The sequence below is a fragment of the Oncorhynchus masou genome, chromosome 2 (assembly GCF_036934945.1).
Source record: "Oncorhynchus masou masou isolate Uvic2021 chromosome 2, UVic_Omas_1.1, whole genome shotgun sequence".
NCBI classification, from domain to species: Eukaryota; Metazoa; Chordata; class Actinopteri; order Salmoniformes; family Salmonidae; genus Oncorhynchus; species Oncorhynchus masou.
Window position 1 is genome coordinate 12,318,689 of NC_088213.1, and position 115,000 is coordinate 12,433,688.

Below are 115,000 nucleotides of genomic sequence, written 5' to 3' on the forward strand. Positions count from 1 at the left end.
CTTCAGTTCTCCCTCACTAGGTAGAATTAGAGTACCACTAGTTCCACCCTGTCATTCTCCCTGACCATGATGGGTAGCTGTAGAAGTAGGTACAGGATACCTCTCAGCGCTTCTACAGCCAGTTTACTGTGATAACCACTCACAACCGCAGTATTAGAATATACTAGAAGTCAATACAGGATATGTCTGTAGGGCTTGTGGTGAATGTGTATCTGTCTGACTAGTTTATATATGCTTAGTGGGCATTACAGTAGTCGGCATCCATGGTTCTATAGACAGAGCTACCGGGTGGTGCAGGACTTTGTTTCATCCATGGTTCTATAGACAGAGCTACCGGGTGGTGCAGGACTTTGTTTCATCCATGGTTCTATAGACAGAGCTACCGGGTGGTGCAGGACTTTGTTTCATCCATGGTTCTATAGACAGAGCTACCGGGTGGTGCAGGACTTTGTTTCATCCATGGTTCTATAGACAGAGCTACCGGGTGGTGCAGGACTTTGTTTCATCCATGGTTCTATAGACAGAGCTACCGGGTGGTGCAGGACTTTGTTTCATCCATGGTTCTATAGACAGAGCTACCGGGTGGTGCAGGACTTTGTTTCATCCATGGTTCTATAGACAGAGCTACCGGGTGGTGCAGGACTTTGTTTCATCCATGGTTCTATAGACAGAGCTACCGGGTGGTGCAGGACTTTGTTTCATCCATGGTTCTATAGACAGAGCTACCGGGTGGTGCAGGACTTTGTTTCATCCATGGTTCTATAGACAGAGCTACCGGGTGGTGCAGGACTTTGTTTCATCCATGGTTCTATAGACAGAGCTACCGGTGGTGCAGGACTTTGTTTCATCCATGGTTCTATAGACAGAGCTACCGGGTGGTGCAGGACTTTGTTTCATCCATGGTTCTATAGACAGAGCTACCGGGTGGTGCAGGACTTTGTTTCATCCATGGTTCTATAGACAGAGCTACCGGGTGGTGCAGGACTTTGTTTCATCCATGGTTCTATAGACAGAGCTACCGGGTGGTGCAGGACTTTGTTTCATCCATGGTTCTATAGACAGAGCTCCCGGGTGGTGCAGGACTTTGTTTCATCCATGGTTCTATAGACAGAGCTCCCAGGTGGTGCAGGACTTTGTTTCATCCATGGTTCTATAGACAGAGCTACCGGGTGGTGTAGGACTTTGTTTCATCCATGGTTCTATAGACAGAGCTACCATGTGGTGCAGGACTTTGTTTCATCCATGGTTCTATAGACAGAGCTACCAGGTGGTGCAGGACTTTGTTTCATCCATGGTTCTATAGACAGAGCTCCCGGGTGGTGCAGGACTTTGTTTCATCCATGGTTCTATAGACAGAGCTACCAGGTGGTGCAGGACTTTGTTTCATCCATGGTTCTATAGACAGAGCTACCGGGTGGTGCAGGACTTTGTTTCATCCATGGTTCTATAGACAGAGCTACCGGGTGGTGCAGGACTTTGTTTCATCCATGGTTCTATAGACAGAGCTACCAGGTGGTGCAGGACTTTGTTTCATCCATGGTTCTATAGACAGAGCTACCGGGTGGTGCAGGACTTTGTTTCATCCATGGTTCTATAGACAGAGCTACCGGGTGGTGCAGGACTTTGTTTCATCCATGGTTCTATAGACAGAGCTACCGGGTGGTGCAGGACTTTGTTTCATCCATGGTTCTATAGACAGAGCTACTGGGTGGTGCAGGACTTTGTTTCATCCATGGTTCTATAGACAGAGCTACCGGGTGGTGCAGGACTTTGTTTCATCCATGGTTCTATAGACAGAGCTACCGGGTGGTGTAGGACTTTGTTTCATCCATGGTTCTATAGACAGAGCTACCAGGTGGTGCAGGACTTTGTTTCATCCCAACACTACCACTCCGGGTTTGATTTATTTGAAGGTTATTCTAGCAGGTTCAGGACACCCATAACCCCTAATACAATATGGATTTACAATTGAAAATGTCAGAAAAGGACCACTGTAGTCCAGACCGAGATATTGAACCTAGGCCGGGATTCACTCCGATCCACGTCAGATCTGCGTTACAGCGCGCTAAACGATTAAAGGTAATTTCCGATTGAGCCGACTGTACAGAGCGCTGCGCCGTGAGCAGAGCGCTGCGCTGTGAGCCATGAGCTGGTCATGGGTGCACCTCAGCCACGCTCAAGGTCCTAAACGACATCATAACCACCATCGATAAGAGACAGCCGTATTCATCAACCTGGCAAAGGATTTCGACTCTGTCAATCACCACATTCTTAGACTCGACAGCCTTGGTTTCTCAAATGATTGCCTCGCATGGTTCACCAACTACTTCTCTGATAGAGTTCAGTGTGTCAAATCGGAGGGCCTGTTGTCCGGATCTCTGGCAGTCTCTATGGGGGTGCCACAGGGTTCAATTCTCGGGCCGACTCTCTTCTCTGTATACATCAATGATGTTGTTCTTGCTCCTGGTGATTCTCTGATCCACCTCTACGCATACGACACCATTCTGTATACTTCTGGCCCCTCTTTGGACACTGTGTTAACTAACCTCCAGACGAGCTTCAATGCCATACAACTCTCCTTCCGTGGCCTCCAATTGCTCTTAAATGCAAGTAAAACTAAATGCATGCTATTCAATCGATCACTGCCCGCACCTGCCCGCACGTCCAGCATCACTACTCTGGACGCCTCTGACTTAGAATACGTGGACAACGACAAATACCTGGGTGTCTGGTTAGACTGTAAACTCTCCTTCCAGACTCACATTAAACATCTTCAATCCAAAATGAAATCTAGAATCGGCTTCCTATATCGCAACAAAGCATCCTTCACTCATGCTGCCAATCATACCCTCGTAAAATTGACCATCCTACCAATCCTCGACTTCGGCAATGTCATCTATAAAATAGCCTCCAACACTCTACTCAACAAATTGGATGCAGTCTATCACAGTGCCATTCATTTTGACACCAAAGCCCCATACACTACCCACCACTGCGACCTGTACACTCTCGTTGGTTGGCCCTCGCTTCATACTCGTCGCCAAACCCACTGGCTACAGGTCATCTACAAGTCTCTGCTGGGTAAAGCCCCGCCTTATCTCAGCTCACTGGTCACCATAGCAGCACCCACTCGTAGCACGTGCTCCAGCAGGTATATCTCACTGGCCACCCCCAAAGCCAATTCCTCCTTTGGTCGCCTTTCCTTCCAGTTCTCTGCTACCAATGACTGGAACGAACTGCAAAAATCACTGAAGCTGGAGACTCATATCTCCCTCACTAGCTTTAAGCACTACAGTGCCTTGCGAAAGTATTCGGCCCCCTTGAACTTTGCGACCTTTTGCCACATTTCAGGCTTCAAACATAAAGATATAAAACTGTATTTTTTTGTGAAGAATCAACAACAAGTGGGACACAATCATGAAGTGGAATGACATTTATTGGATATTTGAAACTTTTTTAACAAATCAAAAACTGAAATATTGGGCGTGCAAAATTATTCAGCCCCTTTACTTTCAGTGCAGCAAACTCTCTCCAGAAGTTCAGTGAGGATCTCTGAACGATCCAATGTTGACCTAAATGACTAATGATGATAAATACAATCCACCTGTGTGTAATCAAGTCTCCGTATAAATGCACCTGCACTGTGATAGTCTCAGAGGTCCGTTAAAAGCGCAGAGAGCATTATGAAGAACAAGGAACACACCAGGCAGGTCCGAGATACTGTTGTGAAGAAGTGTAAAGCCGGATTTGGATACGAAAAGATTTCCCAAGCTTTAAACATCCCAAGGAGCACTGTGCAAGCGATAATATTGAAATGGAAGGAGTATCAGACCAGTGCAAATCTACCAAGAGCTGGCCGTCCCTCTAAACTTTCAGCTCATACAAGGAGAAGACTGATCAGAGATGCAGCCAAGAGGCCCATGATCACTCTGGATGAACTGCAGAGATCTACAGCTGAGGTGGGAGACTGTCCATAGGACAACAATCAGTCGTATATTGCACAAATCTGGCCTTTATGGAAGAGTGGCAAGAAGAAAGCCATTTCTTAAAGATATCCATAAAAAGTGTTGTTTAAAGTTTGCCACAAGCCACCTGGGAGACACACCAAACATGTGGAAGAAGGTGCTCTGGTCAGATGAAACCAAAATTGAACTTTTTGGCAACAATGCAAAACGTTATGTTTGGCGTAAAAGCAACACAGCTCATCAACCACAACACACCATCCCCACTGTCAAACATGGTGGTGGCAGCATCATGGTTTGGGCCTGCTTTTCTTCAGCAGGGACAGGGAAGATGGTTAAAATTGATGGGAAGATGGATGGAGCCAAATACAGGACCATTCTGGAAGAAAAGCTGATGGAGTCTGCAAAAGACCTGAGCCTGGGACGGAGACTTGTCTTCCAACAAGACAATGATCCAAAACATAAAGCAAAATCTACAATGGAATGGTTCAAAAATAAACATATCCAGGTGTTAGAATGGCCAAGTCAAAGTCCAGACCTGAATCCAATCGAGAATCTGTGGAAAGAACTGAAAACTGCTGTTCACAAATGCTCTCCATCCAACCTCACTGAGCTCGAGCTGTTTTGCAAGGAGGAATGGGAAAAAATGTCAGTCTCTCGATGTGCAAAACTGATAGAGACATACCCCAAGCGACTTACAGCTGTAATCGCAGCAAAAGTTGGCGCTACAAAGTATTAACTTAAGGGGGCTGAATAATTTTGGACGCCCAATTTTTCAGTTTTTGATTTGTTAAAAAAGTTTGAAATATCCAATAAATGTCATTCCACTTCATGATTGTGTCCCACTTGTTGTTGATTCTTCACAAAAAAATTTTTTTTTATATCTTTATGTTTGAAGCCTGAAATGTGGCAAAAGGTCGCAAAGTTCAAGGGGGCCGAATACTTTCGCAAGGCACTGTAGCTGTCAGAGCAGCTCAGATCACTGCACCTGTACATAGCCCATCTGTATTTAGCCCATCTATCTACCTCATCCCCAAACTGTATTTATTTATCTTGCTCCTTTGAACCACAGTATCTCTACTTGCACATCTACCATTCCAGTGTTTAATTGCTACATTGTAGTTACTTCACCACCATGGACTATTTATTGCCTTAACTACCCTATCTTACCGCATTTCCACTCACTGTATATAGACTTTTTTTTCTTTCTTTTTTTACTGTATTATTGACTATGTTTTGTTTATTCCATGTGTAACTCTGTGTTGTTGTATGTGTCGAACTGCTGTGCTTTATCTTGGCCAGGTCGCAGTTGCAAATGAGAACTTGTTCTCAAATAGCCTACCTGGTTAAATAAACGAAATTATTTATTTATTTATTATTAATTTAATCCAGGCCCTGTTTTCAGGGCAACTATCACTCTCTTATTTATTTATTATTAATTTAATCCAGGCCCTATTTTCAGGGCAACTATCACTCTCTGCTGCCATCTTGTGGTTGACGAACTACATTATTGCCTCGATTTGTCTCATGGCGCATTTGCTCCGATTTCCTTCTCTGCTGTGCATTTTCTATCTACAATAGACTGCGTATTTTCCATTTGCAATAAACGCTAGAGAGAAATGACGCATGGTAGAGAGTGATGCTGCATGACCAAGTATAACACATGGATACAGAGACGTAAGTATCCTATGGCGAGCCTGATAAATCCAGGCTATGAGTGACAGACCTTCCATACTTCTTACTGGGCGTTGTCGGGCACACATGTATCCAAACAGTGATTTTAGGCGTTGTCAGGCACACATGTAACTACTCAGTGATCCCGTGGCTGGCTTTGATGGAGAGTACCCCACTGAGATTATTTCAGAGCCCTAAGGACATGATGACATGGGGGTGCCACACACACGCGTGGCCCTGGGCAGGAAGGGGGAGATAAATGAGACGAAGTGGCTTAGCCAAACAGAACAGCCTCGGGGGTAGATCTTCAACCCGGGCTAACATTAGCATGTTGATAGAGGTTGAATGTGTTTGTTTACATTTCACTGCCCCTGGAATCACCTTTTGATGAAACCTATTAAGAACAAAGGACCTTGGAAGAAGTCAATGCTCTGTGATGAAGTCGAACATATGAATGCTAACGTTATGCTCACATCGTTGTGTACCAAACAACCCTGGTTTTACAACCCATAGATGATCTGAAGACATTGTTATAGTCATTTCATGTTGTTGTTGGGGACACCTCAGTGTCAGAAAGCCTGTGTTTCTAACATGTGTTTGACAACGACCGACACAACAAGGACCAAACACCGGTTTACCAAAATGATTTTCTTAATGACATCTCCATTTGCTCAACTCTGGCAATATAATACGGTCTCATATCTAAGAACAAAATTCTATGTTGCAGAAAAACAAAATATTCCATTATATGACAATATGTGTGTAGGCTTGTCGAATTTACTGAGAATACAAACAATAACAATGTTCTCAGTCATTTTTCACAACCGCTGAAATACAAGGTGTCATCTATGGATGTAATATCTCAAAGGGACCAAAGGCTTTAGGTCATAGAAATGCAGATGAGGGATTATTATTAAACATGATATGAAGTTCAATTATGTTTATGGTGCAGAGAGGGACTTTTACAGAAGGTGAGGAGCCTGGAACTGCTACTCAAACTGTCTTGTTTTTGTGTTGGCTGAATGTACCTTGGTCTAGTTAGAGTCTAAAGACCATTAATGTAGAACCAAAAAGTGCTAATGGTTCAAAATGGTAAATATATGTTTACTGCAGCGTTTCTCAATCCAGATCTGGGGACCCCGAGAGGTGCAGCATTTTGTTTTTGCCTTAGCACTTAGTTCTGATACAGCGGTAATGTCTGTTTTTAGACAAATACATACATTTTAACAATTGCAGCAATTAATGAATGACTCGTGCTGGGGACTTTAAGGAAGCTAAACAATAGTTTTAAACCTGTAAACTATCTTATCTATAACCTACTGAGACTACATGACAAAGGAAAATATATTTTTAAACAGCAACCTTTCAAGAACGCATGTTGAGAGCTGCAGTATCCAACTTTAGCCACTGGGAGGCGCTAGATGACCTCTTTGTTGACACCACTGCAACTCCAGAGGACACAAACACAAAGCAAACTGAACGAGAAAAGGCATGTGTTGTTAAAAAATAAAATGTCTCTCCCACTTAAATGTTTGATTATTGATGATATCAGCTATCATCAATAATCACAAAATGGAGGAATTGGAAAATACAGTTTTGATCAATACAGATTGGAGCAATTCATTTCTAACATATTATAATCATATATTTACACCAGATTATAACCTAGGCCTATTCATTATGAAACGATGTCTCTTCCTCATGAGTTCTGACAGAGAAAACTATGTTTATTCAAAAAAATGATGAGGAATATCTAATGGTGTTTTTCCACAGTATAAATTGCTTATTTAAACTAGGAGATTGAAAAATCATTGGACTATACAAAAATAAGTACAACTAAACAGTGATACATTCAACTCTGGCTTCCTGGTTTAATTTGAGTGACAGTAAAATGCAACATGAAAACCATAAACAGCAGCCATATAGGATAAGTCTCTGTGTTGAAGGCGTGCCCCATTAAAATACCGAACACATGACTGCTCCAGTTGTTGCGCAACAGAACAACACATTTTTTTTTTCCGTCAATCATTTATCTAGGCAGGTCAGTTAAGAACAAATTGTTATTTACAATGACAGCCTACCAGGGAACAGTGGGTTAACTGCCTTGTTCAGGGGCAAAACAACACATTTTTATCTTGTCAACTCGGGGATTTGACCCAGGTACCCAATGCTCTAAACACAAGGCTACCTACCACCCCAAATAGATAAAGGGTGACAACATCTCTTTCCTGACCACTGTCAGTAACAGTGCTCTGTCCTACTCTATCCTGAACAACAGGAAATGATCCCGCCACTCTGTCCTACTCTATCCTAAACAACAGGAAATGACCCCGCCACTCTGTCCTACTCTATCCTGAACAACAGGAAATGATCCCGCCACTCTGTCCTACTCTATCCTGAACAACAGGAAATGACCCCGCCACTCTGTCCTACTCTATCCTAAACAACAGGAAATGATCCCGCCACTCTGTCCTACTCTATCCTAAACAACAGGAAATGATCTGTCCTACTCTATCGCCACTCTGTCCTACTCTATCCTAAACAACAGGAAATGATCCCGCCACTCTGTCCTACTCTATCCTAAACAACAGGAAATGATCCCGCCACTCTGTCCTACTCTATCCTAAACAACAGGAAATGACCCCGCCACTCTGTCCTACTCTATCCTAAACAACAGGAAATGACCCCGCCACTCTGTCCTACTCTATCCTAAACAACAGGAAATGATCCCGCCACTCTGTCCTACTCTATCCTGAACAACAGGAAATGACCCCGCCACTCTGTCCTACTCTATCCTAAACAACAGGAAATGATCCCTACTCTATCCTGCCACTCTGTCCTACTCTATCCTAAACAACAGGAAATGACCCCGCCACTCTGTCCTACTCTATCCTAAACAACAGGAAATGACCCCGCCACTCTGTCCTACTCTATCCTAAACAACAGGAAATGATCCCGCCACTCTGTCCTACTCTATCCTAAACAACAGGAAATGATCCCGCCACTCTGTCCTACTCTATCCTAAACAACAGGAAATGATCCGGCCACTCGTATTGACCGAAAGTCATGTTGGACATGAGTCATGTTATAGTTGGCATGGTCAGCAGGACCATACATGGGGCTCTGTAGGACTCTGTAGGGATATGTAGGACTCTGTAGATCTCGGTAGATCTCTGTAAGGCTCTGTAGGGCTCTGTAGGACTCTGTAGATCTCTGTAAGGCTCTGTTGGGCTCTGTAGGGCTCTGCGGGGCTCTGTATGGCTCTGTAGGACTGTAGGGCTCTGTAGATCTCTGTAAGGCTCTGTAGGGCTCTGTATGGCTCTGTGGGACTCATAGGGCTCTGTAGGACTCTGTGGGACTCTGTATGGCTCTGTAGGACTACAGGGCTCTGTAGGACTCTGTAAGGCTCTGTGGGGCTCTGTAGGACTCTGTAGATCTCTGTAGATCTCTGTAAGGCTCTGTGGGGCTCTGTAAGGCTCTGCAGGGCTCTGTATGGCTCTGTAGGACTGTAGGGCTCTGTAGATCTCTGTAAGGCTCTGTGTGGCTCTGTAGGACTCTGTAGGTCTCTGTAGATCTCTGTAAGGCTCTGTAGGGCTCTGTATGGCTCTGCACGTGCGTGCGTGCGTGCGTGCATGCTTAACTTGTCTGTCTGACTCAGGTGAACTTCACCACCCACAACACATCCAGTACTCCAGAACAGTCCTGTCAGCAGACTGAGATGAGCTCTGAGGGGACAGACTGAGACATCCTGGTCTAAAACAACACTGTGTTGCTGTGTGTGTATTACAGTACATAGTATGTGGATGTTGTGTCCAGTCTCACAACTAAAAGGTTAGGACCCTGTTTACCTGGCAAGATGATGATTGAACTAGGTAACTGATGATTGATTATTTGACCTACGTAATAACCTAAATGTTCCCATTCTTACTGCATACTTTCTTATATTATTAGGTCAATATCACATGATATAGGACCAACCATCAAACCAATAGAAGCATAACATTTTCTGGAAGTTTCGTAATACTTTCCGTTCTGCAAACTGCTCAAGGCTTTACGACAGCCCATTAGAGTAAGTTTACCCCCAACCATTGTTATGGTTATTCATAGCCCTACACACAAAATTGCATAACACTGTAAGTTTACAAAGATTTGTTAGTCAAGAAGTATAAATGAAGTATCACTTCCTGTACTGGAATGGATCAACTGGTGTAAACGATGAGTCAGTCACACCATCGTCATTATGCAGAGGTAAAGTGGCTCCGTACTGAAATAAACAGAGAGAGGAGGGAGTGAACGACCTTGAGGCCCAGGAGAAAGACGTGGGTGTACATCATGTGCTGCCACAGACGTGGAGCTGTCAGACGCTGTCGAGAGATTGATGGCTTTTAAGAGGGAGAAAACATCATGTCATAGTATTGCCAATGACATTTGTGAAGACACTGCTTGACAGCTCTCAACAGTTCACAGTTCACAGTTCGCCCTGAGCCCCATCATGTCAGAAACGGACTGGAAGAACAAGCTGTGGTGTCTCATACAGGTAGCTCATAAGCATACAAACACGCACACACACCAACACAGACACACACATACAAACACAGACACACAAACACACACAGCACATAACAGAAAACACACCCACAATAACACTAGCATCAGCATCAACAACCTGAGATGGGGGTCAATGATCAAATGTTGGCATGGTAATATCACTGATGTTAGCTGCGTTAGATACTAAACTGTTCACTATGAAACTTCCGGGACACTGAGATAACATCTCCAAAATCTATTTCACCCTACATTAAAACTGTTCACTATGACACTTCCTGGACACTGAGATAACGTCTCTAAAATAAATTTCACCCTACATTAAAACTGTTCACTATGACACTTCCTGGACACTGAGATAACATCTCTAAAATAAATTTCACCCTACATTAAAACTGTTCACTATGACACTTCCTGGACACTGAGATAACATCTCTAAAATAAATTTCACCCTACATTAAAACTGTTCACTATGACACTTCCTGGACACTGAGATAACATGCTCTAAAATCTATTTCACGCTACATTGTTTAGTTACATGACGACAAAAGCTCTCTGGTTGTTGGAAACCGGTTTTGGGCCTTGAGGGCCTTTGATTCTGCTGAAGGCTTCACTGTTTTATATGACAAGTAATGAAAGTTTTACTATATTTTGTCATTTGAAATGGAATAATGATGAAGTGAAGTACTATACTTTTAGTTTAGTTGTTTGCAGCACAAACTTGATGTGATGTGTAAGCAAGCGATGTACACCCGAACAAAGTGGGTTTATCAGGTTCGCTCCAGTGTTTTCATCCTATCAGAGCAGCAGCACAGACCCAGCTTCCTTTTATTCTGCCGTCTCATCCTGCTCTGGAACACCAGCTGACATGACACACACACACACACACCCGCCCCATCCTCATCCCCAAGTGTCCCCAGAGTCCAGTCCACCACAATGCCATTATCGTCCATCGGATTGTACATGGTCATTACCCATTCAGCTCTGCCGACGTGCCTTTTGTGCTGGGTAATTCTTCACAGCATCCCCCTACCCTGCTCCCACCCCATCCCGCTCCCGTCTACTGCAGCCCATCTGTTTAGCCCATCCCCCACATCCATCCCCATCCACCCCCCACATCCATCCCCATCCACCCCACACTCCAAACCCAAGCAGCTGTCTTGGCCGTCCCAGTCCCGGAGGGCATGAACAGGTGCCAGGCCTAGTGTGAGACGGCTACATGAGACACACGGTAGAGCTCTCCCTCTCTCTGTCTCTCTCTGTCTCTGTCTCTCTCTGTCTGTCTCTCTGTCTGTCTCTCTCTCTCTGTCTCTCTCTCTCTCTCTCTCTCTCTCTCTCTCTCTCTCTCTCTGTGTCTGTCTGTCTCTCTCTCTCTCTCTCTCTCTCTCTCTCTCTCTTCAGCCTGTCAATATAACACATCACACAGTGAGTGCTGGGAGAAAGTAGGTGCTCTTATTATTGTATATGCTGTCTCTAGCTGCAGGCAGCTTGGTTGTAACCACAGACTCGGAGGTGTTGCTGCTTCACTGCAAACAGAGAAAACAAAGAGGGCCTGCAACTGACTCCTGTGGGATACCCTTAAACACTTAGTACAGATAAAAACATGTTTCTGGATGGTATGAGTTGTCGCTTATTTATTTCAGACATGATCCATGTAATCAGGATAACTGATAACACAAAGATAATATAAAACAGATGTTATACTTAAAGGTGCAATCTGCAGTTCAAACAATAACAAAGTGTGACCCCATCACTGATTTGGTAAACAGCTGAGGGATGAGTCTGGAGAAATGGAATCACTCTCAAATTCATAGACAAAGTTATGGACTGACCTTCCATGAGATCCTAATGACAGTTTCCACCATGTTTTAAGACTGGAGAGTGTTTGTTTACAATTACATTATTTACCAACAAAGGAGTAAAAAAATAAGCGTATATTCTGATGGGCTAGACAATTCATCTAGGCTCAAAAGGCATTTATAAATTCTAATCTTCAAGAACCAATGGACATATATCATGAATTTAAAAGTCCAAAAAAGGATGTAGTAATCGCAGATTTCCCCTTAAAGAAGAAGAAGTCCAACAGTCTTACTGTGGAACTGGCTGTTATGTTGATAGAATTGTATTTATTGAAGGTTGGGAGGATCTTTTGACTGCAGGTTTGAAGGAAGAGGACACGCCTGAAGCTGAAGTCAAAATCTACATTACCGTCTCATGGAAATAGATCCAAGGGAAAGAGGCTGTCGTGCTGAGCTTTAAGGGAGCTGTGTTTTTACAACAGGCTCTGCAGTGTGTTAAGGGGGGAAGACAAGTTGGACACTGGTCAATGCGCCAGTACACACACACTAAAATAGCAACAGCGGGTCAATGTTACTATTCTCGGAAGACTGTGAACTGTCAATTGTTGGATTGATCAACGGTTGGAGCTTGGAGGAGATTAATCTGCACACGGACAGTTCTTTCTTTTTCTGATTCTAAGGCAAAAGTACAGACGACTGGTACAGTGATGAAGCTAATAGATATGACTACAGAAAATGACAGTGGGCGGAATATAGCAAACGATTTGAAACACTTCCACCTTGAGAAATCACCCTACTAATCCTCTCAGCAGTGCTGCTACTTACAGACAGAACCAGTCAAAAGTTTGGACCCACTTACTCATTCAAGGGTTTTTCTTTATTTTTACTATTTTCTACATTGTAGAATAATGACACATATGGAATCATGTGGTAACCAAAAAAAGTGTTTAACACATCAAAATATATTTTATATTTAAGATTCTTCAAAGTAGCCACCCTTTGCCTTAATAACAGCTTTGCACACTCTTGGCATTCTCTCAACCAGCTTCATGAGGTAGTCACTTGGAATGCATTTCAATTAACAGGTGTGCCTTGTTAAGTTAATTTGTGGAATTTCTTTCCTTCTTAATGCATTTGAGCCAATCAGTTGTGTTGTGACAAGGTAGGGGTGGTGTACAGAAGGTAGCCCTATTTGGTAAAAGACCAAGAATATATTCTGGCAAGAACAGCTAAAATAAGCAAAGAGAAGTGACAGACCATCATTACTTTCAGACATGAAGGTCTGTCAATACGGAACATTTCAAGAACATTGAAAGTTTCTTCAAGTGCAGTTGCAAAAACCATCAAGCGCTAAGATGAAACTGGCTCTCAAGAGGACCGCCACAGGAAAGGAAGAACCTGAGTTACATCTCAAATCAAATCAAATTGTATTTCTCACATGCGCCGAATACAACCTTACAGTGAAATGCTTACTTACAAGCCCTTAACCAACAATGCCGTTTTAAGAAAATCCCTAAAACAGTAAGAGATAAGAATAACAAATAATTAAAGAGAAGCAGTAAATAACAATAGCGGGGCAATAGACAGGGGGTACCGGTACATAGTCTGTGTCAATGTGCGGGGGCACCGGTGTCGAGGTAATTTGGGTAATTGTGTACATGTAGGTAGAGTTATTAAAGTGACTATGCGTAGATAATAAGAGAGATTAGCAGCAGGGGGGGGCAATGCCAATAGTCCGGGTAGCCATTTGATTAGCTGTTCAGGAGTCTTATGGCTTGGGGGTGGAAGCTGTTTAGAAGCCTCTTGGACCTAGACTTGGTGCTCTGGTACCGCTTGTCGTGTGGTAGCAGAGAGAATAGTCTATGACTTGGGTGGCTGGAGTCTGTCAATTTTTAGGGCCTTCCTCTGACACCGCCTGGTATAGAGGTCCTGGATGGCAGGAAGCTTGGCCCAGGTGATGTACTGGGCCGTACGCACTTCCGTCTGTAGTGCCTTGTGGTCGGAGGCCGAGCAGTTGCCATACCAGGCAGTGATGCAACCCGTCAGGATGCTCTCGATGGTGCAGCTGTAAAACCTTTTGAGGATCTGAGGACCCATGCCAAATCTCCTGAGGGGAATAGGTTTTGTTGTGCCCTATTCACGACTGTCTTGGTGTGTTTGGACCATGTTAGTTTGTTGGTGATGTGGACACCAAGGAATTTGAAGCTCTCAACCTGCCCCACTACAGCCCCGTCGATGAGAATGGGGGCGTGCTCGGACCTCATTTTCCTGTAGTCCATAATCATCTCCTTTGTCTTGATCACAAAGTTAATACTTTGTAGCGCCACCTTTTGCTGCGATTACAGCTGTAAGTCGCTTGGGGTATGTCTCTATCAGTTTTGCACATCGAGAGACTGACATTTTTTCCCATTCCTCCTTGCAAAACAGCTCGAGCTCAGTGAGGTTGGATGGAGAGCATTTGTGAACAGCAGTTTTCAGTTCTTTCCACAGATTCTCGATTGGATTCAGGTCTGGACTTTGACTTGGCCATTCTAACAGCTGGATATGTTTATTTTTGAACCATTCCATTGTAGATTTTGCTTTATGTTTTGGATCATTGTCTTGTTGGAAGACAAATCTCCGTCCCAGTTTCAGGTCTTTTGCAGACTCCATCAGGTTTTCTTCCAGAATGGTCCTGTATTTGGATCCATCCATCTTCCCATCAATTTTAACCATCTTCCCTGTCCCTGCTGAAGAAAAGCAGGCCCAAACCATGATGCTGCCACCACCATGTTTGACAGTGGGGATGGTGTGGTCAGGGTGATGAGCTGTGTTGCTTTTACGCCAAACATAACGTTTTGCATTGTTGCCAAAAAGTTCAATTCTGGTTTCATCTGACCAGAGCACCTTCTTCCACATGTTTGGTGTGTCTCCCAGGTGGCTTGTGGCAAACTTTAAACAACACTTTTTATGGATATCTTTAAGAAATGGCTTTCTTCTTGCCACTCTTCCATAAAGGCCAGATTTGTGCAATATACAACTGATTGTTGTCCTATGGACAGAGTCTCCCACCTCAGCTGTAGATCTCTGCAGTTCATCCAGAGTGATCACGGGCCTCTTGGCTGCATCTCTGATCAGTCTTCTCCTTGTATGAGCTGAAAGTTTAGAGGGACGGCCAGGTCTTGGTAGATTTGCACTGGTCTGATACTCCTTCCATTTCAATATTATCGCTTGCACAGTGCTCCTTTGGATGTTTAAAGCTTGGGAAATCTCTTTGTATCCAAATCCGGCTTTAAACTTCTTCAGAACAGTATCTCGGACCTGTCTGGTGTGTTCCTTGTTCTTCATGATGCTCTCTGCGCTTTTAACGGACCTCTGAGACTATCACAGTGCAGGTGCATATATACGGAGACTTGATTACACACAGGTGGATTGTATTTATCATCATTAGTCATTTAGGTCAACATTGGATCATTCAGAGATCCTCACTGAACGTCTGGAGAGAGTTTGCTGCACTGAAAGTAAAGGGGCTGAATAATTTTGCACGCCCTATTTTTCAGTTTTTGATTTGTTAAAAAAGTTTGTAATATCCAATAAATGTCGTTCCACTTCATGATTGTGTCCCACTTGTTGTTGATTCTTCACAAAAAAATACAGTTTTATGTCTTTATGTTTAAAGCCTGAAATGTGGCAAAAGGTCGCAAAGTTCAAGGGGGCCGAATACTTTCGCAAGGCACTGTAAATGCTTCACAGAGTTCAAGTAACAGACCCATCTCAAAATCAACTATTCAGATGAGGCTGTGTGAATCAGACCTTCAAGGACAAATTGCTGCAAAGAAACCACTGCTAAAGGACACAAATAAGAAGAAGAGACTTGCTTGGACCAAGAAACACGAGCAATGGACATTAGACCGGTGGAAATCTGTTGTTTGGTCTGAAGAGCCCAAATTTGCGAGTTTTGGTTCCAACCGCCATGTCTTTATGAGACGCAGAGGAGGGGATTTCCACATGTGTGGTTCTACCGTGAAGCATGGTGGAGGAGGTGTGATGTTGTGGGGGTGCTTTGCTGGTGACAGTGTCAGTGATTTATTTAGAATTCAAGTCACAGTTAACCAGCATGGCTACCACAGACATCCCATCTGGTTTGTGCTTAGTGGGACTATAATTTGTTTTTCAACAGGACAATGACCCAACACACCTCCATGCTGTGTAAGGGCTATTATATCAAGAAGGAGAGTGATGGAGTGCTGCATCAGATGATCAGTTCTCCACAATCACTCGACCTCAACCCAATTGAGATGGTTTGGGATGAGTTGGAGCGCAGAGTGAAGGAAAAGCAGCCAACAAGTGCTCAGCATATGTGGGAACTCCTTCAAGACTGTTGGAAAAGCATTCCTCATGAAGCTTGTTGAGAGATTGCCAAGAGTGTGCAAAGCTGTCATCAAGGCAAAGGGTGGCCACTTTGAAGAATCTAAAATATGAAATATAATTTGATTTGTTTTGTTTAACACTTTTTTGCTTACTTTATGATTCCATATGTGTTATTTCATTTATTCTACAATTTAGAAAATAGTAGAAATAAAAATAAATGAGTAGGTGTGTCCAACGTTTTGGCTGGCACGGTGTATATCTGTATACAGTTGAAGTCGGAAGTTTACATACACTGAGGTTGGAGACATTAAAACTCGTTTTTCAACCACTCCCCAAATTTCTTGTTAACAAACAGTTGTTTTGGCAAGTCGGTTAGGACATCTACTGTGTGCATGACACAAGTAATTTTTCCAACAATTGTTTACAGGCAGATTATTTGACTTATAATTCCCTGTATCATAATTCCAGTGGGTCAGAAGTTTACATACACTAAGTTGACTGTGCCTTTAAACAGCTTGGAATATTACATAAAATGATGTCATGGCTTTAGAAGCTTCTGATAGGCTAATTGACATCATTTGAGTCAATTGGAGTGGTACCTGTGGATGTATTTCAAGGCCTACCTTCAAACGCAGTGCCTCTTTGCTTGACATCATGGGAAAACCAAATGAAATCAGCCAAGACCTCAGAAAAAAACATTGTAGACCTCCACAATTCTGGTTCATCCTTGGGAGCAATTTCCAAATGCCTGAAGGTACCACATTCATCTGTACAAACAATAGTACGCAAGTATAAACACATGGGACCACACAGCCATCATACCGCTCAGGAAGGAGACGCGTTCTGTCTCCTAGAGATGAACGTACTTTGGTGCGAAAAGTGCAAATCAATCCCAGAACAACAGCAAAGGACCTTGTGAAGATGCTGGAGGACACAGGTACAAAGGTATCTATATCCACAATAAAACAAGTCCTATATCGACATAACCTGAAAGGCCGCTCAGCAAGGAAGAAGCCACTGCTCCAAAACCTCCATAAAAAGCCAGACTACGGTTTGCAACTGCTTATGGGGACAAAGATCATACTCTTTGGAGAAATGTCCTCTGGTCTGATGAAACAAAAATAGAACTGTTTGGCCATAATGACCATCATTATCTTTGGAGGAAAAAGGGGGAGGCTTGCAAGCCGAAGAACACCATCCCAACAGTGAAGCACGGGGGTGGCAGCATCATGTTGTGGGGGTGCTTTGTTGCAGGAGGGACTGGTGCACTTCACAAAATACCTGGCATCATGAGGCAGGAAAATGGTGTGGATATATTGAAGCAACATCTTAAGACATCAGTCAGGAAGTTAAAGCTTGGCCGCAAATGGGTCTTCCAAATGGACAATGACCCCAAGCATAGTTCCAAAGTTGTGGCAAAATGACTTAAGGACAACAAAGTCAAGGTATTGGAGTGGCCTGACCTCATTCCTATAGAACATTTGTGGGCAGAATTTAAAAAGAGTGTGCGAGCAAGGAGGCCTACAAGCCTGACTCAGTTACACCAGCTCTGTCAGGAGGAATGGGCCAAAATTCACACAACTTATTTTAGGAAGCTTGTGGAAGGCTACCTGCTCCATGGGTATGTGACAAATAAAATTTGATTTGATTTGAAACGTTTGATCCAAGTTAAACAATTTAAGGGCAATGCTACCAAATACTAATTGAGTGTATGCAAACTTCTGACCCACTGGGAATGTGATGAAAGAAATAAAAGCTGAAATAAATCATTCTCTCTACTATTATTCTGACATTTCACATTCTTAAAATAAACTGACCTAAAACAGGGAATTTTTACTAGGATTAAATATCAGGAATTGTAAAAAACTGAGTTTAAATGTATTTGGCTAAGGTGTATGTAAACTTCTGACTTCAACTGTGTATCTGAACGTCGCGACCCCGCTCTCTGATTATTATACACCCTTCACATGTGCGGGTGTTTGTGCTTGTACGTGCATGTGTGCGTGTGTGTGCATATGTGTGTGCGTGTTTGTGTGTGTGTGCGTGTGTGAGTACTGCCCATTAAATGTTAAATGTATCTTGCTTGAGCTAGGGTTATGTTAGCCTGGCCTGGACAAGCTGGGGCAGGTTGTGTGCATGCCTGCCTTCACCATACTAAAATGAGAGAAACAACTGCAGGAGGCTGGGAGAAAGGAGAGATACTACTACTGGAGGCTGGTAGAAAGGAGAGAAACTACTGCTGGAGGCTGGGAGAAAGGAGAGAAACTACTGCTGGAGGCTGGGAGAAAGGAGAGATACTACTACTGGAGGCTGGTAGAAAGGAGAGAAACTACTGCTGGAGGCTGGGAGAAAGGAGAGAAACTACTGCTGGAGGCTGGTAGAAAGGAGAGATAATACTGCTGGAGGCTGGGAGAAAGGAGAGATACTACTACTGGAGGCTGGTAGAAAGGAGAGATACTACTGCTGGAGGCTGGGAGAAGAAGAGGATAGAAGAGAACTACTGCTGGATGCTGGGAGAAAGGATAGAAACTATTGCTGGAGGTTGGGAGAAAGACAAGAAACTACTGCTGGAGGCTGGGAGAAAGGAGAGATACTACTGCTGGAGGCTGGGAGAAAGGAGAGAAACTACTGCTGGAGGCTGGGAGAAAGGAGAGAAACTACTGCTGGAGGCTGGTAGAAAGGAGAGATACTACAACTGCTGGAGGCTGGGAGAAGGGAGAGATACTACTGCTGGAGGCTGGGAGAAGGAGAGAAACTACTACTGGAGGCTGGGAGACAGAAGAGATACTACTGCTGGATGCTGGGAGAAAGGATAGAAACTATTGCTGGAGGTTGGGAGAAAGACAAGAAACTACTGCTGGAGGCTGGGAGACAGGAGAGATACTACTGCTGGAGGCTGGGAGACAGGAGAGATACTACTGCTGGAGGCTGGGAGGAAGGAGAGATACTACTGCTGGAGGCTGGGAGAAAGGAGAGATACTACTACTGCTGGAGGCTGGGAGAAAGGGGAGATACTACTACTGCTGGAGGCTGGGAGAAAGGGGAGATACTACTACTGCTGGAGGCTGGGAGAAAGGAGAGATACTACTGCTGGAGGCTGGGAGAAAGGAGAGATACTACTGCTGGAGGCTGGGAGAAAGGAGAGAAACTACTGCTGGAGGCTGGGAGAAAGGAGAGATACTACTGCTGGAGGCTGGGAGAAAGGAGAGAAACTACTGCTGGAGGCTGGGAGAAAGGAGAGATACTACTGCTGGAGGCTGGGAGAAAGGAGAGATACTACTGCTGGAGGCTGGGAGAAAGGAGAGAAACTACTGCTGGAGGCTGGGAGAAAGGAGAGATACTACTGCTGGAGGCTGGGAGAAAGGAGAGATACTACTGCTGGAGGCTGGGAGAAAGGAGAGAAACTACTGCTGGAGGCTGGGAGAAAGGAGAGAAACTACTACTGCTGGAGGCTGGGAGAAAGGAGAGATACTACTGCTGGAGGCTGGGAGAAAGGAGAGATACTACTGCTGGAGGCTGGGAGAAAGGAGAGATACTACTGCTGGAGGCTGGGAGAAAGGAGAGATACTACTGCTGGAGGCTGGGAGAAAGGAGAGATACTACTGTAAAGTCCATACCAGTGTGATGCACTACATGTTCAGTCTACACTGGTAAATCCCCGTCTCTACCCCTCCCCCCATTATCCTTAACACAATAACAACACTATACTACAGACCTACTCTCCTCTCTCTACACCCCCCCACAATAAAAACACTCTACTATAGACCTACTCTCCTCTCTCTACACCCCCCCACAATAACAACACTATACTACAGATCTACCCTCCTCTCTCTCGCTACCCCCCAACAATAAAAACACTCTACTACAGACCTACTCTCCTCTCTCTACACCCCCCCACAATAACAACACTATACTACAGACCTACCCTCCTCTCTCTCGCTACCCCCCAACAATATCAACTCTATACGACAGACCTACTCTCCTCTCTTTACACCCCCCCACACACAATATAAACACTATACTACAGACCTACTCTCCTCTCTCTCAACACCCCCCCCCACAATATCAACACTATACTACAGACCTACTCTCCCCTCTCTCTTTACACCCCCCTCCACAATATCAACACGATACTATAGACCTACTCTCTTCTCTATACACCCCCCACCCCCACCCACAGTAACAAAGGTACACTACAGAACTATTCTCATATCTCTCTATACCCCCCCCCCCCACAGTAACAACAGTACACTACAGAACTATTCTCCTATCTCTCTATACCCCCCCACAGTAACAACAGTACACTACAGAACTATTCTCCTATCTCTCTATACCCCCCCCCCCCACAGTAACAACAGTACACTACAGAACTATTCTCCTATCTCTCTATACCCCCCCCACAATAACAACAGTACACTACAGAACTATTCTCCTATCTCTCTATACCCCCCACAGTAACAACATCTCTCTATACCCCCCCCACAATAACAACAGTACAACAGTACACTACAGAACTATTCTCCTATCTCTCTATACCCCCCCCACAATAACAACAGTACACTACAGAACTATTCTCCTATCTCTCTATACCCCCCAATAACAACAGTACACTACAGAACTATTCTCCTATCTCTCTATACCCCCCCCACAGTAACAACAGTACACTACAGAACTATTCTCCTATCTCTCTATACCCCCCCCAATCCAACCAAAAGGCTCCTGAACAGCTTCTAGCCCCAGTCCATAAGACTGCTGAACAGTTAATCATATACAGTATCTGCCCTGACTATTTACATTGACCCTCTTTTTCTTTGCACTGACTCAATGCAACACACACTGGGCTATACCCACACACACGCTGGGCAATACCCACACACACACTGGGTTATACCCACACACACGCTGGGCTATACCCACACACACGCTGGGCAATACCCACACACACACTGGGTTATACCCACACACACGCTGGGCTATACCCACACACACACCGGGCTATACCCACACACACGCTGGGCTATACCCACACACACACTGGGCAATACCCACACACACACTGGGCTATACCCACACACACGCTGGGCTATACCCACACACACACTGGGCTATACCCACACACACACTGGGCTATACCCACACACACACGCTGGGCTATACCCACACACACGCTGGGCTATACCCACACACACGCTGGGCTATACCCACACACACACTGGGCTATACCCACACACACACTGGGCTATACCCCCACACACACGCTGGGCTTTACCCACACACACGCTGGGCTATACCCACACACACACTGGGCTATACCCACACACACGCTGGGCTATACCCACACACACGCTGGGCTATACCCACACACACGCTGGGCTATACCCACACACACGCTGGGCTATACCCACACACACGCTGGGCTATACCCACACACACGCTGGGCTATACCCACACACACGCTGGGCTATACCCACACACACGCTGGGCTATACCCACACACACACTGGGCTATACCCACACACACACACTGGGCTATACCCACACACACGCTGGGCTATACCCACACACACGCTGGGCTATACCCACACACACACTGGGCTATACCCACACACACACTGGGCTATACCCCCACACACACGCTGGGCTATACCCACACACACGCTGGGCTATACCCACACACACGCTGGGCTATACCCACACACACGCTGGGCTATACCCACACACACGCTGGGCTATACCCACACACACGCTGGGCTATACCCACACACACGCTGGGCTATACCCACACACACGCTGGGCTATACCCACACACACGCTGGGCTATACCCACACACACACGCTGGGCTATACCCACACACACGCTGGGCTAAACCCACACACACGCTGGGCTATACCCACACACACGCTGGGCTATACCCACACACACACTGGGCTATACCCACACACTCACACATATTACACTGACAATACAACACTCACTGGGCTATACACACACACACACTGGGCTATACCCACACACACGCTGGGCTATACCCACACACACACTGGGCTATACCCACACACACACTGGGCTATACCCCCACACACACTGGGCTATACCCACACACACGCTGGGCTATACCCACACACACGTTGGGCTATACCCACACACACGCTGGGCTATACCCACACACACGCTGGGCTATACCCACACACACGCTGGGCTATACCCACACACACGCTGGGCTATACCCACACACACTGGGCTATACCCACACACACACTGGACTATACCCACACACTCACACATACTACACTGACAATACAACACTCACTGGGCTATACCCACACACTCACTGGGCTATACCCACACACACGCTGGGCTATACCCACACACACACTGGGCTATACCCACACACACACTGGACTATACCCACATACTACACTGACAATACACACTCACTGGGCTATACCCACGCACTCACACATACTACACTCACAATGCAACACTCACTGGGCTATACCCACACACTCACTGGGCTATACCCACACATTCACTGGGCTATACCCACACACACGCTGGGCTATACCCACACACTCACTGGGCTATACCCACACACACACTGGGCTATACCCACACACACACTGGGCTATACCCACACACACGCTGGGCTATACCCACACACACGCTGGGCTATACCCACACACACACTGGGCTATACCCACACACACGCTGGGCTATACCCACACACACGCTGGGCTATACCCACACACACGCTGGGCTATACCCACACACACGCTGGGCTATACCCACACACACGCTGGGCTATACCCACACACACACGCTGGGCTATACCCACACACACACTGGGCTATACCCACACACACACTGGGCTTTATACCCACACACTCACTGGGCTATACCCACACACACACTGGGCTATACCCACACACACGCTGGGCTATACCCACACACACGCTGGGCTATACCCACACACACGCTGGGCTATACCCACACACACACACTGGGCTATACCCACACACACGCTGGGCTATACCCACACACTCACACATATTACACTGACAATACAACACTCACTGGGCTATACACACACACACACTGGGCTATACCCACACACACGCTGGGCTATACCCACACACACACTGGGCTATACCCACACACACACTGGGCTATACCCCCACACACACCGGGCTATACCCACACACACGCTGGGCTATACCCACACACACGTTGGGCTATACCCACACACACGCTGGGCTATACCCACACACACGCTGGGCTATACCCACACACACGCTGGGCTATACCCACACACACGCTGGGCTATACCCACACACACTGGGCTATACCCACACACACACTGGACTATACCCACACACTCACACATACTACACTGACAATACAACACTCACTGGGCTATACCCACACACTCACTGGGCTATACCCACACACACGCTGGGCTATACCCACACACACACTGGGCTATACCCACACACACACTGGACTATACCCACACACTCACACATACTACACTGACAATACACACTCACTGGGCTATACCCACGCACTCACACATACTACACTCACAATGCAACACTCACTGGGCTATACCCACACACTCACTGGGCTATACCCACACACTCACTGGGCTATACCCACACACTCGCTGGGCTATACCCACACACTCGCTGGGCTATACCCACACACACGCTGGGCTATACCCACACACACGCTGGGCTATACCCACACACACGCTGGGCTATACCCACACACACACTGGGCTATACCCACACACACGCTGGGCTATACCCACACACACGCTGGGCTATACCCACACACACACTGGGCTATACCCACACACACACTGGGCTATACCCACACACACTGGGCTATACCCACACACACACTGGGCTATACCCACACACACACACTGGGCTATACCCACACACACACTGGGCTATACCCACACACTCACTGGACTATACCCACACATACTAGACTGACAATACAACACTCACTGGGCTATACCCACACACTCACACATACTACACTGACAATACACACTCACTGGGCTATACCCACACACTCACTGGGCTATACCCACACACTCACACATACTAGACTGACAATGCAACACACACCGCTGTTTATACTGATTGCCAAGTCACTTTTACCCCACCTACATGTACTCTACATATTACCTCAATCCCCTCCACTACCCCTCCACATTGACTCAGTACTGGTACCCCTCCACATTGACTCAGTACAGGTACTCCTTGTATATAGCCTCGTTATTACCTCAACTACCTCATACCCCTCCACATTGACTCAGTACAGGTACTCCTTGTAATATAGCCTCGTTATTACCTCAACTACCTCGTACCCCTCCACATTGACTCAGTGCTGGCACTCCTTGTGTATAGTCTCGTTATTACCTCAACTACCTCGTACCCCTCCACATTGACTCAGTACTGGTACTCCTTGTATATAGCCTCGTTATTACCTCAACTACCTCGTACCCCTCCACATTGACTCAGTACAGGTACTCCTTGTAATATAGCCTCGTTATTACCTCAACTACCTCGTACCCCTCCACATTGACTCAGTGCTGGCACTCCTTGTGTATAGTCTCGTTATTACCTCAACTACCTCGTACCCCTCCACATTGACTCAGTGCTGGTACTCCTTGTATATAGCCTCGTTATTACCTCAACTACCTCGTACCTCTGCACATTGACTGGGTACGGGTTCTCCTTGTATATAGTCTCGTTATTACCTCAGCTACCTCGTACCTCTGCACATTGACTGGGTACGGGTTCTCCTTGTATATAGTCTCGTTATTACCTCAGCTACCTCGTACCTCTGCACATTGACTGGGTACGGGTTCTCCTTGTATATAGTCTCATTATTACCTCAGCTACCTCGTACCTCTGCACATTGACTGGGTACGGGTTCTCCTTGTATATAGTCTCATTATTACCTCAACTACCTCGTACCTCTGCACATTGACTGGGTACGGGTTCTCCTTGTATATAGTGTCATTACTGTTATTTTATTGTCTTACTATTTCCTTTTTTGCAAATATTTCTTAGTGTTCAACTTTGCATTATTTGGAAAGGGCTTGTAAGTTGGGCATCTCACAGTAACAGTTTACACCTTTTGTTCATCGGCATGTGTGACAAATACAATTTGATTTGACTGCAACAGTCTTGTAGCAATCCCAGTTTTAGGATTGTGTTCTAAGAAGAGGAAAGTATGACAGGTACTTCAGTGGTGTGTTGTGTGGATTCTGTCCAGTAATCTGGAACACATTGGCAGTGGACCCCTTCAAAAGGTTTCCAAATGGTTAGACAAGAGCAAAGCCTCTCCTGAGTTCTGGACTCAAATATTGTTTATGTTATTTTTTTCTAATAATGAGCAGGGATTACACACTTTATGCAGTATGCACAAGGTTGCTGTGTACAATGTCAGTTCACATTGATGAAAGGAACCTTGTGATCTTCTATAGGTCTCTATGTTTTATTAAGTGATGGTGCTGCATGCATTGTGGAATGTTACATAATGTGTCAGACGTGAGCGTTATGTGGAGTTTTTATCACAACTCTTGGCAATTGGTATGGGTTGGGACCAGGGACTGGGACCAAGCCGGTGGGGCAGGGCCGGCGAAAGGCAGGGCCCATGCAATGCAGATGCAGCACATTTTGGTCAGCTGCAGCCTACGGGCTTTCACAGATCTACTTTGCAGTCTGAATGGGGAGTCTACGGAGGGTAGTCGTCCTGCGTTTACATTTGAAGCAGATTTTTTAGGTAGACTTCAGACGGAGCCTACGACGGCGGATGACTATGAACTTGGCCAAACTTCGTTGATAATCACACGTATACCAACGCATAGGAGAGGAGGCCATATTACATATATTTTTTTAAATTCAAAATCCTTAGTCCAAAATGACAAATGTTCTTTGGTTTTCACCTACGGCTTTAATTTAGGCGAGGATGAAGAATGCATTTCGAATCGACTAGAGCGAACTACGTTTCGCAGCGGAGTGTTACTGATTTGAATCGTGTGCAACAGTGTAGTGGTGGAGTGGTGCGGTAATCGCTGAGCCAGTCTGTGCGCTAAAATTGGTAGCTACAATTGAACTTTGTTTGTGCAGCATATGTGTACATTTAACAAAGTCGTTGTTCAAGTGCCCACTTCATTTTGTCCTTTGGATAGTTTTACAAAATATTTACATCTGTATCTTGCGAAACCAAGGACCACAGTACTGGAAGGACTTTACTGACCTCAAGATGTCAATTCTGCCTTTTACTCCCCCCATTGTGAAAAGGCTTTTGGGTTGGAAAAAAGGCGAACAGAACGGACAAGAGGAGAAATGGTGTGAAAAAGCTGTGAAAAGCCTGGTGAAGAAGTTGAAGAAAACAGGGCAACTGGATGAATTGGAAAAAGCCATCACGACACAGAATATCAATACGAAATGTATTACTATACCAAGGTAGGCGACTAGAAACATACATTGCAATGTTTGCGCAAGAAATGGAATCGATTGAATGTGACAGTTTTCAAACACAAATCTGGCTAGGTAGTTAGGTTGGACTTTCCAGTTGTAGCTTTCTCTTCCTCGCAAACACTTTGATATTGTAGCCATTGAATATTTCTCATTCAAGAATAGTTTGGCTTTTGGGCATCCTGCACAAACCATGGGTAGGTAACTAGCCAGCTTGCTAACTGAGCAAGTTATACAGTGAGCTGCTTCTTGTCTGCATCAGCAATCACAGTACAGTAAACATAGCTAGGTAGCAAATGTAGCTAGCTAGCGAGTGTTGAATGTTTTGAGGGTTGCCCATGTTTCTTTTCAACAATAATCATTGCATGCCACTTTTGTTGCACAACGAATTCTAGTTCACTGTCCTAGCTGGCAAACTACACACTACCCTCGGTAGATATATTTATGATGCAGGAAACGAGGCGAATCTGCATAGCGGAATAGACAGCTGTTCAATTCTAAACACAAATGGGTGACGAAGTTATATAATTTGGCCTTAATCTGGGGCGCTTTCTACTAGGATGGTGCGTAGGCGAGACTGAATCATCGTTTTCGCCATGCAGTGCAATACATCCACTGCTGTCTTGACAGATTTCAACCCTTACACTGTAATACCCAAACCTACTCTCCTTAAAAAAACATCAATTAGGCCTAGCCTATTTCTTCAGCTGCATCCTTGTAAGCTTGTCATGTCACTGTAATGCTGAAAAGCTATCTTCTATTTACACCTCCTTGTCAGCTCAGTCAATGTGTTGTTTGTGAACTCATCCGTGTTTATTGTACAGAGAGCTTTCATATCCTTCAGTGTACGGTATCGATGTTTGGTTTATTTGCAGCCACCGTAATGTATGTCATGCTTAAGTTTGGGTAACTTCTGTGACCCTGCTGCTGTCACTGTTGGTATTTCAGAACCTCACAACAAAGCAGACCTGTGATTGGCTGAAACTTTCATGTTGTCCCATAAATTCCAGCAGTTAATCAATGAATCGGCCTTCAAAATCTCATCTCCACTTTTGTCTGACATGGACTGTTGGTTAGCAAGCTGCTGGGGCGGTGGTGTGGGCTGAAGTTGGATATATTTAGCTAATCAGACACTCCCACATTCTTGTTTGACCATCACAAGTGTTGTGCATTCTTCAGTCAATTGAATATCCTCTTAGCCAGGCTTGTAGCACTGAAGATATCCGGCCCGGAAGTATAATATGCTAATATCTCCCTAATACCCTGGCTGTAGTGCAAAAGCCCTTGTCACAGACCAGTGTCATATAGTCAATGCTGGGACTGGAATGGGGAAATCTGATCCAAGAGCAGTGCTTAGGGGGACTTCCTGCCCCTGAATAACGGCCCACATTGCCCGGGAGGTCTGTTCCTATTTATTCCCCTGTGGTGGGGCTGACAGCAGCTGCTTGCTCAGGCCTGTCGAGGTGGTCATGGGGGAGCTCTCCTGGCGAACACATGAATTCCCCAGCGCCTCATCATTACTATCCTCACAGCTGATGAGCTCGCTCTGGATTTCACTGAGTCACAGCTGGCTTGATAGAGTTGATGGTGGTGGACTTGTATGGAACGGTAACATGTGTAGCCTATAGGACAGGTGTTTGTGGGGAGACCCTATTTGACAAATGATCATTAAAACATGTCTGTAAAATGTTGTCATATTGTTACATTCAATTGAGAATTGAACTCCCAGTAAATAGGCATACTTTGAATAATTTACTATGAACAATGGTTATTACCCATTTAGGCTTTCTGTTTTTAGAGTAGGGCAGTTCATGCCAGATTGGCCAAAAATAAATCTATTTATGATGTTTTGGATCCTTCTGTGATGAAATCCATGGAAAGGTCCATTGAGGGAAGTCTATACATGGGATTCCCCAGTAACACATCAGATCAAGGTACTCACTGATCTCCACCCCAAATCCTAAACCTGAGGAAGTTGAGCAACCGACCTACCAGATCGAGACCCCAAATCCTAAACCTGAGGAAGTTGAGCAACCGACCTACCAGATCGAGACCCCAAATCCTAAACCTGAGGAAGTTGAGCAACCGACCTACCAGATCGAGACCCCAAATCCTAAACCTGAGGAAGTTGAGCAACCGACCTACCAGATCGAGACCCCAAATCCTAAACCTGAGGAAGTTGCGCAACTGACCTGATCTAAATGAAGCACAATTATTTCATATTGAAACAGGAGCTGTGTTAAACACTAAAGCCTCGGTGTCCGGTGTGGAGGCCCTGAGTTGTTAGATAACATTTCAAATGGGTTTAACAGCAGCAATCTCCTCTAAGAAGCTGTGTAATCAGAGAGAATTCTAGCCTACAGCTTGCCTGGTGGGTCATGGTGGGTCTAGCCTATAGCTTGCCTAGTGGGTTATGGCGGGTCTAGCCTATAGCTTGCCTGGTGGGTCATGGCGGGTCTAGCCTATAGCTTGCCTGGTGGGTCATGGCGGGTCTAGCCTATAGCTTGCCTAGTGGGTCATGGCGGGTCTAGCCTATAGCTTGCCTGGTGGGTCATGGCGGGTCTAGCCTATAGCTTGCCTGGTGGGTCATGGCGGGTCTAGCCTATAGCTTGCCTGGTGGGTCATGGCGGGTCTAGCCTATAGCTTGCCTGGCGGGTCATGGCGGGTCTAGCCTATAGCTTGCCTGGCGGGTCATGGAGGGTCTAGCCTATAGCTTGCCTGGCGGGTCATGGCGGGTCTAGCCTATAGCTTGCCTGGCGGGTCATGGCGGGTCTAGCCTATAGCTTGCCTGGCGGGTCATGGCGGGTCTAGCCTATAGCTTGCCTGGCGGGTCATGGCGGGTCTAGCCTATAGCTTGCCTGGCGGGTCATGGCGGGTCTAGCCTATAGCTTGCCTGGCGGGTCTAGCCTATAGCTTGGGCGGGTCTAGCCTATAGCTTGCCTGGCGGGTCTAGCCTATAGCTTGCCTGGCGGGTCTAGCCTATAGCTTGCCTGGCGGGTCTAGCCTATAGCTTGCCTGGCGGGTCTAGCCTATAGCTTGCCTGGCGGGTCTAGCCTATAGCTTGCCTGGCGGGTCTAGCCTATAGCTTGCCTGGCGGGTCTAGCCTATAGCTTGCCTGGCGGGTCTAGCCTATAGCTTGCCTGGCGGGTCTAGCCTATAGCTTGCCTGGCGGGTCATGGCGGGTCTAGCCTATAGCTTGCCTGGCGGGTCATGGCGGGTCTAGCCTATAGCTTGCCTGGCGGGTCATGGCGGGTCTAGCCTATAGCTTGCCTGGCGGGTCATGGCGGGTCTAGCCTATAGCTTGCCTGGCGGGTCATGGCGGGTCTAGCCTATAGCTTGCCTGGCGGGTCATGGCGGGTCTAGCCTATAGCTTGCCTGGCGGGTCATGGCGGGTCTAGCCTATAGCTTGCCTGGCGGGTCATGGCGGGTCTAGCCTATAGCTTGCCTGGCGGGTCATGGCGGGTCTAGCCTATAGCTTGCCTGGCGGGTCATGGCGGGTCTAGCCTATAGCTTGCCTGGCGGGTCATGGCGGGTCTAGCCTATAGCTTGCCTGGCGGGTCATGGCGGGTCTAGCCTATAGCTTGCCTGGCGGGTCATGGCGGGTCTAGCCTATAGCTTGCCTGGCGGGTCATGGCGGGTCTAGCCTATAGCTTGCCTGGGGGTCATGGCGGGTCTAGCCTATAGCTTGCCTGGCGGGTCTGGCGGGTCATGCTTGCCTGGCGGGTCTAGCCTATAGCTTGCCTGGTGGGTCATGGCGGGTCTAGCCTATAGCTTGCCTGGTGGGTCATGGCGGGTCTATAGCCTATAGCTTGCCTGGTGGGTCATGGCGGGTCTAGCCTATAGCTTGCCTGGTGGGTCATGGCGGGTCTAGCCTATAGCTTGCCTGCCTGGTGGGTCATGGCGGGTCTAGCCTATAGCTTGCCTGGCGGGTCATGGCGGGTCTAGCCTATAGCTTGCCTGGCGGGTCATGGCGGGTCTAGCCTATAGCTTGCCTGGCGGGTCATGGCGGGTCTAGCCTATAGCTTGCCTGGCGGGTCATGGCGGGTCTAGCCTATAGCTTGCCTGGCGGGTCATGGCGGGTCTAGCCTATAGCTTGCCTGGCGGGTCATGGCGGGTCTAGCCTATAGCTTGCCTGGCGGGTCATGGCGGGTCTAGCCTATAGCTTGCCTGGCGGGTCATGGCGGGTCTAGCCTTGCCTGGCGGGTCTAGCCTATAGCTTGCCTGGCGGGTCTAGCCTATAGCTTGCCTGGCGGGTCTAGCCTATAGCTTGCCTGGCGGGTCTAGCCTATAGCTTGCCTGGCGGGTCATGGCGGGTCTAGCCTATAGCTTGCCTGGCGGGTCATGGCGGGTCAAAGTGCAGTTTTAGGCCTCATGATTATTTTTTCCCTCCTGATTGTCTGAATACAAAACATCAAAATAATGATTTGTTTGTTTGGAAACCAGTAGTCTTATTTCCTGTTACATTTTTCTTTTCTAAAATGTTGCGCAACAAATGGCAGTTTTCTACCCAGAGTTTGTCTTATTATTGCTCGGCATGCTTCTTGGCGCCTCTACACTTTTGTGGTTTTGGACAGTCATTTTTTTGCTTTTTAAATAATGGGTAGTTCTGAGAAACTAAGGCTCTGGGCCAAATTCATGTCTTAGTCATTCTGCAGTGTGTACTTATAGCTTTGATGCCTCACACTCTCTCGCCTGAGCAATGCGGATGGCACTGGCAGGAACTTCGGTATGAGAGGCCTGCTTAGAGGCCCATTTCCGCCTAAAACAAACATTCTCACATCTGTCAAGTCATTTTAGAGTGACTTTCTCAGAGCCAGTGGAGGTGGCTGTTAAGTGACGGAGCCTGCTCTGTGTGAGTGGGGAGAGGACTAGTGTTCTCTCCCTGTTAAGTGACGGAGCCTGCTCTGTGTGAGTGGGGAGAGGACTAGTGTTCTCTCCCTGTTAAGTGACGGAGCCTGCTCTGTGTGAGTGGGGAGAGGACTAGTGTTCTCTCCCTGTTAAGTGACGGAGCCTGCTCTGTGTGAGTGGGGAGAGGACTAGTGTTCTCTCCCTGTTAAGTGACAGAGCCTGCTCTGTGTGAGTGGGGAGAGAGGACTAGTGTTCTCTCCCTGTTAAGTGACGGAGCCTGCTCTGTGTGAGTGGGGAGAGGACTAGTGTTCTCTCCCTGTTAAGTGATGGAGCCTGCTCTGTGTGAGTGGGGAGAGGACTAGTGTTCTCTCCCTGTTAAGTGACGGAGCCTGCTCTGTGTGAGTGGGGAGAGGACTAGTGTTCTCTCCCTGTCCTTTTGAAATGTGCTTTAGTGAACTGTAGGCGAGGTGTGGCCTTCCTAAAGCACAATGGGACAACACTGTCGTTTTCATGGGTCTCCCCTTTACATAGTGGGGTCGTATCTGTTTGTTTATTGTTTACTCCATGTGTAACTCTGTGTTGTCTGTTCACACTGCAATGCTTTATCTTGGCCAGGTTGCAGTTGTAAATGAGAACTTGTTCTCAACTAGCCTACCTGGTTAAATAAAGGTTGAAATAAATCTCAGATGCTACAGACAGAGGTTGGCACATCGGCGGTACCGACCTCAGACGAGTCCGTAGCTTGTGGGGGTCTTGAACCAAACGGAGAACACCATGGTGTTGGTGAGAGGCTCACCGTAGTGGTCATGTCAGTTATTAGGTCAAACTTTACGCTCGCTACAAACGTTTTTCGTGAGAAGTCCCAATTTTTAGGGATATCCCCTGGTCTGACAAACGGCACTGAAGCTTTGCCACTTTCCACCACAGATGCGGAAGGCCGACATGGAGGATGCAGCCCATTGTATTGAGATGCAGCCCATTGTATTGAGATGCAGCCCATTGTATTGAGATGCAGCCCATTGTATTGAGATGCAGCCCATTGTATTGAGATGCAGCCCATTGTATTGAGATGCAGCCCATTGTATTGAGATGCAGCCCATTGAAAACAAACAGCCATCCTTAGTTTAAACTGCTTGATTTGGATGTTTTTATTATGTTAGATGTTTGCATCAACAATTCCGAGGCGGCAGGTAGCCTAGTGGTTAGAGTGTTGGGCGGCAGGTAGCCTAGTGGTTAGAGCGTTGGGCCAGTGGCCTTGGTTAGAGTGTTGGGCCAGTAACCAGCGGGTAGCCTAGTGGTTAGAGCGTTGGGCCAGTAACCAGCGGGTAGCCTAGTGGTTAGAGCCAGTAACCAGCGGGTAGCCTAGTGGTTAGAGCGTTGGGCCAGTAACCAGCGGGTAGCCTAGCCTAGTGGTTAGAGCGTTGGGCCAGTAACCAGTGGGTAGCCTAGTGGTTAGAGCGTTGGGCCAGTAACCTAGTGGTTAGAGCGGGTAGCCTAGTGGTTAGAGCGTTGGGCCAGTAACCAGCGGGTAGCCTAGTGGTTAGAGCGTTGGGCCAGTAACCAGCGGGTAGCCTAGTGGTTAGAGCGTTGGGCCTGTAACCGAAAGGTTGCTCGATAGAATCCCCGAGCTGACGAGGTAAAAATCTGTCGTTCTGCCCCTGAACAAGGCAATTAACCCACTGTTCCCTGCTAGGTCGTCATTGTAAATAAGAATTTGTTCTTAACTGACTTGCCTAGTTAAATAAATAAAATCAACAGTTTAAAAGATTAGGAGGAAGACACTTGCAGAGTCAATTCCATCTCAATACATTTCCATTCAATACATTAAAATAGAATGGAATTGACAATCCTACTTGAAAATTAGGAACAATTGTCAATTAGTTGTGAGTATTGACTGTATTTTAACTGGTCTTCCCTCTTGACCCGTCCCAAACTGTAGGCCTTTACTGTGGAGCAGAGCTGAGAGAGCAGAACTGTAACAGACGGCACAGAATTGTCTCTCTCACTCTTGGTTCGGGGCCAGGACCCGGGAGCACCAGTCTGTCTTGTCCACACACGTCCCTTTGGCTGCAGGGCTGCAGGCTGCTGCCACCGACTCACACGGCAGCATGTTTGAGCAGGAGAAAGACAGTCCCTCAGTTTGTGTCTGGATTAAGGGCCATTCTGTGACTTTGGCTGATAGGCCTTATTTATTTACTGTGGTATTGTTTTGGTAAAGAGTGTTGAGTATTGTTTCTTAACCTGGTATGGAAGTCAATTCTGGTATTGTGACAACACTAAGGGAGAGGAGGCGGGGAGAGAGAGACGGGAGAGGAAGCAGGAAGAACAGAGGGGGGAGAGAGACGGGAGAGGAAGCAGGAAGAACAGAGCGAGGAACTTGAGCTGATAACAAAATAATTAACAGATTGGTGTCCCCCACCACAAGTGGTCTACAGTGCTGTTGTACAGCAATAGAAGCGTGGGTGATGGTGTCTATTAGATAAAGCATGTCATGATGAATAAACTGGCCTAGTTGCGATTTTAGAAAATATTTGAGAATGCACTATACCACCGAAGTGACCTACAGTGAAATCAACTATGTACACACGCACTAGAGGTAAATAATGAAACATGTTCAATTTGGTTTAAATAATGCAAAAACAAAGTTTTGGAGAAGAAAGTAAAAGTGCAATATTTTCCATGTAAAATATGTGCCATGTAAGAAAGCTAACGTTTCAGTTCCTTGCTCAGAACATGAGAACATATGAAAGCTGGTGGTTCCTTTTAACATGAGTCTTCAATATTCCCAGGCAAGAAGTTTTAGGTTGTAGTTATTATAGGAATTATAGGACTATTTCTCTCTATACCATTTGTATTTCATATACCTTTGACTATTGGATGTTCTTATAGGCACTTTAGTATTGCCAGTGTAACAGTATAGCTTCCGTCCCTCTCCTCGCTCCTACCTGGGCTCAAACCAGTAAAACAACGACAATTAGCGGGGCGGCAGGGTAGCCTAGTGGTTAGAGCGTTGGACTAGTAACCGAAAGGTTGCAAGTTCGAATCCCCAAGCTGACGAGGTACAAATCTGTCGTTCTGCCCCTGAACAGGCAGTTAACCCACCGTTCCTAGGCCATCATTGAAAATAAGAATGTGGTCTTAACTGACTTGCCTAGTTAAATAAATGTGTAAAAAAATATAAATAAAAAAATTGTCATATCGGAGCTTTCCGACTGATTCCGATTAATCGGTTGACCTCTAACACCAAGGTTGTTATAGTAAATATTTAGTTAACTGAAATCAAATAATTATCCCTGTTTGGAAAAACTCAAACTATACTTAAGCTATTAACATTGACTCCAAAAACGAACAAAGCTAAAATATAAACCATCATGAATTATGTTAATCTAAAAAAAAAAACTATTCTCAAAATCTGTGGTTTTCAAGCTGCTGAATCTGGTGGGTTAATGCAGCCAGGAGATGGAGACGTTTCAAAAAGGCCTCACTTGTGTATCACTGCCCCGGGGCGCCACTGCTCCTGGACGCCACTGCTCCGGGACGCCACTGCTCCGGGGCGCCACTGCTCCGGGGCGCCACTGCTCCGGGGCGCCACTGCTCCGGGGCGCCACTGCTCCGGGGCGCCACTGCCCCGTGGGCGCCACTGCCCCGTGGGCGCCCCGTGGGCGCCACTGCCCCGTGGGCGCCACTGCCCCGGGGCGCCACTGCCCCGGGGCGCCACTGCTCCGGGGCGCCACTGCTCCAGATCCCATAGTCAGAGTATTCTTCATAACAGAAATGAATAAAAAATGTACTATTTGTGGGGTGCTTATATTTGTCCTGTTACACACAAGTGTGTTTTGGAGATGTGTTTCTTGCATATCCCAACTCCCCTTGAGAAACACCCACAGGGAATGGGGTCGCGGCCTGGGTCAACGTTGTACAGCACCCTTGGAGCAATTAGGATTAATTACCTGGCTCAAGTGCACAGCGGCAGATTTTTCACCTTGTTGTTTCCGGTATTCTAACCAGTGACCTTTCGGTTACTGGCCCAATGCTACCTGCCGCCCCTGCCAAATATAACTGCATAGTATGAAGTTACTGTAAGACAAGAAACACCACCTCATTTCTTATATTTCAGGATGTGGCCAAAACTCAAGTGTGTCACGAGGCAAAATATGTGCTTTGATTGAAACTAAAAACAGGTAGGCTTGGCTGCAGTTTAACACAATCTGCTCCAAAATGTGCTCACTGTACCTCATTCAAAAAGACACTGTATAGCTCAAGTTGATCTGAATGAATATTCCCATGAAAGTGATTTGAGATCACATGGTTAATATGCAGATGCTGCGTGGACATTTCACCGGTAAAACTTGAAGAATTATCATTCACGGTTTGACAGTGAGAAATGTGAAGGGAGAGTGACCACAGCGATGTGGGCATAAAGTAGATGTAAATAAACCCAGGGGTCTTCTGCTCTGGGGGAACGGAATCCGCAGCCTCTGAGACAAGTTAAAAAGCATTGGATTGTCGTCAGCATGGGCTTCAGTTTCACTCCACTCTATAAGTCACATTGAGCTTGGCGTTATCATTTGAACTGCCCGTCCCCATTGCAAGAAGTGACATCCTCCAAAATCACTATACAACACGTCTTCTTGCCTCCCAGCATGCTTTCTGTCCCTGTCACTAAATAATAGAAAATGTTTTAAAACCAAACTAAAGCAAATCAGGTCTAAAAACTAACAGTTTTATGAATTAAAATCTAAAAATGAACAGTAACCTTGGCGCACACATGTAAAGTACTGAAATATATATATATATAAACGCAACATGGAAGGTACTGATAAAAATATATATAAACGCAACATGGAAAGTACTGAAAAATAAATATATATATATATATAAATGCAACATGGAAAGTGTTGGTTTCATGAGCTGAAATAAAATATCCCAGAAATTCACCAGACGCTCAAAAAGCTTATTTCTCTCAGATTTTGTACACATTTGTTTTACATCCGTGTTAGTGAGCATTTCTCCTTTGCCAAGATCAACCATCCACCTGACAGGTGTGGCCTATCAGGATCAATCATCCACCTGACAGGTGTGGCCTATCAGGATCAACCATCCACCTGACAGGTGTGGCCTATCAGGATCAACCATCCACCTGACAGGTGTGGCCTATCAGGATCAATCATCCACCTGACAGGTGTGGCCTATCAGGATCAATCATCCACCTGACAGGTGTGGCCTATCAGGATCAATCATCCACCTGACAGGTGTGGCCTATCAGGATCAATCATCCACCTGACAGGTGTGGCCTATCAGGATCAATCATCCACCTGACAGGTGTGGCCTATCAGGATCAATCATCCACCCGACAGGTGTGGCCTATCAGGATCAATCATCCACCCGACAGGTGTGGCCTATCAGGATCAATCATCCACCCGACAGGTGTGGCCTATCAGGATCAATCATCCACCCGACAGGTGTGGCCTATCAGGATCAATCATCCACCCGACAGGTGTGGCCTATCAGGATCAATCATCCACCCGACAGGTGTGGCCTATCAGGATCAACCATCCACCCGACAGGTGTGGCCTATCAGGATCAATCATCCACCTGACAGGTGTGGCCTATCAGGATCAATCATCCACCTGACAGGTGTGGCCTATCAGGATCAATCATCCACCTGACAGGTGTGGCCATCCACCTGACAGGTGTGGCCTATCAGGATCAATCATCCACCTGACAGGTGTGGCCTATCAGGATCAACCATCCACCTGACAGGTGTGGCCTATCAGGATCAATCATCCACCTGACAGGTGTGGCCTATCAGGATCAATCATCCACCTGACAGCTGATGAAACTGAGGAGTGTTTCTGTATGTAATAAAAAAAAACCTCCTTCTGATTATCTGGGCCCGCCTCCCCGGTGGTTGGCCTATGGCTGTGCCCCTGCCCAGTCATGTGGGCGGTAGGTAGCCTAGTGGTTAGAGTATTGGGCCAGTAACCAAAAGGTTGCAAGATCGAATCCCCGAGCTGACAAGGTAAAAATCTGTCGTTCTGCCCCTGAACAAGGCAGTTAACCCAATGTTCCCTGGTAGGCCGTCATTGTTAATAAGAATTTGTTCTTAACTGACATTAAATAAAGGTAATATATATATATTTTTAAATCTGACATACAGATCAATGTACAGTATTTAAAGTGACTGATTTCCTTATATGAACGCTAACTCAGTAAAATGGTTGAAATTATTGAGTTTAATATTTTTGTTCAGTATGGTGGTGGTGGTAGTCATGGTTGTAGTCGTGGCCAATAGGACACAAAGCAGGCTTGTTGTCTGTGTGAAGAGTTAGTGTTCCTCTCCCCCACAGACAGATAGTGGTCAGGCCAAGGCAAAGCAGAGTAGAGCTTTCTCTCACTAATATAACCTAACTCCTGCTGCCTCCACACAGAGCAGCAGTTGCTAACCAAACAGCAGCCCACACCCTCCCCAAGGCCCCAGCAACCAGCCGCAGCACATTCCTCTGGGCTGACTAACCACGCCTCACACACACTCACACACACACACACACTATAAGCCCCGCACACACTCAGCGCATGGAGGGAGCGTGGAGACCACGATTGGGGCATTCACACTTAATACCATGACCAGACCTGGCACAGCGCACACACACACGCATGCACACAATACCCATGATGCCCTCTGCTTGGACACACAGAAGCAGTCAACAAGCCAAAAATGCAGATGACCCGGTGCCCACATACACTGGGGAATCGTCACACAAAACCCTACTGCTTCTGGATGAGGTATGGTGATGGTACACGCTGGAGCTACCAGGCAGAGCAGACAGGCAACACTGTGTCCATCTGTACACATCTGCAAGGACTACACACACACACACACACACACAAAGGAACAGAAAGAGAGATGTCTCAGACAGCAGTATCCACTTTCTGTCAGACAAATCAAACAATGAGTTGAGCAGCCAATGGTAATTACAACACAGACAGACAAACTCTCAGTGAACCAGTGTGTATCACATCGCTAGAGAACAATACTGTCTGGACTGTGACTCAGGTACCTGCTTTAAAATGTGTGGGTGTGTGTGAGGAGACATTGTGATGGCGCTGAGGGGTCTGTCTCAGACAGACTGAGATTAAACGCCTGTGTTGAGCGAGTCAACCAGAAAGTGGGTGTCTGTCTGTTTTAGTTAGTTTTAGCTGCAGTGCTCAGGCTTGTCTCTCTCTTGTTTGTTTTAGCTGCAGTGCTCAGGCTTGTCTCTCTCTTGTTTGTTTTAGCTGCAGTGCTCAGGCTTGTCTCTCTCTTGTTTGTTTTAGCTGCAGTGCTCAGGCTTGTCTCTCTCTTGTTTGTTTTAGCTGCAGTGCTCAGGCTTGTCTCTCTCTTGTTTGTTTTAGTTGCAGTGCTCAGGCTTGTCTCTCTGTTTGTTTTAGTTGCAGTGCTCAGGCTTGTCTCTCTCTGTTTGTTTCAGTTGCAGTGCTCAGGCTTGTCTCTCTCTTGTCTGTTTTAGTTGCAGTGCTCAGGCTTGTTTCTCTCTTGTTTGTTTTAGTTGCAGTGCTCAGGCTTGTCTCTCTCTGTTTGTTTTAGTTGCAGTGCTCAGGCTTGTCTCTCTCTTGTTTGTTTTAGTTGCAGTGCTCAGGCTTGTCTCTCTCTTGTTTGTTTTAGTTGCAGTGCTCAGGCTTGTCTCTCTCTGTTTGTTTTAGTTGCAGTGCTCAGGCTTGTCTCTCTCTGTTTGTTTTAGTTGCAGTGCTCAGGCTTGTCTCTCTCTCTCTGTTTGTTTTAGTTGCAGTGCTCAGGCTTGTCTCTCTCTCTCTGTTTGTTTTAGTTGCGGTGCTCAGGCTTGTCTCTCTCTGTTTGTTTTTAGTTGCGGTGCTCAGGCTTGTGTCTCCTTGTCTGTTTGTTTTTAGTTGCGGTGCTCAGGCTAGTGTCTCTCTGTTTGTTTTTAGTTGCGGTGCTCAGGCTAGTGTCTCTCTGTTTGTTTTTAGTTGCGGTGCTCAGGCTAGTGTCTCCTTGTCTGTTTGTTTTTAGTTGCGGTGCTCAGGCTAGTGTCTCCTTGTCTGTTTGTTTTTAGTTGCGGTGCTCAGGCTTGTCTGTTTGTTTTAGTTGCAGTGCTCAGGCTAGTGTCTCCTTGTCTGTTTGTTTTAGTTGCGGTGCTCAGGCTTGTGTCTCCTTGTCTGTTTGTTTTTAGTTGCGGTGCTCAGACTAGTCTCCTTGTCTGTTTGTTTTAGTTGTGGTGCTCAGGCTAGTGTCTCCTTGTCTGTTTGTTTTAGTTGTGGTGCTCAGGCTAGTGTCTCCTTGTCTGTTTGTTTTTAGTTGCGGTGCTCAGGCTAGTGTCTCTGTCTGTTTGTTTTAGTTGCGGTGCTCAGGCTAGTGTCTCCTTGTCTGTTTGTTTTTAGTTGCGGTGCTCAGACTAGTCTCCTTGTCTGTTTGTTTTAGTTGCGGTGCTCAGGCTAGTCTCCTTGTCTGTTTGTTTTTAGTTGCGGTGCTCAGGCTAGTCTCCTTGTCTGTTTGTTTTTAGTTGCGGTGCTCAGGCTAGTGTCTCCTTGTCTGTTTGTTTTAGTTGCGGTGCTCAGGCTAGTGTCTCCTTGTCTGTTTGTTTTAGTTGCGGTGCTCAGGCTAGTGTCTCCTTGTCTGTTTGTTTTAGTTGCGGTGCTCAGGCTAGTGTCTCCTTGTCTGTTTGTTTTAGTTGCGGTGCTCAGGCTAGTGTCTCCTTGTCTGTTTGTTTTAGTTGCGGTGCTCAGGCTAGTGTCTCCTTGTCTGTTTGTTTTAGTTGCGGTGCTCAGGCTAGTGTCTCTCTCTGTTTGTTTTTAGTTGCTGTCTGTCTCTCTGTTTGTTTTTAGTTGCGGTGCTCAGACTAGTCTCCTTGTCTGTTTGTTTTTAGTTGCGGTGCTCAGGCTAGTGTCTCCTTGTCTGTTTGTTTTTAGTTGCGGTGCTCAGGCTAGTGTCTCCTTGTCTGTTTGTTTTAGTTGCGGTGCTCAGGCTAGTGTCTCCTTGTCTGTTTGTTTTAGTTGCGGTGCTCAGGCTAGTGTCTCCTTGTCTGTTTGTTTTTAGTTGCGGTGCTCAGGCTAGTGTCTCCTTGTCTGTTTGTTTTAGTTGCGGTGCTCAGGCTAGTGTCTCCTTGTCTGTTTGTTTTAGTTGCGGTGCTCAGGCTAGTGTCTCCTTGTCTGTTTGTTTTAGTTGCGGTGCTCAGGCTAGTGTCTCCTTGTCTGTTTGTTTTAGTTGCGGTGCTCAGGCTAGTGTCTCCTTGTCTGTTTGTTTTAGTTGCGGTGCTCAGACTAGTGTCTCCTTGTCTGTTTGTTTTTAGTTGCGGTGCTCAGGCTTGTGTCTCCTTGTCTGTTTGTTTTTAGTTGCGGTGCTCAGGCTAGTGTCTCCTTGTCTGTTTGTTTTTAGTTGCGGTGCTCAGGCTAGTGTCTCCTTGTCTGTTTGTTTTAGTTGCGGTGCTCAGGCTAGTGTCTCCTTGTCTGTTTGTTTTAGTTGCAGTGCTCAGGCTAGTGTCTCTGTCTGTTTGTTTTTTTTAGTTGCAGTGCTCAGGCTGTCTCCTTGTCTGTTTGTTTTTTTTAGTTGCGGTGCTCAGGCTAGTGTCTCTGTCTGTTTGTTTTTAGTTGCGGTGCTCAGGCTAGTGTCTCTGTCTGTTTGTTTTTAGTTGCAGTGCTCAGGCTAGTGTCTCCTTGTCTGTTTGTTTTTAGTTGCGGTGCTCAGGCTAGTGTCTCCTTGTCTGTTTGTTTTTAGTTGCGGTGCTCAGGCTAGTGTCTCTCTCTGTTTGTTTTTAGTTGCGGTGCTCAGGCTAGTGTCTCCTTGTCTGTTTGTTTTTAGTTGCGGTGCTCAGGCTAGTGTCTCTGTCTGTTTGTTTTTAGTTGCGTGCTCAGGCTAGTGTCCTTGTCTGTTTGTTTTAGTTGCGGTGCTCAGGCTAGTGTCTCTGTCTGTTTGTTTTTAGTTGCGGTGCTCAGGCTAGTGTCTCTGTCTGTTTGTTTTTAGTTGCGGTGCTCAGGCTAGTGTCTCTCTTTGTTTGTTTGTTTTTAGTTGCAGTGCTCAGGCTAGTGTCTCTCTCTGTTTGTTTGTTTTTAGTTGCAGTGCTCAGGCTAGTGTCTCTCTGTTTGTTTGTTTTTAGTTGCGGTGCTCAGACTAGTGTCTCTGTTTGTTTGTTTTTAGTTGCAGTGCTCAGGCTAGTCTCCTTGTCTGTTTGTTTTTAGTTGCGGTGCTCAGGCTAGTGTCTCCTTGTCTGTTTGTTTTTAGTTGCGGTGCTCAGGCTAGTGTCTCCTTGTCTGTTTGTTTTTAGTTGCGGTGCTCAGGCTAGTGTCTCTGTCTGTTTGTTTTTAGTTGCGGTGCTCAGGCTAGTGTCTCTGTCTGTTTGTTTTTAGTTGCGGTGCTCAGGCTAGTGTCTCTGTCTGTTTGTTTTTAGTTGCGGTGCTCAGGCTAGTGTCTCCTTGTCTGTTTGTTTTTAGTTGCGGTGCTCAGGCTAGTGTCTCTGTCTGTTTGTTTTTAGTTGCGGTGCTCAGGCTAGTGTCTCCTTGTCTGTTTGTTTTTAGTTGCAGTGCTCAGGCTAGTGTCTCTGTTTGTTTGTTTTTAGTTGCAGTGCTCAGGCTAGTGTCTCTTGTCTGTTTGTTTTTAGTTGCGGTGCTCAGGCTAGTGTCTCTTGTCTGTTTGTTTTAGTTGCGGTGCTCAGGCTAGTGTCTCCTTGTCTGTTTGTTTTTAGTTGCGGTGCTCAGGCTAGTGTCTCTGTTTGTTTGTTTTAGTTGCAGTGCTCAGGCTAGTCTCCTTGTCTGTTTGTTTTTTTTAGTTGCGGTGCTCAGGCTAGTGTCTCCTTGTCTGTTTGTTTTAGTTGCGGTGCTCAGGCTAGTGTCTCTGTCTGTTTGTTTTTAGTTGCAGTGCTCAGGCTCTCTGTTTGTTTGTTTTAGTTGCGGTGCTCAGGCTAGTGTCTCTCTGTTTGTTTTTAGTTTTAGTTGTCGGTGCTGCAGGCTAGTGTCTCTGTCTGTTTGTTTTAGTTGCTGTTTGTTTTCTTGTTTGTTTTAGTTGCAGTGCTCAGGCTCTCTGTCTGTTTGTTTTAGTGTGCTCAGGCTTGTCTGTTTGTTTTAGTTGCAGTGCTCAGGCTAGTGTCTCCTTGTCTGTTTGTTTTTAGTTGCGGTGCTCAGGCTAGTGTCTCTCTATTGTTGTGCTCAGGCTAGTGTCTCTCTGTTTGTTTTAGTTGCAGTGCTCAGGCTAGTGTCTCTGTCTGTTTGTTTTTAGTTGCGGTGCTCAGGCTAGTGTCTTCTGTCTGTTTGTTTTTTGTTTTTAGTTGCGGTGCTCAGGCTAGTGTCTCTGTCTGTTTGTTTTTAGTTGCGGTGCTCAGGCTAGTGTCTCTGTTTGTTTGTTTTTAGTTGCAGTGCTCAGGCTAGTGTCTCTTTTGTTTGTTTTTAGTTGCGGTGCTCAGGCTAGTGTCTCTGTTTGTTTGTTTTTAGTTGCTGTCTGTCTGTTTTTGTTTGTTTTTAGTTGCGGTGCTCAGGCTAGTGTCTCTGTTTGTTTGTTTTTAGTTGCGGTGCTCAGGCTAGTGTCTCTTGTTTGTTTTTAGTTGCGGTGCTCAGGCTAGTGTCTCTCTTGTTTGTTTGTTTTTAGTTGCAGTGCTCAGGCTAGTGTCTCTCTCTGTTGTTTGTTTTTAGTTGCAGTGCTCAGGCTAGTGTCTCTCTGTTTGTTTGTTTTTAGTTGCGGTGCTCAGACTAGTGTCTCTGTTTGTTTGTTTTTAGTTGCAGTGCTCAGGCTAGTCTCCTTGTCTGTTTGTTTTTTTTAGTTGCGGTGCTCAGGCTAGTGTCTCCTTGTCTGTTTGTTTTTAGTTGCGGTGCTCAGGCTAGTGTCTCCTTGTCTGTTTGTTTTTAGTTGCAGTGCTCAGGCTAGTGTCTCTTGTCTGTTTGTTTTTAGTTGCGGTGCTCAGGCTAGTGTCTCTGTTTGTTTGTTTTTAGTTGCGGTGCTCAGGCTGTGTTCTGTTTGTTTGTTTTTAGTTGCGTTGCTCAGGCTAGTGTCTCTGTTTGTTTGTTTTTAGTTGCGGTGCTCAGGCTAGTGTCTCTGTCTGTTTGTTTTTAGTTGCGGTGCTCAGGCTAGTGTCTCTGTTTGTTTGTTTTTAGTTGCAGTGCTCAGGCTAGTGTCTCTGTTTGTTTGTTTTTAGTTGCAGTGCTCAGGCTAGTGTCTCTGTTTGTTTGTTTTTAGTTGCGGTGCTCAGGCTAGTGTCTCTGTTTGTTTGTTTTTAGTTGCGGTGCTCAGGCTAGTGTCTCTCTGTTTGTTTGTTTTTAGTTGCGTTGCTCAGGCTAGTGTCTCTGTTTGTTTGTTTTAGTTGCAGTGCTCAGGCTAGTCTCCTTGTCTGTTTGTTTTTTTTAGTTGCGGTGCTCAGGCTAGTGTCTCCTTGTTTGTTTGTTTTTAGTTGCGGTGCTCAGGCTAGTGTCTCTGTCTGTTTGTTTTTAGTTGCAGTGCTCAGGCTAGTGTCTCTCTTTGTTTGTTTTAGTTGCGGTGCTCAGGCTAGTGTCTCTCTGTTTGTTTTTAGTTGCGGTGCTCAGGCTAGTGTCTCTGTCTGTTTGTTTTGGTTGCAGTGCTCAGGCTAGTGTCTCTGTCTGTTTGTTTTAGTTGCAGTGCTCAGGCTTGTGTCTCTCTCTGTTTGTTTTAGTTGCAGTGCTCAGGCTAGTGTCTCTCTCTCTGTTTGTTTTAGTCTGTTTGTTTTTTTAGTTGCAGTGCTCAGGCTAGTGTCTCCTTGTCTGTTTGTTTTTAGTTGCGGTGCTCAGGCTAGTGTCTCCTTTTAGTCTGCTCAGGCTTGTCTCTCTGTTTGTTTTAGTTGCAGTGCTGGCTAGTGTCTCTGTTTGTTTGTTTTTAGTTGCAGTGCTCAGGCTAGTCTCCTTGTCTGTTTGTTTTTTTTAGTTGCGGTGCTCAGGCTAGTGTCTCTGTTTGTTTGTTTTTAGTTGCGGTGCTCAGGCTAGTGTCTCTGTTTGTTTGTTTTTAGTTGCGGTGCTCAGGCTAGTGTCTCTGTTGTTTGTTTTTAGTTGCAGTGCTCAGGCTAGTGTCTCTGTTTGTTTGTTTTTAGTTGCGGTGCTCAGGCTAGTGTCTCTGTCTGTTTGTTTTTAGTTGCGGTGCTCAGGCTAGTGTCTCCTTGTCTGTTTGTTTTTTTAGTTGCAGTGCTCAGGCTAGTGTCTCCTTGTCTGTTTGTTTTTTTAGTTGCAGTGCTCAGGCTAGTGTCTCCTTGTCTGTTTGTTTTTTTAGTTGCAGTGCTCAGGCTAGTGTCTCCTTGTCTGTTTGTTTGTTTTTAGTTGCGGTGCTCAGGCTAGTCTCCTTGTCTGTTTGTTTTTTTAGTTGCAGTGCTCAGGCTAGTGTCTCCTTGTCTGTTTGTTTTTTAGTTGCAGTGCTCAGGCTAGTGTCTCTGTTTGTTTGTTTTTAGTTTGCTCAGGCTAGTGTCTCTGTCTGTTTGTTTGTTTTAGTTGCGGTGCTCAGGCTAGTGTCTCTGTCTGTTTGTTTGTTTTTAGTTGCGGTGCTCAGGCTAGTGTCTCTGTTGTTTGTTTTTAGTTGCGGTGCTCAGGCTAGTGTCTCCTTGTTTGTTTGTTTTTAGTTGCAGTGCTCAGGCTAGTGTCTCTCTGTTTGTTTGTTTTTAGTTGCAGTGCTCAGGCTAGTGTCTCTGTGTGTTTGTTTTAGTTGCGGTGCTCAGGCTAGTGTCTCTGTTTGTTTGTTTTTAGTTGCGGTGCTCAGGCTAGTGTCTCTGTTTGTTTGTTTTTAGTTGCGTTGCTCAGGCTAGTGTCTCTGTTTGTTTGTTTTTAGTTGCGGTGCTCAGGCTAGTGTCTCTGTTTGTTTGTTTTTAGTTGTGGTGCTCAGGCTAGTGTCTCTGTCTGTTTGTTTTAGTTGCGGTGCTCAGGCTAGTGTCTCCTTGTCTGTTTGTTTTTAGTTGCAGTGCTCAGGCTAGTGTCTCTCTGTTTGTTTTTAGTTGCGGTGCAGGCTAGTGTCTCTCTCTGTTTGTTTTAGTTGCGGTGCTCAGGCTAGTGTCTCCTTGTCTGTTTGTTTTTAGTTGCAGTGCTCAGGCTAGTGTCTCTCTGTTTGTTTTTAGTTGCGGTGCTCAGGCTAGTGTCTCTCTCTGTTTGTTTTAGTTGCGGTGCTCAGGCTAGTGTCTCCTTGTCTGTTTGTTTTTAGTTGCAGTGCTCAGGCTAGTGTCTCTCTGTTTGTTTTTAGTTGCAGTGCTCAGGCTAGTGTCTCTGTTTGTTTGTTTTTAGTTGCGGTGCTCAGGCTAGTGTCTCTGTTTGTTTGTTTTTAGTTGCGTTGCTCAGGCTAGTGTCTCTGTTTGTTTGTTTTTAGTTGCGGTGCTCAGGCTAGTGTCTCTGTCTGTTTGTTTTTAGTTGCGGTGCTCAGGCTAGTGTCTCTGTTTGTTTGTTTTTAGTTGCAGTGCTCAGGCTAGTCTCCTTGTCTGTTTGTTTGTTTTAGTTGTGGTGCTCAGGCTAGTGTCTCCTTGTCTGTTTGTTTTTAGTTGCAGTGCTCAGGCTAGTGTCTCTCTGTTTGTTTTTAGTTGCGGTGCTCAGGCTAGTGTCTCTGTCTGTTTGTTTTGGTTGCAGTGCTCAGGCTAGTGTCTCTGTCTGTTTGTTTTGGTTGCAGTGCTCAGGCTAGTGTCTCTGTTTGTTTGTTTTTAGTTGCGGTGCTCAGGCTGGAGTGTCTCTCTGTTTGTTTTTAGCTGCAGTGCTCAGGCTTGTCTCTCTCTGTTTGTTTTAGTTGCAGTGCTCAGGCTTGTCTCTGTTTGTTTTAGTTGCAGTGCTCAGGCTAGTCTCCTTGTCTGTTTGTTTTAGTTGCAGTGCTCAGGCTTGTCTTTGTTTGTTTTAGTTGCAGTGCTCAGGCTAGTCTCCTTGTCTGTTTGTTTTTAGTTGCGGTGCTCAGGCTAGTGTCTCTCTGTTTGTTTTAGTTGCAGTGCTCAGGCTTGTCTCTCTCTGTTTGTTTTAGTTGCAGTGCTCAGGCTTGTCTCTCTCTTGTTTGTTTTAGTTGCAGTGCTCAGGCTTGTCTCTCTCTGTTTGTTTTAGTTGCAGTGCTCAGGCTTGTGTCTCTCTCTGTTTGTTTTAGTTGCAGTGCTCAGGCTAGTGTCTCTCTCTCTGTTTGTTTTAGTTGCAGTGCTCAGACTAGTGTCTCTCTGTTTTAGTTGCAGTGCTCAGGCTAGTGTCTCTGTTTGTTTTAGTTGCAGTGCTCAGGCTAGTCTCCTTGTCTGTTTGTTTTAGGTGCAGTGCTCAGGCTAGTGTCTCTCTGTTTGTTTTAGTTGCAGTGCTCAGGCTTGTCTCTCTCTGTTTGTTTTTAGCTGCAGTGCTCAGGCTTGTCTCTCTGTTTGTTTTAGCTGCAGTGCTCAGGCTTGTCTCTCTCTTGTTTGTTTTAGTTGCAGTGCTCAGGCTTGTCTCTCTCTTGTTTGTTTTAGTTGCAGTGCTCAGGCTTGTCTCTCTCTTGTTTGTTTTAGTTGCAGTGCTCAGGCTTGTCTCTCTCTTGTTTGTTTTAGTTGCAGTGCTCAGGCTTGTCTCTCTTTGTTTGTTTTAGTTGCAGTGCTCAGGCTTGTCTCTCTCTTGTTTGTTTTAGTTGCAGTGCTCAGGCTTGTCTCTCTTTGTTTGTTTTAGTTGCAGTGCTCAGGCTTGTCTCTCTTGTTTGTTTTAGTTGCAGTGCTCAGGCTAGTGTCTCCTTGTCTGTTTGTTTTTAGTTGCGGTGCTCAGGCTAGTGTCTCTTTGTTTGTTTTTAGTTGCGGTGTTCAGGCTCGTGTCTGTTTGTTTTAGTTGCAGTGCTCAGGCTAGTCTCCTTGTCTGTTTGTTTTTAGTTGCGGTGCTCAGGCTAGTGTCTCTCTATTTGTTTTAGTTGCAGTGCTCAGGCTAGTGTCTCTCTGTTTGTTTTAGTTGCAGTGCTCAGGCTAGTGTCTCTGTCTGTTTGTTTGTTTTTAGTTGCAGTGCTCAGGCTAGTCTCCTTGTCTGTTTGTTTGTTTTTAGTTGCGGTGCTCAGGCTAGTGTCTCTGTTTGTTTGTTTTTAGTTGCGGTGCTCAGGCTAGTGTCTCTGTCTGTTTGTTTTTAGTTGCAGTGCTCAGGCTAGTGTCTCTGTTTGTTTGTTTTTAGTTGCGGTGCTCAGGCTAGTGTCTCTGTTTGTTTGTTTTTAGTTGCCTCAGGCTAGTGTCTCTGTTTGTTTGTTTTTAGTTGCAGTGCTCAGGCTAGTGTCTCTGTTTGTTTGTTTTTAGTTGCGGTGCTCAGGCTAGTGTCTCTGTTTGTTTGTTTTTAGTTGCAGTGCTCAGGCTAGTCTCCTTGTCTGTTTGTTTGTTTTTAGTTGTGGTGCTCAGGCTAGTGTCTCTGTTTGTTTGTTTTTAGTTGCGGTGCTCAGGCTAGTGTCTCTCTCTGTTTGTTTTTAGTTGCGGTGCTCAGGCTAGTGTCTCTCTTTGTTTGTTTGTTTTTAGTTGCAGTGCTCAGGCTAGTGTCTCTCTCTGTTTGTTTGTTTTTAGTTGCAGTGCTCAGGCTAGTGTCTCTCTGTTTGTTTGTTTTTAGTTGCGGTGCTCAGACTAGTGTCTCTGTTTGTTTGTTTTTAGTTGCAGTGCTCAGGCTAGTCTCCTTGTCTGTTTGTTTGTTTTTAGTTGCGGTGCTCAGGCTAGTGTCTCTCTCTGTTTGTTTGTTTTTAGTTGCGGTGCTCAGGCTAGTGTCTCTCTCTGTTTGTTTGTTTTTAGTTGCAGTGCTCAGGCTAGTGTCTCTGTTTGTTTGTTTTTAGTTGCGGTGCTCAGGCTAGTGTCTCTGTTTGTTTGTTTTTAGTTGCGGTGCTCAGGCTAGTGTCTCTGTTTGTTTGTTTTTAGTTGCGGTGCTCAGGCTAGTGTCTCTGTTTGTTTGTTTTTAGTTGCGGTGCTCAGGCTAGTGTCTCTGTTTGTTTGTTTTTAGTTGCGGTGCTCAGGCTAGTGTCTCTGTTTGTTTGTTTTTAGTTGCAGTGCTCAGGCTAGTGTCTCTCTGTTTGTTTGTTTTTAGTTGCGGTGCTCAGACTAGTGTCTCTGTTTGTTTGTTTTTAGTTGCAGTGCTCAGGCTAGTCTCCTTGTCTGTTTGTTTGTTTTTAGTTGCGGTGCTCAGGCTAGTGTCTCTCTGTTTGTTTGTTTTTAGTTGCGGTGCTCAGGCTAGTGTCTCTCTCTGTTTGTTTGTTTTTAGTTGCAGTGCTCAGGCTAGTGTCTCTGTTTGTTTGTTTTTAGTTTGCTCAGGCTAGTGTCTCTGTTTGTTTGTTTTTAGTTGCGGTGCTCAGGCTAGTGTCTCTGTTTGTTTGTTTTTAGTTGCTTGCTCAGGCTAGTGTCTCTGTTTGTTTGTTTTTAGTTGCGGTGCTCAGGCTAGTGTCTCTGTTTGTTTGTTTTTAGTTGCGGTGCTCAGGCTAGTGTCTCTGTTTGTTTGTTTTTAGTTGCAGTGCTCAGGCTAGTGTCTCTGTTTGTTTGTTTTTAGTTGCAGTGCTCAGGCTAGTGTCTCTGTTTGTTTGTTTTTAGTTGCGGTGCTCAGGCTAGTGTCTCTGTTTGTTTGTTTTTAGTTGCGGTGCTCAGGCTAGTGTCTCTCTGTTTGTTTGTTTTTAGTTGCGTTGCTCAGGCTAGTGTCTCTGTTTGTTTGTTTTAGTTGCAGTGCTCAGGCTAGTCTCCTTGTCTGTTTGTTTGTTTTTAGTTGCGGTGCTCAGGCTAGTGTCTCTCTGTTTGTTTGTTTTTAGTTGCGGTGCTCAGGCTAGTGTCTCTGTCTGTTTGTTTTTAGTTGCAGTGCTCAGGCTAGTGTCTCTGTTTGTTTGTTTTAGTTGCGGTGCTCAGGCTAGTGTCTCTCTGTTTGTTTTTAGTTGCGGTGCTCAGGCTAGTGTCTCTGTCTGTTTGTTTTGGTTGCAGTGCTCAGGCTAGTGTCTCTGTCTGTTTGTTTTAGTTGCAGTGCTCAGGCTTGTCTCTCTCTTGTTTGTTTTAGTTGCAGTGCTCAGGCAAGTGTCTCTCTGTCTGTTTGTTTTAGTTGCAGTGCTCAGGCTTGTCTCTCTCTTGTTTGTTTTAGTTGCAGTGCTCAGGCTAGTGTCTCCTTGTCTGTTTGTTTTTAGTTGCGGTGCTCAGGCTAGTGTCTCTCTATTTGTTTTAGTTGCAGTGCTCAGGCTAGTGTCTCTCTGTTTGTTTTAGTTGCAGTGCTCAGGCTAGTGTCTCTGTTTGTTTGTTTTTAGTTGCAGTGCTCAGGCTAGTCTCCTTGTCTGTTTGTTTGTTTTTAGTTGCGGTGCTCAGGCTAGTGTCTCTGTTTGTTTGTTTTTAGTTGCGGTGCTCAGGCTAGTGTCTCTGTTTGTTTGTTTTTAGTTGCGGTGCTCAGGCTAGTGTCTCTGTTTGTTTGTTTTTAGTTGCAGTGCTCAGGCTAGTGTCTCTGTTTGTTTGTTTTTAGTTGCGGTGCTCAGGCTAGTGTCTCTGTCTGTTTGTTTTTAGTTGCGGTGCTCAGGCTAGTCTCCTTGTCTGTTTGTTTGTTTTAGTTGCAGTGCTCAGGCTAGTGTCTCCTTGTCTGTTTGTTTGTTTTAGTTGCAGTGCTCAGGCTAGTGTCTCCTTGTCTGTTTGTTTGTTTTAGTTGCAGTGCTCAGGCTAGTGTCTCCTTGTCTGTTTGTTTGTTTTTAGTTGCGGTGCTCAGGCTAGTCTCCTTGTCTGTTTGTTTGTTTTAGTTGCAGTGCTCAGGCTAGTGTCTCCTTGTCTGTTTGTTTGTTTTAGTTGCAGTGCTCAGGCTAGTGTCTCTGTTTGTTTGTTTTTAGTTGCGGTGCTCAGGCTAGTGTCTCTGTCTGTTTGTTTGTTTTAGTTGCGGTGCTCAGGCTAGTGTCTCTGTCTGTTTGTTTGTTTTTAGTTGCGGTGCTCAGGCTAGTGTCTCTGTTTGTTTGTTTTTAGTTGCGGTGCTCAGGCTAGTGTCTCTCTCTGTTTGTTTGTTTTTAGTTGCAGTGCTCAGGCTAGTGTCTCCTGTTTGTTTGTTTTTAGTTGCAGTGCTCAGGCTAGTGTCTCTGTTTGTTTGTTTTTAGTTGCGGTGCTCAGGCTAGTGTCTCTGTTTGTTTGTTTTTAGTTGCGGTGCTCAGGCTAGTGTCTCTGTTTGTTTGTTTTTAGTTGCGTTGCTCAGGCTAGTGTCTCTGTTTGTTTGTTTTTAGTTGCGGTGGCTAGTGTCTCTGTTTGTTTGTTTTTAGTTGTGGTGCTCAGGCTAGTGTCTCTGTCTGTTTGTTTTAGTTGCGGTGCTCAGGCTACTGTCTCCTTGTCTGTTTGTTTTTAGTTGCAGTGCTCAGGCTAGTGTCTCTCTGTTTGTTTTTAGTTGCGGTGCTCAGGCTAGTGTCTCTCTCTGTTTGTTTTAGTTGCGGTGCTCAGGCTAGTGTCTCCTTGTCTGTTTGTTTTTAGTTGCAGTGCTCAGGCTAGTGTCTCTCTGTTTGTTTTTAGTTGCGGTGCTCAGGCTAGTGTCTCCTGTTTGTTTTAGTTGCGGTGCTCAGGCTAGTGTCTCCTTGTCTGTTTGTTTTTAGTTGCAGTGCTCAGGCTAGTGTCTCTCTGTTTGTTTTTAGTTGCAGTGCTCAGGCTAGTGTCTCTGTTTGTTTGTTTTTAGTTGCGGTGCTCAGGCTAGTGTCTCTGTTTGTTTGTTTTTAGTTGCGTTGCTCAGGCTAGTGTCTCTGTTTGTTTGTTTTTAGTTGCGGTGCTCAGGCTAGTGTCTCTGTCTGTTTGTTTTTAGTTGCGGTGCTCAGGCTAGTGTCTCTGTTTGTTTGTTTTTAGTTGCAGTGCTCAGGCTAGTCTCCTTGTCTGTTTGTTTGTTTTAGTTGTGGTGCTCAGGCTAGTGTCTCCTTGTCTGTTTGTTTTTAGTTGCAGTGCTCAGGCTAGTGTCTCTCTGTTTGTTTTTAGTTGCGGTGCTCAGGCTAGTGTCTCTCTCTGTTTGTTTTAGTTGCAGTGCTCAGGCTAGTGTCTCTGTCTGTTTGTTTTAGTTGCAGTGCTCAGGCTAGTGTCTCTGTTTGTTTGTTTTTAGTTGCAGTGCTCAGGCTAGTGTCTCTCTGTTTGTTTTAGCTGCAGTGCTCAGGCTTGTCTCTCTCTGTTTGTTTTAGTTGCAGTGCTCAGGCTTGTCTCTCTGTTTGTTTTAGTTGCAGTGCTCAGGCTAGTGTCTCTGTTTGTTTTAGTTGCAGTGCTCAGGCTAGTGTCTCTCTTGTTTGTTTTAGTTGCAGTGTTCAGGCTAGTCTCCTTGTCTGTTTGTTTTAGTTGCGGTGCTCAGGCTAGTGTCTCTCTCTGTTTGTTTTAGTTGCAGTGCTCAGGCTTGTCTCTCTCTGTTTGTTTTAGTTGCAGTGCTCAGGCTTGTCTCTCTCTTGTTTGTTTTAGTTGCAGTGCTCAGGCTTGTCTCTCTCTGTTTGTTTTAGTTGCAGTGCTCAGGCTTGTCTCTCTCTGTTTGTTTTTAGTTGCAGTGCTCAGGCTAGTGTCTCTCTCTCTGTTTGTTTTAGTTGCAGTGATCAGACTAGTGTCTCTCTGTTTTAGTTGCAGTGTTCAGGCTAGTCTCCTTGTCTGTTTGTTTTAGTTGCGGTGCTCAGGCTAGTGTCTCTCTGTTTGTTTTAGTTGCAGTGCTCAGGCTTGTCTCTCTCTGTTTGTTTTTAGCTGCAGTGCTCAGGCTTGTCTCTGTTTGTTTTAGCTGCAGTGCTCAGGCTTGTCTCTCTTGTTTGTTTTAGTTGCAGTGCTCAGGCTTGTCTCTCTCTTGTTTGTTTTAGTTGCAGTGCTCAGGCTAGTGTCTCTCTCTCTGTTTGTTTTAGTTGCAGTGCTCAGGCTTGTCTCTCTCTGTTTGTTTTAGTTGCAGTGCTCAGGCTTGTCTCTCTCTTGTTTGTTTTAGTTGCAGTGCTCAGGCTTGTCTCTCTCTTGTTTGTTTTAGTTGCAGTGCTCAGGCTTGTCTCTCTCTTGTTTGTTTTAGTTGCAGTGCTCAGGCTTGTCTCTCTTGTTTGTTTTAGTTGCAGTGCTCAGGCTAGTGTCTCCTTGTCTGTTTGTTTTTAGTTGCGGTGCTCAGGCTAGTGTCTCTCTTGTTTGTTTTTAGTTGCGGTGTTCAGGCTCGTGTCTGTTTGTTTTAGTTGCAGTGCTCAGGCTAGTCTCCTTGTCTGTTTGTTTTTAGTTGCGGTGCTCAGGCTAGTGTCTCTCTATTTGTTTTAGTTGCAGTGCTCAGGCTAGTGTCTCTCTGTTTGTTTTAGTTGCAGTGCTCAGGCTAGTGTCTCTGTCTGTTTGTTTGTTTTTAGTTGCAGTGCTCAGGCTAGTCTCCTTGTCTGTTTGTTTGTTTTTAGTTGCGGTGCTCAGGCTAGTGTCTCTGTTTGTTTGTTTTTAGTTGCGGTGCTCAGGCTAGTGTCTCTGTCTGTTTGTTTTTAGTTGCAGTGCTCAGGCTAGTGTCTCTGTTTGTTTGTTTTTAGTTGCGGTGCTCAGGCTAGTGTCTCTGTTTGTTTGTTTTTAGTTGCGGTGCTCAGGCTAGTGTCTCTGTTTGTTTGTTTTTAGTTGCAGTGCTCAGGCTAGTGTCTCTGTTTGTTTGTTTTTAGTTGCTCAGGCTAGTGTCTCTGTTTGTTTGTTTTTAGTTGCAGTGCTCAGGCTAGTCTCCTTGTCTGTTTGTTTGTTTTTAGTTGTGGTGCTCAGGCTAGTGTCTCTGTTTGTTTGTTTTAGTTGCGGTGCTCAGGCTAGTGTCTCCTTGTCTGTTTGTTTTTAGTTGCGGTGCTCAGGCTAGTGTCTCTCTTGTTTGTTTGTTTTTAGTTGCAGTGCTCAGGCTAGTGTCTCTCTCTGTTTGTTTGTTTTTAGTTGCAGTGCTCAGGCTAGTGTCTCCTGTTTGTTTGTTTTAGTTGCGGTGCTCAGACTAGTGTCTCTGTTTGTTTGTTTTTAGTTGCAGTGCTCAGGCTAGTCTCCTTGTCTGTTTGTTTGTTTTTAGTTGCGGTGCTCAGGCTAGTGTCTCTCTCTGTTTGTTTGTTTTTAGTTGCGGTGCTCAGGCTAGTGTCTCCTTGTCTGTTTGTTTTTAGTTGCAGTGCTCAGGCTAGTGTCTCTGTTTGTTTGTTTTAGTTGCGGTGCTCAGGCTAGTGTCTCTGTTTGTTTGTTTTTAGTTGCGGTGCTCAGGCTAGTGTCTCTGTCTTGTTTGTTTTTAGTTGCGTTGCTCAGGCTAGTGTCTCTGTCTGTTTGTTTTTAGTTGCGGTGCTCAGGCTAGTGTCTCTGTTTGTTTGTTTTAGTTGCGGTGCTCAGGCTAGTGTCTCTGTTTGTTTGTTTTTAGTTGCAGTGCTCAGGCTAGTGTCTCTGTTTGTTTGTTTTTAGTTGCAGTGCTCAGGCTAGTGTCTCTGTTTGTTTGTTTTAGTTGCGGTGCTCAGGCTAGTGTCTCTTGTCTGTTTGTTTTTAGTTGCGGTGCTCAGGCTAGTGTCTCTCTTGTCTGTTTGTTTTTAGTTGCGTTGTGCTCAGGCTTAGTCTCCTTGTCTGTTTGTTTTTTTTAGTTGCGGTGCTCAGGCTAGTGTCTCTCTGTTTGTTTGTTTTTAGTTGTCTCAGGCTAGTGTCTGTTTTTGTTTTTAGTTGCAGTGCTCAGGCTAGTGTCTCTGTCTGTTTGTTTTAGTTGCGGTGCTCAGGCTAGTGTCTCTCTGTTTGTTTTTAGTTGCGGTGCTCAGGCTAGTGTCTCTGTCTGTTTGTTTTGGTTGCAGTGCTCAGGCTAGTGTCTCTCTCTGTTTGTTTTAGTTGCAGTGCTCAGGCTTGTCTCTCTCTTGTTTGTTTTAGTTGCAGTGCTCAGGCTAGTGTCTCTCTCTCTGTTTGTTTTAGTTGCAGTGCTCAGGCTTGTCTCTCTCTTGTTTGTTTTAGTTGCAGTGCTCAGGCTAGTGTCTCCTTGTCTGTTTGTTTTTAGTTGCGGTGCTCAGGCTAGTGTCTCTGTCTGTTTGTTTTAGTTGCGGTGCTCAGGCTAGTGTCTCTCTGTTTGTTTTAGTTGCAGTGCTCAGGCTAGTGTCTCTGTTTGTTTGTTTTTAGTTGCAGTGCTCAGGCTAGTCTCCTTGTCTGTTTGTTTGTTTTTAGTTGCGGTGCTCAGGCTAGTGTCTCTGTTTGTTTGTTTTAGTTGCGGTGCTCAGGCTAGTGTCTCTGTTTGTTTGTTTTTAGTTGCGGTGCTCAGGCTAGTGTCTCTGTTTGTTTGTTTTTAGTTGCAGTGCTCAGGCTAGTGTCTCTGTTTGTTTGTTTTTAGTTGCGGTGCTCAGGCTAGTGTCTCTGTCTGTTTGTTTTTAGTTGCAGTGCTCAGGCTAGTCTCCTTGTCTGTTTGTTTGTTTTTAGTTGTGGTGCTCAGGCTAGTGTCTCTGTTTGTTTGTTTTTAGTTGCGGTGCTCAGGCTAGTGTCTCTCTCTGTTTGTTTTTAGTTGCGGTGCTCAGGCTAGTGTCTCTCTCTGTTTGTTTGTTTTTAGTTGCAGTGCTCAGGCTAGTGTCTCTCTGTTTGTTTGTTTTTAGTTGCAGTGCTCAGGCTAGTGTCTCTCTGTCTGTTTGTTTTTAGTTGCGGTGCTCAGACTAGTGTCTCTGTTTGTTTGTTTTTAGTTGCAGTGCTCAGGCTAGTCTCCTTGTCTGTTTGTTTGTTTTTAGTTGCGGTGCTCAGGCTAGTGTCTCTCTCTGTTTGTTTGTTTTTAGTTGCGGTGCTCAGGCTAGTGTCTCCTTGTTTGTTTGTTTTTGCAGTTGCAGTGCTCAGGCTAGTGTCTCTGTTTGTTTGTTTTTAGTTGCGGTGCTCAGGCTAGTGTCTCTGTTTGTTTGTTTTTAGTTGCGGTGCTCAGGCTAGTGTCTCTGTTTGTTTGTTTTTAGTTGCGTCTCTGTTTGTTTTTTTTAGTTGCGGTGCTCAGGCTAGTGTCTCTGTCTGTTTGTTTTTAGTTGCGGTGCTCAGGCTAGTGTCTCTGTTTGTTTGTTTTTAGTTGCAGTGCTCAGGCTAGTGTCTCTGTTTGTTTGTTTTTAGTTGCAGTGCTCAGGCTAGTGTCTCTGTTTGTTTGTTTTTAGTTGCGGTGCTCAGGCTAGTGTCTCTGTTTGTTTGTTTTTAGTTGCGGTGCTCAGGCTAGTGTCTCCTTGTTTGTTTGTTTTTAGTTTTTGCTCAGGCTAGTGTCTCTGTTGTTTGTTTTAGTTGCAGTGCTGCTTCTCCTTGTCTGTTTGTTTGTTTTTAGTTGTCTCAGGCTAGTGTCTCTCTGTTTGTTTGTTTTTAGTTGCGGTGCTCAGGCTAGTGTCTCTGTCTGTTTGTTTTTAGTTGCGGTGCTCAGGCTAGTGTCTCTGTCTGTTTGTTTTTAGTTGCGGTGCTCAGGCTAGTGTCTCTCTGTTTGTTTTTAGTTGCGGTGCTCAGGCTAGTGTCTCTGTCTGTTTGTTTTAGTTGCGGTGCTCAGGCTAGTGTCTCTGTCTGTTTGTTTTTAGTTGCAGTGCTCAGGCTTGTCTCTCTCTTGTTTGTTTTAGTTGCAGTGATCAGACTAGTGTCTCTCTGTCTGTTTGTTTTAGTTGCAGTGCTCAGGCTTGTCTCTCTCTTGTTTGTTTTAGTTGCAGTGCTCAGGCTAGTGTCTCCTTGTCTGTTTGTTTTTAGTTGCGGTGCTCAGGCTAGCTCTCTATTTGTTTTAGTCAGTGCCTAGTGTCTGTTTGTTTTAGTTGCAGTGCTCAGGCTAGTGTCTCTGTTTGTTTGTTTTTAGTTGCAGTGCTCAGGCTAGTCTCCTTGTTTGTTTGTTTTTAGTTGCGGTGCTCAGGCTAGTGTCTCTGTTTGTTTGTTTTTAGTTGCGGTGCTCAGGCTAGTGTCTCTGTTTGTTTGTTTTTAGTTGCGGTGCTCAGGCTAGTGTCTCTGTTTGTTTGTTTTAGTTGCAGTGCTCAGGCTAGTGTCTCTTGTTTGTTTGTTTTTAGTTGCGGTGCTCAGGCTAGTGTCTCTGTCTGTTTGTTTTTAGTTGCGGTGCTCAGGCTAGTCTCCTTGTCTGTTTGTTTGTTTTAGTTGCAGGTGCTCAGGCTAGTGTCTCCTTGTCTGTTTGTTTGTTTTAGTTGCAGTGCTCAGGCTAGTGTCTCCTTGTCTGTTTGTTTGTTTTAGTTGCAGTGCTCAGGCTAGTGTCTCCTTGTCTGTTTGTTTGTTTTTAGTTGCGGTGCTCAGGCTAGTCTCCTTGTCTGTTTGTTTGTTTTAGTTGCAGTGCTCAGGCTAGTGTCTCCTTGTCTGTTTGTTTTTTTAGTTGCAGTGCTCAGGCTAGTGTCTCTGTTTGTTTGTTTTTAGTTGCGGTGCTCAGGCTAGTGTCTCTGTCTGTTTGTTTGTTTTAGTTGCGGTGCTCAGGCTAGTGTCTCTGTCTGTTTGTTTGTTTTTAGTTGCGGTGCTCAGGCTAGTGTCTCTGTTTGTTTGTTTTTAGTTGCGGTGCTCAGGCTAGTGTCTCTCTCTGTTTGTTTGTTTTTAGTTGCAGTGCTCAGGCTAGTGTCTCTCTGTTTGTTTGTTTTTAGTTGCAGTGCTCAGGCTAGTGTCTCTGTTTGTTTGTTTTTAGTTGCGGTGCTCAGGCTAGTGTCTCTGTTTGTTTGTTTTTAGTTGCGGTGCTCAGGCTAGTGTCTCTGTTTGTTTGTTTTTAGTTGCGTTGCTCAGGCTAGTGTCTCTGTTTGTTTGTTTTTAGTTGCGGTGCTCAGGCTAGTGTCTCTAAATTGTTTTTAGTTGTGGTGCTCAGGCTAGTGTCTCTGTCTGTTTGTTTTAGTTGCGGTGCTCAGGCTAGTGTCTCCTTGTCTGTTTGTTTTTAGTTGCAGTGCTCAGGCTAGTGTCTCTCTGTTTGTTTTTAGTTGCGGTGCTCAGGCTAGTGTCTCTCTCTGTTTGTTTTAGTTGCGGTGCTCAGGCTAGTGTCTCCTTGTCTGTTTGTTTTTAGTTGCAGTGCTCAGGCTAGTGTCTCTCTGTTTGTTTTTAGTTGCGGTGCTCAGGCTAGTGTCTCTCTCTGTTTGTTTTAGTTGAGACGGTGCTCAGGCTAGTGTCTCCTGTCTGTTTGTTTTAGTTGCAGTGCTCAGGCTGTGTCTCTCTGTTTGTTTTTAGTTGCAGTGCTCAGGCTAAGTTGCCTCAGGCTGCTCTGTTTGTTTGTTTTTAGTTGCGTTGCTCAGGCTAGTGTCTCTGTTTGTTTGTTTTTAGTTGCGGTGCTCAGGCTAGTGTCTCTGTCTGTTTGTTTTTAGTTGCGGTGCTCAGGCTAGTGTCTCTGTTTGTTTGTTTTTAGTTGCATGCTCAGGCTAGTCTCCTTGTCTGTTTGTTTGTTTTAGTTGTGGTGCTCAGGCTAGTGTCTCCTTGTCTGTTTGTTTTTAGTTGCAGTGCTCAGGCTAGTGTCTCAGTTGCTAGGCTAGTGTCTCTGTCTGTTTGTTTTGGTTGCAGTGCTCAGGACTAGTGTCTCTGTCTGTTTGTTTTGGTTGCAGTGCTCAGGCTAGTGTCTCCTTGTCTGTTTGTTTTGGTTGCAGTGCTCAGGCTAGTGTCTCCTTGTCTATATGTTTTGGTTGCATTGCTCAGGCTAGGGTTTCCTTGGCAATATTAGGTTAAGCATTAAGCAAAGACCATAAAGCAACATCCAGGGTGGTCTGCAATACCTTTTATCAGTTGAAATCAAATGAAGCACAAGGTATTTTGGTCCAGGCTAGATCCTCCCTGCCGATCTAATGGTTGAACCTATATAACTTTCAGTTAGTATTTCATCTTGGCTGAACCAACAGCCTTTTCCCCGTGTGTTTGATGTTGGTGTTGAGACCACCCCAGACGCAGGCAGGCACACACACATTGTCTCTACTCCAGCTGTGCTCACTGAAACAGGATGTGTTTGCCTGCTGTTTTGAGCTGAGGGGAAGAGAGGAAATATCTAACTAGCTAGCAGGTGAATGACTGGCAGGGCAGGTGCACACACCCTTAGGATTTCCCCCAGACATGGAAGCTGTAAAGGTAGAATTCAGGAAGTGTGTGGTATCATTTAGGCCTGCCCCCCCCCCCCCACATGTTTTGCTTGCTGATGCAGTGGCATTTACCAGGTTACCACTGACTGCTTCCAGTCAGAATGGACACTTTGGCTGGCCACAAGCTTTTATGATGGGGCACACAATGCTTGGAGGGTGGAGAGGAGGAGAGGGGAAGTAGTCGGGCCAGGGGGACAGACGGAGGGGTGGGGGGGCAGCAGACACTCTGAGCCGCCCTGATCTATTGAGACAGTCTGTCATTCTTTACCCCCCTTTTGTCCTGCTCTCTCTCTGCTCTCTCTCCCTGCTCTCTCTCCCTGCTCTCTCTCCCTGCTCTCTCTCTCTCTCTCTCTCTCTGCTCTCTCCCTGCTCTCTCTGCTCTCTCTCCTGCTCTCTCTCGCTCTCTCTGCTCTCTCTCTCATATTTCTGTATGATGACATGGCCATTTTGTTATTGTAGATCAGTGTCTGTAGTTTATGGACATTAGAGACGGGCATGGTAGTCTTTGTTGTGTTGCTCGACTGTAGTTAGTCATTATGAGGGAGCAGAAATAGAATGTTTAGTCTAACTAGATTCTATATCAAAGCATAGCCTATAGGCTAGACCAACCAGGATTAGGATTATTAGTGAATAAACTGTCATTCATTTAAATATCTTAAATAAGTACAACGATGTAGCCTGGTGGATGTTTTTCTACCAGTCCAACTTCCTTTTGACTCACTGTAGCCGTGTGCTGAGTGAGTTGAAGAATTCCGTGGCCAAAGTTTTGGCCTTGGTCCACAGAGGGGGGTGTGTGTGTGTTCAGAGGCGCTTGGAGCACAGAACCGTAGCCAGTGTGTGACTGTTTGTGCTTCAAAGTGTTTGTTTTGCCCCCTCAGATTAGTGCAGCTCAGCCTGGGCCAGTCGGAGTCTCTGATCTGAGGCACACACACACACACCCTTCACACACACCCCACCAACCCCTTAAATCTGAGAACCCCCTCTCACACAACCCCTAACCCCTCCACCCCAGCAGCAGCAGCTGTACCAACCCACAAATCTGGGCCCTTTCTTCTCCATACTACACAAACATAGACAACACACACAACAGCAGGCGATGTGGGTGAGGCAGGGGGATTTAGGGTGCAGGTCTCCCATCTCCTCCAGGGTTGTGAGAGGGCTCCGGGTCAGTCTCTGTTGGAGAGCCACAGTACCCTCCACCCAGTTCCCCCAAAGCAAATTCAACTTATAACCCCTTTCCACATCAGTTCACCACCTACATTTAAATGTCCACATTGTTAACAGATTTCCCTTTGTCACGCTTTATTCAAATGCCTGAATGCATTCTGCAAACGGTGGAACAGGCTGCATCTGATAACACAACAACTTAATGGCAGTGGCCAACTACTGTAGCTATCTAGCCAGCTGACCTCTGTAACTAGCAGGCAAGCAAAGCTGAAGGGGTTCTAAACCGGTTAGAGTAACTCTAGGCAATGCAACTGTTGTTGGCCTAGGACCCGTCTTTTCAATGCTGTCTTCGTATTCTGATAGCTGGAGTTGCATGTAAGTGTCGGGTGTATACCGAGCTATACTGTAACGCTGCATAGGCCTAGCTGAATGGAATCAGGACTGGGGATAAACATGAATAACCATGCTCCATTAGCTAGGTGAATGGAATAGCTGAATGGAATCAGGGAATCAGGGGACTGGGGATAAACATGAATAACCATGCTCCATTAGCTAGGTCTAGCTGAATGGAATCAGGACTGGGGATAAACATGAATAACCATGCTCCATTAGCTAATGGAATCTAGCTGAATGGAATCAGGACTGAATGGAATCAGATAAAAACATGAATAACCATGCTCCATTAGCTAGGTCTAGCTGAATGGAATCAGGACTGGGGATAAACATGAATAACCATGCTCCATTAGCTAGGTCTAGCTGAATGGAATCAGGACTGGGGATAAACATGAATAACCATGCTCCATTAGTTAGGTCTAGCTGAATGGAATCAGGACTGGGGATAAACATGAATAACCATGCTCCATTAGCTAGGTCTAGCTGAATGGAATCAGGACTGGGGATAAACATGAATAACCATGCTCCATTAGCTAGGCCTAGTGACTCACCACTTCTCACTAGTTTTCCCCCTAGATATACTCTAGAAGGTCATGTACTTGTTTGTCACTGAAATTATATAAATTTTGTATATGGCCTGTTCAGTATGGGATTGCTGAGAGTGTCAGTCACACAGCCATACCTAGGGCCTGGCTGTTCTGCTGGCCTGGGTCCATGGAGGGCTTGGACTCTGGATCCTCCCTGAACCCATTTGGTGTTTTCCATTCCCCAGCACCCGATCCATCTTTCATGTCTTGTCAGAGTCCTCGCCCACCACCACCGGCAGGGCATACCGGGTCAAAGCCATTCCTCCACTGCCATCCTGGAACATATTTGAAACACAACGCGCTCCACATACTCATAAAGCATATTTGAAGAGTGTGAGGTCGTCTGGGGCCTGGTATGGCCCCTCCAACAACATGGTAGTCGCTCGGGGACGGTGGCATGTTATGGCTGGGGGTTGTTCTGGGCAACGTTTCACTCGCTTCTATTGCTGTGGTAAATGTCTTGAACAGTGACTCGGCAGCTGTATGTGAAGTTGTTGGCGTTTTTGCCTAGGGCTTGTTGTATGGTCCCTTCCTCCCTCCCTGGACTGTGCTAGTGGAATCCCTCACGTTAGAACAGCACATTGAGTCTGCATCTGAATCTGTGTGTCTTGTGTTTCCTGGACCTGAGTTGGTCCAGACCAGAAAGCTGTTGCGGGGGTGCAGTGACGAAAGTAGGGTCCCAGTGAAGGATTGAGGAATAGGATGTTTTTGTCTGTCCAGTGTCAACCCCCAGCCTAAACCCCAAAGGAATACACCCACTGTAGAGCATGGGCCTGAGACGCAGTTACATCACCTCAGCCCAGTCTGTACACACACACACACCAAACAAACCTGGGTTCAAATACTTTTTCTATTACTTTTCAATACATTTCAAAACAATTATTCAGATAACTAAAGGTTATGTTAAAAAAAACAACTAGTAGTTGAATATTAGAATGTATTTGATACACTTTTTGAAAATACTACACTAAACTCAAATCCACGCCCAAGCCTAACCTTTAACCCATAACCCTAAGAACTATACCGAACTCCTAAACCTACCTGTATCCCATAGCCTTAATTATAACCCTAATTTGAACCTTAAATGTAACCCCTAAGCCGACAATAACATTTTTCCTCGTGGACTGGAAAAATGTCCCCACTTCCCCAAATGTTTCCTTGTTTTACGATCCTTGTGAGGACTTCTGGTCCCCACAAGGACAGTTAAACACACGCACACAGAACACTAGAGAGTGAGCTGAGCTAACCCAGCCCCCCATTAACCTTAATTCTTTATGATGGCCACAGGACTCACTGATGTGCAAAGCCCCAGGAAATGGCTGCTCGTTTACGGGCTGTGGCAACAGCAACCCACTGACTCCTTTTCAGCCAATTGGGGCTCATAAAAGGGGACCTTGCCCTGTGCCATGCGCTGTGTGAAATAACTTTCTGTTTCATAAGAACCGGAGGATGTGTTTGAATAGGACCGAGAGCTCGTCGGGATAGAGAACTGAATGCTCTCTGTGACAATGCGACTTCTGATTAGGGACTGTATGTTAGAGATTTTCTGCTGGTGGACACACACACAGGTTTTTATGGTTTAATTATTTAGTTTGGTTTAAGGCAATATTGTTGAATCCCCCCCCACACACACCACCACACACAAGGGGGTTCTGCTTGTAATACCCCCCCCCCCACACACCTCCACACACACACACACACACACACACACACACTTGTCCTCCACCACCACACACAAGGGGGTTCTGCTTGTAATACCCCCCTTCTCAAAATGCCAAGACAGTGAAAAGCTGCTATGAAATATTAAAGGCCCTGATGTTTTTCCCTCTGGAGGCACAGTAGTTGGCTGAGACTAACACACACGCGCTCAGTCTGGCTGAGTACCACTGAAGGCTCCTCCAATCACATTACAGCATGGAGCGTTGGTACGGTGAGGTCACTGGTTAGACTCCTCGTTGCTCCGCTGAGACTCTCCTGCAGGCTTCTAAAGAGCTTAGAGGGGGATCAGATTGAACCCTAACAGGGAAAAAAATAGAGGTTGACCGATTTTATGATTTTATTTCAACGCGATACCGATTATTGGAGGACCAAAAAAAACGATTAATTGGCATATTTTATTTATATATTTGTAATAATGACCAATGAACACATATTTTAACTTAATATAATGCATAAATAAAATCATTCTAGTCTCAAATAAATAATGAAACATGTTCAATTTAGTTTAAATAATGCAAAAACAAAGTGTTGGAAAAGAAAGTAAAATTGCAATATGTGCCATATAAGAAAGCTAATGTTTAGTGCCTTGCTCAGAACATATGAACGCTGGTCGTTCCTTTTTAACATGAGTCTTCAATATTCCCAGGTAAAAGACGTTTTAGGTTGTAGTTATTATAGGACTATTTCTCTCTATACCATTTGTATTTCATATACATTTGACTATTGGATGTTCTTATAGGCAATTTAGTATTGCCAGTGTAACAGTATAGCCTCCGTCCCTCTCCTCGCTCGAACCAGCAACACAACGACAACACAACAGCCACGAAATCGAAGAAGCATTACCCATGCAGAGCAAGGGAAACAACCACCCCAAGGCTCAGAGCGAGTGAAGTTTGAAATGCTATTAGCGCGCGCTAACTAGCCAGCCATTTCACTTCGGTCACACCAGCCTCATCTCGGGAGTTGATAGGTTTGAAGTCATAAACAGCGCAATGCTTGACGCACAACAAAGAGCTGCTGGCAAAACGCACGAAAGTGCTGTTTGAATGAATGTTTACGCACCTGCTTCTGCCTACCACCGCTCAGTCAGATACTTAGATGCTTGTATGCTCAGTCAGATTATATGCAACGCAGGACACGCTAGATAATATCTAGTAATATCATCAACCATGTGTAGTTAACTAGTGATTATGATTGTTTATTATACGATACGTTTAATGCTAGCTAGCAACTTACCGTGGTTTAATGCATTTGCGTAACAGGCAGTCTCCTTGTGGAGTGCAACGAGAGAGAGGCAGGTCGTTATTGCGTTGGAACTGTAAGGTTGCAAGATTGGATCCCCCGAGCTGACATGGTGAAAATCTCTCTTTCTGCCCCTAATCGAGGCAGTTAATCCACTGTTCCTAGGCCGTCATTGAAAATAAGAATGTGTTCTTAACTGACTTGCCTAGTTAAATAAAGGTTAAATACAGGTGTAAAAAGAAAAGAAAAAAACGGCAAATCGGCACCCAAAAATACCGATTTCAGATTGTTATGAAAACTTGAAATCGGCCTAATTACTCCATACATCTTGTCAAATATAGAGAACTGATAGTGTATACTGGTTGTTGGATTGTCATAGGGTACTTGGGTGTCTTTTTGTAAAAAATAAATGGATTCTTCTTGTCTTTGTAAGAAGTAGTTTGGTCCAACTTGGATGTTGGGTATTATATTTACTGAATATGATCTAAATCCTATATATTCAAATGGCCAATTTGGTTGCAATCAGTTCGCTGAATTTTTCTGCGATTTAAAAATGTCAACAAAAATGTTTCAGGAATGGTATTTTGTTTCTAACTCCAGAAACTATTTCAGACCAATCTGAGATGGTGGGTGTCATGGCTGGCTGAAATGACCTGATGACCTCATTGTTCACTTTGGACCGTCAGCAGGATGATATCCCTTTACCAAGATGGTAATAATTCACGTCAGAATTTTGACCATGTAATTGTAACCAGAGAATTAATAGTAGAGTTCCAAAAAGCAGGTGAAATTCATTGGTGATGAATCAGCTGCACGTTTCCTGTCCCCCACCACAAGTCCTCCTACTAATAACAGGCTGAAAGCCATGCGTAGCTTCTCCTTTTACACTTCCTGTCCCCCACCACAAGTCCTCCTACTAATAACAGGCTGAAAGCCATGCGTAGCTTCTCCTTTTCCTGTCCCCCACCACAAGTTCCTACTAATAACAGGCTGAAAGCCATGTCCCCCACCACAAGTCCTCCTACTAATAAAAGCAGTCCCCCACCACAAGTCCTCCTACTAATAACAGGCTGAAAGCCATGCGTAGCTTCTCCTTTTACACTTCCTGTCCCCCAATAACAGCTGAAAGCCATGCTGTCCCCCACCACAAGTGGCTGAAAGCCATAGCTTCTCCTTTTACACTTCCTGTCCCCCACCACAAGTCCTCCTACTAATAACAGGCTGAAAGCCATGCGTAGCTTCTCCTTCCTGTCCCCCACCACAAGTTCCTAATAACAGTCCCCCACCACTTCCTGTCCCCCACCACAAGTCCTCCTGAAAGCCATGCGTACACTTCCTGTAAACAGGCTAACAGGCTGAAAGCCATGCGTAGCTTCTCCTTTTTCCTGTCCCCCACCACAAGTTCCTACTAATAACAGGCTGAAAGCCCCCTCCTTTTACACTTCCTGTCCCCCACCACAAGTCCTCCTACTAAAAGCCAACAGGCTCCTTTTAACTTCCTGTCCCCCACCACAAGTCCTCCTACTAATAACAGGCTGAAAGCCATGCGTAGCTTCTCCTTTTACACTTCCTGTCCCCCACCACAAGTCCTCCTACTAATAACAGGCTGAAAGCCATGCGTAGCTTCTCCTTTTACACTTCCTGTCCCCCACCACAAGTCCTCCTACTAATAACAGGCTGAAAGCCATGCGTAGCTTCTCCTTTTACACTTCCTGTCCCCCACCACAAGTCCTCCTACTAATAACAGGCTGAAAGCCATGGCTTCTCCTTTTACACTTCCTGTCCCCCACCACAAGTCCTCCTACTAATAACAGGCTGAAAGCCATGCGTGAAAGCCATAGCTTCTCCTTTTACACTTCCTGTCCCCCACCACAAGTCCTCCTACTAATAACAGGCTGAAAGCCATGCTCCTTTTACACTTCCTGTCCCCCACCACAAGTCCTCCTACTAATAACAGGCTGAAAGCCATGCGTAGCTTCTCCTTTTACACTTCCTGTCCCCCACCACAAGTCCTCCTACTAATAACAGGCTGAAAGCCATGCGTAGCTTCTCCTTTTACACTTCCTGTCTCGGAGTTAGTGATATCATTTCCACTTATTATTATTATTATTATTAGGCCTAAAATCCCTTCTCACACAGCTCTGACCCATGACAGTAAGGGGTTGTATTAATTAAACCAAACATTCACAAGCTGTGGTGTGATGGCTGTGGAGTTTGATTTTATACGCTGTGAAGACGTCTTTCTGACTGTCTGAAATTCTATGAAGGAAATTTTTTTAAATCCATTGGTAATGTTTTGAATGTTTACACGGTTAGAGTGGAATCATTTTTGTTCAATTCAAGAGTACAAGCTGTTTCCCCTACATGTACCCTGGCTGAGTGGTCTACATGTTTCATTGACAACAGATGGCCATGGGGAGAAACCCTGTCACTACTGTAACCTAGTAACTGGTCTGTGGCCTAGACAGCCTCCCTCAAATATACTCAATTAGTATTTGGTAGCATTGCCTTTAAATTGTTTAACTTGGGTCAAATGTTTCGGGTAGCCTTCCACAAGCTTCCCACAATAAGTTGGGTGAATTTTGGCCCATTCCTCCTGACAGAGCTGGTGTAACCGAGTCAGGTTTGTAGGCCTCCTTGCTTGCACACGCCTTTTCAGTTCTGCCCACAAATTTTCTATGGAATTGAGGTCAGGGCTTTGTGATGGCCACTCCAATACCTTGACTTTGTTGTCTTTAAGCCATTTTGCCACAACTTTGGAAGTATGCTTGGGGTCATTGTCCATTTGGAAGACCCATTTGCGACCAAGCTTTAACTTCCTGACTGATGTCTTGAGATGTTGCTTCAATATATCCACATCATTTTCCTTCCTCATGATGCCACCTATTTTGTGGCGTGCACCAGTCCCTCCTGCAGCAAAGCACCCCCACAACATGATGCTGCCACCCCCGTGCTTCACGGTTGGGATGGTGTTCTTCGACTTGCAAGCCTCCCCCTTTTTCCTCCAAACATAATGATGATCATTATGAACAAACAGCGGCCCAGTTGCCCATCCCTGGGCTGACTATATAACATGTATTAAATATGCTCATGTTGCTCTGTCTCATTCTGATGCACCCTGATGTAGGATCCCAGTAGCAGAGGGAGGCTGTCTAGGCCACTGAAGACCAGTTACTGGGTTACAGTAGTATATAGAGAACTGATAGTGAGTATATTGAGTGTATTTAAACTAATGACCCGCTGGGAATGTGATGAAAGAAATAAAAGATGGAAGAAATCATTCTCCTTTCTATGGTTCTGACATTTCACATTCTTAAAATGAAGGGTGGATCCTAACTGACCTCAGACAGAGAATACTTACTGGGATTAAATGTCAAGAATTGTGAAAAACGGAGTTTAAATGTGTTTGGCTAAGGTGTGTGTAAACTTCCGACTTCAACTGTATGTACTACACTACTAAAAGTACGTGGAAACCTTCTAGTTCAACACCTCATTCCAAAATCATGGGCGTCAATATGGAGTTGTCCCCCCCCCCCCCCTTGCTGCTATAACAGCCTCCACTCTTCTAGGTAGGCTTTCCACTAGATGTTGGTACGTTGCTGCAGGGACTTACTTCCATTCAGCCACAAGCATTAGTGAGGTCGGGAACTGATGTTGGGCGATTCGTTGGTGTTCCAATTAATCCCAAAGGTGTTCGATGGGGTTGAGGTCAGGGCTCTGTGCAGGCCAGTCAAGTTCTTCCACGCCGATCTCAACAAACCATTTCTGTATGAACCTCACTTTGTGCACGGGGGCGTTGTCATGCTGAAACAGGAGAGGCCCTTCCACAAAGTTGGAAGCATAGAATCGTCTAGAATATTATTGTATGTCGTAGCATTAAGACTTCCCTTCACTGGAACTAATGGGCCCAAACCATGAATACCAGCCCCAGACCATTATTCCTCCTCCACCAAACTTTACAGTTGGCACTGTGCATTCGGGGCAGGTAGCGTTCTCCTGGCCTCCGCCAAACCCAGATTCGTCTGTCGGACTGCCAGATGGTGAAGCGTATTCATCACTCCAGAGAACGTGTTTCCACTGCTTCATTGTCCAATGGCGGTGAGCTATACACCACTCCAGCTGATGCTTGGCATTGCTCATGGTGATCTTAGACTTGTGTGCGGCTGCTCGGCCATGGAAACACATTTCATGTAGTGTATAAAATTGCACACTCTTCTCTCCGGACCAATGTATATAATTGCAGGTGGGTGGGGGTGGGGGGGCTTTAAAGTGTTTTGCTCGCAAGGTGAAATGTTTTTGCCTATACTCAGTGTATGGGGTGTGATTTCTGTACACTCGCAGTCGTGAGATTGTGAACTTACCTTTTTGGAGGTGGCCTGCTTGGCCGTTTTCAAGAAAGGCAAACTATTCAGCAACGTGCCAAAAGGCAAAACAGTTTATGAACTTATAACTCCAAAGCAGTAACAACAAAACACACCTCTCTGTCTCTGCCAGGTCTCTGGATGGACGGTTACAGGTGTCCCACAGGAAGGGCCTCCCGCACGTCATCTACTGTCGCCTGTGGCGCTGGCCGGACCTGCAGTCCCACCACGAGCTGCGGGCCGTGGAGCTCTGTGAGTACGCCTTCCACACCAAGAAGGATGAGGTGTGTGTCAACCCCTACCACTACCAGAGGGTGGAGACGCCAGGTACGGACAACTGTCCCCTTTCATTAAAAACCACCAGAGGTTCAATGAGCTTCACCTCAGTAGCATGTATTGCACATCTTGTAAATGTATTGGCTCTGTGACTACTGGTTTGACAGGTGTGAGAGGCTCCGTCTCAACTATCATTTGTGAAAACATAAGAGCTATAACTTTTGGTGTGTTAGAGAAACAATGCACCCTATTTGTGTTCTTTGTGTTTCTGTCTGTGATACATGTCTACTTGTGTTCTTTGTGTTTCTGTCTGTGATGCATGTCTACTTGTGTTCTTTGTGTTTCTGTCTGTGTGTTATACATGTCTAATTGTGTTCTTTGTGTTTGTCTGTGTGTGATGTCTAATTGTGTTCTTTGTGTTTGTCTGTGTGTGGTGTCTAATTGTGTGTCTGCAGTGCTGCCTCCTGTGCTGGTTCCCAGACACACAGAGATCCCCAGTGAGTTTCCTCCTCTGGACGACTACAGCCACTCCATCCCAGAGAACACCAACTTCCCTGCCGGCATCGAGCCTCAGAGCAACTACATACCAGGTGACATATCAGTCATATAACTAGTGAGACCAGTCTATATACCAGGTGACATATCAGTCATATAACTAGTGAGACCAGTCTATATACCAGGTGACATATCAGTCATGTAACTAGTGAGACAAGTCTACATACCTGCTGACCTGTCAGTCATATTACTAGTGAGACCAGTCTACATACCAGGTGATATATCAGTCATATAACTAGTGAGACCAGTCTATATACCAGGTGACATATTAGTCATATAACTAGTGAGACCAGTCTATATACCAGGTGACATATCAGTCATATAACTGGTGAGACCAGTCTACATACCAGGTGACATATCAGTCATATAACTAGTGAGACCAGTCTACATACCAGGTGATATATCAGTCATATAACTAGTGAGACCAGTCTACATACCTGCTGACCTGTCAGTCATATAACTAGTGAGACCAGTCTACATACCAGGTGATATATCAGTCATATAACTAGTGAGACCAGTCTACATACCAGGTGACATCAGTCATATTACTAGTGAGACCAGTCCATATATCAGTCATATAACTAGTGAGACCAGTCTACATACCAGGTGATATATCAGTCATATAACTAGTGAGACCAGTCTACATACCTGCTGACCTGTCAGTCATATAACTAGTGAGACCAGTCTACATACCAGGTGACATATCAGTCTGATAACTAGTGAGACCAGTCTACATACCAGGTGATATATCAGTCATATAACTAGTGAGACCAGTCTACATACCTGCTGACCTGTCAGTCATATTACTAGTGAGACCAGTCTACATACCAGGTGATATATCAGTCATATAACTAGTGAGACCAGTCTATATACCAGGTGACATATTAGTCATATAACTAGTGAGACCAGTCTATATACCAGGTGACATATCAGTCATATAACTGGTGAGACCAGTCTACATACCAGGTGACATATCAGTCATATAACTAGTGAGACCAGTCTACATACCAGGTGATATATCAGTCATGTAACTAGTGAGACAAGTCTACATACCAGGTGACATCAGTCATATAACTAGTGAGGCCAGTCTACATACCAGGTGACATATCAGTCATATAACTAGTGAGACCAGTCTACATACCAGGTGATATATCAGTCATGTAACTAGTGAGACCAGTCTACATACCAGGTGACATATCAGTCTGATAACTAGTGAGACCAGTGGTAAAGGAGATGGAACTAGTCCTCACACAGACTCCTAGAGCAGGTGAGACCAGTCAGCATTTATGAAGCATGTTATAGACAAGTCTTACAGTGGGCGAGACTGGTCTAATTGAGACACTTATGAGTGGAAGGTCGTTGAGAAAAGTCTTAAAGCAAGTTAAAATCCCATTCAAGCGGACAAGACCGGTGAGTAGGGGAGGCTGGCCAAGAGTTTGCAATGCATGACCTTGTTTCACACAGCTCCGTGTCTGGGATTTGGTCTTGTCTGCCCACTCTCACACAGTCTAGTTGTGACAGACGAGGGTTCTTATCCAGTCATTTCACCTTCAGTTCTCCTCCTGGCTTCTCAGTGAGGTTGGGTGACAGCCACCGCCCCACTAGCCCCTCTCTGTTTTCTCTAGCCCCCTTTCCTTCGAGCCCCTCTAGCCACCTAGACCCCTCTCCTTTCTTCACAGTGAGGTTGGGTGACAGCCACTGCCCCTCTAGCCCCTCTCTGTTTTCTCCAGCCCCCTTTCCTTCGAGCCCCTCTAGCCACCTAGACCCCTCTCCTTCCTTCACAGTGAGTTTGGGTGACGGCCACCTAGACCCCTCTCCTTCCTTCACAGTGAGTTTGGGTGACGGCCACCTAGACCCCTCTCCTTCCTTACATTTACATTTACATTTAAGTCATTTGGCAGACGCTCTTATCCAGAGCGACTTACAAATTCGTGAATTCACCTTATGACATCCATCCACCTCCTTCCTTCACAGTGAGTTTGGGTGACGGCCACCTAGACCCCTCTCCTTCCTTCACAGTGAGTTTGGGAGACGGCCACCTAGACCCCTCTCCTTCCTTCACAGTGAGTTTGGGAGACGGCCACCTAGAGCCCTCTCCTTCCTTCACAGTGAGTTTGGGAGACGGCCACCTAGAGCCCTCTCTTTCCTTCACAGTGAGTTTGGGAGACGGCCACCTAGACCCCTCTCCTTCCTTCACAGTGAGTTTGGGAGACGGCCACCTAGTGACCCCTCTCCTTCCTTCACAGTGAGTTTGGGAGACGGCCACCTCCCTCTCCTTCCTTCACAGTGAGTTTGGGAGACGGCCACCTAGACCCCTACCTTCCTAGCAGAGGTGAGTTTGCAGACCGGATGAACTCCTTCCTTCACAGTGAGTTTGGGAGACGGCCACCCTAGACCCCTGACCTTCAGACAGACCCCTGTTACAGGGGAGCCTGTCCTTCCTTCACATGAGCAGACCAACTCAGGCCTGTCTAGAACCCTCAATGCCAGAGAACCAACTCAGTCAGCAGAGCCTGTCGGGAGTGTGAGCTACATCAGCAGACTGGATGAACAGTTGCCAATACACACACACACACACACACACACACACACACTGAGTCCAGAGGAGGTGGGCAGTCTCTGCCTGGCACAAATGGTGTCTGAGGTGGCTTGAGAGGCCGTCAGAAGCAGACACTGCCTCTTGGAGACCAGACCAGCACATGATCTGTTACTACCTCTGGAGGACAAGTTGACCCCCCCTGTTACAGGGGGGTCAGTCAATACATTCAGCCTGTCGGGAGTAGAACCAACTCAGTCAATACATTCAGCCTGTTGGGAGTAGAACCAACTCAGTCAGTACATTCAGCCTGTCAGGAGTAGAACCAACTCAGTCAGTACATTCAGCCTGTCGGGAGTAGAACCAACTCAGTCAATACATTCAGCCTGTCGGGAGTAGAACCAACTCAGTCAGTACATTCAGCCTGTCGGGAGTAGAACCAACTCAGTCAATACATTCAGCCTGTCAGGAGTAGAACCAACTCAGTCAATACATTCAGCCTGTCGGGAGTAGAACCAACTCAGTCAATACATTCAGCCTGTCCAACTCAGGCCTGTCGGGAGTAGAACCAACTCAGTCAATACATTCAGCCTGTCGGGAGTAGAACCAACTCAGTCAGTACATTCAGCCTGTCGGGAGTAGAACCAACTCAGTCAATACATTCAGCCTGTCGGGAGTAGAACCAACTCAGTCAATACATTCAGCCTGTCGGGTAGTAGAACCAACTCAGTCAGTACATTCAGCCTGTCGGGAGTAGAACCAACTCAGTCAGTACATTCAGCCTGTCGGGAGTAGAACCAACTCAGTCAGTACATTCAGCCTGTCGGGAGTAGAACCAACTCAGTCAATACATTCAGCCTGTCGGGAGTAGAACCAACTCAGTCAGTACATTCAGCCTGTCAGGAGTAGAACCAACTCAGTCAGTACATTCAGCCTGTCGGGAGTAGAACCAACTCAGTCAGTACATTCAGCCTGTCGGGAGTAGAACCAACTCAGTCAATACATTCAGCCTGTCGGGAGTAGAACCAACTCAGTCAGTACATTCAGCCTGTCGGGAGTAGAACCAACTCAGTCAGTACATTCAGCCTGTCGGGAGTAGAACCAACTCAGTCAATACATTCAGCCTGTCGGGAGTAGAACCAACTCAGTCAGTACATTCAGCCTGTCAGGAGTAGAACCAACTCAGTCAGTACATTCAGCCTGTCGGGAGTAGAACCCACTCGGTCAGTACATTCAGCCTGTCGGGAGTAGAACCAACTCAGTCAATACATTCAGCCTGTCGGGAGTAGAACCAACTCAGTCAGTACATTCAGACTGTTTTCTACTGGGTTCCCCTTCCCTGAATAAAAGCATTGTCCGAGAGCGCAATGACAGGGCGTTGTTAATATGCATATGTGGAGCAGTGTCGGGGCCTTTGGGACATGTTATTAGAAGGAACCTACCAACCAATCATTGTTTACTCTATTGGCTGTGGTTTACGTGTTTCAGAGACTCCTCCACCTGGCTATCTCAGTGAAGATGGGGAGACCAGTGATCACCTGATGAACCACAGCATGGACACCAGTTCACCCAACCTGTCACCAAACCCAGTGTCTCCAACACACAGCAATTTAGGTAAGCATTGGGACTGGGTATGACCATGGACCTCACAATACAATATTATCACCATACTTAGGTGCCGAGGCTGTATGTATCACCATTCAATACTGCAATTCCCAACATATCGCTCTCCAAATGTCTGCTGCAGAGAGATGAGAGGGCAGGAGAATTATTTTGTTTGTTGGTGTAGTTACCTTGAACAAAAAATAAATACAAAAATTGCTATTTGGTTGTGTGTTTGGGGATGTTTATTTGTGAGATTTAGACACAATGTGTGTGTGTCTGTGCTAACTAGTGGACAAGCGTTACACCGCAGCCCTCCCTCGGGAAGCCAGTCCACTGCTCCGTATTGTAACAGAGGAAACCCGGTCTGAGCCCAGAGCTGTGGCCAACTCAGTCAGCCCACACTGACATCAATGATAATATCCTGTTTATTAAATCACTGTTTCTGGCCCAGCTACTATAGAAAAAAAAACAAATAGACTGGACCTTTACATGGGCCCAGACAGTTCACTGTACTTCAAATAGACTGGGCCTTCACATTGGCCCAGACAGTTCACTGTACTTCAAATAGACTGGGTCTTCACATGGGCCCAGACAGTTCACTGTACTTCAAATAGACTGGGCCTTCACATGGGCCCAGACAGTTCACTGTACTTCAAATAGACTGGGCCTTCACATGGGCCCAGACAGTTCACTTCAGTTCACATGGGCCCAGACAGTTCACTGTACTTCAAATAGACTGGGTCTTCACATGGGCCAACAGTTCACTGTACTTCAAAGGTAAATGTTGGAAGTAGTTAGAAGGAAAAGTAAGTAAATCTTTGCTGTTATAGAACTGTCAAGCATTCTGAATGTTTTGGTTCCGAACCCTGTAATTTGCAGTTGTCTCCAGCCTGAGGACCGGGGAACTGGCAGACTTTGTCCTGTACATTTTTCTCCCTGTTTGCTTTTTCCATATTCCATGTCTTATATCCTCTACTTCCCTGGCTCTGCTGTTCTCTCTCTTCAGTCTCCCTCTGTCTTTATGCCTCTACTTCCCTGGCTCTGCTGTTCTCTCTTCTTCAGTATGGCTCTGTCTTTATGTCACTTCCCTGGCTCTGCTGTTCTCTCTCTTCAGTCTCCAACTCTGTCTTTATATCCTCTCTCTATCCCTGGCTCTGCTGTTCTCTCTCTTCAGTCTCCCTCTGTCTTTATATCCTCTACTTCCCTGGCTCTGCTGTTCTCTCTCTTCAGTCTCCCTCTGTCTTTATATCCTCTACTTCCCTGGCTCTGCTGTTCTCTCCAGTCTCCCTCTGTCTTTATCTCCTCTACTTCCCTGGCTCTGCTGTTCTCTCTGTTCAGTCTCCCTCTTCATATCCTACTTCCCTGGCAGTTCCCTCTCTCCTCTGTCTTTATATCCTCTACTTCCCTGGCTCTGCTGTTCTCTCTCTTCAGTCTCCCTCTGTCTTTATATCCTCTACTTCCCTGGCTCTGCTGTTCTCTCTCTTCAGTCTCCCTTTTATATCCTACTTCCCTGGCTCTGCTGTTCTCTCTCTTCAGTCTCCTCTCTTCTGGTATGTCCTCTACTTCCCTGGCTCTGCTTTCTCTTCTTCAGTCTCCCTCTGTCTTTATGTCCTCTACTTCCCTGGCTCTGCTGTTCTCTCTCTTCAGTCTCCCTCTGTCTTTATATCCTCTACTTCCCTGGCTCTGCTGTTCTCTCTCTTCAGTCTCCCTCTGTCTTTATGTCCTCTACTTCCCTGGCTCTGCTGTTCTCTCTTCAGTTCACTGTCCTCCTCTGTCTTTATATCCTCTTTACCCTGGCTCTGCTGTTCTCTGGCTCTTCAGTCTCCTCTGTCTTTATGTCCTCTACTTCCCTGGCTCTGCTGTTCTTCTCATTCAGTCTCCCTCTGTCTTTATGTCCTCTACTTCCCTGGCTCTGCTGTTCTCTCTCTTCAGTCTCCCTCTGTCTTTATATCCTCTACTTCCCTGGCTCTGCTGTTCTCTCTCTTCAGTCTCCCTCTGTCTTTATATCCTCTACTTCCCTGGCTCTGCTGTTCTCTCTCTTCAGTCTCCCTCTGTCTTTATATCCTCTACTTCCCTGGCTCTGCTGTTCTCTCTCTTCAGTCTCCCTCTGTCTTTATATCCTCTACTTCCCTGGCTCTGCTGTTCTCTCTCTTCAGTCTCCCTCTGTCTTTATGTCCTCTACTTCCCTGGCTCTGCTGTTCTCTCTCTTCAGTCTCCCTCTGTCTTTATATCCTCTACTTCCCTGGCTCTGCTGTTCTCTGGTCTCCCTCTGTCTTTATATCCTCTACTTCCCTGGCTCTGCTGTTCTCTCTCTTCAGTCTCCCTCTGTCTTTATATCCTCTACTTCCCTGGCTCTGCTGTTCTCTCTCTTCAGTCTCCCTCTGTCTTTATATCCTCTACTTCCCTGGCTCTGCTGTTCTCTCTCTTCAGTCTCCCTCTGTCTTTATATCCTCTACTTCCCTGGCTCTGCTGTTCTCTCTCTTCAGTCTCCCTCTGTCTTTATATCCTCTACTTCCCTGGCTCTGCTGTTCTCTCTCTTCAGTCTCCCTCTGTCTTTATGTCCTCTACTTCCCTGGCTCTGCTGTTCTCTCTCTTCAGTCTCCCTCTGTCTTTATATCCTCTACTTCCCTGGCTCTGCTGTTCTCTCTCTTCAGTCTCCCTCTGTCTTTATATCCTCTCTTCCCTGGCTCTGCTGTTCTCTCTCAGTCTCCCTCTGTCTTTATATCCTCTACTTCCCTGGCTCTGCTGTTCTCTCTCTTCAGTCTCCCTCTGTCTTTATATCCTCTACTTCCCTGGCTCTGCTGTTCTCTCTCTTCAGTCTCCCTCTGTCTTTATATCCTCTACTTCCCTGGCTCTGCTGTTCTCTCTCTTCAGTCTCCCTCTGTCTTTATATCCTCTACTTCCCTGGCTCTGCTGTTCTCTCTCTTCAGTCTCCCTCTGTCTTTATATCCTCTACTTCCCTGGCTCTGCTGTTCTCTCTCTTCAGTCTCCCTCTGTCTTTATATCCTCTACTTCCCTGGCTCTGCTGTTCTCTCTCTTCAGTCTCCCTCTGTCTTTATGTCCTCTACTTCCCTGGCTCTGCTGTTCTCTCTCTTCAGTCTCCCTCTGTCTTTATATCCTCTACTTCCCTGGCTCTGCTGTTCTCTCTCTTCAGTCTCCCTCTGTCTTTATATCCTCTACTTCCCTGGCTCTGCTGTTCTCTCTCTTTCAGTCTCTCCCTCTGTCTTTATGTCCTCTACTTCCCTGGCTCTGCTGTTCTCTCTCTTCAGTCTCCCTCTGTCTTTATGTCCTCTACTTCCCTGGCTCTGCTGTTCTCTCTCTTCAGTCTCCCTCTGTCTTTATATCCTCTACTTCCCTGGCTCTGCTGTTCTCTCTCTTCAGTCTCCCTCTGTCTTTATGTCCTCTACTTCCCTGGCTCTGCTGTTCTCTCTCTCTTCAGTCTCCCTCTGTCTTTATATCCTCTACTTCCCTGGCTCTGCTGTTCTCTCTCTTCAGTCTCCCTCTGTCTTTATATCCTCTACTTCCCTGGCTCTGCTGTTCTCTCTCTTCAGTCTCCCTCTGTCTTTATATCCTCTACTTCCCTGGCTCTGCTGTTCTCTCTCTTCAGTCTCCCTCTGTCTTTATGTCCTCTACTTCCCTGGCTCTGCTGTTCTCTCTCTTCAGTCTCCCTCTGTCTTTATATCCTCTACTTCCCTGGCTCTGCTGTTCTCTCTCTCAGTCTCCCTCTGTCTTTATATCCTCTACTTCCCTGGCTCTGCTGTTCTCTCTCTTCAGTCTCCTCTGTCTTTATATCCTCTACTTCCCTGGCTCTGCTGTTCTCTCTCTTCAGTCTCCCTCTGTCTTTATATCCTCTACTTCCCTGGCTCTGCTGTTCTCTCTCTCTTCAGTCTCCCTCTGTCTTTATGTCCTCTACTTCCCTGGCTCTGCTGTTCTCTCTCTTCAGTCTCCCTCTGTCTTTATATCCTCTACTTCCCTGGCTCTGCTGTTCTCTCTCTTCAGTCTCCCTCTGTCTTTATATCCTCTACTTCCCTGGCTCTGCTGTTCTCTCTCTCAGTCTCCTCTGTCTTTATATCCTCTACTTCCCTGGCTCTGCTGTTCTCTCTCTTTCAGTCTCCCTCTGTCTTTATATCCTCTACTTCCCTGGCTCTGCTGTTCTCTCTCTTCAGTCTCCCTCTGTCTTTATATCCTCTACTTCCCTGGCTCTGCTGTTATCTCTCTCTTCAGTCTCTTCCCCTCTGTCTTTATGTCCTCTACTTCCCTGGCTCTGCTGTTCTCTCTCTCTTCAGTCTCCCTCTGTCTTTATATCCTCTACTTCCCTGGCTCTGCTGTTCTCTCTCTTCAGTCTCCCTCTGTCTTTATATCCTCTACTTCCCTGGCTCTGCTGTTCTCTCTCTTCAGTCTCCCTCTGTCTTTATATCCTCTACTTCCCTGGCTCTGCTGTTCTCTCTTCAGTATCCATCTGTCTTTATGTCCTCTACTTCCCTGGCTCTGCTGTTCTCTCTCTTCAGTCTCCCTCTGTCTTTATATCCTCTACTTCCCTGGCTCTGCTGTTCTCTCTCTTCAGTCTCCCTCTGTCTTTATGTCCTCTACTTCCCTGGCTCTGCTGTTCTCTCTCTTCAGTCTCCCTCTGTCTTTATGTCCTCTACTTCCCTGGCTCTGCTGTTCTCTCTCTTCAGTCTCCCTCTGTCTTTATGTCCTCTACTTCCCTGGCTCTGCTGTTCTCTCTCTCTTCAGTCTCCCTCTGTCTTTATATCCTCTACTTCCCTGGCTCTGCTGTTCTCTCTCTTCAGTCTCCCTCTGTCTTTATATCCTCTACTTCCCTGGCTCTGCTGTTCTCTCTCTTCAGTCTCCCTCTGTCTTTATGTCCTCTACTTCCCTGGCTCTGCTGTTCTCTCTCTTCAGTCTCCCTCTGTCTTTATGTCCTCTACTTCCCTGGCTCTGCTGTTCTCTCTCTTCAGTCTCCCTCTGTCTTTATGTCCTCTACTTCCCTGGCTCTGCTGTTCTCTCTCTTCAGTCTCCCTCTGTCTTTATATCCTCTACTTCCTGGCTCTGCTGTTCTCTCTCTTTCAGTCTCCCTCTGTCTTTATATCCTCTACTTCCCTGGCTCTGCTGTTCTCTCTCTTCAGTCTCCCTCTGTCTTTATGTCCTCTACTTCCCTGGCTCTGCTGTTCTCTCTCTTCAGTCTCCCTCTGTCTTTATGTCCTACTTCCCTGGCTCTGCTGTTCTCTCTTCAGTCTCCTCTGTCTTTATATCCTCTACTTCCCTGGCTCTGCTGTTCTCTCTCTCAGTCTCCCTCTGTCTTTATATCCTCTACTTCCCTGGCTCTGCTGTTCTCTCTCTTCAGTCTCCCTCTGTCTTTATGTCCTCTACTTCCCTGGCTCTGCTGTTCTCTCTCTTCAGTCTCCCTCTGTCTTTATATCCTCTACTTCCCTGGCTCTGCTGTTTTCTCTCTCTTCAGTCTCCCTCTGTCTTTATCCTCTACTTCCCTGGCTCTGCTGTTCTCTCTCTTCAGTCTCCCTCTGTCTTTATATCCTCTACTTCCCTGGCTCTGCTGTTCTCTCTCTTCAGTCTCCCTCTGTCTTTATATCCTCTACTTCCCTGGCTCTGCTGTTCTCTCTCTTCAGTCTCCCTCTGTCTTTATATCCTCTACTTCCCTGGCTCTGCTGTTCTCTCTCTTCAGTCTCCCTCTGTCTTTATATCCTCTACTTCCCTGGCTCTGCTGTTCTCTCTCTTCAGTCTCCCTCTGTCTTTATGTCCTCTACTTCCCTGGCTCTGCTGTTCTCTCTCTTGACAGTCTCCCTCTGTCTTTATATCAGTCCCTCTGTCTTTATATCCTCTACTTCCCTGGCTCTGCTGTTCTCTCTCTTCAGTCTCCCTCTGTCTTTATGTCCTCTACTTCCCTGGCTCTGCTGTTCTCTCTCTTCAGTCTCCCTCTGTCTTTATATCCTCTACTTCCCTGGCTCTGCTGTTCTCTCTCTTCAGTCTCCCTCTGTCTTTATATCCTCTACTTCCCTGGCTCTGCTGTTCTCTCTCTTCAGTCTCCCTCTGTCTTTATATCCTCTACTTCCCTGGCTCTGCTGTTCTCTCTCTTCAGTCTCCCTCTGTCTTTATATCCTCTACTTCCCTGGCTCTGCTGTTCTCTCTCTTCAGTCTCCCTCTGTCTTTATATCCTCTACTTCCCTGGCTCTGCTGTTCTCTCTCTCTTCAGTCTCCCTCTGTCTTTATATCCTCTACTTCCCTGGCTCTGCTGTTCTCTCTTCAGTCTCCCTCTGTCTTTATATCCTCTACTTCCCTGGCTCTGCTGTTCTCTCTCTTCAGTCTCCCTCTGTCTTTATGTCCTCTACTTCCCTGGCTCTGCTGTTCTCTCTCTTCAGTCTCCCTCTGTCTTTATGTCCTCTACTTCCCTGGCTCTGCTGTTCTCTCTCTCTTCAGTCTCCCTCTGTCTTTATGTCCTCTACTTCCCTGGCTCTGCTGTTCTACTCTCTCTCTTCAGTCTCCCTCTGTCTTTATATCCTCTACTTCCCTGGCTCTGCTGTTCTCTCTCTTCAGTCTCCCTCTGTCTTTATATCCTCTACTTCCCTGGCTCTGCTGTTCTCTCTCTTCAGTCTCCCTCTGTCTTTATGTCCTCTACTTCCCTGGCTCTGCTGATTATCTCCCTCCATCTTTATCTCCTCTACTTCATGGCTCTGCTGTTATCTCCCTCCATCTTTATATCTAGGCTGTGTCTTTTCTCTCACTTGCTTATCTTTATTTTCACATTGTCCCACCTCTAGGTTATTCCCAGTGTCTCTCTGAGTCTCTGTCTCTTCTCTCCCTACAGTCTCTGTCTCTCTGAGTCTCTGTCTCTCTGAGTCTCTGTCTCTCTGAGTCTCTGTCTCTCTGAGTCTCTGTCTCTCTGAGTCTCTGTCTCTCCGAGTCTCTGTCTCTCCGAGTCTCTGTCTCTCCGAGTCTCTGTCTCTCCGAGTCTCTGTCTCTCCGAGTCTCTGTCTCTCCGAGTCTCTGTCTCTCCGAGTCTCTGTCTTTTACTCTGTAGTAGTCCCATATAGTTGATACTGGTAAAGGCTTAGTCCCAAGTAGGATGCTCAATAACTATCTAAATACAGTGTTTCCCCATGTCTCTCCTGTGTCTGTCAGACCTACAGCCTGTGATGTACTGTGAACCAGCCTTCTGGTGTTCCATCTCCTACTACGAGCTGAACCAGCGGGTGGGCGAGACCTTCCACGCCTCCCAGCCATCCCTCACCGTGGACGGCTTCACCGACCCCTCCAACTCCGAGCGCTTCTGCCTGGGCCTCCTGTCCAACGTCAACCGTAATGCCGCTGTGGAGCTGACACGCAGACACATCGGTACTGACGCACGGAAAATAAACCTCTGACAAAATGACTGTTGGCCTGATGCTCGGTCGTTGACATGAGGGGAAAGTGAAATGGAACAGCAGTGTTAGATGGGATAACTCGTCTTAGGACGACCCCTACTTCTAACCTGAACCACCTGTACTGGCCACACATGGTAGCAACTTGAAACAGAATTGTGGTCATTACAAGGTCATTCACACACGGGGTGGGAGGGAGGTGGGTCAGAGAAAGGGTGGGTCCTTAGGGGACCTTAGGTTTTCCTTAGCCAATACCTTAGTCGGGGGTGGGTCCACGGAGGGAGGGAGGGAGGGTCCTTAGGTCTTCCTTAGGTCGGGGGCAGGGTCCTTACGGGGGAGGTGGGTCCTTAGGTCGGGGTGGGTCCTTAGGGAGGTGGGTCCTTAGGGGGGGGAGGGTCCTTAGGTCGGGGTCCTTAGAAAGACACGGTCGGGGGTGAGGTCGGGGAAGACCTTAGGTCCTTAGGGGGGGGCGGGGCCTTAGGTCCGGAGGGGGTGGGGCCTTAGTTCGGAGGGAGGGCGGGCAAATAGATAAACACCACGGGACGATTTTGTCAGAGAGAATGGTCAAGGGGCAGAACATAATTGTAATATTTTGTACACTGCTAAGCCCAAAATGAAATTGTATTTGAAAATAACAATCATTTCATCCCTTGATTACAGTGAGACACCATCACATATGTCCATTTTTTGAGGGGAAGGAATACATGGGAACAAGTTTCCTAAGTACAGTACTTTCTGAATGTATTCAGACATCTTGACTTTTTCCACATTTTGTTACGTTACAGGTTTATTCTAAAATGTATTTATTATAATGACCAGGCACTAACACGTTTTAGAAATGTTTGCAAATGTATAAAAAATAATTTAATAATTTATACAAATTTACATAAGTATTCAGACCCTTTGCTATGAGACTCGAAATTGAACTCAGGGGTATCATTTCCATTGATCATCCTTGAGATGTTTCTACAACTGGATTCAAGTCCACCTTGTGGTAAATTCATTTGATTTGACATGATTTTTAAAGGCGCACACACCTGTCTATATAAGGTCCCACAGTTGACAGTGCATGTCAGGGCAAAAGCCAAGCCATGAGGCACAGATCTGGGGAAGGGTACCAAACAAATGGATACAGCATTGAAGGTCCCCAAGAACACAGTGGCCTTCATCATTCTTAAATGGAAGAAGTTTGGAACCGCCAAGACTCTTCCTAGAGCTGGCCGCCCGGCCAAACTGAGCAATTGGGGGAGAAGGGCCTTGGTCAGGGAGGTGACCAAGAACCCGATGGTCACTCTGACAGAGCTCCAGAGTTCCTCTGTGGAGATGGGACAACCTTCCAGAAGGACAACCATCTCTAAAACAATCCACCAATCAGGCCTTATGGTAGAATGGCCAGACAGAAGCCACTCCTCAGTAAAAGGCACATGACAGCCTGCTTGGAGTTTGCCTAAAGGCACCTAAAGGACTCTGACCATGTTAAACAAGATTCTCTGGTCTGATGAAACCAAGGTTGAACTCTTTGGTCTGAATGCCAAGCATCACGTCTGGAGGAAACATCCCTACGGTGAAGCATGGTGGTGGCAGCATCATGCTGTGGGGCTGTTTTTCAACGGCAGGGACTGGAAGACGAGTCAGGATCGAGGGAAAGATGAACAGAGCAAAGTACAGAGGTCCTTGATTAAAACCTGCTCAGGATCTCAGACTGGGGAGAAGGTTCACTTTCCAACAGGACAACGACCCTAAGCACACAGCCAAGACAACGCAGGAGTGGCTTCAGGACAAGTCTCAATGTCCTTAGGGAGGGTGGCCCAGCCAAGGCTGGACTTAAACCTGATCGAACATCTCTGGAGAGACCTGAAAATAGCTGCGCAGGGAGGCGAGGGAGGCATCCAACCTGACAGAGCTTGAGAGGATCTGCAGAGAAGAATGGGAGAAACTCCCCAAATACAGGTGTGCCGAGCTTGTAGCATCATACCCAAGAAGAATCGAGGCTGTAATCGCTGTCAAAGGTGCTTCAACAAAGTACTGAGTAAAGGGTCTGAATACTTATGTAAATGTGATATTTCAGTTTTCTATTTTTAACACATTTGCAAAAATGTAAAATAAATGTTGCTTTCTCATTATAGTGTGTAGATTGATGAGGGGGGGGACGATTTAATCCATTTTAGTAGAAGGCTGTAATGCAACAAAGTGGGAAAAGTCAAGGGGTCTGAATACCTTGCGAATGCACTGTATTTAGGTATACATCACATGTTCGTTGTCATCCGTGTTCAGAATTGGTCTGTGTGTACACGTCAAGGGTGGTTCTGGTTCTAGACGGATGGTTCTCTGTTTGTCTACAGGCAGAGGGGTACGGTTGTACTATATTGGAGGAGAGGTGTTTGCAGAGTGCCTCAGCGACAGTGCCATCTTCGTCCAGAGTCCCAACTGTAACCAGCGTTACGGCTGGCACCCCGCCACGGTCTGCAAGATCCCCCCAGGTGAGAGCTGAGAAGGGTGTGTGTGTGTGTGTGTGTGTGTGTGTGTGTGTGTGTGTGTGTGTGTGTGTGGCAAAGAGAGCGAGACAAAAGATTGACACACAGTAGGTTAATTTCCACAATGACTGTGGTTACTCACCAACGCACACACACATACATGCTCACACACATACATGCTCACACACACACGCTCACATACACACACACATACATGCTCACACACACCTCATTCATTGTGTCTTGACACGGTAACGGTTTGCCGGACGGTTCCGTAGGCTGCAACCTGAAGATCTTTAACAACCAGGAGTTTGCTGCCCTGCTGGCCCAGTCGGTGAACCAGGGCTTCGAGGCGGTCTACCAGCTCACCAGGATGTGCACCATCCGCATGAGCTTCGTCAAGGGCTGGGGAGCAGAGTACAGGTAACACACAGTCCACAGCGACACGCTCTCATTAAGGTTTCATGTATTAAACAAAGACACGGAGTCAACCCCTGTCGGTCGTTGATACCATGCTCCTACCTGATTAGCTGACGGAGGTGATTCAGATGAGACGGTATAGGAATGGTGAAACTGTGGGATGGCTGAGGGGTGCAAGGTTAAATAACTATGTGGGATGGCTGAGGGAGTGCAGGGAGGTTAAATAACTATGTGGGATGGCTGAGGGGGGGACACGCAAGGTTAAATAACTATGTGGGATGGCTGAGGGGTGCAAGGGAGGTTAAATAACTATGTGGGATGGCTGAGGGGTGCACGGTTAAATAACTATGTGGGATGGCTGAGGGTGCAAGGTTAAATAACTATGTGGGATGGCTGAGGGGGCGGGAGCAGGTTAAATAACTATGTGGGATGGCTGAGGGGTGCAAGGTTAAATAACTATGTGGGATGGCTGAGGGGGGCACGGTTAAATAACTATGTGGGATGGCTGAGGGAGGGCAAGGTTAAATAACTATGTGGGATGGCTGAGGGGGCAGAAGCAAGGTTAAATAACTATGTGGGATGGCTGAGGGGTGCAAGGTTAAATAACTATGTGGGATGGCTGAGGGGTGCAGGGAGGTTAAATAACTATGTGGGATGGCTGAAGACACGGAGTGCAAGGTTAAATAACTATGTGGGATGGCTGAGGGGGGAGGCAAGGTTAAATAACTATGTGGGATGGCTGAGGGGAGGGAGGGAGGTTAAAAGAACTATGTGGGATGGCTGAGGGGAGGGAAATAACTATGTGGGATGGCTGAGGGTGCAAGGTTAAATAACTATGTGGGATGGCTGAGGGGGCAGCAAGGTTAAATAAGAAGACTATGGAGGGGATGGCTTAGGGAATTAAATAACTATGTGGGATGGCTGAGGGGTGCAAGGTTAAATAACTATGTGGGATGGCTGAGGGGTGCAACGGTTAAATAACTATGTGGGATGGCTGAGGGGTGGAGGTTAAATAACTATGTGGGATGGCTGAGGGGTGCAGGGAGGTTAAATAACTATGTGGGATGGCTGAGGGGTGCAAGGTTAAATAACTATGTGGGATGGCTGAGGGGTGCAAGGTTAAATAACTATGTGGGATGGCTGAGGGTGCAAGGGAGGTTAAATAACTATGTGGGATGGCTGAGGGTGCAGAAGGTTAAATAACTATGTGGGATGGCTGAGGGGTGCACACGGAGGTTAAATAACTATGTGGGATGGCTGAAGGGGTGCAGGGACAGTCTGGGGGATGGCTAGGGAGGCCTGAGGGTTTTGTATACAGTGGGGATTCAGAAGTCTGATGGTAGCAGAGACAGTCTGGGATATTAAATAGAACACCCTGATAGGGAGAGGCACAAGACACGGAGGGGGAGGGACGGAGGGAGTATACAGTGGTTCATTCAGAAGTCTGATGGTAGCAGAGACAGTCTGGGATATTAAATAGAACACCCTGATAGGTTATTGTATACAGTGGTTCATTCAGAAGTCTGATGGTAGCAGAGACAGTCTGGGATATTAAATAGAACACCCTGATAGGTTCTTGTATACAGTGGCTCATGCAGGAGTCGGTCCTTACACACTAGAAGCATTTTTTCAAGTCCTTGCTTCCCCCTCTGTATTCCTAGAACAATAAGCATGAATCTATTGTAATCACAGCTACCCACCTCTCTCTTCTCCTCTTCTTCTCCTCCTCCTCTCTTCTCCTCCTCTAATGATGAAGTGCTCTAACAGACAGAGCTGCTGTCTTGATGTATCATTCATCACTGTGGACTGTGCTGGAGTATGGCTGCAAGTAGTTCTCTGGCCTGGCAGACACACAGTGAGGGGGTTTAATGTCAAGGAGACGTGGGGCGAACCGGGAGGAGAGGTATTAAGATCAATAACCCAAGCCGGTCTGAAGTGGCTACTTTTATTTCAACTGTTTCTCCCAAGTGCCAGGACGCCAAGGGAACGTGAGGGGGAGAATGGAAACAAAATAATGAAGCATTTTCTCTTGTTTTAATCTACCGATGGTTTCATTTTTAGTCACTGCCCAGCGACGCTTATTCTTCCCCTGTGTAATTCCTCACTCAGATGTTTAGTTGTAATGAACTAATCATTCGCATGCCGTAGGTACATTTATACAGGCGTTTTCCATCAGCAGCCATTGATACATTATACATGTGTTTCCACAATAAGAAAAAAAGGCAGCTCAGCCCAACGCACACAGGGCTGAGACAGAGGGGAGTTGTGTAAGGGGGATGGAATGCAGGAAAGAGGGGGGAGGGTAGACACGCGGGGGAGGCAGAAGACACGGAGGGAGGGAGGCAGAAGACACGGAGGGAGGGAGGCAGAAGACACGAAGGGAGGGAGGCAGAAGACACGGAGGGAGGCAGGAGGGGAGGGAGGGAGGGAGGCAGAAGACACGGACGGAGGGGAGGGAGGGAGGCAGAAGACACGGAGGGAGGGAGGGAGGGAGGCAGAAGAGGGAGGGAGGGAGGCAGAAGACACGGAGGGAGGGAGGGAGGCAGAAGACACGGAGGCAGAAGGAGGAGAGGGAGGGAGGCAGAAGACACGGAGGGAGGAGGGAGGCAGAAGACACGGAGGGGAAGACACGTGAGGGAGGGAGGCAGGAGACACGGAGGCAGGCAGAAGACACGGAGGGAGGGAGGCAGAAGACACACGGAGGGAGGGAGGGAGGGAGGCAGAAGACACGGAGGGAGGGAGGCAGAAGACACGGAGGGAGGGAGGCAGAAGACACGGAGGGAGGGAGGAGGGAGGCAAGACACGGGAGGGGAGGAGGCAGAAGACACGGAGGGAGGGAGGCAGAAGACACGGAGGGAGGGAGGCAGAAGACCAGGCCTGGAGGCAGGCCTGGAGGGAGGAGGGAGGGAGGCAGGCGGGAGACACGGAGACACTGAGGGAGGCGGGAGGGAGTGGGGCACTGTGCTTCTGTCCCAGGGTGGGACTGTTGACTTTTATCACTGTAGTGTTACTCCCAGTCTGTCCCTTTCCAGATCAGAAACTGCCCAATGGTTTCAGATCACTGTTGACTTTTATCACTGTAGTGTTACTGCCTACAGCCTGGTTCCAGATCACTGTAGTAGCCTGGTTCCAGATCACTGTAGTATTACTGCCCAGTCTACTCCTGGTTCCAGCCTGGTTCCAGATCACTGTTCCAGTCAATACTGCCCAGTCTACGCTAGCCTGGTTCCAGATCACTGTAGTATGCCCAGTCTACTCTAGCCTGGTTCCAGATCACTGTAGTAATACTAGCCTGGTTCCAGATCACTATGCTAGCCTGGTTCCAGATCACTGTAGTAATACTGCCCAGTCCTGGTTCCAGATCACTGCTAGCCTGGTTGGTTCCAGATCACTGTCACTAGCCTGGTTCCAGATCACTGTAGTGTTACTGCCCAGTCTACACTAGCCTGGTTCCAGATCACTGTATACAGTCTAGCCTGGTTCCAGATCACTGTAGTGTTACTGCCCAGTCTAGCCTGGTTCCAGATCACTGTAGCCTGGTTTCCAGATCACTGTAGTGTTACTGCCCAGTCTACACTAGCCTGGTTCCAGATCACTGTCGTAATACTGCCCAGTCTACACTAGCCTGGTTCCAGATCACTGTATACACTAGCCTGGTTCCAGATCACTGTAGTGTTACTGCCCAGTCTACACTAGCCTGGTTCCAGATCACTGTAGTGTTACTGCCCAGTCTACACTAGCCTGGTTCCAGATCACTGTAGTATTACTGCCCAGTCTACGCTAGCCTGGTTCCAGATCTCAGAGGTTGGCAAAACAGCACAAACATCTCGACCAGTCTATTTCTTCGGGATCTTTGACCCTTCCATGGGACTGTTGAGCTAACGTAGGCTAATGCGAATAGCATGAGGTTGTAAGTAACAAGAACATTTCCCTGGACAGACATATGATATTGGCAGAAAGCTTAAATTCTTGTTCATCAAACTGCACTGTTCAATTTGCAATAGCTATTACAGTGAATGAATACCATGCTATTGTTTAAGGAGAGTACACAATTTTTGAACATGAAAAGTTATTCATAAACAATTTAGGCATATTTGGGCAGTCTTGACACAAAGTTTTGAACAGAAATGCAATTGTTCTTTGTAGCAGTCTAAAACTTTGCACATACATACACTGCTGCCATCTCGTGGCCAAAATATAAATTGCAGCTGGGCTGGAATAATACATTATGGCCTTTCTCTTTCATTTCAATGATGATGGTACAAAAAAATACAAATGAACGGTTGTTTTTTTTCTTCGTATTATCTTTTACTAGATGTAATGTGTTATATTCTCCTACATTCCTTTCAAATTTCCACAAACTTTAAAGTGTTTCCTTTCAAATGGTACCAATAACATGCATATCCTTGCTTTAGGGCCTGAGTTACGCGCATTTAGATTTGGGTATGTCATTTCGGTGAAAAATGGGGGCGGTTCCTCCTCCCACTGAGAAGGATCTGCTTTGAGTTGTATGATATATTAATGCAATAAGGCACAAGGGCGTGTGGTATATAGCCAATATACCACAGCTAAGGGCTGTTCTTATGCACATCTTATTCACAAACTCACACACTGTGTTGAAAACCTACAAGAAAATGGATGAGTGTTTGTCACTGTCATACAGGTATAATCCAGATCCTAGTTGATTGTGTCCTGCAGTGAACTATCCTGTCTCTTATGTCTCCTCCTCCTCTTCGGTCTCTCTACCCAGGCGACAGACCGTGACCAGCACCCCTTGTTGGATCGAGCTGCACCTCAACGGCCCCCTGCAGTGGCTGGACAAGGTGCTCATGCAAATGGGTTCCCCCAGCATCCGCTGCTCCAGCGTGTCGTAGGAATACTCTCCCCACCGTCTCTGTCACAGCACCAGTGAATTAAACAGACTAGAGACCATAGACACATCAACTAAAGGATCAGAAAGGGTTCGGCAGGCATTGAGAGAAGGCTTTGTGTCTTTGGAAGAAGAGCCTGTAGGCTGAGAAAGCCCAGCCCTCGTCTGTCACATACTCTCCCCAACCCTCGTCTGTCACATACTCTCCCCAACCCTCGTCTGTCACATACTCTCCCCAACCCTCGTCTGAGACATACTCTCCCCAACCCTCGTCTGTCACATACTCTCCCCAACCCTCGTCTGTCACATACTCTCCCCAACCCTCGTCTGTCACATACTCTCCCCAACCCTCGTCTGTCACATACTCTCCCCAACCCTCGTCTGTCACATACTCTCCCCAACCCTCGTCTGTCACATACTCTCCCAACCCTCGTCTGTCACATACTCTCCCCAACCCTCATCTGTCACATACTCTCCCAACCCTCGTCTGTCACATACTCTCCCCAACCCTCGTCTGTCACATACTCTCCCCAACCCTCGTCTGTCACATACTCTCCCCAACCCTCGTCTGTCACATACTCTCCCAACCCTCGTCTGTCACATACTCTCCCCAATCCTCGTCTGAGAATACTCTCCCCAACCCTCGTCTGTCACATACTCATACCTCCCCAACCCTCGTCTGTCACATACTCTCCCCAACCCTCGTCTGTCACATACTCTCCCCAACCCTCGTCTGAGACATACTCTCCCCAACCCTCGTCTGTCACATACTCTCCCCAACCCTCGTCTGTCACATACTCTCCCCAACCCTCGTCTGTCACATACTCTCCCCAACCCTCGTCTGTCACATACTCTCCCAACCCTCGTCTGTCACATACTCTCCCCAATCCTCGTCTGAGAATACTCTCCCCAACCCTCGTCTGTCACATACTCTCCCCAACCCTCGTCTGTCACATACTCTCCCCAACCCTCGTCTGTCACATACTCTCCCCAACCCTCGTCTGTCACATACTCTCCCCAACCCTCGTCTGTCACATACTCTCCCCAACCCTCGTCTGTCACATACTCTCCCCAACCCTCGTCTGTCACATACTCTCCCCAACCCTCGTCTGAGACATACTCTCCCCAACCCTCGTCTGTCACATACTCTCCCCAACCCTCGTCTGAGACATACTCTCCCAACCCTCGTCTGTCACATACTCTCCCAACCCTCGTCTGTCACATACTCTCCCCAACCCTCGTCTGTCACATACTCTCCCCAACCCTCGTCTGTCACATACTCTCCCCAACCCTCGTCTGTCACATACTCTCCCCAACCCTCGTCTGTCACATACATACTCCCCAACCCTCGTCTGTCACATACTCTCCCCAACCCTCGTCTGAGACATACTCTCCCCAACCCTCGTCTGTCACATACTCTCCCCAACCCTCGTCTGTCACATACTCTCCCCAACCCTCGTCTGTCACATACTCTCCCCAACCCTCGTCTGTCACATACTCTCACCAACCCTCGTCTGAGACATACTCTCCCCAACTCTCCCCAACCCTCGTCTGTCACATACTCTCCCCTCCACACCAACTGACAGCACTTTTTAACGTTTTTTTTTGTACATGTTTGTGGCAAAAGGGGGCGTGTGCATTAAAACAGGAAGGCGTTGTTATCGCCTCTATGTCATAGACTTTTTTTTTATTGAACATGTTTAATATGTCGGCATCTAGTGCCAACACCGCTGTAGCATGGGAGATTTTAGGCATGAGATTCCTCCATTTTCTTTTCTGTTTTGTTATCATTGTTAGTTGTACATATGTTTATGTAGCGCTGCTAGATAATTACTAGATTGGGTGTTTGGGAATGGTGAGTGATACTGCTTTTTATATAGCATGCTAGAAGAACATGAAGTTTTACACATTTCAGTGGAGACTGTTTCTATGGTTAGCTGGTTTTTTTTCGTTGTCTTTTTGTTGCAAATTTGTAGAATGCCGCCCATTTGTTAGCTGTTTGAAAATATATGAATTTGTCGTAATGAAATATGTTCCTCCCTTGCCACTTCTGAGTAGTGTGTAAAGGGAAATCTCGTAAGAAGCTTTTAGGCGAGGTCGATGTTCTCCTGTCTGTCCATTCCTCTGGATGGGTTTCCCATGTTCTCTAGTTTGTTCCGGAACAGTGCAGATCGTGTTTGTAATCCGTCTTTTTGGAAGCGCGCCAAATCTCTTTCCCGCACAGTCAGAGACCATTGCGTTGTGGATTTGAACTGTCACCCAGATATCCTCTGACTGTCTGAGGAGTTTGACATAGCAGTGTATTTCTCAATACATCTGAAACTGTGGTTTGATTATCCATAGCATTTGACAAAATTAGAACTTTACAAAATTAGTTTTTTTGTATTTTACCCCCTTTTTCTCTGCAATTTCGTGACATCTAATTGCGATCCAATTACGATCTTGTGTCATCGCTGCAACTCCCCAATGGGCTCGGGAGAGGTGTAGGTCGAGCCGTACATCCTCCGAAATATGACACGCCAAGCCGCGCTTCTTAACACCCGCCCACTTAACCCAGAAGCCAACTGCACCAATGTGTCGGAGAAAACATTGTTCAACTGACGACCGAAGTCAGCCTGTAGGTGCCCGGCCCGCCACTAGGAGTTGCTAGAGCGCGATCAGGCAAATAAAGCCCCACCTGCCAAACACTCTCCTAACCCGGACAACACTGGGCCAATTGTGTGCTGCCCTATGAGGCTCCCGGTCACAGTCGTTTGTGACACTGCCTGGGATCGAACCCAGGTCTGCAGTGACGGCTCAGGCCTTAGACCGCTGAGCGACTCGGGAGGCCTTGACACAAACTTTTGTCATGGCAATGGTCGTGTTGAGCGACGTTGCCACCGCATCTCAAAGTCTGGGAATAGTTGATCCAATCATTTATATAAGCAAACATACTTCAAGGGGCAATTCTTAGTGTCCATTTTGGAAAAGTGACTTGACTGCTTATGGGCATTGCAGAGTGTTGCCAGTCAGCTGTTGTTCTCAGAACCTAGTATTAAGCTTAAGTATCCTGGACTATAGATACAGGAGTGTTCCTTCCTCATCTCTATTTTACTACAGACGTGTAATGTTCTGTATTTTGTAATGAAACGCCATGCAAGACTGTATGGTGCTGATGTGAAAACCCTGAGAGGTGCACTATCGCTTGTTAAAAGCTAGCTAGTCTGATCTCTCTCTCTCTCACACACACCAGTTGCCATGCCCCCGTCCTTGGCTGATACCCGTCTCAATCTGCACATTTTCTAGGACTCCATGGGTTCCCCTGGAAGTGATAACTGTGGGTAAGAGTGGAACCTGTACTATGGTCTGTATTATTAGTGTTGTTTCATCACCGTTTCTTTGATGTAGTACTCACTCAGATCCAGCAGGGGGTGCCACTCTCACCCTCAAAAAACACATGTATATACATCTAGAAAAAAATCAAATGCATGCTTATTTTCACACTCGTCCCCTTTCTTTTGTAATGTAGATTCTATTTTGCTACCAAGTATTTTTGTAGAAAGAGGATGGTATAGCATTATATGCTCTGCTCCTGATGTCGTCACGGCGATGGAGACATACTGCTGTCAGGTGGAGAGGACAATGTTTTGGGGAACGCAGATTTTGTTTTGTTTTATTTTGTTTTGTTTTAAGGGAAACGTTAGCCCGACCCTGGTAATGTACATAGTAGGACCAAGTCCCCTTTCTGCCAGTCAGTACTTTCTTGAATACTCTACTCCTCTAATGAAATGCAGGATTTTAAGCCTTCTTACTGTGTACGTGGAAGTGTATGAGTGTGTGTTTCTATGAATATGACCATTGTGATCATGATGGTTTTGGGCTAGTGGAGGACAGAAGGGATGGAAGGGGAGATCAGATCTCCCTGTAATGACCGACAGCACCGCTTATTATTACAATCCCCTCACTGAAGACTGCACTGTCCGGAATGGCACCCTATTCCCTACATGGTGCACTACTACCCATAGGGCGCTGGTCAAAAGTAGTGCACTACTACCCATAGGGCGCTGGTCAAAAGTAGTGCACTACTACCCATAGGGCGCTGGTCAAAAGTAGTGCACTACTACCCATAGGGCGCTGGTCAAAAGTAGTGCACGACGTGCCATTCCAGATGCAGCCCATTTGTCTTTATGAGGAGTGGTCTGTGTTTTGGGTGTTTCCATTCCCATCTTACTGTATGGGGGTGCTTGGTGGAGGGAATTGAACCATGGTCTCCGAAAGCACTTAGTTACTTAAGTGCATTGACCAAGCGCAAGCTTCTGTCTTGACGCTAACCCAACGGTGATAACTGCTAGCAGTTAACATTACAGTGATGCTAACCCAACGGTGATAACTGCTAGCCGTTATCGTTACAGTGATGCTAACCCAACGGTGCTAGCTGTTAACATTAGTGATGCTAACCCAACGGTGCTAACTGCTAGCAGTTAACATTACAGTGATGCTAACCCAACGGTGCTAACTGCTAGCCGTTATCATTATAGTGATGCTAACCCAACGGTGCTAGCTGTTGACATTAGTGATGCTAACCCAACGGCGCGAACTGCTAGCAGTTAACATTACATTGATGCTAAGCCAACGGTGCTAGCCGTTAACATTACAGTGACACAGAGCAGTGTGTATGAGGTTATACTGTTATACTGCTGTCCATGTACATTGTCCTACAAGGACATTTCAGAAAAAGTAGTATCTACCGATCTGGAGAAAGAGATTTGCTCTTTGTAAAGCTGTCCCCAAGTGTCCAGGTGAACTGAACCCAAATTCACCGTCCTATAGGACCATTGAAAATCCAATGGTACATGCATTTACCTGATAGAATATATTTTATTAGCAAAGAAATGTTTTTAATCTGCTCTTCAAGTTGTATTGCTTGTTCTTGTTTCCACCCGTACTATTCTGTGTGTATTGGTTGTTTGTCCTTTTTATGCTCCCAAATCTTTTAATGTCATTTTGTAAAAATATATACTTTCTTTGCATAGGAAATGTTGTCGAAATGATGCATCATACTTGTATCTGTTATTGTTGGTCTTTTAATAAAAAATACATATCTCAAACGATTCCGGTGTAGCCTACTATCATTTTATTAGCTAGGACCAAGTCTATACATTTAATGCTGCTAGATGTGACTTTTTTGGGGCGCTCTTATCAAATTCACATAGAGTTATGAGTTATAGATCAGTCATTGTCATAGAGAGCAAGTCCTAGAAACGGTAAATCGGTTCTATGCTTGATATTTCTATGCTTCCCATTCTTAAGTTTTAGTTTTTTCCACCAGGTTCAAACAGTTGGAAATACAATGTGTTTGGTTTTGGAAAAGAGATTTCACAGCGGTTTAGATGGTACATTGATTCTCTGCACTACTTGCTTATTTATTTTTTTATTTTACCCCCTTTTCTCCCCAATTTCTTAGTATCCAATTGTTATCTTGTCTCATTGCTACAACTCCCATACGGCTCGGGAGAGACGAAGGTCGAAAGCCATGCGTCCCCCGAAACACAACCCAACCAAGCCGCACTGCTTCTTAACACAGTGCTCATCCAACCCGGAAGCCAGCCGCACCAATGTGTCAGAGGAAACACCATGCACCTGGCGACCGCCCACTGCGCCCGGCCCGCCACAGGAGTCGCTGGTGCGAGATGAGACAAGGATGTCCCTATCGGCCAAACCCTCCCTAACCCGGACGACGCTAGGCAAATTGTGCGTCGCCCCACGGACCTCCCGGTCGCGGCCGGCTGCGACAGAGCCTGGGCGCGAACCCAGAGTTTCTGGTGGCACAGCTAGTGCTGCGATGCAGTGCCCTGGACCACTGCGCCACCCAGGAGGCCCCACTACTTGCTTATTTTGTCACATGAACCGAAATTAGGCGAACTATTAGAATTTTAGCAACCAGGACATTCCGGAGCGATTTCTGCATAGTGCATCTTTAAGTTTATTCACACACCAAAGAATAGCAAAAAATTATTTATTTTTTTAATTGATATTTTCTTGCTTTTTAGAGACATTTTGCTGTCAACCTTTTGTTCTGTGTGTCCAGGCAGCAGTTATCTAGATGGAGTGAGACAGGTGTGAGTAATGATCGGTAGGTATTCTCCATGTTTTACATTGGCTGACATTATTTGAGCCACATCAGATATACATACTGTAGGGATAACTACTGTAAGAGGGGAAATGGGGCACATTAAGAGAGAGCTGTTCAGAAATCAAGTCATAAAACCAATACAATGTTATTTTAATGCTGTTTTTCAGAGTTCTCTTTTAACCATTTACAAAGACTTAAATGATCTACTGTGTGAATTATTCTTTGAACACTTACTTTATTCTCGGAGGTAAAATCTGGATAGTACAATGATCCATGACTTCATGTTTTGAGCTATAGTTCAGATATTCTACTGTACTTTGAGGACCAATAGTTGGGCCAACCAAACGCTCTAAGGCAGTCCCTGGTGTAAAGCAGGGGCCTTCAACAGGTCGATGGTAAGCTACCATACACCCCTTCCGTGAAGTGATGGGACACAAGCTCACAGAGCGGGACCGCTGAAGCGCATAGTGTTTAAAAATCATCTGTCCTCGGTTGCAACACTCACTACCAAGTTCCAAACTGCCTCTAGAAGCAACGTCAGCACAATACCTGTTAGTTGGGAGTTTCATGAAATGGGTTTCATTGGACTCTGGAGCAGTGTAAACGTGTTCTCTGGAGTGATGAACCACGCTTCACAATCTGGCGGTCCAAATCTGGGTTTGGCGGTTGCCAGGAGAACACTACCTGCCCTAATGCACAGTGCCAACTAAAGTTTTGGGAAGGAGGAATAATGGTCTGGGGCAGTTATTCATGGTTTGGTCCAGGTCCCTTAGTTCCAGTGAAGGTAAATCTTAACGCTACAGAATACAATGACTTTCTAGATGATTCTGTGCTTCCAACTTTGTGGCAACAGTTTGGGGATGGCCCTTTCCTGTTTCAGCATTACACTGCCAAAGTGCACAATGAGGTCCATACAGAAATGGTTTGTCAAGATCGGTGTGGAAGAACTTGACATGCCTGCACAGAGTCCTGATCTCAACCCCATCGAAAACCTTTGGGATGAATTGGAACGCAGACTACGAGCCAGGCCTAATCGCCCAACATTAGCGCCCGACCTCACTATTGCTCTTGTGGCTGAATGGAAGCAAGTCCCCGCAGCAATGTTCCAACATCTAGTGGAAAGTCTTCACAGAAGAGTGGAGGCTGTTATAGCAGCAAATGGGGGACCAACTCCATATTAATACCCATGATTTTGGAATTAGATGTTCGACATACTTTTGGTCATGTAGTGTATGAGTAGCTCGCCAAACAATTCTGAAAGTACATACAGTGGGGCAAAAAAGTATTTAGTCAGCCACCAATTGTGCAAGTTCTCCCACTTAAAAAGATGATAGGCTGCACATAGGTACACTTCAACTATGACAGACAAAATGAGGGAAAAAATCCAGAAAATCACATTGTAGGATTTTTAATGAATTTATTTGCAAATCATGGTGGAAAATAAGTATTTGGTCACCTACAAACAAGCCAGATTTCTGGCTCTCACAGACCTGTAACTTCTTCTTTAAGAGGCTCCTCTGTCCTCCACTCATTACCTGTATTAATGGCACCTGTTTGAACTTGTTATCAGTATAAAAGACACCTGTCCACAACCTCAAACAGTAGCACTCCAAACTCCACTATGGCCAAGACCAAAGAGCTGTCAAAGGGACACCAGAAACAAAATTGTAGACCTGCACCAGGCTGGGAAGACTGAATCTGCAATAGGTAAGCAGCTTGGTTTGAAGAAATCAACTGTGGGAGCAATTATTAGGAAATGGAAGACATACAAGACCACTGATAATCTCCCTCGATCTGGGGCTCCACACAAGGTCTCACCCCGTGGGGTCAAAATGATCACAAGAACGGTGAGCAAAAATCCCAGAACCACTGGGGGACCTAGTGAATGACCTGCAGAGAGCTGGGACCAAAGTAACAAAGCCTACCATCAGTAACACACTACGCCGCCAGGGACTCAAATTTTGGGAGCAGGTATATTGACAGAACAAAACAGTGCACTACTTTCACTAAGGACCCGGGGAAAAGTTGCAGCGGAGAAGAAAAGGGCCTATTTGAAAGCTAGAAATAAAATTGTATCTTGTGACATTGTTTAATTTTTTTTTAAGTATCTCTCATGCTAGAAAAGGTTGGAGAACCCTGTTCTAACCACTTTGCTTTGGGCACAGAATCCATTGGTGCACTGAAACCTCCATTGTATCCCTACACTGACCTTTAAAAGACTACTATAACAAGTGGAGCTGCCCCAGAGAGAGAGCGAGAGAGAAGAAACTGTCTTGGATAGTTCCTCTGTTAGTCTGGGGATAGCCGGGCCCTGGTTGGTGAGTAATCTGACGCTCCTCTGGGCTGCAGTCATGAACATTACCACTAATTACAGGCTTGCAGCCCAACGCGAGCTGTTTCACTCTCCATGTTTCACCGTTGCTAGGTAACGGCTCATATAAACCATGCCCACGTCTGTGAGAATCACAGCTCCGGCCACTGCGATATGAAGACGGGCTTTGTTCAGACGCCCGTGGGGCAAGGAGAACCTGCTGTCACTTCAGGAACCACCACCCACTGACACACAATGGGCTTAAGGGTGGCGATTTAGGAGCAGATTGACATGCCTTCGGTTAACTTATTACACTTCAAAAAGCCTGTCAGATTTGTCAGACCTCAAGTCGTATGTTGAGATGCATATGTCCCAGGCCAGTCAATGTCTCAGCAGGCCAGAATGGGAAAGACATCACCGGATCTTATTCAGATAGTTGGGCCTATACTTATTTCTACCAGCGTTTACATTTCAGTCATTTAGGAGACGTTCTTATCCAGAGCCACTTACAGGATCATTTAGGGTTAAGAAGTGCCTTGCTCAAGAGCACATCAACAGATTTCAACTAGTCTGCTCGGGGATTCAAACCAGCAACCTTTTGGTTACTCGCCCAACCGCTAGGCTACCTGCCACTAGCAGTCACAGACATTCTCACAGACATGTGTCCTATGAAATGATTGCTGACTCATTGTTGTTAATGTCTTACGTTGTTGTGATGTCTTTTTGACCTTTGTGTTCTGATGACTCTCGTCTCAGACGGTCTCCGCTTGTATTCATTCAGTGTCGCACTTCACCTCATTACCAGGCTGAGCCTTCAACCCTTCACCTCATTACCAGGCTGAGCCTTCAACCCTTCACCTCATTACCAGGCTGAGCCTTCAACCCTTCACCTCATTACCAGGCTGAGCCTTCAACCCTTCACCTCATTACCAGGCTGAGCCTTCAACCCTTCACCTCATTACCAGGCTGAGCCTTCAACCCTTCACCTCATTACCAGGCTGAGCCTTCAACCCTTCACCTCATTACCAGGCTGAGCCTTCAACCCTTCACCTCATTACCAGGCTGAGCCTTCAACCCTTCACCTCATTACCAGGCTGAGCCTTCAACCCTTCACCTCATTACCAGGCTGAGCCTTCAACCCTTCACCTCATTACCAGGCTGAGCCTTCACCTCATTACCAGGCTGAGCCTTCAACCCTTCACCTCATTACCAGGCTGAGCCTTCAACCCTTCACCTCATTACCAGGCTGAGCCTTCAACCCTTCACCTCATTACCAGGCTGAGCCTTCAACCCTTCACCTCATTACCAGGCTGAGCCTTCAACCCTCAACCCTTCACCTTCATTACCAGGCTGAGCCTTCAACCCTTCACCTCATTACCAGGCTGAGCCTTCAACCCTCATTACCAGGCTGAGCCTTCACCTCATTACCAGGCTGAGCCTTCACCTCATTACCAGGCTGAGCCTTCAACCCTTCACCTCATTACCAGGCTGAGCCTTCACCTCATTACCAGGCTGAGCCTTCAACCCTTCACCTCATTACCAGGCTGAGCCTTCAACCCTGAAGAGCAGGTACACATGTAGATGGCCTTGGCTACATCATCAGTTGAGATGTATATTATCATGCTGCTTTACCACTGTAACACCAGTGTTATACTAGTGTATACACCCTTATGTTACACTAGTGTATACACCCTTATGTTACACTAGTGTATACACCCTTATGTTACACTAGTGTATATACACGAGCCTAGTGGTTAGAGCGTTGGGCCAGTAGCCAAAAAGTTGCTGGATAGAATCCCTGAGCTGACAAGGTAAAAATCTGTCGTTCTGCCCTTGAACAAGGAAGTTAACCCACTGTTCACCCATTAGGCTGTCTTGTAAATAAGAATTTGTTCTTAACTGACTTGCCCCTAGTTAAATAAATGTTAAATTGAAACTTTTTTTTTTTTTGAGAAACGCTACAGTCACATCTAGTCATAGAGAGTCAGAGATCCTAATGAATGGGCTGAGAGACCCTTCACCTCATTACCAGGCTACAGTCACATCTAGTCATAGAGAGTCAGAGATCCTAATGAACGGGAGAGATGCTACAGTCACATCTAGTCATAGCTGAGTCAGAGATCATAATGAATGGGAGAGAGCTGACACTACAGTCACATCTAGTCATAGACAGAGATCCTAATGAATATGAGGGAGACCTCAGTCGCATACTAGCCCTAGGCAGTCATAGACTCTTCTAAGCTGAGAAGTAATGATGATGTAGACCTATAGGAATTGGTTAGGGATATTCATGAGATATAAGGAAAGTGAAGGAATTTCCATCAACTGTTGGTTCTTCTGTCCATTTTAAACAAATGTCTAAAGGCTTTATTTAGCATACATAAATATACAGCCCACATAAAGGCTCCATAACCGCAGGTGTAACTGTCATGTCAACCTAGAAATGTACCTGCCATGTAGTGACAACGTGTAAAGAACATATGAATAAATATAGAGGTGAAGTTAAAGACCGTTGTCTTAATTTATCCTGGTCAGTTTCAACCCAGCATGTTATACCCAGTAGGCTTAGCATTGTAAATAAACAATTTGTTCTTAATTTATCCTGGTGCCTAGTTACAGCATGTTATTAGCTTAGCTTAGCATAAACAGACCGCTGTCTTAATTTATCCTGGTCATTTATCAGAGATCCATGTTAATTAGTTAGACTTAGCATATCTAACAGAGAGTCAGAGTCTTAATTTATCCTGGAGAGTTTACTGACAGCATCACATCTTATTAGAGAGTCAGAGATCATAAACAGATGGGAGAGATGCTGTCTTAATTTATCCTGGTCAGTTTATAATGACAGCATGCTATTAGCTTATCTAGCATAAACAGACAGAGTCTTAATTTATCCTGGTCAGTTTACTGACAGCATGTTATTAGCTTAGCTTAGCATAAACAGACCGCTGTCTTAATTTATCCTGGTCAGTTTACTGACAGCATGACTAGCATAGCTTAGTAAACAGACTCTTCTTAAGCTATCCTGGAGTTTAGCATGATGTAGACAGGCCGCTGTCTTAATTTATCCTGGTCAGTTTAAAGTGACAGCATGTTATTAGCTTAGCTTGCATAAACAGACCGCTGTCTTAATTTATCCTGGTCAAAATTGATCAATAAATGTATCACTAGTCACTTTAAACAATGCCTAAAGGCTTTATATAATGTTTACATACCCTACATTACTCATCTCATATGTATATACCTGTACTCATACCATCTACTGTCATGTCAACCTAGAAATGTACCTGCCATGTAGTGACAACGTGTCAAAGAACATGTCATAAATATAGAGGTGAAGTAAAAGACCGTTGTCTTAATTTATCCTGGTCAGTTTACTGACAGCATGTTATTAGCTTAGCTTAGCATAAACAGACCGCTGTCTTAATTTATCCTGGTCAGTTTATTGACAGCATGTTATTAGCTTAGCTTAGCATAAACAGACCGCTGTCTTAATTTATCCTGGTCAGTTTACTGACCGCATGTTATTAGCTTAGCTTAGCATAAACAGACCGCTGTCTTAATTTATCCTGGTCAGTTTACTGACAGCATGTTATTAGCTTAGCTTAGCATAAACAGACCTTAATTTATCCTGGTCAGTTTACTACAGCATGTTATTAGCTTAGCTTAGCATAAACAGACCGCTGTCTTAATTTATCCTGGTCAGTTTACTGACCGCATGTTATTAGCTTAGCTTAGCATAAACAGGCTGCTGTCTTAATTTATCCTGGTCAGTTTATTGACAGCATGTTATTAGCTTAGCTTAGCATAAACAGACCGCTGTCTTAATTTAACCAGGACATGTAATATCCCCTTCAACTGGCAACACCAAACCAGGACCTGTAATTATTTTTCCTGGTTTGGTGTTGCCAGTTGAAGAGGGTTCAACCCCTTCAGCAATTGCATCTTAATTAACTTGTGTTATGTCACTCTTTTAGAAGCACAGCTGTTTTGGGGACATTGATACGGTGTGTGGGTTATGTCCCATTTGGCTATGCATCCTACATAAGGAGTTGTTACGTAACAATGCTTCTCCTTTCCCTTTAGTGGGCAAGATGTATTTTTCCTCAAATCCTCTTCACTTATCCAGTCAGACATCCAGTCAGTTCAGATCCATGAGGACAATAGTCCTCCTCGGAAATGTATCTACCGTCTGACTGGATGCGTCACGTCTTCCTGTTATTCTGAACATGGGATTCTTCCACCCTCTGTCGGCATGTGGTTGAATTGCATCGACATTGGTGAGAGGAGCAAATTACACCCTATTCCCTATATAGTGCACTACTTTTGACCAGAATCGATGGGCCCTATTCCCTATATAGTGCACTACTTTTGACCAGAATCGATGGGCCCTATTCCCTATATAGTGCACTACTTTTGACCAGAATCTATGGGCCCTATTCCCTATATAGTGCACTACTTTTGACCAGAATCGATGGGCCCTATTCCCTATATAGTGCACTACTTTTGACCAGAATCGATGGGCCCTATTCCCTATATAGTGCACTACTTTTGACCAGAATCGATGGGCCCTATTCCCTATATAGTGCACTACTTTTGACCAGAATCTATGGGCCCTATTCCCTATATAGTGCACTACTTTTGACCAGAATCGATGGGCCCTATTCCCTATATAGTGCACTACTTTTGACCAGAATCGATGGGCCCTATTCCCTATATAGTGCACTACTTTTGACCAGAATCTATGGGCCCTATTCCCTATATAGTGCACTACTTTTGACCAGAATCTATGGGCCCTATTCCCTATATAGTGCACTACTTTTGACCAGAATCGATGGGCCCTATTCCCTATATAGTGCACTACTTTTGACCAGAATCGATGGGCCCTATTCCCTATATAGTGCACTACTTTTGACCAGAATCGATGGGCCCTATTCCCTATATAGTGCACTACTTTTGACCAGAATCTATGGGCCCTATTCCCTATATAGTCAGCTACTTTTAACCAGAGTCTATGGGTCCTGGTCATAATGTAGTGCACTATATAGAGAATAGGGTATCGTTTGGGATGCGCCTTAGTGTAGTCCGTACCGTAAACAAACTTCTAGCCACAAACCCCAAATGACGCACTGCCCAGCCAATGACGTTACAGTGGTGACACTGGGCATCATGTCAGATTACTGAATGAGGGAAAATGACGACTTCGCTGAGAAAAGGACGCAGCAACAACCGTCCTTACGTTCTAATTTTGTAAAAGATAAAATGATCAAAAACTGGCCCAATATTTGCATAGAGTAGATCACTACTGTTGTAGTGATCTAAATGATATTTTTGTAATTTAGCAATCCCTCTTATCCAGAGTGACTAACAATTAGAGCATTAATCTTAAGATAACTCGGTGAGCTAATTATAGTCATATTATAATATTTGCTGATCATTTGTGAGTCTGGATAATTAATAATGGCATTTTGTCAATATCCAAACTGAAGATGTTACCTCAGGATGGTGGTAGAGGATTGACGATCATCACGCCACCTCAGTAACTGTAGTACATTCAACATCGCCATCTACTGGCTATACTGCTGAAGCAAAGTGAAACGACTTCAGTATTGTGTTCTCACTTGATATCATACAGAACATTAGATGAAGTATTAAATGCACTGTATGTCCACTAATGAACATGAATACATACAGTGGTAAAGTACTTAAACTACTTAAGTAGTACTTTAAAATATTTTTGGGGGGTATCTCTACTACTGGGGCGGCAGGGTAGCGTAGTGGTTAGAGCGTTGGACTAGTAACCGAAAGGTTGCAAGTTCGAATCTCCGAGCTGACAAGGTACAAATCTGTCGTTCTGCCCCTGAACAGGCAGTTAACCCACTGTTCCCAGGCCGTCATTGAAATTAACTGACTTGCCTAGTAAAATAAAGGTTAAAAATAAAAACATTTTTGCCAACGTTTACTTTTATTTCTCTACATTCCTAAAGAAAATGATGTACTTTTTACTCCATACATTTTTCCTGACACCCAAAAGTACTCAGCAAAATGGTCCAATTCACACACAAGAGAACATCCCTGGTCATCCCTACTGCCTCTGATCTGGTGGACTCACTAAACAGAGAACATCCCTAGTCATACCTACTGCCTCTGATCTGGTGGACTCACTAAACAGAGAACATCCCTAGTCATACCTACTGCCTCTGATCTGGTGGACTCACTAAACAGAGAACATCCCTAGTCATACCTACTGCCTCTGATCTGGTGGACTCACTAAACAGAGAACATCCCTAGTCATCCCTACTGCCTCTGATCTGGTGGACTCACTAAACAGAGAACATCCCTGGTCATCCTCTGATCTGGAAGACTCACTAAACAGAGAACATCCCTGGTCATCCCTACTGCCTCTGATCTGGTGGACTCACTAAACAGAGAACATCCCTAGTCATACCTACTGCCTCTGATCTGGTGGACTCACTAAACAGAGAACATCCCTGGTCATCCCTACTGCCTCTGATCTGGTGGACTCACTAAACAGAGAACATCCCTCACTAAACAGTCATCCCTACTGCCTCTGATCTGGTGGACTCACTAAACAGAGAACATCCCTGGTCATCCTGCTCTGATCTGGTGGACTCACTAAACAGAGAACATCCCTGGTCATCTGCCTCTGATCTGGACTCACTAAACAGAGAACATCCCTGGTCATCCCTACTGCCTCTGATCTGGTGGACTCACTAAACAGAGAACATCCCTGGTCATCCCTACTGCTGATCTGGAGGACTCACTAAACAGAGAACATCCCTGGTCATCCCTACTGCTGGTGACTCACTAAACAGAGAAAAACATCTCTGAGAACATCCCTGGTCATCCCTACTGACTCACTAAACAGAGAACATCCCTGGTCATCCCTACTGCCTCTGATCTGGAGGACTCACTAAACAGAGAACATCCCTGGTCATCCTCTGATCTGGATCTGGACTCACTAAACAGAGAACATCCCTGGTCATCCCTACTGCCTCTGATCTGGAGGACTCACTAAACAGAGAACATCCCTGGTCATCCCTACTGCCTCTGATCTGGAGGACTCACTAAACAGAGAACATCCCTGGTCATCCCTACTGCCTCTGATCTGGAGGACTCACTAAACAGAGAACATCCCTGGTCATCCCTACTGCCTCTGATCTGGTGGACTCACTAAACAGAGAACATCCCTGGTCATCCCTACTGCCTCTGATCTGGAGGACTCACTAAACAGAGAACATCCCTGGTCATCCCTACTGCCTCTGATCTGGAGGACTCACTAAACAGAGAACATCCCTGGTCATCCCTACTGCCTCTGATCTGGTGGACTCACTAAACACAAATGCCTTGTTTGTAAATTATGTCTGAGTGTTGGAGTGAGCCCCTGGCTATCTGTAAATTGAAGAAAAACAAACACAAGAAAACCGTGTCGCCTGGTTCGCTTAATATATGGAATTTTAAATGGTTTATACTTGCACTTTTACTTTTGATACTTAAGTACTTTTAGACTTTTACTCAAGCAATATTTTACTAGGTGACTTTCACTTTTACTTGAGTCATTTTCTATTAAGCTATCTTTTACTTTTACTCAAGTATGACAATTGAGTACTTGTTCCACCAACGAATACATATCATAATATGTTCTGAATCTCTAGTCACTGCAACTCGTGTATTTCAGCGAGAACAATGCATGTTTATTCCAAACACATTCACACAGTTGCTAAATATCCTCCGTCCATAATGCGGTCCTTCCGTATACCGATGGAATAAAAGGTGAACCAAACTGATTTATCACGTCATTACTTTATATTCAGTCATTATTTATTTGGACAATAAAAATAAACGAATGGACCAAAGCCAAATATCCACCATATATTATACAGCATCTGAGATGACATTGATTATTTTATCGTAACCATCTTAGTGAGACCGCACTTGAACACTTGCCTGGTCTGTGCTACACATGAGTAATTGTTTAGGTTATGTATAGCCTCTGGGCATGTTATTAGAACACACACGACACACACACACACACACGACACACACACACGACACACCTATTACTTTGACGTTATGAATTTCTTCATTGCAGACTATCGGGTTGGTACGTTCTGCCTCTTCGTCTCCGCTAAGTGTATCGCATCAATACTGACTTGTATTCATCCTCCGGGGCTAGTTGATTAGAAATTATTACACAAATTATTACAGCTAATGGAGATGAATGGAGTGTTATTACACAGTGATGGACTGCCTCTCCCCAACCTGCCTCATTACCAGAGCTGCAGCAGCCCCATGCCTATACTGGGATGGTAGTCTATACTGGGTTGGTAGTCTATCAGAGCTGTAGCAGGTTGGTAGTCTATACTGGGTTGGTAGTCTATGATCAGAGCTGTAGCAGCCCCATGTCTATACTGGGTTGGTAGTCTATACTGGGTTGGTAGTCTATACTGGGTTGGTAGTCTATGATCAGAGCTGTAGCAGCCCCATGTCTATACTGGGTTGGTAGTCTATACTGGGTTGGTAGTCTATGATCAGAGCTGTAGCAGCCCCATGTCTATACTGGGTTGGTAGTCTATACTGGGTTGGTAGTCTATGATCAGAGCTGTAGCAGCCCCATGTCTATACTGGGTTGGTAGTCTATACTGGGTTGGTAGTCTATACTGGGTTGGTAGCTGGGTTGGTAGTGATGATCAGAGCTGTAGCAGCCCCATGTCTATACTGGGTTGGTAGTCTATACTGGGTTGGTAGCAGCCCCATGTCTATACTGGGTTGGTAGTCTATCAGAGCTGATCTATACTGGGTTGGTAGTCTATGATCAGAGCTGTAGCAGCCCCATGTCTATACTGGGTTGGTAGTCTATACTGGGTTGGTAGTCTATACTGGGTTGGTAGTCTATACTGGGTTGGTAGTCTATGATCAGAGCAGCAGCCCATGTCTATACTGGGTTGGTAGTCTATACTGGGTTGGTAGTCTATGATCAGAGCTGTAGCCCCATGTCCCCATGTCTATACTGGGTTGGTAGTCTATACTGGGTTGGTAGTCTATGATCAGAGCTGTAGCAGCCCCATGTCTATACTGGGTTGGTAGTCTATACTGGGTTGGTAGTCTATGATCAGCTGTAGCAGCCCCATGTCTATACTGGGTTGGTAGTCTATACTGGGTTGGTAGTCTATGATCAGAGCTGTAGCAGCCCCATGTCTATACTGGGTTGGTAGTCTATGATCAGAGAGCTGTAGCAGCCCCATGTCTATATACTGGGTTGGTAGTCTATACTGGGTTGGTAGTCTATGATGGTAGTCATGATCAGAGCTGTAGCAGCCCCATGTCTATACTGGGTTGGTAGATCTGGGTTGGTAGTACTGGGTTGGTGGTCTGATCAGGCTGTCTAGCTATACTATACTGGGTTGGTAGTCTATGATCAGAGCTGTAGCAGCCCCATGTCTATACTGGGTTGGTAGTCTATGTCTATACTGGGTTGGTAGTCTATGATCAGAGCTGTAGCAGCCCCATGTCTATACTGGGTTGGTATACTGTCTATACTGGGTTGGTAGTCTATGATCAGAGCTGTAGCAGCCCCATGTCTATACTGGGTTGGTAGTCTATACTGGGTTGGTAGTCTATGATCAGAGCTGTAGCAGCCCCATGTCTATACTGGGTTGGTAGTCTATACTGGGTTGGTAGTCTATGATCAGAGCTGTAGCAGCCCCATGTCTATACTGGGTTGCTAGTCTATACTGGGTTAGTCTATGATCAGAGCTGTAGCAGCCCCATGTCTATACTGGGTTGGTAGTCTATCAGAGCTGTAGCAGCCCCATGTCTATACTGGGTTGGTATCTATACTGAGTCTGATCAGAGCAGCAGCCCCATGTCTATACTGGGTTGGTAGTCTATATGACAGAGCTGTAGCAGCCCCATGCCTATAGTCTGGGTGTGGTAGTCTATATCTGGGTGGGTGGTAGTCTATGATCAGAGCTGTAGCAGCCCCATACTGGGTTGGTAGTCTATACTGGGTTGGTAGTCTATACTGGGTTGGTAGTCTATGATCAGAGCTGTAGCAGCCCCTATGTCTATATACTGGGTTGGTAGTCTATACTGGGTTGGTAGTCTATGATCAGAGCTGTAGCAGCCCCATGTCTATATACTGGGTTGGTAGTCTATGATCAGAGCTGTAGCAGCCCCATGTCTATACTGGGTTGGTAGTCTATGACTTCCTCTGTGGTGGAGAGTGATGGTAGAGGCCTAAATGAACAGATGACTCCAGTCAGCTTCGTCTCCACAAAACGACGGGCCGACGTGAAGGTCACTACGTTGCAGGTGATGACAGTGAGAACATTTGTTAGTAAACAAATTAATCTTCTGAAAGGTCACCATTTGTTTCACGCCGTCTTCTTCCCCCTCTCTCTGTCCCCCTCCTCCCATCTTCTTCCCCCTCTCTCTGTCCCCCTCCTCCCATCTTCGTCCCCCTCCCTCTGTCCCCCTCCTCCCATCTTCTTCCCCCTCCCTCTGTCCCTCTCCTCCCATCTTCTTCCTCCACTCTTGGTTAACTGATCTCTCTGTACCGTGAGTTTGTCATGAGGAAAGCGGCTGTCACTTCCGGGTCTTCGTCCCGTCTGCCAACCAGATTGTAGCATTATCAGCATTCGGCAGAAGTTGCCACCAACTTGATTGCTCCTCCATGGGCGGCTGGTTTACAGCTGTCTCCGGACAGAAGCGAGTACCTGGCCTTGCATGCCAACGAAGACGGGCGTCAGCTTCCCCAACTGGCGCCCACTGGCCCTCTGCCCGATCGCCGTCCACGCCGCGCCTATCGTACAAGCCAGCGCTCGTCCTCCTCTGTCAGCCATGCCAGCGAGGAGGCTGTCACCCTTTCACTACTACAGGGCTTTTCTCTCCAGCAACATTCATAAGCACCTGGCCAGTGCTTCTGTTCCGTTTGAAAACTCCGCATCTGAGAAATGTAAAAGTATGCAGAAATTAGGAGAGGTTGTGGGATGTTTGTCTAGGCGGCAGCCTGAGGAGCTTTAATTGTTTCACTCCTCAAAGCAGTTTTTTTAAACGCTTGGCGCCGGGCTGGGATTTTGTTATAGTTGTCTACTCCGAATGTGTGTGTGACCCTCAAACATCCAAGCATGAGTGAAACACGTCCGTACTGAATATAGCAAGACACTTTCCTACTGCATATTTAAGTGTGTTGTGAATATGAACGATGTAACACAGAACCCTGAAAGAGAGAGTATGAACGATGTAACACAGGTCCCTGAGAGAGAGTATGAACGATGTAACACAGAACCCTGAGAGACAGTATGAACGATGTAACACAGAACCCTGAGAGAGACAGTATGAACGATGTAACACAGAACCCTGAGAAGGACAGTATGATCGATGTAACACAGAACCCTGAGAAAGACAGTATGAGCGATGTAACACAGAACCCTGAGAGAGACAGTATGAACGATGTAACACAGAACCCTGAGAGAGACAGTATGAACGATGTAACACAGAACCCTGAGAGAGACAGTATGAATGATGTAACACAGAACCCTGAGAGAGACAGTATCAACGATGTAACACAGAACCCTGAGAGAGACAGTATGAGATGTAACACAGAACCCTATATGAACGATGTAACACAGAACCCTGAAGACAGTATGAACCTGTAACACAGAACCCTGAAAGAGACAGTATGAACGATGTAACACAGAACCCTGAGAGAGACAGTATGAACGATGTAACACAGAACCCTGAGAGAGACAGTATGAACGATGTAACACAGAACCCTGAGAGAGACAGTATGAACGATGTAACACAGAACCCTGAGAGAGACAGTATGAACGGTGTAACACAGAACCCTGAAAGAGAGATGCAAAAGAGAAAGAGGGAGCCAAGAAAGACGAGGTAAAAGAGAGCAGGAGGAACGAATGAAAAGGGAGCACGTAAAATATCTTTACTGACATGAGCACGCTGTCACTGCTCTGATTAATGGCTGGCCGTGTCCTTGCCTGGTGGAAAGGTGTAGTGAGAGCACAGGCACTGACCTGGAACTAATAACATTGGACTGGAACAAGCCATCCAACCTGAGTGTGTGTGCTCTGTACTCTTGTATGTACTAGCAGTGGTGAGAGGAAGGTACAACCACAGAGACCTTAAGAGGCAGGGTAGCAGGTCATCATGTCCCTATCAAGACCTTTGACCTGGAAGCAGGGTAGCAGCTCACAATGTCTTTATCAAGGTCTTTGACCAGGAGGCAGGGTAGCAGGTCATCATGTCCCTATCAAGACCTTTGACCTGGAGGCAGGGTAGCAGGTTATCAGCAGGTCATCATGTTCCTATCAAGGCCTTTGACCTGGAGGCAGGGTAGCAGGTCACCATATCCATATCAAGGCCTTTGACCTGGAGGCAGGGTAGCAGGTCACCATATCCATATCAAGGCCTTTGACCTGGAGGCAGGGTAGCAGGTCACCATATCCATATCAAGGCCTTTGAACTCACTTCCCAGCTAGCACATTTGGTTCCTTGGAAGTTGTGGGAACATATGTTTTTGGTTCCAAATTGTTTCCTGACCGGTAAAAATGTACTTTTTAAAAAAATGTTATGAGAAAATAATAAATGTTTTTGCCTGTTCTGGGAACGTTTATTTTTTAGGTTCCAGGGAGATTCTGAGAACGTTTTACTCTGGTTCCAGGGAGGTTCTGAGAACGTTTTACTCTGGTTCCAGGGAGATTCTGAGAACGTTTTACTCTGGTTCCAGGGAGGTTCTGAGAACGGTTTACTCTGGTTCCAGGGAGGTTCTGAGAACGTTTTACTCTGGTTCCTTGAAAGTTTTCGTTGGAGGTTTTATTAACGCTCTGAGAATGTAAATGAGGTTATTAGGAGGTTTTTGAATTACTTCCTTAAAACTTTGACTGAATGTTTAAATATGACTTATATGAAAACAATGCTAGTTTATTTTGGGTTAACTTTTTTTTAACCCCCAAGCACAGATAGGACACATGGAAATTAATTTCCTTAGCCGTTAACCATGCAAATCACATTATTGTACATGGCATCAGTGAGATTCAAACCTATAATCTTCTGTTTTCTATCTATGGAATTAGTCCACAACACCAACAGGATGGAGCCAGCATGCCAAGTTTTTGTTGTCTAGTCAAACAGACCCCATTTCAAAGGAAAGTAGCATTCATTAAGATCAGGTGTGGCCAATTAGAGGGCGCGGCAACACACCTGAACACACTTAACAAGATAAAGGATAGAGAGTTTGTTGATGCAAAGAACAGAATGTATATGTTTTTAAATAACGTTCCCTGAACGTTACTAAATGTCTTGTTTTTTTTATGGAAAGTTTTCTTAACGTTCTTTGAACAATTTGAAAACGTCACTCTAAATAGAGTCATGAGGAAACTGGTAGGAAACGTTTTGCTGAAGTTCTGAAATTCCCACAGAATAATGTTATTTTTTTAACGTTCTTGGATCAATTTGAGAACATGACTTTAAATAGAACCACGAGGAAACCTGTAGGAAATGTTTTGCTGAAATACTGAAATTCCCACAGAATAATCTTTTTTTAACGTTCTTGGATCAATTTGAGAACATGACTTTAAATAGAACCACGAGGAAACCTGTAGGAAATGTTTTGCTGAAGTACTGAAATACCCACAGAAGAATGTTATTTTTTTAACATTCTTGGATCAATTTGAGAACATGACTTGAAATAGAACCATGAGGAAACCTTTAGGAAATGTTACGCTGAAGAACTGAAATTACCACAAAAGAACTTTGTTTCTTAATGTTCTCTGAACTATTTGAGAACATTCCCAATGTCAAACAATTAGGAGAACATTCCTAGAATATTAACAAAATTGAAATTAAATGTAAACATGTTTAAACTTTTATGAAGTGTTCTGTTAAAGTACTGAAATCATTGAAAACATTTTTTGTCAAGTTCTTTAAATGTGCTGAGAATGTTCCAAAGCTAAGCAACTGTCCTGCACCATTACCAGAAAGTTGTAGGAAGTTTGTATACAAAATAACCATAATAACTGCTCTCACCAAGCTCTAAGAAACATATGGTTCTCAGAACGTTATGTGCTAGCTGGGTTGTTTTAGGTCTGACCTCAGATCTGCTGTTTTGTTGACATGGGATGGTAAAGGTAAAGTATACTGGTATACTATAATATTGGCCCATTCCTCCTGACAGATCTAGTGTAACTGAGTCAGATTTGTAGCCCTCCTTGCTCGCACACGCTTTTTCAGTTCTGCCCACAATATTTCTATGGGATTGAGTTCAGGGCTTTGTGATGGCCACTCAATACCTTGACTTTGTTGTCCTTTAGCCATTTTGCCACAACTTTGTTAGTCTGCTTGGGATCATTGTCCATTTGGAAGACCAATTTGCGACCAAGCTTTAACTTCCTAACTAATGTCTTGAGATGTTGCTTCAATATATCCACATAATTTTCCTACCTCATGATGCCATCTATTTTGTGAAGTTCACCAGTCCCTCCTGTAGAAGAGCACCCCCACAACATGATGCTGCTACTACCGAGCTTCACGGTTGGGATGGTTCTTTGGCTTGTAAGCCTCCCCCTTTTTCCTCCAAACATAACGATGGTCATTATGGCCAAACAGTTCTATTTTTGTTTCATCAGACCAGAGGACATTTCTCCAAAAAGTATGATCTTTGTCCCCATGTAAAGTTGCAAATCGTAGTCTGGCTTATTTATGGCGGTTTTGGAGCAGTGGCTTCATCCTTGCTGAGCGGCATTTCATGTTATGTCGATATAGGACTAGTTTTTACTGTGGATAGATACTTTTGTACCTGTTTCCTCCAGCATCTTCACAATGTCCTTTGCTGTTGTTCTGGGATTGATTTTCACTTTTCGCACCAAAGTACGTTTATCTCTCGGAGACAGAAGGTGTCTCCTTCCTGAGCGGTATGACGGCTGTGTGATCCCATGTGTTTATACTTGCGTACTATAGTTTGTACAGATGAACGTGGTGCCTTCAGGGGTTTGGACATTTCTCCCATGGATGAACCAGACTTGAGGAGGACTATAATTATTTTTGCTGAGGTCTTGGCTGATTTCTTTAGATTTTCCCATGATGTCAAGCAAGTAGGCACTGAGTTTGAAGGTAGGCCTTGAAATTCATCAACAGGTACACCTCCAATTGACTCAAATGATGTCAATTAGCCTATCAGAAGCTTCTAAAGCCATGACATAATTTTCTGGAATTTCCCAAGCTGTTTAAAGGCACAGTCAACTTAGTGTATGTAAACTTCTGACCCACTAGAATTGTGATACAGTGAAATAATCTGTCTGTTAACAATTGTTGGAAACATGACTTGTCATGCACAAAGTAGATGTCCTAACCGACTTGCCAAAACTATAATTTGTTAACAAGAAATTTGTGGAGTTGTTGAAAAACAAGTTTTAATGACTCCAACCTAAGTGTATGTAAACCTCCGACTCAACTGTATATTGTGTCCACTAGGTTTTTGCTTCTTCTTCTGTTTCTTAGCTCAGATGTGGTTTTGGTTTGATGGTTGAGCCAAACAGGACTGAACAATAGGCTGCCCGAAGAGCATAGTAATCATGGTCCTACTTTAAACTGAAGCATTTATGCGTTGTCGTTGGTTTAAACTTTAAAGGGGGAATGTTGTGGTTGTTGGGAGCATGGACAGTCATCTTGTTCAGTGCCAATACTCGTAGCTATTTTTCATCTAGCTATTACAACAGTAAGCTCCACTAGACAAAGCACATTTGCCTTTTTTATTTTCGGTAATTATATTTTTATTCAAGTTTTATATTCAGGTTTGGCCTCCGTTGTGAACAATATACGCATAACACGACAACATGAGACACTCAAAGGACTGCTTCTGGGGCTGCATGACACCATAACACATTAGAAAATATTACACGTTTTGCCTTTCAAACAATTTCAAATAAAACCACAGAGGTTTCTTCAACTCATTTGTTAGTCCAACATTTGCCAAAAAATCCTTCCCGCCGTGTCTGTATTGCTGAGGGGGACAGGAAGCCAACAGCTGGGCCATAATGGAGCTCTCAGGCACTTGTTCTCCCATGTAGAGCCAGCCCCTATCTGTTCACTACCAGATGTTCCATGGTTACCTTCCAAATCAACACAGGGAATACACGCATGCACACACACACACACGCATACACACACGCACACACGCACACACACACGCACACACGCACACACACACACACACACACACACACACACACACACACACACACACACACACACACACACACACACACACACACACACACACACACACACACACACACACACACCAGACATTCAATTGATGATTACAGAGTGACGGCGAGGTTAATTGCTGGTTTGGTGTTTATTTCCTTGTGAGGTCCTGTTACTAATTTATGCTGTGTTATTGTTATTGTAAGTCAGATTGGTGGTGAGGGGTGGGGATACAGAATCTGGTGATAGGTGAACCTGTTCCTCTGTCCGACTGAATGAAAACCATCAGAGGCTCTTGACTCTGACGTTGTGGATGTGCTTCAAAAGGACAGTGTGACTATGAGAGTGACGTGGATTTATAATCACTTCACTCTCAACATCACACTGTCCTTTTGAAGCACATCCACAGATAAAGCCACTTCACTCTGTGTCACACTGTCCTTTAGAAGCACATCCACAGATATATCCACTTCACTCTCAACGTCACACTGTCCTTTTGAAGCACATCCACAGATAACCACTTCACTCTCAACGTCACACTGTCCTTTTGAAGCACATCCACAGATAAATCCACTTCACCCTCAACGTCACACTGTCCTTTAGAAGCACATCCACAGATTATCTCTCGGCATGTACGTACTGTACAGTACAAAAACAAAACTGCAACAAACCACTTCTAGACTACCAGCCTCCCCTCTAGACTACCGGCCTCCCTTCTAGACTACCAGCCTCCTTTATAGACTACCAGCCTCCCCTCTAGACTACCGGCCTCCCTTCCAGAGTACCTGTGTCCCTTCTAGACTACCAGCCTCCCTTCTAGACTACCAGCCTCCCCTCTAGACTACCAGCCTCCCTTCTAGACTACCAGCCTCCCTTCTAGACTACCAGCCTCCTTTATAGACTACCAGCCTCCCCTCTAGACTAACGGCCTCCCTTCCAGAGTACCTGTGTCCCTTCTAGACTACCTGTCTCCCTTCTAGACTACTGGCCTCCCTTCCAGAGTACCTGTCTCCTTTCTAGACTACCTATGTCCCTCCTAGACTACCTATGTCCCTTCTAGACTACCTGTCTCCCTTCTAGACTACCTCCTGTCTCCCTTCTAGACTACCTATGTCCCTCCTAGACTACCTATGTCCCTTCTAGACTACCTGTCTCCTAGACTACTGGCCTCCCTTCCAGAGTACCTGTCTCCCTTCTAGACTACCTATGTCCCTTCTAGACTACCTGTCTCCCTTCTAGACTACCTATGTCCCTTCTAGACTACCTGTCTCCCTTCTAGACTACCTATGTCCCTTCTAGACTACCTGTCTCCCTTCTAGACTACTGGCCTCCCTTCCAGAGTACCTGTCTCCCTTCTAGACTACCTATGTCCCTTCTAGACTACCTATTCCCCTTCTAGACTACCTGTCTCCCTTCTAGACTACCAGTGTCCCTTCTAGACTACCAGTGTCCCTTCTAGACTACCAGTGTCCTTTCTAGACTACCCGTCTCCCTTCTAGACTACCCGTATCCCTTCTAGACTAGCAGTTTCCCTTCTAGACTACCAGTATCCCTTCTAGACAACCAGTATCCCTTCTAGACTACCAGTATCCCTTCTAGACTAGCAGTGTCCCTTCTAGACTACCTGTCTCCCTTCTAGACTACCTGTCTACCTTATAGACTACCAGTGTCCCTTCTAGACTACCAGTATCCCTTCTAGACAACCAGTATCCCTTCTAGACTAGCAGTCCCTTCTAGACTACCTGTCTCCCTTCTAGACTACCTGTCTACCTTATAGACTACCAGTGTCCCTTCTAGACTACCAGTGTCCTTTCTAGACTACCCGTCTCCCTTCTAGACTACCCGTATCCCTTCTAGACTAGCAGTTTCCCTTCTAGACTAGCAGTTTCCCTTCTAGACTACCAGTATCCCTTCTAGACTACCAGTATCCCTTCTAGACTACCAGTATCCCTTCTAGACAACCAGTATCCCTTCTAGACTAGCAGTCCCTTCTAGACTACCTGTCTCCCTTCTAGACTACCTGTCTACCTTATAGACTACCAGTGTCCCTTCTAGACTACCAGTATCCCTTCTAGACAACCAGTATCCCTTCTAGACTAGCAGTCCCTTCTAGACTACCTGTCTCCCTTCTAGACTACCTGTCTACCTTATAGACTACCAGTGTCCCTTCTAGACTACCAGTATCCCTTCTAGACAACCAGTATCCCTTCTAGACTAGCAGTCCCTTCTAGACTACCTGTCTCCCTTCTAGACTACCTGTCTACCTTATAGAC

General features: G+C 45.8%; 1 protein-coding gene across 1 annotated transcript; it reads left to right on the top strand.

The window, feature by feature from the left end:
• The first annotated feature begins 26,068 nt into the window (after window positions 1–26,068).
• Window positions 26,069–88,664, top strand: smad3a (SMAD family member 3a). Its single transcript, XM_064987659.1, has 8 exons — window positions 26,069–26,821; window positions 68,084–68,277; window positions 68,682–68,816; window positions 72,806–72,931; window positions 80,057–80,269; window positions 82,638–82,775; window positions 83,048–83,192; window positions 87,940–88,664. The coding sequence occupies exons 1-8, from the start codon at window positions 26,619–26,621 to the stop codon at window positions 88,061–88,063; spliced, it is 1,278 nt and encodes a 425-aa protein (XP_064843731.1). The 5' UTR covers window positions 26,069–26,618; the 3' UTR covers window positions 88,064–88,664.
• The last annotated feature ends 26,336 nt before the right edge of the window (window positions 88,665–115,000 follow it).

What these genes read in the sequence shown, in the direction of transcription:
- smad3a (XM_064987659.1), top strand. Translation starts at nt 26,619, where the DNA reads ATGTCAATTCTGCCTTTTACTCCCCCCATTGTGAAAAGGCTTTTGGGT. An exon ending in GCTGACACGCAGACACATCG is followed by an intron (nt 80,270 to 82,637) that starts GTACTGACGCAC and finishes GTTTGTCTACAG; the next exon opens with GCAGAGGGGTACGGTTGTAC. An exon ending in GGCTGGGGAGCAGAGTACAG is followed by an intron (nt 83,193 to 87,939) that starts GTAACACACAGT and finishes CTCTCTACCCAG; the next exon opens with GCGACAGACCGTGACCAGCA.